We start from the raw sequence: 109,707 nt of genomic DNA, 5'->3' as shown, positions 1-109,707 counted from the left end.
ATGTTATTATCTTCAATTCACAATTTCCTGGTATTTAAATAACTGTTGATCTAAAGAAGTTGGTAGGAGGGGAAGGCAGACGACTTCTTTGTTTGTCGTTGGCATTTTAACCAAGAGCTTGCTTTGCACTGTCAATAATGGAATTGTATTTACTGAGAGTGTAACAGCTGACTCTCTGGTAGGACACAAACACGCACTTCATGTTGACAAAGCCTTGTCACAACATACCAAAGCTGTGTCACTTTCAGGTTTCAAAGGCTCAGGAAGACTATTGTTACTCTAAAACTAAGCAAATGTTTCGTTCCCTTGGTTATCCCTTTTCAGAGCAACTCAGAAAATTAATGCCTCTTATACAACCAGTTCACACCATGGCAGTAAGAAGAGTTGCCACCTCTATGTAGGTAAGACCATTCTGAACCTCCACGCTCATTACAAATAGGCATGTGCCTTCTTTCAAATTGAGATTTAGGGCCTGTAATTCAGTCCTTTAGTCTATAAATAGTATATAGAGCTCAATACTGATCAAGAAGAAAAGTCAGCTGCATCCATAAACAGATTCTTAAGGAAAAAAATCAGAATACTCCTATGTCCTGTAAAAATGTGTCTGTAATTACATTAAAAAGCATAATTCAACAGAATTTGGCAAGTCATTTCCATGTTAAATCTTTCTTTCAGGCCAGAGCTGCAAACTCTGAAACTGTGTAAGGACTGATTAACAGCTAAGAAGTCTCCTGTCCACATTTTTTTTTTTTTTTTACTTTTTATTCATGATCAGCATTAAGTCAGCCACACCAGAATTTGAGAGTATCATTTTCTTTTGCTTCTGTAAATTTGCTTTTGCTAATATCCAGTAAAATAGATAGAGCGTAAAAATTGTAAACTAGCAAAATTGTGGCTTATAAATTTGAATCTACACAACGTGGAAGGAAAGACACTTTTAATGAAGGAATGCATAAAGACAGCTGAAAGTCCTCATTAAACTTAACTGTGAAAATGCAGTCACAGCTCCTATCAGCGAGCTAGCACTGTCAGTCACCTCTGTCTCCAGTTCAGCACTACATAAATAAGGTTTGCTACTTGAAGCGTTAAAGCTGCTGTATTAAATCCGGCTCCTGAACCCACTTTAGGACTCTCACTGATTTCAACTCATTTCTTACAGAACATGAGGACAAAGCATCAAACGGGGATATGAACTGGAAGCAACTCCGCATGTTGTGCGTTGGATTAACGATGATTACCTGGAACTGAAACTGTTCTTGAAAACATTTAATGTGCCTATTTCTGCCCTTGGCCTTAACACATTAAAAAAGGGAAAAAAAAGGCAAAGAAAACAACCTTCCATTTTCCCATCTTCTCACAGAACCAAGAAGCACCTGCAGATACTGCAGAGAAGAAATAATTGTAATTGCTGTTGTAATTGCACCTTAATCTACTGTCCTAGTCTCTATCACCTAGAAACCTCCTGTTTCTTCCTCTTTTCCCCATGTCTCAGAGCAAAAGCTGTTCAGAGCACCTGCCAATCTTTTAGCAGAAATAAGAATCTACCATTATCATAGTATATAATTTATGACGTCCTCTTCCTACACCAAGATCAAGATGCAAAGAGCACTTGATTGCACAGGAGGAAAAAACCACCATGCTGTGACCTCAGTGGTATGCTTCCTTCTATAGCTATTTGCAACTTTTCTCCAAATTGCATTACTTTACCCACAATACTCTTCCAAACAAGGAATAATAAACAACACATTAACACATAAGCAGGCATGAATAACAAGCTTTTTTATTGAATGAGCAATGCTGATGACATTCAACCTTAGCTGTTTTAGAGTTGAAATTTAAGAGGCCCTTTATGCATTCTTTCTGGAATGAGACATGTTATGCACACAATAATACACAAATGATCTATAGAGATCTTGATTATATTCTGAAAGAAAATTTTCAGTTGCAGGAAGGTAAACAAATTTTCCTATTCCTTCTTTGTCAGGGCTGCAGCAGTATGGCTAATCTACACTTTTGTATTATTTATGCAAACAGCACCATAGCTACTAATGTACTTGTTAAAAATAAAGACAATGGCTGATTAGAAAAAAGATTATGTCCTCTTCCATGCTGGTGAAGTAGCTGTCACGATCAGCCCAAGGACATTGCAAGCCACAGCTAGCCTGATGTTTGCTTTAAAATGTAAGCTGCAGTAAAAAGTTACCTTGATAGTAACACTAGCAAGTAGATGCTACGCTCCAGTAACTTTAAAAACGGGCAAGAAGAGGGAATATCCTCATTTCTTCACATTAGTTGCTTACATATTAGAAAGCTCGTCTCCTTAAAGAAGCTCAATCATACAGCCAAACGTAGAGGGAATCTAGAGCACTATTAGGGGCCGTGTTAGGGCACCTAAAGTAAGGCCTTGTTAACAACCCTCACGCTTGACCTGCACACCTGCTTTATCTCTGGGAGAAACAGCAGACACCGGCGGCTGCACAGCACCTCTCAGCACCACCCCCGCTCCGCATAGCCCCAGCCAGCAACCTCGGTAAGGGACAAGCCCCGTCCCGTCCCCAAGCAGCCGAGGCGCACCTGCCAGGCGGCGCGGAAACCCGGCCGTTAACGGCAGGCGCTTGCCCTCGAGCCCTTCGCTCCACGGGACCGGCCAGCGGGACGCGCAGAAGCGGGTAACGGTGACGAAAGCCGCGCCGGACCGCAGCACCCTGTACCGTGCCACCGCCGCTCCCCGGGGCCAGGGCCCCGCCCACTGCGGGCCGCATGCGCACGCCGCCTCCTCCCAGCGGCCAGCACTGCCCCCTGGGAACGCGCTCGCGGGCGTCGCGGTCGCCACGGAGTGACGTCACGCGACAATGGCGGCGGCCGCGAGCGCACGCGGTGGGAGGTCGTGTTAGCGGCAGCTGCCGATAGTTGCCGGTGGCGGGCGGAGCCCTGCAATCACACTCTGCTCTTCTCCGCCCTAGGGCTGCAGAGCGCGGTAAGCGCTGCGGGGGAGGCGGGGGGAGCCCCTCGCCCCGGGGCTGCAGGCCGGTGGGGCCCCTCGGGCCTCCTGCGGGTCCCGGCGGGTGCCCGGAGCTCCCGCGTGCGGCGGCCGGGCTGGGCCGGGCCGGGCCATGCCGCCCCTCCGGCGGGCGGCACCCGGGGTAGGCAGGGACGAGAGCGCTTCGCGGCCTGCGGGGATTTATCTGGCGATTCTAGTTTTGTCCCTGGCAGCGTTCCAGGAGCGAGGCTGCAGGCCTGGCCCGCTGCAGCTGTGCGTAAGGCCATTTGTATCAATAATGTTTCCAAAAATGAGTAAAAGGATTATGCCTTGCGTTCCTGTTTGTTTGAATATCATCACTGTATGTAATCCTCATTCTTTTCATGTGATGTTCTGCTTTTTTTCCCTCCATTTTCTTTTTTAGGTAAAATGAAGGCCAAAAAAGGAGGAAGATTTAAATCTTCCTTTAAATTGAAACAAAAAGGCATTCAAGTAGTAGGAAAATGGAAAACTGTGCAAATCGACCCCAATCTATTTGCTGATGAGGAATTTAGAGATATAGTATGCTTGGAGGAACTTACAGAGTACAAGCTAGTAAGCTCTTCTAAAGTGGGGAAAGTAAAAGAGAAGAGAAAGGCTGAGAGTGTTTCAGAAGGTGGCAATGAGGAGGAGGAAGAACTTATCGTCCCTCCCAAAAAGAAAAAGAAAAGGAAAACAAAAGATTTGAGAATCGAAACAGATAAAAGCGATGATCCTAATGCAGCAGAAATTGATGTACCAGTTGATAAAGAGGCAAAGTGTAATGAAATAATTGAAGCAGCAAATTCTGAGGACCGTGGACATGTGACTGAGAGCACTTCAAGCACAAAAGATGCTCCAAAGAAAAAGAAGGTAGCTAAAAATAAGACTTCTCAAGCTCAGGAAGCTCTTCCATCAGTACCTACTTCTAAAAAAGTTAAAAACTGGACAACAGAAGTTGTCTCAACTGATCACAGAGCTGATGTGTCTGCATGGAAAGACCTGTTTGTACCTGAACCAGTGTTGCGTGCCTTGAGCTACTTGGGGTTTAGTGCTCCAACTCCTATTCAAGCTTTAGCCTTGCCTTCTGCTATCCGGGATAATATGGATGTTCTTGGTGCTGCAGAAACAGGTACAAATCTGTTAAACTGGTTGTATATGCTGAGAACTTCCCATCTCACCTCTTTAAATGTAGGTCGTGGTTACGAGTTTTTATATGTAGCAGAAGAAGCATTTATATGTAGGAGGAGAGTTTGAATCTTCTGCATATCCAGCAGATTAGTAATGATTCATTGTAAAGTATTAAAACTTTGTAACTTACAAACACAGGACATTCCATCTATACAAAGCTTTGAAGTCTCAGTGAGTTTTTATGCTTCTGACAGAAGTCTCTTTTTTGGTTGTTTCTCAAATTGTTTCCTATTTTGGGAACTGTAAGGCAATACACTGCAAAGGGGAGAATTAACGAAACAAACAGGGTCATCTTTCCAACAGCCTAACTTCTATGGATGTCCCTGTGCCAAGGCAAAGCAGAGAACTAGGTTCCGCTGAAGATGATTTAATACTAGCTTGGAGTGGTAAATAAATGCTAGGCACAGTTAGGCATGAATATGGCCCAGGCCTTTATTGTAGCAAAACAGGCCAACCCTGTGCCGTCTCTGGGACTGTACATTGTCACCAACCCTTCTCACTGCTTGTGCTTGTAAGTATTACTTGAGAGGTACTGTCTCTTGTCCAGCTTGTGATCCAGCTTATGCCTTTGAGCATTGCTAGCCTTCGTGAAATTTGTTATAGCTCCTTTTTTACTTAATACTGTGAAATCTCAGAGTCTTATTCCCTCTGACTTTTTTTGCTGCTAATACCTTTGACGTTTTCTCTTCTTTAGCAGTGCAGTGGTTTTTTTCCCCCAAAAAACTAAAAATAGGAAGCACAGTTGGAAGCTGCCTTGGTTTAAAGGCTTCCTTCGCATTCTTTTCATCTGTTCCAGTTGCTTTATCTCACTGCTTGTCTTGTAAAACCATTTACTGCTCTCGAGCATGAAGGTATACTAATATGCAGTCATTTGCATTTTTATTTTAATTAGAAGCTAGGCTGGTGCTATTAGCTTTAATAAGATTGGAAAGTCCCTCAGGCAGTGTTCTTGAAAATGGAACTGAAGATTTAAATGGTGTTTTTGTCCTGCAAAAAAGTGCCATTTTGGCAGTGCTGAAAAGCAAATCCCTCACTAGCTGCAGAATGGAAAGCGCTGTTGATGACAGGTTGTTTTGCTGCTCTAATTTTGCATAACCCTGAGGTATTAGGGCTGTTGTGCTCATTTATTTTCTTTCATGAGAGAAAACCAGGGTCTCTCCAGAGAGCCCAGTGGGTCATCAGTGTTCCTGTAGGAACTTGAGGGAAGGTGCGGACAGTTGTCTTAGGAAGTGCTGCAGCTGGGAGAGGCTGAAACTCTGCAGTTCTTTTTTCCACATCCTACTGCTTCCCTTAGCATTGGGCTTGAGGGAGGAAGGTGGCAGGTGAAAGAACTATCAGTCTTCCCTTTTTGGTAGCAACATGGGGGAGAACGGCAAGATTTTGATATAGCAGTAGATTCACATGGAGATCAGATGCAGGAATGTCAAGGCTTGTTTTATGCAGTGGATCTAACTAGTTCTGTTCATTACCATATAGAACTAGTGAAGTTTTTGGTTAAGGAACCAAATTTTATCTCTGTAAAATCTTACAATCTAACACCATTTAAAAGACATTAAAAACTTGAGCTGTAGTATCTGGGGGTACCAAGATAAACTTTTCTCCTGGTTTGGCAGGCCTGGCTATGGTATGTGATCTGTGTGTTGTGCAGATAACGTGCCCTGTGAGGTGATTATTCAATTTGTGGGTGAATCTAGTGCCTGCAGAATAGTCCTGATCATCACAGCCATAATCTATCTGGGTGCAGTACTGACATTTGCACCAGCCAAATTGCATTACATTTAATTCAAGATCAGCAGTGTTCTTCACCTTAAAAACAGATGTTCTGGTAATACAGAATCTTATTGTATCTGCAAACTGAATTTGCATATTGAATCTGCAGATCCAGATTATAAACATTTTTTGCTTCAAGTGTGGAAGTCACGAGAAACCTCCCAGACATGCAAAAAGGTGGGGAAGGGGATACGAGGAACCTTTGCAGCAGTATTGATCAGGATAACAATACTGGTCTTAGCTGTTTATTAACTAATCTTAAGGTTCTCCCCTAAATAGGCAAAATCCTGTGTTGCTGAATTTGGCAAACCATTATGGGTTTGTGATATGGACAAACAGTGCTCAGGGAATTGAGATGAGATTTCCAGAGGACTGCTTCCCAGCAGTGGCCTATTGCAGCAATGGTGTCATAGTGTCTTGTGCTCTGAATGCTGCTTTTGTGATCAATGAGCTGATATTTATGAGAACCTTAACTGGTGTGGATGTGCTACCAGGCTTCTCTTAACATCCTTTTTAGTGACAGATAGGTTAGAAGGGAATATCTGGCAGGGATGTGACTTGCAGTTTGGTACAGTAAACCCCTGAAATAAAAATCAGAGGAGCATTTTTGTGTTTGACAACCCCCTTCTCTCCAAAGTGGATTATCTGTTTTAAATCAGACTTATGTGTTTTGATTATAGACAGTCGAGTATTTCAAAATACTGTGTTTATAACTTTCTAAGGAAATGTACTGTAAATTGTAGATAGAAGCGAATCCTTCAAGTATATTTCATTTTGTCCTTGGCCTCATTTGCTATTCCTTTATTTGGAGAACATTGATCAGAACTGTCAATTAGGGCATGGTACTCTCCTTACGGGTATACAGTTCTTTAAAAATATCTCGTCTGCAACTGCAGCTTTTAAAAAACACTTTGAGAACAAATGAATCTGCCTGACCTGCTAGAGATTGGAAAAATACCTATTCCCCAGGAAGTATGCTATTGGTGACCTCAAGGAGATGTATAAAGGGAACAGGAGAAAAGATGCTATTGCTGCAAGTTTCTGGTCTTCCAAAGATGAAGAGTTTGTGTGTGTTACAAATGTATGTTTTAAGAACAGTGTGTGATTGGCTGTTGCTTTTCTCATCCTTTCAAATAAATGACTTGTCAGTCTGTATTATTCTTCTTGCTTGTTTTTTTAGGAAGCGGCAAAACGCTTGCATTTGCAATTCCAATGATTCACTCTGTGCTGCAGTGGCAAAAATCAAATAGCTCAACAACCAGAAATGACAGCGTTTCTAAAGAGTCCCATCAGCATTATGATGAAACAAGATGGGAAAACGAGGATGAAGCAGAAAAACTAACCCATCAGCAGGTTGAAGATAGCGGAGATGAAGATGATGCCTCTTTCACAACTGGCTGTGTGAAGGTGCTGGAAAATTTTGAATTTGATTCTGGTGACAAGACACATACTGTTGGCTCCTGTAAAAAGAGACCTCTTTTAGGACTGGTCCTTACTCCCACAAGAGAATTAGCTGTACAAGTAAAACACCACATTGATGCAGTTGCAAAGTTTACAGGTATGTACACCCCACAGGCTGTGTCCCAGATTATGCTGCGTTTGGATCTTGGCATTGGTGTTGAACCAGAATGTGTGCCACAGTTTCTTCCGCATCATAAAATTGGGGTGGCTTTTGGAGGGTTAGGTTTTGTAGTTGCTAATATTTGAGAAATGCATTCACATTCTTCAGTGAGATGCATGTGGAAGTAAACGGTTAATATGGGATATTTTGCTTTAAAATGTTTCTTCCTTCAAATAGCTATTGGCTTGTGCTTTAGCAACACAGAATCAGTACTATATACCCAGCCACAGGTGACTTTGTCCTGGTTTTGGATAGTGTAGGTTATATATTAAAAATAAATTCATTATATGTATATAACTTATTAATATAATTTCCTTTTTTTACAAATATATCCATCTATGTAGATAATAGATTATAGATACAGACATATCTATAATTTAGGTCTATCTATGAAAAACAGAAACTGTGGCCATAAATTTTAAGGGTAGAAGGCATTGCTGGATTGTCTGACTTACCTCCTGCAGCAGTCAGGCCACAGCATATTGCTGGGTAACATGCCTGATGAAAGAAATTCCATCCTCTTCCTTTCTCTTCTAAACCAGAGGTCAGCACATCCCCGTCTGTTCATCCGGGAAACAACTCCCCAGCTGTCCAATAGTAGTAATTGTTTATTTATTGAAGAGGATATGTAGTGCAGTGAGCTTTTAAGCACAACTTCCTTTTGTTGTTGGTTTGTCCTGCTGTGCTCATCAGCCCACAGCTGATTACAAGGCTAATTTTAACTCCTAGCCTGAAAGAATTTATATCAGTACAGTTCTGACAGGAGCAATGCTGTTTGTGTGTAAAAAATCTGTTGCCCAAGTGATGTATAGTTGCTGCAGCAGAAGAGAAAATGTTTTGATGAAGGTTTTCTTTATTGTCTCCAACTCACTTTGAAAAAAATCTTCACCTGGAAGCATGGGATTCCACAAGTAGTAGGGAAGAGAGATTGGTGGCAGCTTGGATACTGCAGGAATCTTGCACAGTGGCATTGAGTTTGTCATGGGCCAATGTATTCTTTGAAGAAGTAGGGTGAAATAAGCTATGTGTGGAGTCTGTGTTTCCAAAACTAAACTCCTTTTAGTACCTAAGCAGATTGTCAAAATCTAACTTAGGGTCTGCACTACTGTGCAGTCCAGAGAATTATTAATTGGGTGGGAGTGTTCTTGTTAGGATTATTCCATAACAGTTACTACAAGACAAGCATTTCTCAGTCTTATTCTTGGGAGCCCTGCTTGTTATTTGTAACAGGAACATGCTTGCTCATGGAGATATAATTGACAAAACATGAGATTCTGAAGTACGGGTAAACAAAGCTAACAGCTATGGAGTACATACGTGATTCTTCCTGCTATTGGAAGACAGGTCACTAAAAGAAAGACTAGTTTTGGTGTCTAGCAATAATGAGGATCTTTCTGTAAAATTGAGGGCATTTCTGTGTGTTCAGTGTAACATAAAACCCCTGAAGTTCCCTGGCCAAAGTGCTTGCTTAAAGTTGCGGTATAGACTTTATAAAATGCTTCTTTGAGTGGATGTATGTAAAGAAATTCACTGATAAATTAGTGAGATAAAATCTATTATTTATATGTTCCAGGCATTAAGACTGCAATTCTAGTTGGAGGCATGGCTGCACAGAAGCAAGAACGTGTACTGAATCGAAAGCCAGAAATTGTAATTGCAACCCCAGGCCGTCTGTGGGAGTTAGTTAAAGAGAGACACCCACATCTTTCAAATCTTCGACAGCTCAGGTAAAAGTGCCTTTTAGACTATCTGCTGGATACTGAACTGGGTGTCACCGCATACTGATTATGTTTACTAACTGATTAAATAATTTAGACTACGTAACATCACTTATTTCTTTGCCACAGTGTTTTATTGAAATGCACAGTGGTTATACTGATGGAGAGAAATGTCAATTAAAGCCAGTAGCAAAAACCTCATTGATCCTTTTGAAACCTGATTTTTCAAAAAGAAATGTGGAAGGCTACTGTAGCTGCCCTGGCATACCTGGTGCTCCTTTGGGTTTTACATGCAGAACCTCCCTTATGTGTTTAGCAGGAAAATTTCTTTTTAAGTGTGTCAGATTTGTATTTATCTGCACAAGTGTATTTTTACTGTGTGTTTTCTATTTGACAGGTGCCTTGTGATTGATGAAGCAGACCGAATGGTTGAGAAAGGTCACTTCTTAGAGCTCTCTCAGTTGCTGGAAATCTTAAATGATTCACAGTATAACCCTCAACGACAGACTTTTGTTTTTTCTGCCACTTTGACTTTAGTCCACCAGACTCCCACAAGAGTTTTACAGAAAAAGAATGCTAAAAAGATGGACAAGAAGACCAAACTAGAATTGTTAATGGAAAAAGTAGGAATAAAAAGCAAACCCAAAGTAATAGACTTAACAAGGAAAGAGGCTACTGTTGAGACTCTGACAGAAACCAGAATCCACTGTAATACAAATGAGAAGGACTACTATCTCTATTACTTTCTTCTGCAGTATCCAGGAAGAACCATGGTCTTTGCAAACAGCATAGACTGTGTAAAACGCCTCAGTTCTCTCCTCACAATCTTAAATTGTGATCCTCTTCCTTTGCATGCCAACATGCACCAAAAACAAAGGCTGAAAAACCTGGAAAGGTTTGCTGAGCGAGAGAGGTGAATAGATTTTCTACTTCCTAGTAGAGAATAGAAATCGTGTAAAGGGTAGTGGGGAGAAGAAACAGCTCTGTTGGAGTAGGAGCAGGTTGGGGGAGGCAAGGTTATTAATGAATAAGGATGGGGTTTCACAGGATGGTTGAGGTGATGGGGTGGAGTGAGTTCCTCTTTGCAAGGGGAGAGGCTGAGGGCACTGGCTTTGTATCACCTGAGAAAAAAGACTGTGGGGACCTAATGGTGGTCCTCTGATATCTTAAAAGGTTATCAAGAAGATGGAGCCAGGCTCTTCACAGTAGTGCATGGTAGGAGGAAGAGGGATAAAGGGTGCAAGTTGAAATTAGATGTTCAGGCTGGATACAAGCGAGCTTTTTCTCTGTGTGGATGCTCAGGCATTGGAAGGGGCTGTTCGTTCTTGGAGGTTTTTGAGGCTCAATTACATAAAGCCCTGAGCAACCTGCTCCAACTTTATAGTTCACCCAGCTTTGAGGAGGAGGTTGGACTAGAGACCTCCTGAGGTCCCTTGGGGCCTGAATTATCCTGTGGTCCGGCAGCTCATTGCTGCTGAAGGAGCTGTCACTTGCCCTGTTTTCAGCCATATGCTTTTATAACCATCCTGCACACTTCTCTGCCCCTGTGCCCTGGCTCTGCAGCTCATTTGATCCTTCTGTAAGTTGGTTCATCTCACTAAACCATCAGAAAACTAGCCACTTTTTGCTGGGTTAGGATCTTGCAGATTTAGTTAGATGAATTAGCTAGAGCAATGCCAGAGAACGGGAAGCTGTGCCTTTCAGCAGCAGTGGGCAGTCAGGTTTACCCAGGCAGACCTGTCCTGCCATTTTAAGAATTACTGTTTCCTGCTGGCTTTGGGATAGCCTTTGGGAGGAGACTGGTGGTCTCAGTACTTCCATAATCCAGAAGCCTCACAGTTTAGTCCTGTTGTGAAGTACTGCATGCTGTGTCTGACTGCATGGGAATTTGTACCTTGGTAATAGACTCAGGCAGGGGAAACAGGTTGAATTACTGTGATAGATCTGCAGTATCCTTTAGCAAAATGTAGTATTGATAGCATTGGCCTAGGCCAGACAGGGCATTTTCAGGGACTGCAGATTTTCAAGACAAGAAAAAAAAAATCTATGCGACCATCTATCACAGCCTCCTGCAGATTGCAAGCTGTAGAATTTTCTGCTTTGAACTTTGTAGCAATAGAGTATACAGTCAGATGCCATAAAATCTTAACAGATTCCCATTACCAACAAGTAACTAGTTTCAGCTGCTGGGAGATTTTTTTTTTAAACAAATTGTTCTGTACCCTAGGGAGACTTTTGTCTCTGTAGTAGACTGTTTATATAAAAGAATGACTTTTTTGCATAGTTCTTCATTTCTATGGGTAAGAAGAAATACTAATTGTCAGAACAGACACCCCCCTCTTGTATTTTTAGCTTTTAATTTATTGAGAGAACTTATTTGAGTGCAACTTGGTAGAAGATAATTTCAGCCCCAAAAAGCTATTAAATCTGTACTGTTAATAATGTGGTTTTTCTCAACGGGTTGAACTTGTAATAACCTTTCTGTCCTGCTAAAAGTTCAACTGTGTTGTTAATGGTATAGTCATATCAAGCTAAAGATATTTCTAAACCGTAAACAATAAATATATTTTCAACTGGGCAGAGCACTGAAAAATCTAATGAAGGGGAGCGTACCCGCCTGCTAAATGGTTGGGTTAAGGTCATTATAAATAGTGATTTGTGCTAGCGTTCCTGTGAATTGGGAGAGAATAAAAGCATAGGAAAACAGGATCCAGCAAGGTAGTGAATTTGTTTATTAGAAACAGAATAGACCTGCTGAAGGTAACCTTGCATTTTTTTTAACTTTAATAATTGCTGTTTCAAAACTACCTCTGATGTAATATTTGGTATCATTTTCTGTAAGGGCAAACAAATAGCATATTTCCAGCAGATGATATAGTAAAAATCTGTTCCTTAAATTGCTGTGGTAGAATTCTAGGTCGCTCTATTTTATGTTCCTTGGCAGATGGTTTACTCTTCAATTTCATGTTCATTAAATGTTATCACTTTCTCAGCTGTGTCCTCCTGACAACAGATGTTGCAGCTCGTGGTCTTGATATTCCCAATGTGCAGCATGTCATCCACTACCAGGTTAAATATTTTTAATGTTTCTGTTTTTATGGTTTTGGTTTTGAAATAAGCTTTTGCTGATCCAAACCCTGAACGCTATTAAGCTGTAATTCTTGGTCCTGTATATAGTATAGTCCCAAGTAGAGATATGATCATTATTAATTTAACTATCCTGTAGTGCTTTGTGCTGAAGGATCTCATTGCCGCAGTGACTGACTGTGGTAGGTAGCACTTCATGAATGTGTGATTATAGTTGAGAAATGACATAACAAATATGATTCTTCTTGCTTTTTGCTTTGATACCCAAAAGTGTCAAATGACTCAGCCCTATTACTCTTCTCTGAGGACACATACAATTTTTTCCAGCTTTGTAAATGAAATGGCAGAGGGTCAGAAGTTGAGAGACTCACAAACAATTATGCAAGGGAGAATACTGGACCAGAGAACAAAAGTGTCTCCAGATATCATTTTTTACTTTACCTTCAGCTGTGTTACATGCAATGTACCATGTGTATATAAAAACCAATATTCTTTAGCAACCTCTTGACAGGCAGCTGCTGCCTTTCCATGGCCAGCTTCATGGTTTTTCTGAATATTTTCAGGTCCCTCGTACTTCTGAGTTGTACGTACACAGAAGCGGCAGAACAGCCCGAGCTGCCAATGAAGGCCTTAGCCTGTTGCTGATTGGCCCTGATGACTTGATTAATTTTAGGAAAATTTATAAAACATTGGAGAAGAGTGAAGAGCTGCCATTTTTCCCAGTTGAAACCAAGTGCATGAATTCTATCAAGGTAAAGAAACAACAATCTCTTTGCAGTCTGAGTAGTTGCTTGCTTACTTATATTACTGCATTGCCCATCACATTATTTCCCAGTTTCAGATGAAATTACTCTTCAGAAGCTGGATTTGAAAATGAAGTTAATCCTACTTTTATCTTTTTTTTAAGTAATGTTTGTGATTTCTCCTCAATAACTGGCCCAAGAAATGTGTTCAAATATAAACATCCCTTACATTTTTCTTGCACGTTGTTACGTAGAGCTTCTCATGACTACATTCCCAAAAACAGTACAGGGAAGTGAGTATGTTTTGCTGCTGGGGAGTTGGAACGGCTCTGTTAAGTACGTTGTTTAAAACCTCTTGTGTTAGGAACAGTAGCAGGTCAGGGATCTTCAGTGGTCTTCATCTGTCTCAGCTGAAGTAGTGAGTTGTCTACTTTTCTAAAAGTGTGAGGCCACAGCTGCCACTGAACCCTGTCAAACCAGGTATGTTTCCTTTTTCTAGGTTATTGTCCTTTTTAAGGAGAATTCAGTCAATCAGTAACTCACTAGATGGGCAATGATTAGGATTTACAAAACAACATATTTTAGAAAGCATCTAGTCACTGCAGATTTTCTACTTCTCGAATAAGAGGCCATTTCGTGTCTGAGCATTCTCTTAACAGTTTGGGTGACATCAGCCTTGTACAAATGGGACATATTTAAATACTGCATTTGAAAGGAATCCAGCTGGGGTTAGAGTGTCTGAATATTGCACAGACACTGAGAACAGAAGAAAAATGCAAGCAGTCAGATAATGCAACAAGTATCTTCCTTACAGTATTCTGGTTCATGCTTATCCAGTTGGCTTGGACTGAGCCCAGGGTCCACCCCAGTGGCAGCAGCGGTATCCTCGCCTTGGGAATAATGTCAGCAAGTTTCAAAGCCCAGGCTTGCTGAAAATGGGATATTTAATATGAATCTTTCAGGAGATGCAGCTTTCTAAAAGAGGGAGAAAATCCAAGAAATGCTTCCACAGACTCGTTTTTCTCCTCTTGGTAGTAACAAAGAGAATTTCTTCTTCTTCTTTTTTTTTTTTTTTTTTTTTTTTTAAAAAATCTCCCCCCTTGCCCCCCTCCACCTGCCAAATGTTTCTGGTTCAACAAAGAAATCTGTTGGTTTTTAGAGTGTTTCTTCAGAGGTCCCTTCTGTGTTTCTTGATGAGTAGTTCTTGGCTCTTATTATGCTTTGTGAATTAATGGGCAAATAAATATTGTTTCCACACTTAAATTTTCCTGTCACTATCTCACAGTCTTCTATCCATAATAGTAATCCTCTCCCCAGAAAAGATGTCTTCGTAATTGTAATTACAGGACTGCAGCCTCCTAGGCCCTTCACATGGTCAGGTCTCATTTACACTTTGCCCTGGGCTTAATCACACAGCCACTGTAGTTGGTAATGCTGGTTCTTTATCTCTGTCCCTTTGGCACACTCCTTCCCTGGTTCTGCATGCCTTCATTCAAGTTCAGGAAAAGTCTGAAGGGATTTCACACTTGAGAGGAATAGAATTGGTGAACCTGGGTAGAGGAGAGACCAAAAGAGGAGTCAAGTTTTACAAAGATGGAAAACCAATAAATTTCTTGTAATGATCTAAGGAGGAGTGACTGACTTGTTTTATTAGTCAACTGCATGTTTAATTTCCTCTCTCTCTCTCCCTCCCTCCCTCCCTCTGCGTCTTAATTAGCCAGCAGTTCTGTCTGGTGCTGTTACGGTGCAGTTGGGGTGGTCAGGGTGTCCTGCACAAGGTTTGTTTTGTGCAACCGCAAGCACATTCCAAAGAGCAGAACTTGCTGCTGGGTTGATTATTATTTCCTGTCAGTGCAGATTTTCTTTCCATAATGAATTAGTTATTTAAGACAGCTTGGCCCAGCTGGAAGGCTGCAGGTCAGGTTAGATTTGCTAGACATCTTTGTTCCACCTGTGTGCAGCTGGGAGGAAGGGCAGGACATTTTGTCCTGTGCCTAAACAAGGTCAGGTGCATTTCTGAAAACATGAGTAGCTCCTTCCATATGGCCTGCTGGAGCTTACTTCTTCAGAGTGGGATGAAGCTAGCGGCTGCCCATTATTGCTGAGACTGGTATCTTTAAGATCCAGCTGTACTATAAATATGTAACTTGGAAATTACTGGTATCTGAATCATGATTTGTCCTTGATGTCTCTGAAGTGTTTGTAATGACTCGTTTAAAGAACGAAGAGTTAACATTCAGGCATGTTTAGTGGTTGAGATGTTTTCGAAGTCAGATTCTATCATGGATCTGAAGAAGGAAAACACTAGCAAATGATGACGTGTCTTTATTACATGGGGCACCTGCTGGGACAGCAGTAGGGATCAAAAGTGTCTCTGAACCTCAGTTGCATTGTAATGCATGCTCTCAAACACTGATTCTGCTAAAGTGCCCCACATTTAAACTTGATAATAATGTCTAAAATGTTCTTTTCTTGTAGGAGCGGATGAATTTGGCACGGCAGATTGAGAAGGCAGAGTATTTCAACAGTCGGGTAAAGCAGCACAACTCCTGGCTCCAGCAAGCTGCAGAGGCTCTTGAGATTGATCTTGATGATGACATGTTTATGGGTAAGTAGAAATGCTTGTTTAAGGGTGTGCTCAGTTGGTCCCATAGCACTGGTGTCCAGAAGAAGTCCCACCATGGCAGAGGAACTCTTAAAACCTGCAGGGCAGAAGGTAAGGAAAGGAGTGTCATTACTTAGTATGTGGTGTTGCTGGTGTTTTCGGGATGATTGTGCAGATTTCTGGTGCTGTGTGAGGTGTGACAATTCTGACAAGTCACAGACAAGTCCACATGTTGTAGGACAAAAATTGTCAGCTTCTGGCAAACATTTTAGGGTAATCTAAAGCACAGTATGTCCTGCTTGAGTCTTGTCCCCTCTGTGTCAAAGAAAAAGCTGTTTCTCCACTTCTGCTTATCTCTCCCACTCCCCTGTAGTCAGGCAGCAGGACAGGAGCCTGACAGCTCTGTGTGGGAACACCCAGGAAGCGATAGCAAACACCAAAAATTGTGAGCCTTATGTAGGTTGAGTTGTGTGGGCTGAATGGCCAATACTTACATTCAAGTTGCTGAGGTTTTTGGTGGTGTGTTAGAACTAAATAATTTTTTATATTTTTAAAATTAAATGTTCTGCAGTCTGTGCTTGACAGAATGTGTAGGGCTGTGCAACTACTGGTGCCTATTAGTTCAAAACCATGAAGCTTTGCACTCCTTATATGCGCTGTAAAATGCCACATTGTGTTCAGATTTTAGGAGCTGAAGGTATGATTTCCTAACAGTTCTTTGAAGGCATTCTGAGTAGGGGTGTTGCCTGGGTCACTTTAGCTTAAGCTGTCTCTTAACCTTTTAGCTGCTAAATATGCAGATGCCTTAATTTTGAAGCATGTTCACATTAATTTTTTTCTTTTCTTTATTCATGGCTGGCCTAGCTTGTTCTCAACCACTTTGCAAGCAAGTGCTAATCATCTCTGTCCAAACTGTTCAGGAGCGCTCTCAGATAATTAGCACTCTGCTGTCTTGTTTTGACATAATCTGAATATGCTGTGCTTTGAAACGAGTTTCAAAACAGCACATCTAGTCCAAGTAAGTTGTGGCTCTTGAGTGAAGCACTTTGTAATTGCTACCCAGAATCTTGCCAGATTCATGCTTTTAAAATGTATTCAGTCTCTGATTCTTCCATAGCTTGTTGGAGACCAATTAAAATTTCAGTCATTCCTCCCATAAATGAAATGCCTCTTACACTGTTACAAAGATTTAGTAATGTCCTTCCAATTTACGTTACAGCAACCTTGATTTCATTAATTCTGTCCAGTTCAGGCCTCTGACTGTATTAACTATCTCTAGTCTTTTCTATGCCCTTATTTCTCCTGTGTTACTAAATCTGAGCACCTCATTGGTTTTTATGTATAACGAGGAAGGGGCTTCTTGTTTTGTAGGTGCCGAAATGAGGCATGCATAAAGTAACAAAATACACAGAAGCATCTGCCTGAGCTAGAAGCCCTGGGTTAATAATACCTTATCTTCTGGGCCCCCTTTCCTTTTGTTCCCAAGTCTCGTCTGGCTTTTGAGAGCAACTGAATGATTTAGCAGAATGATACCTGGGCTATAGTTACTCAGTAGTCAGAATTCTTCTTGATCTTGGTATCTTGTGGACAGCCTGGGTGATCTGAAAGTGTCACAGATGACTGCAAGACTCTATGGGAATTGAGTGACCTTGTTAGAGAGATGAGATTAGCATCTGACCCTAGCACTACAGAAGCCTGGTGAAAGATGCCAGTGCAAATTCTTCTCTTGTAAAATTCTGTATCTTTGATTTCTGCCCCAAGGAAGAAAAGCTACTGAGCAAGAAGAAAACCAAAAGCAAAAGATGCTGAAGGGGATGAAAAAACAACTAAAGCACATGTTGTCCCAGCCACTGTTTAAAGTCCTTATGAAAACCAAGTACCCAACACAGTCTGGAAAACTACTTCTGCCTCAGACATCAGCGGGCATTTCAGAATCTGCTCTGGGTACCGTGTCCAAACAACAAGCCAAGAAGAAGAAATCAATAAAATTAAATTAGATAACTGAGCAAGATCACTCGGTGTGACGGAAGCAAGGACAATCCTTATCAAGGCTGTCAGTGCTTATGGAGGAACTCAGCTAGAAGACACGTATCAGAGGGTGTTGCCTGTCTTGGTTGTGCAGGCACAAAGCAAGATGCTGATTTAAAGGGCTTTGTTAATGTGTGTTTAGTTACTGTCAAATCTTGTCTTGGATCTTGTTTTCTTATGTTCTTATTCTCTGTATTAACAGAAGTTAATTAGTTTTGAAATAGTTCTGTTTATTACTCTTTTTTGTGAGATGGGTAAAAGTTACTGGGTAAAATTCACTGTGGGCATACTCTAATGATAAAACTTGATTTGAATTTTAGTGTCCTTAAAGGAAAGGGGGGAAGATAAGCTGTATGCAGTCTGAGTACAATCTGAGCTGGTAGTAATGGGAGGTTTGGCTTTTACTGCAGCCAGTTCAGTGAGAAAGGCAGCAGGTTACCAGCAGTGTTACCAGCAAGTCTACAATTCTGGTTATGGAAATCTCTCCCAATTTTCTTTCTCCTCTGATAATATTTTTCTGTTCTGTTCTCCACTGGGTCTAATTCCCTTAGTCCTGTGTTAATATGTTTTAGAATGTGTGAAAAAGTCAAGATAGCAGTGGGCCAGGACTGACCTTGGGAGATATGTAGAGTTTTGAGAAATAAGTGTTGCTACTCAGTGTTGTATTTAATATTTGGAGTTAAGTCTGTATTTGAAAACATGTTAGAACCATGACCTTTACTTTAATGGAAAAGATGATGATGTTGTGAAATGTCACTTTTGAAGAGTGCTTCCTAATAATTATGCTTTTAAAGAATTTTAACCTGACCTGGGCAAGTAATTTTTAAAACTATTTTTAAAAACGTGTCAGAAAAATATAATTTGAACTTTTTTTAAATTATATCTGCTATAAAACCCAAAGCCTGTGTCTGTTTTCAGTCACTTGAGATTTCTAAATTCCTTGTAGCTGATGCCCATTGTACTTAGCAGGCAAGGAGAGGGGAAAAGCACCCAAGAGGTAAGACGTAACAGTGGGATCTGTATTGGTGGGAGCACAGGGAACCTTCACCTGCCAACTCTAGATCAGGCTGAGGTTTTTGTGTCTCATACAGTATAGAACTATTGTCACTGCTGTGATAGGAGGCATCAGTTTACTGAGCTAGTCAAAGAGAAATTTGTCTGTGGGGTTCAGTGCCCCATCTAACCACTTGCCGGTTATGTGAGAATAGCAAACTCTTTACTCTTTCATCTGTGTAAATAACTGAAGCCCCCCCCCCCTACTCCCCCATCTCTGGAGGGCTCTTCTCTTGTTTCCTTGCATTACTGAAGAAGAGCTGTGACAATTTAATCATAAGCATGCATAGCTTATCAATTATGTATTAAGCTTTCCTTGCAATGCACTGTTTGTCTCATGCCCTTTGGAGTAGAGGGGAGAAGTTTTTGGGGGGAAGAGGTGGTAAGGTTTTGCTTCCTCACCCATGTGAGAAGATGAAACATCTTTGGAGTTAATGTAACATCAGAAAAATAATAAGAATTTAAAGAAAGTTCCTTGTAAGGGAAGCTGAAGAAAGGCAAAGTGTGCCCTCATTCCTTTTCTGTGCCATTTTAATCATGTTCCATTATGGAAAGGAAACGTGCATTTTGCATCCCTGAAGGGACTAAAGACCAGGTGGGCCTTTTTTGCATTGTGTGATATATTTTTATTTATGATTCATCAGCAAAATCAAGGCTGGATCCTGACAAAAGAGTTCTGCATCTCCTCCCTTGTCTGGAAATCTGCATGAGGTAGGACAGTTTTGGCAATTTCTAGTTCCATGTGATCAGGAGAATGAATTGGGGGACTGAGAGTATTATTTCCTCTCCATCATTGCTGTGAACTTTTTCAGCTGCTTCTGGTTTACTGTTTAACAACCTAGTTTTCACACTCCCACCCCTTTGTCTGGCCCTCAGCCCACTGTCTTGCTAAGTCTCCCCAAGATGGATCATGACACTTCTGCCCTCCTCCTCGTCGTCTTCATGCTTGCCTGTGGCACGCTCTGCTGCTGGTTTTCTCCTGCAGCTTCTGATGTGCTCAGCATGAGCTCTCAATGCTTAATCTACTGATGCTGCACCCCCACAGGAGCTCAAGATGAGCCTGGACCCTAAAAATATCTCAGTGTCTTAAAAAGAATACTTGTCTAGCACTCTGAAAGCTCTCTTGTGGGTGCCTGCTTTGTCTTGTCTTTATCTTATCAGGATACCCTGAGTTTTCTACCTAGAGGAAAAACCTTATACTTGCTTTAGCTAATTTAAACAAATTATTAAACAGTAACTGGAAAAACTTACCACTTAGCTGCCCTCCTCCAATGTGAACTAGGTTACTGCAGGAAGAGAGGAAAGCAAAGGAGAATGTTTTCTCCGGCTCTGATCGTTTGCATGTGTATCACTGGTGCAAATTAGACATGAAGAGTTTTACATCAAGTACATATGGGCAATTTAATTTTAGCATTTAATAAAATAGGTAGTATCGAATGGTTTCTGTAATGTTCTGCTGGCACAGCAGTTACGCTAAGGCCTCAAACAAGTAATCTTGTGTTTTGTGGCTTATGTAGCTTATGTCTACTAAAATACCCATTAATTAAAGGACTAATTAAGTCTAGGCCATCACAGCAACTTCCAAGTAGATTAATAAAAGCATGAGTTCAGCAGAGTGTTGGTAGCGACAAAGCTGGTGCAGAGCAACCAGTACTACATTACAGAAATTTGAAACCCTAATAACTTCTGAGCCTTTGTTTTTATTTTGTGAATGTGTGGGACCAGTTGATCTCATCCTTGCCACAGAGTTCCTGGTCTGTCATATGCCTGTTAAGAGAAGGAAGAGTCCCTGTAGTTTAAGACATCTGCTGAGGAGATAGTTTGGATAGTTGGGATCTCACATGTTGAACAGCAAAGTTTCCAGACATTCCCCTACCCTTTTCTTTCCTCCCTGATAGGTTAATAAAACAGCAAGTTAGCAAAGCAGAAGCTGGAGTGCTGCCTCACCATATGCCAGCAGCCCAGGCACATGGCTGGCCATGTGGCATAGGGGAGGTAATTTGCACCTTGATGAGAAAGGGCCAGGTACATATGCTTACTGCAGTCAGTCTGTGTATCTAGGTCCCTAAGGGGGAAAGAGTAGGAAAAGGACACTTTCTGATGATCTTGCCTCATACTGCCTGACACCAGGAGGAGAATCTGGTAAAGAACACTGGGCTTTCTTGAGTGTTGAAACACCCACTGCTAGCACAGAGTGCATTTTGGGTGTCTGAGCAATTCCAGACTGTTTGATGAATGGCTTGATAAAGGGAGGAGCTCAGACGACCATCAGTTGAGTGACTAGTAACAGACTGATAATGTAGCAAGCAACAATATGTAAGTGATACCCAATAGTCCTTGCAGAAAAGTAGGATGTTGTCAGAGGTCATAGGATTGGGGAGAAGATGGGAGGCAGGAGACAGAAGGGCTCTCTTTTAGGAAAAGGTCCTGATTATGTAACCCTCTACAGATCCCTTCCATGCCCCCTTTTAATACTCAGGCAGATGTCTGATATTTTTCTGGCCTATGTGAGATTTCCTGTTCCAGCTTCCTTTTGTGAAAGGTACTTCAAGGCTTCAGTGTTTTCTCAAGCAAAGGCTCCTCCTGAGGTTGGCCTCACAAGTGGGTAAGGAAGAGGAAAATAATCTGTGACTGCTGAGGCAAGTTCATCGGCCTGGGGAAGCAAGTGAACAGAGGTGTTATGCTTGTTTGTCTTGGAGTTCAGCAGCTCTTGCTGTGAAGCTTGAAGAAATTATAGCCTGTTTCCAGAGCAACCAACTTTAGATGGTACAAATTGCCAAATTTCTGTAGGTAAGGGTGGCAGTTACAGAACACAGACCCAAATCCTGGGTTGGAAAAGGAGAAAGAGCACTGCAAAGTACACATGGGCTTTGGTACCACTGGGCTTATTAGCAGTCTGATGTTCTTTTATTATTGATGTAATTGTATCAGCCTAATCAGTAGTGTGGATGCTTTTATAGGAGTAGAGTTTGTTTTCCTTTCCTCATGGGAATACCTACACCAGTATAAGCAATTTTAGTATTGACAGGTGTTACGGATTTACGCCCGCCAGCCACCATAACAGGGTCTGACCCTAGGATCCCACTGATTAGTGTGAAGTCTGAGTGAAGGTTTCCAATTCCTCCTTTATTAGTTCTCAGGTTACAACTCAAGCTGGGTGCCTCTGGAGAGGGAACCCTACCCAGATCACACCCCTCAATTATAGCCATATCACCCAGCACTTGATTAAGTCCAATCACTTAATTCTAGTTGGTGGTCTCTTGATTTCTTTCTGGTTTTCACTGTCACTGGGCTGGCTGGCTGAAGTTGCCTCATTCTCCTGGAATTGTTTCCTTGTTTCTTGGCTTCTAGAAAAGAAAAAGAACCAAAACATCTATACAAAGAAGGGTTAATACCAGAACTGGGGTAACCACTTTACTCCAATCTTAAGAAGGTATAGAAGATAATGTAATAATAAAACATTGAGTCTTGTGGCTAACTCTTCTTCACTGGGCAGTTGGTGTATGTATCCCCAGGTCCAACCTTGCTGATGGTTTTCCCAATGACCTTTATAACAGTTATTAATACACCACCTGGGCCACAATTATTCCAGGATAACCAAAGCCAACCATACTGATGCAATCTCAAACCTTTCCCTCTTGGAACTGCGCCTGGAGTGATTGCCACTCTGTAAGGATGGTGGACACACCACACAGGACACTGTCCTTGATTTACAGTCTCTGATGGTGCACTTGGTCAAGAAACAGGTGACTCCCTGGTCCAGGTTGCTGTAGAAAGAAAACAAAAATGACATGGTTCTGGGATTTCCTTCAGCCTTTGTAAACTCGCACAGTCCTGGTTTCAATCCCCAAGGTAGGATTGATGGAATTCCGTGGGGTCGACAGTGGTCCATCTAACTGATATTCTTTGGGCAGCTGTTTAACATGAGAGTGGTGACTCTGGTTATCCTTTTCTGCAACCTTTGCAGCAAAGTAAGAAGTTAATAACACAGTATATGGAGCCCTCTAACTAAGGGTCCAACTTTGTTTTGCAAGAGTGGACTTTTATTATTACTGCATCTCCAGACTGGATATCATGTACTTGTATTCCACCTGATACTGGTTGAAACCATCTGGCTTGTGCCCTTTTTTCTTGTAGATGTTTTTGTATCTCCAAAACAAATTTGGTAACTCATTTATCTCCATCTAAGAGGCTGGTCCTAGTGGGGACAAAGGTCCCAGGTACAGATAAGTGCCTGCCAAACTATTTCTGCTGGTGACAACCCTAGAGGTTGGCAAGGGCTATTTCTAATATCTCATAGCATTATTCCTAAAACTTCAGGCCATTTCAAACCTACCTGACTATAAGTTTGAGCAATTTTACTTTTGAGAGTCCTATTCATTCTTTTCACCTGTCCTGAGGCCTGCAGATGATAGGGAACATGTAGTTGTCACTGTATTCATAAACTTTTATAGAAGTGTATGTTTAGTATTCCCTACGAAAAATGAGAACCCCTGTCAGATCCTATGGTTTCAGGTATTCTGTATCTGGGCATGATTTCCCGCAAGAATGCTTTGACTACTCCTGGAGTATCAGCTTTCCTGGTGGGAAAAGCATCTACCCATCCTGAGAGTTGATCCACGATTACCAGCAGGTCCCTAAATCTGCTCACAGGAGGCATGTCAACATAATTGGTCTGCAGTCTTTGGAATGGGAAATATGCTCATGGTCATCATTCAACCTCCTGTTTGGGTTTTGCATCGGAAAACTTCCAACATGTGTGACAAGAACTCACAATCCTTTTTACTGCCAGATATATATTCCGGGAGCTGCCCACATTTTTTCAGTCTGGTTAAAAATTACTGTAATCCCTTCTTGTGTTTTAACAAGAAACCACCTAGCCAAAGTCATTAAGTATTTTCTTGGTAAAATGGGTTTTCCTCCAGTAGTCAAATTACAGTTTCATCTTTCACAGCCTCCCAATTTACCCATCGAGCCTGTTCTTCCTGAGTAACCTCTGCATATACTTGGGCTGGATTATTGATCTCTGCCCAGTCATCAGCAGAGGGAGTTGTTGTGGCAGTACACTCATATAGGTTGGTGGGCAGCAGCTTTAGCCGCTTTATCTGCTAATCCATTATTTCTTTCAATTTTGCTGGATCCTTTGGTATTAGCTGGACAGTGTACTACAGCGATTTCCCTTGGAAGTGTAATAGCTTCCAATAGTATTTGTATTTCATTTCCATTAGAAATATTCTTTCCCACCAAGGTGAGGAACCATCCTTCTTGCCGTAGTGTACCCATTGCATGACACACTCCAAAAGCATATTTAGAATCAGTTTAAATAGTTACCCACTGATTACATGCCCACCAGGCTGCTCTTGCTAATGCAGTTAATTTAGCCCTTTGGGCACTCACCAGGGTTGTAGGGGTTCTGCTTCAAGTTCCTTTAAGTTTCTCACCGCTGCATAGTCTGTGTGTCATTTCCCATTCACATACTATGAAGATCCATCGGTGAAAAGGGTTAGATCCGAGTTCTCTAGAGGTTCATCTTGCAGATCTTCCCATAGTTGGCTGGAGTGAAACACCTCAGCACAATCATGATATGGCTCACCATCAGAGGGAACAGGCAGTAAAGTTGCTGGATTCAAAGCATCACATCCTTTTAAGGTAATATTATCCACATTTAAAATAATTCATACGAATGCGCTCCTTGTGGGAGAATGGGGAGAATGCTCCTGTAGCATGTTGCTTAAAAATCAGTTCTACTTCATGCGGGATGTGCATGGTTGTCGGGTGACCCAGGACTAACTGCTTTTTCCTATGGTACTCCCTGCTGCTGCAGGATCCAGCTGAGTTGAGTAATAAGCCACAGGGTGGTGGTGTGGACCTAGCTTTTGAGTAAGGACTAGGCTGACTACTCCTTTGTTCTCATGCACAAATAGTTCAAAGGGCTTGGAGTAATCTGGCAATCCCAGTGCCAGAGCAGAAGCTAAAGCATAGTTTAGAAAGCCTTTTCTGTCTCTGGACCCCAATGTATAGGCTCCACTTCCTCTGCCTTGGTAGCTTCTGTCAACAGCTTACTTAACTCCCCAAGGCCTGGTATCCAGGGCCTGCACTATCCTACTGCACCTAAAGATCCTCACAATTTTTTGTTACTGTTGAGGTATTTCTGCAGTAGCCTGGACCCATTCTGGGTCTACTAATCTTTGTCCTTCTTTTAATATAAATCCTAAATATTTTGCTTCCTGCTGACACAGTGGAAGCTTAGAAAGAGATGCACAGTGACCTTTTTGTGCTAAAGGAGCATCTTTCAAGCAATCTTTATATGTCTTACTGGCAATGAAAAAATCATCTACACAATGTACAAGTATAGAACCTCTAGGTAATATAGTATCTTTCAAGTCATCTTTAAGCAAACAGGAGAATATTGTAGAAAATGCAATGAATCCTTGGGGCAAGCAGGTCCACGTTAGTCGTTGGCTTTTCCACATAAATGCAAACAGATGCTGGCTGTCTTCTGCTATAGGAATACTAAAAAAATGCATCTGTTAAATCAAAACCAGTAAATTATTTTGCCCAAGATGGAATTTGCAATAATATTGTTGATGGGTCTGGAACCACCGTATGAGGTAGAATCACACGTTGATTTATCAGTCTGAGGTCCTGCACAAACTGGTATTCTGGATCTCCTTCTTTGCCTAACCTATTTTTGCTTACAGGTAATATAGGGGTATTATACAGGGAACTGCATTATAATAAAGCCCCTTTTTTCAGATATTGGTTAACTTATGAATACTTTTTTCTGCTTCCCTGAGAATTTGGTACTGCTTGATTGCTACAGACTTTCCTTCCTTTGTTTTTATGGAGACCAGTCATGCTCACATCCATTCCAGAGGACCTCCACAATTTTGTAGGTACTTTAATAAGTTCAGATGGAACCCCAGGAATTTTTAGTGAGTTTTTAGCAGTGAGGCAGACCCCTGCTATTAAAAGTTCTAGCACTTCTGGGGACAGACAGATCTGGGCATTTAGGGATTGTAATAGATCTTATCCCAGCAAACACATAGGTGATTCTGCTGCAATCACAAATCTTCCCCACGCCCCCTGGCTGCCTATCCATAGCAACATCAGCTGTCTAAGGGATTGTTCCTTTTTTGCCCATGACTCCTTGAACCAGTACTCTATCAGTTGAGAGTTGTCCCTTGGGCTTGAAATTCAAAAGTGAAATAGTGGCTCCCGTGTCCACTAGGAATGGTATTTCCTTATCTTCCTTATTTTTTCCCACAATTTGACCCCTAAGATTCAGTTTACTACTCCAAAACCGATATGTAGCCTGAGAGTTGTCTGAGTCTCTCTCCTCCCATCATTGCTGTTCAGTGATACTTACCTGATTTCTCCCAAATCCAGGTCCCTGAGGCCCTCTTGGCCCCACAGGACATCCCTGTTTCCAATGCCCCCATTACCCACAACAAGTGCAAGTCATTATCTCCCAGATGGAAATCACATTCACTTTGATTCCATCTACCTCCTCTGACTCTTCCCTGGCCTCTCCCTCTACTTTCTTCCTTTTCTCAGCACAGCCGCAAACACACTTACTTTCTCTCTCATCTGATGTCTCTTTTCTTTAACCCTTTCCTCATGTTGACTATTGTATACAAACGTAGCCAAACGCATTACCTCATCCATTGACTTCCCTGGCCAGTCGGGAACATGTTTAGAAAAATATTTTTAATATCCAGAGCTGTTTGATCCACAAAAGTAGAGACCATTAGAGGTCTATTAGCTTCTGCTTCTGGGTCTTTTCCTCCTCCAAACATTCTGACTTGTTTAAATAATCTAGAGAGAAAAGCTGAGGGGTGTTCCTCAGGTTTCTGTTGACACTCCCTTATTTCAGACCAATTTTCAGATTTTGTCATGCCAAACGTATAGCCTCTTCAAAGCCTTGTCTGGCTAATTGTTATCGTCTGTAGTTTGCATCTACATTATGATTGCATCCATGATCCACAGTCGGCCAGGCTGTCCGGGCAGCTGCATCTCCCCCTTGTTCTGCCCAGTGACAGTTCACATCAAGAATTGCATGGTTTTCATCTGGGATGAATAGGACTTCAAGGAGCATCTGCACATCTCCCCAGGTAGGATCATATGCCTGTAGTATTCCCTTCACAACTTGTACCACTTTCTCTGGGTCCTCTCAAAGTCTGGGAGTCTGTTGACTCCAAGCAATAAAATCCTGGGGATGCCAAGGTTGGTAGACCCTTGTATTGGCTACTTGGGGTGCCCCACCTGGACCAGGCACAGCTGTCCCTGGCACTGGTACCACTGGTAAGGCGGTCTGAAAAATAGGAGTAGGTCAGAGAGGGGGGGATAAAGAAGCCAAGGTAGAGAGCGGAACATAGGGTGGAGCAGACTCTGCAAACATTTTAGCAGAGTATATACAGTATTTCTAAAGGAACTTTTCCCACTTTTTCTAGGTTTTTCTTTTCATCTAGTAAATGCCCAATTATCCCATACATAGCAATAATCCATTTGTCCAGGGAACGTGTCCTTCAGATGTTCACACAGGAAGGTTAATTCCTGTTGGTCAAAGGTTCCCTGTGGTGGCCACTTTTCTGCTGGATTGCCCTCTTGTGTAAGAAGTGGCCAATCCTCTTGTCATAATGTTACTAATCTCTTTTTCCCTATTCCTTTGGTACTGTCGATTTTACCTTAGTTTTTCCGTACTTTGGTTAAGGGCATCTCCTTTTCTATGTCAAAAGTATTTCCCATTCTAAAATTCTGCATCTTATGCTGATCAGCCCACACAATTCTCATTTAGTGCACTATTTTAGCAGAATTTAAGATTTTGAAGCAGGAATTTAAGACTCACCAGGTTCGGTGCCTCTTGCTGCCAAAGATTCCAATTGAACTCACCCGTTGGAGCCAATCAGACATTTGGAGATGAGAGGTTCTGATAGTGGTTACTAGTGTCCCACCTGGGTTGCCAAACTGTTACAGATTTACGTGTGTCAGCCACCATAACAGGGTCCAACCCTAGGATCCCACTGATTAATGTAAAGTCCAAGTGAAGGTTTCCAATTCCTCTTTTATTAGTTCTCAGGTTACAACTCAAGCTGGGTGCCTGCCGAGATGGACCTAGATCACACCCCTCAACTATACGTACCCAGGAAAAGAATGGAATCAAGACCTGATATTTTGAGTGTAAAAATGAGGACAGCTTTATCAAGTTGAAATGCATGTTGTTTTCTCCTATTTAAAATGTGATCAATGACAGCACAAAAATAAACTGTTTTATTAGAAAAGGGTACCATCATTTATCACAGCACTTTTCTGTACACAAAAGTCTGGGTGTTACCAATAGCCAGGGGCAGCTTTCTGTTTGCAATGAAGAAAATGTTTGTATTTTCCATTATACTTCACTATACTGCAATGCCTTATTATTTTAAAACACCCAAACAACAACCCAAAAACCTCGACTGGGAAAACTGCCTCTTCTAAGACATTGATCTGACTGAGAAACGTTTATTTACTGTATGTCAATGGAATCTGTCTTTGTTATTCCTGCATTTTAATTAAACTGTTCCTCATATACAGAGGGTGAAACCAGAGTTCAGTTCACAATGAATTACAGTCTCCCAGAGCTGGGTTATGGTGCGGGAACAAACAGCTGTCAGACACTGGTTCCACTGCTGGGCAAACAATGCCATAAATTTTCTGTGACCTTGCAATTGCTAGAACTACATGTTCTCCCTCTCTGCTTTGTTTTTAAGTGATCAGCATAACTTTTCAGATGAGTTAATGTGAAATGTAAACACTCATTTAGAAAAATTGATTAAATACCTTGGAGTGTTGGGGGGGGGAACAGATTCAAGTGACAGCTTTACAAGTGGTGCTTGCCAATTCCTGACAGCTCTCATTAGTTACTGATCCAATACTATTAATACAGCCAGAACTGCCAGGTGCAGGCCAGGCTCTTGTCTGCTAGTTGCTTGACAAACATTGAGCAAAAGATTGTCCAAGTCCCATAAGCCTGAGCCCGTTTTGGTGTCAAATAATTTGTCATTTTAAAACCCTGGGAGTTCAGCAGTCTGCATGGTGTCTGGGGGGATAGACAGGTATCTTTCTCAATTAAAACATTAAAAGATTCTGGCTTTATCTGGTGAACGGTGAATATCAAGCATTGTGTTTGTGTGCCCCTTGCACAAAAATGCCATGATTGTTCAAAAACCTTTCTGAGGTTCTAGAAAGAAACCTTCAAATTCAAAAGGCTGCTGCTGTTGTGAGAAGTAAACAGGTCTCTCTGCTTTAGCCATTGGCTTTATCCATCCTGGCAAATCTGATAGTACATTTTTCCCTAGCAGCACTGAATTTTAAGTAAACAATTCACTCTGCTGTTGGATTATAAAGTGCACAGCACGTTGCAGCAGTGGATACATTGAGGGATAAGCTGGTACAGTGATTAACTCCTGTATTAGTTTCATGAAGAGGTGTCTTATGAAGATACTGTTTTGTCCCATGTACAAAACTTAACCAGAGTGATGCTGCTGCACAAGCAGTGGTTATTCTCCTTGTGGAATCCTACCTGCTCCTTGCAAGAGGGAAATGAAATATGGTAAGATGAAAGGAAGAGCCTTGCTCTCTCAGATCTACTTCAGCATCTTGCACCTCAAAGTCGCTTACCACTGGCTGTAGTTACCACCCCACCTTTCTGCCCCTCTTTTCTAGGCATTACTACAATAATAGAGCGTGAGTTGTTACTCTGTCTCTTGTTGGTTCTTACCATGGTTGAATATAAATCTCTATCAATCAACCCCTCTATTCTTTTTACATTTGCCACTTTTCCCATAATTCAGCTATTGCACCAAAACCAACTCTTGCCAGGTGTAGTTGCATTGCAGTGGCTGAGAAGATAAGGAGAGCTCCTAAAAGATGATAAATACTCATAATAACTACATGCCTGATAATTCCCATTGTGAATAATGGAGCAAACATTTGCTGTTTCCAGAAGTTTTACTTAACAAATGACTCCTGCATACGTTAGGCAGAGCTCAAGGACAGCTTGTCAGGCCAGATCAAAGGCCCGCCTAGGCCAGTATCCTGTTTCCTGAAGGAGACAGCAGGCCCTCTATTTGAGAGTGTACTGATCTTCTGCAAACATTGAGGAAGGACTTCTCTCTTAAAGATTGTAATCCTTAAGCCTTTTTGTGTCTTCTGAAGCTGTATGGGTGTGATGTCAGATGAAATACTCTTTTATTTCCATTGGCTTGGAAATAAATTTCAAGAATCTGGTGTCTGTCTTAAACTGTAAAATTCAGGCTAACTGGAATTGGTGGGTTTGGGAGTTTTTTGTTGTTTTTTGTTGTTTGTTTGTTTGGGGTTTTTTCCTTCCTTTGTGTTGTGGAGTACAGTGACTTTCTAGATGACCCTCGCAAAATTCTCTGCTACAGCAGGAACCACCAACACCAAAGATTCCTTTTCCCCTTCACTGTCTTCTAGTCACATGTAGTTTTGGCATCTTGTACTGAAGATTTTAAGTTTGCTGCAAATACGAGAGTAAAATTTTGTGGTCTCTGATAAGCAGAGACCATCTTGCTCCTGCAGACCTGTCTGAATAGAGGCTTACAAAATCTGTGATTAAGTAGGGCTTATTAATTAGAGAGAAGGCAAACATAATATTAAGGCACTTCATGCTTGATTTACCTCTGGAATAACAACTCTGTTTTAATGTATCTTTGTGATTTCTCTTGAGAAGGAAACATCCAAGTGCTTTGAAGCACTTAAAAAGACACTGAGGGAGTTTTCAATGCCTTCTGAGTTGAATTTCATTGCATAGTTCCCAGAGGGCAAAACTGCAGCACTTTCTGTTTCACAGGTTACAAGAAAAGAGATGGGCAGAAAGAATAATTTGCCTGTGTTTATCTTTCCCTCGTGTTTAATGACTTGATAATTGTGTGCCTATGGATGCAATAGAATCATAGAATCATAGAATGGTTTGGGTTGGAAGGGACTTTAAAGACCATCTAGTACCACCCCCCTGCCATGGGCAGGGACACCTTCCACTAGACCAGGATGCTCAAAGCCCCGTCCAGCCTGGCCTGGAACACTGCCAGGGAGGGGACAGCCACAACTTCTCTGGACAACCTGTTCCAGTGCGTCACCATCCTCACAGTCAAGAATTTCTTCTTTATAGCTAATATAAATCTACCCTCTTTCAGTTTAAAACTGTTACCCCTCGTCCTATCACTACACTCCCTGATAAAGAGTCCCTCCCCATCCTTCCTGTAGGCCCCTTTTAAGTACTGGAAGGCCACTATAAGGTCTCACTGGAGCCTTCTCTCCTCTGGGATGAACAACCCCAACTCTCTCAGCCTGTCCCCATAAAGGAGGTGCTCCAGCCCCCTGATCATCTTCGTGGCCTCCTCTGGACCTGCTCCAACAGGTCCATGTCCTTCTTATGTTGGGGGCCTGTGGCAGGTGCACCCCCACCCCCCCCCATGAAAATAGGGCTTCTCAGCTGCTGAAGTGTAGCAGCTATTGATTTCCTTTTTCTATGCCCTTGTTCTCAGGGCTTGACGGTAGTTGGGGCCTTTGGCCAGTGGAAGCCGCTATTGACCACAGAGCAGATTCGTCCTGGGTATAAATGGAGACCCTTGGGGGAGCCATTTTGTGCTAGTCCCCCCTGGAGCAGCACGCTGTGGTTGAGGACTCTCCCCTTGGGTCAGGACGCTGCCCAAGGAAACTCCTTGAGGTTACTTGGGTCAGGACGCTGCCCAAGGAAACTCCTTGAGGTTACTTGGGTCAGGATGCTGCCCTGAGAAATTCCTTGAGATTGAGAGTCCTCACTTATTAGGTGAGTGATAGAGCATTTTGGGTTGTTGTTAAACCCTAGGAAAGTGGTGTTTTGTTCTCCTCCCACGGGCGTTTGAACCTGCCATTCAATGGTTGCAAAGGGCTAGTTAATTGTGTTGATAATAAATTTTTAATTTTTGGTTGCTGTTTGTTTATTTGAGAGCCTCCGTAACAGGACCCCAGAGCGCAGTACTGCAGGTAGGGTCTCACAAGAGTGAAGTAGAGGGGAAGAATCGCCTCCCTCCACCTGCTGGTCACACTTCTCTTGATACAGCCCAAGATACCGTTGGCTTTCTGGGCTGCAAGAGCACATTGCTGGTTCATACTCAGTTTTTCTTCCAGCAGTACCTCCCAAGTCCTTCTCCACAGGGCTGCTCTCAGTCCAAACTCAGTCGAGTTTGTGCGACTCCCATCTCAGGTATATCTTTACCCAGCTAAAGTTACTAGCGTTTAGCCAACTAATTACTTTCCAGAATGTCTTTATCACAACAGTGGGCTGCTCCGAGACATTTCGGTAATGAGGCAGAACAGACACTAGATGGCACAGACGCACTTGCAAAGCAGGAGGAAGGCTGGGCTGGGCTAGGCTGGGCTGAGCTGGGCTGGGCTGGGCTGAGCCCCGGGCATCCCCCATCTCCGGGAGCCAAACCTGGACCTCTGCAGCGAAGGCGCCCGGGTGGGAGACATAAGGGACTGTGACCAGAGTAATTATGAACCGCAAGTGTAATACACTGCTTTGTCAGCCTCGGCAAGAGGTGTCACAGGCCAAGTTTATATATCTGTGAATATTCCTTTGTGGCTCATGGGTGAAAATGTGAGTATTGGATATTTGCATTGCCCCTTTTACTTGCCCAAATTTACTTTTTGATAAGTCATTTACCTTAGCAACAAAGAACATGAAGCAGACTAGACTTCAGCCTCACTTAAATCCTCAGCATTTTGCATCTGTTTTGTTCTTGTGCACTCACATTGACCTGTGTATATTCAGTCCTGGAGATGAAGATGATCACAGTTGTTCTTTAAACTTCCCTAGCAAGGCAGGAGAAAGGAAGCTGGAAAACCTCTAGACAAAACGGTAGTGTGAAGCAAGTGGACAGATGTGGGTCTTGACAGTGAGGACTGGCGTTTTGTCATCGGATGAACAAACCCCTGTTACTGTTCCAAAGCTGACCGGACATGGCGGTTCTGGATTGTTCTCCTCATGTGCCTCCTGCCTGAAACAAGGATATTTTAAGTCTCCACAGTTTTGTTGGTAAATGACCTCAGTAGACACCTCTTGTGGGTTTCTGTTTTGGGGAAATCTCACTCAGATGCTTCACTCATTGGTACTTACATTCTCTAGACTTCTATTTGCAATAGTCACACAGGCTGCAACCAGGTCTCCGTTTATGCTGGTTAACTGTGTGCAGATCTTGCATGGGGCAGCAGCAGGGCCGTGGGAGTTTGGATGTATGCAATGGGGCTGTTTGCCAAGCATATCTTGGGGGTGGATATCCATAGGCATGACCCAGAGGTGACATTGCTACCCGTTATTGCGCTTCCCACAAGAAGCTAGAGCAGCTGGATCCCAGTTTGCTCAAGTTCTGTGGGTGCCTGCAACTTTTTTTTTTTTTTGCCAGGGAAAAGCCAAGTCCCCATGTCCCTCTGGGACACTGGGCACAGCTGTGAAAGACAGCAGGGGGGTGCTGCCCACAGCACCTGCCCTCTCCTGGCTTTAGTTTCTTGCTCTTGCTCTAAACACTGATGGTAAAAGAAACCCAATCCAGAAGCCAGGCTATAAATAGCGTGAAACAAATAGAGCAAGTACAACAACTGCTTGCACCTGATAAATCCTCCCATTTTTTCAGCAAACAATGATTTAAGGATTCCCACTTCTTCACTTAGTCTCACGCTGCAATCCTGGAAAGTCTGTTCAAGAGTTGCAAGAACCCTTTTGTGGGATGACTGAGCCACAGCAAAGTTACAGAAATATGGGAATCTACTAGGTTCAAGCCATAATGATTACAAATATGGGGGATATTAAATTTAAGAGGAATCTATCAGATACTTGGTCTTAATTTTTACTCTTGAGCTTCATAAGCTTTTATAGAGTCAGTGCTCATACTCAGTTTTATGTACTTCTGTTGCCTGAGAGTAAGTACATCAGTACTTTCTTGCTGTCAGTATTCAGTGTTTTCAGTAATCTTCCCAGTTCATAGGGCAGAAGCCCTACTTAGACTTTACAATTCCTCCTCAGGTTCCTATGAAGGAGTGAGAGTATGAATCAAAAGTAGGCTGGATTTAATTCAATCCATAACATCAAACACTATACAGATTTAATTCTCTCTAACAATGAGAGCAAGACATTCACTGAGTGACAGTCAAGTAACACAAAGATGCTTCTTCAACGAGGAAACTGAACTATGGTTGCGCATGTTTAATCCCATAATGTCGATGTGACAAGTATCTTGTTTTAATGAGATACGCATGTACCAATTCTGTAGCTGCTGAGGGCACGCAGCTATTTGGCAATAGGCCGATGTGTGAAATGTAGGAATTGCCATTGTGGATTGCAGCAGTAGACCAGCTTCTATCTCTGACAGCAGTCAGAAGCAGCTGTTGAGAAGGACTATCACAAAAAAACCCAACAACTGGTAACAGGCAGATGTGGGTTAATCAGTCCTCCATAGAGGTCTCATACTGATCTCAGAAATTAGAGATTAGAGTAATCTTTGAAACACAAGTCTTAGTATCCGGTGTACTTCATGAAAGTGATTTTGATCCTATTCTCTTTCCATTCCTTTCCTTCTCTTTCCCTTGTCCCTGGAAAATATGTTTTGGGTAGAAGGGATATGGCTGTTCTACACAGAACACAGTATGTGATGGGAAAAATCTCTCTTGAGCATGATGATCTTGTTTCATGCATACAACCTTTTTTTTTTAAAAAGCAGATAGTTTTGGAAATAGATACAACTTCATCAGATTGCTATCTCAACAGTTGATGCTTTTTTATTAGTGTAAAAATAAAACACAGTCCTCTTGCTGCCTTTTCCATTAAGTAATTAAATTGATAGACACTATTCAAAATCTTGTTTAGGATTTTAATATTCGTGATGGCTTTTTATATTCATTTAACAGAATCAGTCTTGCTTAAAAACCATAAGACATCAAGTGTTTGACCCTATTGCTCTAATACTGAGTGAGCTTCAGATTAAGTTTCAACAGCAATAAACAAGATTTGAATTGCTTGGTTTGAGGCAAGTCTGTATTTGTCTCTGTCTTGGATCTTGGGCTTGGTATTCTGTATACTACTGTATGCCTTTGACCTCTCTCCAGGGCAGGGTCCCGGCCTGAAGGACTACGCATGCAGGTAGTAAACAGAGCCAACCAAAAAGTGAGAGGTCGTGGGAAATTTTTTGATTTTTTTTTTTTAATGGATTTGATCCAAATTGGGTGGAAACCAACATTTTTCTGAATTTCCAGCAAACCGAAACCTCCACAGTCCATGATGTGGCTGTCTGGAACTGATACGCTTGTAGTCCCACTGCTGGCAGCATCTGTCGGTGCCCCAAGCAGCTGCAGGAGGATCCTGAAATCCCCAGCTGTGGCAGACTCGCTGGCACTTCAGAGACCATCAGCCCCAGGGCGGGTGTCAGAAGCACCTCTGTTGTGGCTGTGACTGTCAAACTGCCTCAGCTTCAGTGAAAATTTATCCATTAGAACATTGTCTCTGTTGCCAGTAGATGCATTATTTTGCTCTACCTTAGTTTGGCTGATCTGAGGTTAACTGATGTGCCTATCCAGGCTTTCTACTCCTTTAGGAATACAGTTCTTAGAACCATGGTATTTGCTGTTCTCATCGTCCTACTGCTAGTTTCCTGGATATCCAAAAGGCACATCTCCACCTAGCTATTCCAGGCACTTGGAAGCTGGCAATATCACCACCTGTATGGGGGAGTCCTCTTCCTGTGACCAGTTTTAATAAAGAAGTGAGGCTTACGAGGCAGTGGTGTGAACTTACCATTACTAGCAGTCTGGTTACTGAAAGTGTCTTAAGTGTAAAGCTTCTTCAATTTTTCAGAAGGGTAGATTAATATTCTTGTACACTTTTTTCTTTTGTGCTGTTGCTTAATTGCTGCTGAAGACTGTGACCACTTAATACTTTTGAACTTAAGAATTTTTTTAACATGTAGTTGTTATTCAGTTTGTGCAATAAAGTTAAAATATGACCAGAGTCAATTAGCTCTCTAAATCAGCAGCTTTAAGTCGGCATGATTACTTCCACTATATAAGCCAATAAGCACATTCTGTTGAAATATGGATACCTATGTGATTGAAGAAACACTTTATAAGTAACATGCCTGCTTTGTTTCTGCATTATGCATTTTTATCCCAGTGTATTCCAAGTCACCACTATATCCTAAACTGAACCATGCAAGCTGTTATTCTTAGGGAAGACCACACTTTTGGTCACGACAGTCCTCTTGACTTTGGGGGAAAGAGACAGTTCAAAGCACCCACCCAGATGTAACCCAGCTGGAATGGTATTCATGCCCAATTAAATCCCCATTTCACTGAACTGGTAAAGCCAGCATTCCAACAGTGGTTTCTCAATAGCATTGCTAAATGTTTCTCCAATTCAGAAGTGTATTGATTCCTGTGTATCAGCTTGGAATGTAGTTACTGCTCTTTGTAAAATATGGTTAATTCTGGAAATAGGCTCCATAGCAGTAGAAGGGAACCTACACAACATTAACACAACCTTTCTACAAATAACCTTGCCATCTTCCTGAGGCCCACACTGGAAACAAACAGCTTTTCCAGACCCCAGAAAAGTCTGATCCTTCTTTTAACTTGTGTCTTTTTCACATCATAAAGCAGTCTGGAATTTTCAGGCCTACCAGCTTCTGCCAATAATCTGTTAAAGGAGGAACAGCCCCTTTGTGTAGAAAGCAGAAAATGAGCGGTTGCTTGAACAATGGTGTTTTGAGGAAAGAAGATCAAAACCTGGCATAATCAGTCAGATGAACTGAGCTACCCAAGCTTTCCTTACTGCTTTCTTCCATTGCCTGAGATGTGAAATATTGATGCTGAGCAAGGTCTTTTCCGAGTTCTCAGCAAAGCTGTTTGTTCCCTGTAGAGAGGCCAGTCATAAGTTCAGGATCTGGATGATCCTGCTCTCCCCATCCCTCTCTCCCCTTTCCTCCCTTCCTCTTGCCACATAAACAACCAAAAGCCTCAGTAGGGTCACATTTACTCTCTCTCTACAGATTCTGTCTGGCTGCTGGAGAAAAACTATGGCTCTAAACTTGACTGTGACCAATGATGAATCAGGTAGTGGGTCTTCTCTTCAAAGAAGATTCAAATTCAAATCTCCTTTGAATTGCTGCAGTGGCAAATGCACCTGCTGTATGTCCTTCCCATGGTTGGTATAGCTTCAGAACCCCTCTGCTGCTGGGAGATGCCCCATGGGGAAGGGGAGCAGAGGGCTGGGAGTCTGGTCATCCCTCTTCAGTACAGACGAGCTGGGCTAGGACCAATGGCATGTCCATGCAGTGGGCAATGATGAGCAGCTGAAGTCAGAAACTTCCATGGGAGCTGGAAGGTGGTGGGGAACTGCAGGTGAGGAATAATGTACTTGGTTGCCACTGCCCTGCACACAGAGCTGCTTGGGGCCAGTACAATTCAGTCACATTTTACACTCTGCACAGGCTAAACAAAGGTGCAAAGAAGAGAAATGAGCCATTTCTGAATTTTGTCTATGTAATTGTGAGCGCTTTTGATTTATGCCAGAGGAACCAAGTTCAGCGTGGGCACCATTTGCCCTTGTAGCCCTGTCATGGAAATGAAGATCACAGCAATTCCAAATATTTGGTTTTCTTATAGAAAGAGACTTAGGGTGGCCTAAAGAAAAGAATAAGGAAACAAAAGTAATATGCAGCAGTTTACAGTTTTAGTTGAAATCCTTTTAAGCATTTTGGTAGGAGAGGGGAAGCAAGGGAAATTGTTGCTGAAGTGGAAATGTTTCGTTCAGTGGAAAATTCTGACTTAATTTTCAAAAACATGAAAGACTGAAGTCAAAACAGGAGCTGTAATGCCTCTTAAAAGTTGCATTTTGCATTTGCAGCTGTCATTCTCATCGTAAGGCTGGGATCCTGAGATGACCTCTCAGCCTCCTTGCCCTGGGAAGCCCTGGCCTCACTCCCTAGCAGGAGAGGGAGACATCCTGGCCTCTAGGAAAGCTGAAGGATACAGGGACCAAAGTGCAACTCTAGTCTAAAGATCCTGTGACTTTAATTTTTCAGGTATTTACAGATCGGTTGTAGTATCTCAAAGGGCAGTTACATTTTCCATCAATAAACATGTTTTTGGAAAGTCTTGTTTTCATTCAGAAGCAGTTTCCAGCATTAGCAGTGCCTATTACCAGCGGTTCTATTAACAAGATCCACTCCAGGACTGGTACCTGACAGTCTTCTCCATCAGATCTGCATGAAGCTGGGTTTATCCAGTGATAAACTTGTGAGGTGAGACCCATGCAGCAGTATTGGGCAAGGACGCCTGGAGCAAAGAGAGTTCCAGGCAATGGGCAGAGGCAGCCAGAATGAGTAGGATGTACCCAGTCACCTCTGAATCCTGCTTTTTAAGTCCCAGGGAAGCTGATCACATAAGATACCCATGATACTACCCATGGTAAAATGAAACGTTGAAGAGCTCTGCAGTGCTGGCTGTCCCTTCCATCAGCAGAGCACACTGCCCCTCAGCTGACTGACCTGGACAGAGTTACTGGGATCATGTTTTCACATGCATAAACTGCTCTTCAATCATTTCTCTTATATCAACAAAAGCACTTGCCTTCCTCAGGCCTTTAAACGTGTTCTTATTTTCTTCTTTATCTTACTGTACAATTTAGTTTGCTGTCAGTTATTGCTCTGACTTTGTCCTGTAATGGTTGTACAGTAGATTCTTATAAAGGGGATGTCTTTTAAAGGTTTCTAAGCTGTGAACTGAGCTTGGATAATTCCTATTTGTCAAACAATATCAGCTTCCAAATACTATTGAATTGAGCCTTCAACACCAAAGGAAAATCCATGTCCTTCTCCAAATGACTGCAGGTTTTGTTTGGGGTTTTTTTTTAATATCTGTACAGCTCACAGGGGTACTGGTTCATTCTGGGTCTTTAGCTATACAGCAGCACTATAAATAATAACTTATAAATCTGAAATGTGGAACTCAGCAGAATCTGGGTGATGTGAGTCAGTGAACTGCTACATCACACTTCTCTGAAAGAAGCAGCTATTTGTTTTCCAGTGCACTGACTGGACATGGGTCTGTGGTACCAGCTGGAGAAAAGGTATTTTTCTCATCCTCTCTGTGATCAGAAGGCAATTTTCATATGAAACGTCATTCAGGGCAGTCCAGTGGGCAGCCCAGTCCTATCCAGCCCACTGTCACATGCTTTGGATGAAGAGCTATCACTACCGCACCCTCACTGGAGAGCGTGGGGGGGACCAGAGACAAGCCTCTCACCAGCAAGTGCCTACCCAGGTGCTTGGCACCATGGGTCCCCATCTCCATGTGACTTTTAGGGGCAGCCACATTGATATGAAGGTGAGATTATGCTGTTTTGAGCAATAGTATTACATTGCTCCCTGCTAGAGGCTTTTCAGATTGAGAGGGTTTGCAAATGCTTGTGACAATACAGTGCCTGCTGTGAGAGGAATGCACTGCTGGGAACTGAGAAATGAAGGTTCAAGTCCCCAGTGTCCCAGGTCAGCTATTTAGCACGATTTAGCCAAAAAAAAAAAAAAAAATGCCTGTGAAGTGGGACCCAATCCAAGATCTGGATGCTTATTTTCCTTTGCTCAAAAACCCCACACTCACTGTAAGGCATTACCTAAAGATTGCTGCTAGGGACATTATGGAAAAAGTTCGTGTGATCTCCCTTACCTACCCGTAGTTTGGACAGCTGATTTGGGGTTGAAGGGAGGTGTTGTTTCCACCGAGGAGCCAGGGCCACCAGCACCCAGCCCTACATGCAGTCTGCCCCAGAACAGAGCAGCAGTCACCAATTTTTTTAAAGCACTGCAGCACAGGGGCACAGTGTTCATCACTCATCAATGGCATGGTGATTAGAAATGAATTTAAGGCTCTTTCCCTGTCCTCAGGTTGACAGGTCCAAATTACATCTCATGGCAGTGCCTCAGCAAGAGCGAGGTGGAGGCAGTACCAAGCCCTGCTTTGGCAGCTGCCCAGGGTGGAACTTGGGATTCACAAGGTGAGAAGGGAGCAGGATCTGCAGCACAGTGGTGGGACATTTTGGAGAGCAAGTGTGAATCTGCGCTCCTGGGCTCTGGGCCCAGCTCCACACCTGCCAGCCGAGGCACCAAGTCTAGTTCTTACTTCTGCTTGCCTACCTGTCCTAAAGGTACCTGTACCTAAAGGTACCATCCTTGGCATCAGTACCACTCCTTGTTGAGTTTGGCAATAAGCACAAGGCATGAACAGTACTCAGCTGCTGTCCCACAGGGCTTTTACTAGCTGGATAATTCTTGGTGACTCAAGGAGGGCTGGTCTTGAGGAGTGGTTTGATGTCAAACTGATGCTACCTTTGAACTGAGACAAAAGATGAGGAGTTAGTTTGAGGCTAGATTTGAGAGAACTTGATGCTGTCTGCAGTGAGTGCCTCTAGCTTCATCAGCTGGTGACTCACTTAGGAGTGTCTGATTCAGTGACTCTTAAGAAACAAAACTTTAGCAACCAGCTCTCCTGTTTAGACTAGTGTGAGGGGAGAAGTCAAGGGATTGGTTCACTGCAGCCTGGTGCAAAGCAGTGTCAGATGCCTCCTTTCCAATTTGGTAGTGTTTTCCAGCAAGCTTGCTCTAGTATAGGGATTTGGCAGCCCGCAGGAGAGCTGTGAATGGAACATGCTGTTACAACGTTGGAAATCTTGAGCAAGATGTTCAACAGGCATAAGTCAGGAGAGCCCCTGTATTTTATAGGTAATGAATCAGCTCTCAAACAGAGTGACGGACCCTGTGATAACACAGTGCAGCATGTGTGTTGCTGACCAGTACCAAAGTACTGCCAGGGTATCATGGGATCTGTGATGCTGGGTTCACATCCTGCCCTGTCTTGCTCCTCCATTCCTGCTTACATCATCTGGCCCTGGAGAGCCTCTGCTCCTGATGGTCTCCTCTATGTCTTCCAGCCCAGAGCTGAGGAACCCCCCAGGGCTGGATTACTATCAGGGAGGGATTGTAGGAAGGAAGACGAGTGAAAGAGAATTGCACCCCACTCTACTCTTTTGGCTGCTGGTGCTCTTGGAGCTGCTGGGTGGTCTCAGCCCTTGAATAATGGACTGGGGAGGGGGCTGTGTGCACTGAGTGGAGGTGGGTGAGGGCCAAACTCAGCACAGCCTTGTTCGACTCCAGGTTCAGGGGGAATTTTGAGAGACTAGTGTAAACCCCATGGACAGAGTGAGCTAGATAGAGCGAGGAGCTAGCGTGAGGAGAGCAAGAGGCTAAACGCCTCTGAACCCCACTGGCCTCATACTGAAAAGGCTCTGAAATATCATGATATGGTTTTGGCACTGTGAGTGATTCCAGTAGCATCTCTCATCACTGTTCCCACAGTGATCCAGTATGTAATACTCTGTCCATTTTGTAACCCCTTCTTTCCCAGAGAAAAAGCAACTAAAATGAGTGATTCTGCTCTAATTTCAAATCTGCATCAGAGTCCACCAAAATATACATTGATCCCACTCATTCCCAGCATGACCAATGTAATGTCAATGTTTTTTTTATATCAATGTGTTTCCATTATGCAGAAATTGTTACACCTGTTTTTACCAAGTTTGGACATGCAGGGAAAACAAATGAAAAAGAGCATTAGAAGAATTAGTTAAGGAAAACCAGCTAGCCTGATGCTGCGATTTGCAATTTTAATCTGTTGAAGCAGCAGTACGTTAATCTAAAATAGTGCCATGTGAATGCTTTCCACTTTTTCTCACCACATTGTATTATTCCACCACTGACCACTGGTAGCTTGTTTTGCGCCTTCTTTGTAGCACTTTGCACTGAGTCTGGTCTCCAAAACCAGACTGCAACTTTCCAGATTCATCAGGCTCTGTCATTAAGTGCTAGTGATACTAATTTTTTCAGAAGTGAATCCTGGTGATGAAAAGAAAAAGTTTCCTCTGCAGGAAACCACTAATTGCCCCAAGTCCCCTCCTAACCTACAAGATTTGAGTCTACAGCTCTGCTTTCCTCAGCCTGTGCCTTCACCATAGTCCCGTTGTGGGGCTGTGCTGCCCCTTGCAGGCACACACTGGAGCCAAGAATACAGGCACAGTGGATCAGAACAAGTGAAGAAAGGAGTCTGTTTCTGTACCCCGTTAACTACTGGAATTATTTACTGTTATTAACATAGCCTACCTTCAGGATTTCCTGCCCTTGCTATAAAACACGTATAAATGCAGACTAGGTCCACAATCTGGGTTTTGAGACCATAAGCTGAACTGATTTCCTCCTTCCTCTTTACTTTTGCAAGGTAAAATAATTTGTCTTGTCTTAGTAGGGCCAGGATTTTGACTGAAGATTGAGAGAGCTGAGGCATGGTTCAGAGTTAGACCCAAAGCTGTAACAGCTTGGGAACTGTTTTTGGATGCTATTTTTGGCCCTTTCCCTGGCTCCTCCTCTGACCAAGCACTTCTCTGTGCCTCTGTTATCTCTCTGTTAAGACAGGATTATTCTGCTAAACCAGTTTAATACAGGGCTTTGGGAGAGGCTGGAGAAAGCCCTTGAAATATTGATGGAAAAACCATTGCGGTTCCCACTTTCTAGAAATGTCCATATATAGCTAAATTTAGGCAGTCTCCAAGTGGATTTATTTATCCTAGCAGACTGCGTGCTCTGTGGCTTTCTCCAACGATACTATGCTCCTCAGGTTTACATTCCCAGGGGCTGAATCCTGAAAAGATCAGCTTTGAAGAACATGTTGTGACATATCTTGGCCAAAAAGTACAAGTCTCCATGTCCTGGCTTTATATCCTGTCTGTTGTCACATCACCTAAAAGGAGCCTAATCCACCACTGTTAGTGTTACAGACTGGCAGCAAGATGAGACTAGCAATGCTTTGTGCAATGTGCATGCCACGCATGCATAGGTGCATGTGCTGCTGATGATATATAGCCCTTTTTAGCACCTTTCCCCCTGGTATTTCAGTTGTTTAATGTTGCTATTAACTTTCAGACAAAATATGAGAGGAAACTGAAGCATGGGATTACATGACTTTTTCCCAGTCTCTTTGTAACTCACTGGCACAGCTGAGGGACGGTTTGGATCTCCTTGTTCCTGGCTGTTTATGCAAGACACTGCCCACTGCTGCAATATTCCTGATCTCATCAGTAATGCTGCTAGTCTGGGTGGTACTGTGTTTGCCAGAGTGCTTTGGTGAGCAGGGAGAGTCTCTGGGAGTTTAGCTGACCACAGGGGTGTTCGTGCTCCTCGCAGAGGAGTGCCACACATGTGCCATGCTCAAAGCGTGTTTGTTACTTACCTGCCTCAAGTCCAGGCTTGATAGGAATCCCACCTCCTGCCAGGGCCACATACAACGGGGTGGCTGACAGCAGCCTGCCTTGTTCCTGGCTCTGTCCCGGTACAGAAGTCCTGCATGAATTTCTGCCCCCCCATAGCAAGTCTAGGATTGCCAGGTTCCCAGAAAAGGCCATTCCTCCTGTGGTGACAAAGCAGGGCTCCAGCCCAGTACAAATCCCTTTGGGAGATCCTCTTTTTCTTTTGGAAGCTTCCCAGTGATGCTGCTGCTTTTGTCCCTGTCCCCATTTCCTCCCTGTGACTCTGACTGGTGTCTGTGCCACCTGCTCACCTGCTGTCTGAAGTGACCTTTCTCCCGGGTGATGTGTAGCACCAGCTCTTTGTTTTTTTCCATGAGCTGTTGCCTATTATCTAAAGCAGAGAAAGCTCACTCCTCAGCATCTGGATGAAGAACGCAGAGAGCTTGCTCGCTGTTGTGCCTCTTATTTGCAGAGAGGTGGCCATTTGTGATGGCTTCCAGTTATGAAATAGCTTTCCAAGTGACTGTGTCTTTTCAAATTTACCAAGCCCTGCTTCTGGGGCTGAGCCAGGACAAGTGTAGACTGGGCTGGTCCACAAGCACCAAGGCTCTGCAAGGGGCTGTGCAGCTCTGCCTTTGCTGGCAGGGCCACCTTCTTCTCTTACCACCAATGCTGAGGTAAACCTCAAGCAGCTCCAGTGTCAGCACTCAGCCATTGCCAAGCAGAAAGGTGGCTGCTGGGAGGAGTGCCACCCAGGCGCAGCCCAAACCCAGTGGGCACCACTTGAGCCTCCTTGGGACCTGACCTGGAGTATCAGATCCAGGGCAATGATCTGAGGAAACAGGCTTTCGCAGGATTGCTTTCTCTTCCGAGTAAGGACATGTTTTCTCAATTTATCCCAATTAAAATAACGAATAAGGATGATTGATTTAACCAAAAATATTGGGAGTAATCTTTTAACTAGAGAAATCAGCTTCAATAGCAAGATTTTGTAAACATGGCTCAAAATTAGGCTTCAGTCACCATGTCTGTGTATCGCCGTGTCCTGGATTGCACTTGGGCCCCCTCCAGGAACCCACTTGATATCCATGAGAGACTTCCAACAGGGAGGGGTTCCAGGCTGTGCAATGACACTACTCATTTGACAACAGGGATGTTTTTCTAGCCTGTTCAAATGAGGGAGATATATTTTATATTTACGGTCAGCAGTAACTGGAGAAACATTCCCCTCTTCAGCTGTTCTATGTGAGTCTGGGCCCTAAGGATTTCTTGCAAGAAGATGGCCTTCAGCACCACAAAGAGTTTGATTTTTAGGTAGTGTGACTCTGTTGCCCTAAATACCATGCTATAAACCATAAATAACATGCTTAACATTACGATTTTTGTGCTATCATGTTCCCATAGCAAGTCTTCAAGGTCATGCTGGCTTTTTTTGTAGTCATATGAGAGGATGACTAAATTCTTTATCAAGTTCTGATTTGTAGCTAAGAGAGTCTCATGCTTCCTAATGATAGCTCTCACCACAGGATCCCCACCATGCTCCAAATAATCAGTAGAAGGGCACAAGGGAAATGGATCACAAAGTGGCTATAGGTGCCACCTACCATCTATCACATATACCCTATTGTCCTTTCTTTGCATGGTAGGGACCAAATCCTGCTGATGTACAGATTTCTTCCTGCAGGATATGTTATTCTAACTGCTCATGGACCTCTGAGGAAGTACCTGCACCTTACAGAATCCATGAAGGACCAGGACTTCTGCATATCAGCCTAATCTCACTGCTGGGGAGTGTGTCTAGCAGTGGGAATCAATTCAAGATGACTAGTTAGGAACATTCATATCTCAGCACTCAGCTTGCTCCCCTCTACTGCATCTGGAGGTCATCTCAATAATCATGAATTCCAAAAATAGAAATTGGAAGTTCTTTGTGCTTGCCAGTTTTTAAATGTGGGAGTTTCACATTTTCAGGTTCTTTCCTTGCAACTTTGAAGAGGCTTGAAAAGACTTCTTAGGAAAAAAACACATGTTGCCTCCTTCCTCAAACCCTGCCTGAACAGTGGAGACCGGTGCTTAATCTGCTGAGTCCAAAGCATCGGCTAGTCTGAGGTGTGAGAAAATTGTGTAAAGTGTCTCTGCTGGTGGATGTCTGACAAAACGAAGCAACACTGTTTTACTTGGAGAATGCAGAAAGGTAAGAAAACAAGGTGGCTGAAGTAATTTCACTTCAAGGTTTTGTCAGGGAAATGTATTGGACTTCATACCTCTACTACTGAGGGCTTTAAGCTTCTAATCCTAGGGATTCTAATTACTGAAAAACATAGTGATAAGGATGGAAAGGAGGAAGACTCTTCACCAAGTAAGGTGTTGCTTGATGAATAGAGAATGAATACAGCCAGAGCCTGCAGTGACCCAACAAGGAAATTAATCCAGTGTGAGAGGTCACACCAATGAGTGGAAAGGGTTTTTAAGAGAACATGTTTGTTTGGGGGTTTGTTTTGGGTTTTGTGGGGTTGGGGGGGGGGGGGGGCTTTTTGTTTGTTGGGGTTTTTTTTAAAGTCTGCATGGGGACTTCTGCGTCCTTTAAACAGGCTATTTCTTCAAACAGACTTGACCTCATAGTGAAAGCAAGCCAGTGACTTTTCATGGCTCAGGGTCTAAATGCTGCCAAGAGATAAACTATTTATAGGCTTAACACCTGACTAGGTGTTAAATAGCTCTTGCTGATAAACCTTTTGGTGCAGAATTATCACTTCAGACTGAGACTGGACTGAAAACCCAAAGACCTGGAATGCTTGACAGGATTCAGTTGGGATATAAGATACATTTAAGAAAGCACATTTAATGCATCTTCTGTAAGGTATGTGTAACTCAGAAGGATTAGAGACTTTTACACATGTCCTTTACCTGTATGTAAACAACACATCAGTGAATTTACTTAAAAGAAAATCACCTAAGTGTTTAAATACAACATTAAAACACAAATGGGCTTATCTACACCAATGAGACTTCTGCAAGCTGGATCTATGTTTAACAGCTTCCACTGGGTGGTGGCCCCCCTCATTCTAACACAAATATTCCCTTGACCCCAGTATATTTGTTATAAAAGCAAGAGAAAAAAGTATCAAAGCTTGTTGGACTGACTTGCTTGTTTGGAGAAGCTGACAGAGCATAGTTGACCTTAGACATGGCGGGGGGAGCAGTCAGGGAGCAGTACTGTATTCATTTTATAGTGTAATAAATGTTTCAACATATCACAACCTTCTTGGATGCCTTGCATGGGGCTACAGGGGTCACAACCAATTTGCTGAAAAACACTGAGCTATAAAACAGTCTGGAGCCTCTTCTACTGCAACTCTAATCCTCTAATAAATAAGTGGAGAAAAATAGAATGTGTCACTCACAAAAGGGTGGAAACAGAAATTCAGAGGTGTCTCCTATCCACACTGCTCCCATGCAAGCATGTGCCCTGCAGCCATTTTAGGGCAAGTTCCACCATCGCCTGGAGGGAGAGAATCCAGCCATGGTAAAAACCTAAGTCCTGGGGGCTGAGGAAGTGCCTGTGTGGTCTGAGAAAAGTGCTAAGCAAGGTCAATAGGCTGCAATTTGTCCAGGCAGGTTTCTTCAGGTTGGAGTGGCTGGAGAGCTGCCAGTCAGAGAGGGACCTGGGGGTGTTGATTGACAGCCGGCTGAACATGAGCCAGCAGTGTGCCCAGGTGGCCAAGAAGGCCAATGGCATCCTGGCTTGTATCATAAATAGCTTGGCCAGCAGGGACAGGGAAGGGATCTTACCCCTGTACTCGGCACTGGTGAGGCCGCCCCTCGATGACTGTGTTCAGTTTTGGGCCCCTCACTACAAAAAGGACACTGAATGACTCGAGCGTGTCCAGAGAAGGGCAACGAAGCTGGTGCAGGGTCTGGAGCACATGTCGTACGAGGAGCGGCTGAGGGAACTGGGGTTGTTTAGTCTGGAGAAGAGGAGGCTGAGGGGAGACCTCATCGCCCTCTACAACTACCTGAAAGGAGGTTGCAGAGAGCTGGGGATGAGTCTCTTTAACCAAGTAATAAGTGATAGAACAAGAGGTAATGGCCTCAAGCTGCACCAGGGAAGGTTTAGACTGGATATTAGGAAGTATTTCTTTACAGAACGGGTAGTCAGGTGTTGAAATGGGCTGCCCAGGGCAGTGGTGGAGTCCCCATCCCTGGAGGTGTTTAAGAGTCGGGTTGACATAGCGCTGAGGGATATGGTGTAGTTGGGAACTGTCAGTGCTAGGTTAATGGTTGGACTAGATGATCTTCAAGGTCCCTTCCAACCTAGATGATTCTGTGATTCTGTGAAATGTTGTATGGTTGTGTGGAGCCAGGAGCACAACAGAGCTAACAGCCTATGATGGAAATGAGAAGCAAGGAGGTCAGAAGGCTCAGGGTGCTTATAGCCACTTTCAGTCCAGTCTATGCTTGCAGTGATAGTGTGGTGAAGCTGTCCAAGCATCACCGCCATCTTCCTCAGGCCGGCCCTGCTGACTGCAGTACATGGTTGGAGTCTGCAGGTCTAAGAGCTACCTGTGAAAGAGGAATGCTTTAGACCCTGCCTTCAATAGTAGACAAGCTCATCAAGGCAGAAATGAAACACATACTTTGTGAATCCTTTCAGCAACTTCATGTTGTCTTGGCCTAACACAGTTCCCAAGCGGACAACATCATCAATTAATTGCTGTGGTGCTGCAAAGCTGCACTGTACAGTCCTGACTTGCTTTCTTCCCAAGCACAGTTTTAAGAAGATTTCTGTCCCTTGTGCTGGTATCAGCTGGAGAACGTGCTCCTAGTTCCCAGCCATAAGCCTACACAGATCCCATGATCAAATTGGGCTGCAACTCTTATAGAAGGGATCTGGCTCCCTTGTCCTCTACCTACAGCCTGTCAGTGCTGAGCAGGCACCCAGGCTCAGCCGCAGAAAAGTGGGTCTGACTGGCTCCCTGTTGTTCCTGCCATCAGCTGCCAGCTACACTGCCAGCACACCTCTGCGCAGCTGATTGCTGGTGACTGCATTTACCAAACTACAGCTCAGGAGCAAAGAGAGGCAACGACAGTTGCTGTTATTACAGTAAAAGAGCCAGAGGGTGCCTTAGGGTAACACTTACAGTAAGGCAATTTGTCACCAATTTTCAGTAGGAAATCTTCATATACTTCATATTTAGCAACTTCCCTCTCTAGCTTTTGCTGCCTGCAAAGAAAATGAAGAAATACACAAGACTATTTTAGAAGAGTTAGTTCAAACAGTAAGAATGAAGTATGTTGTTAAAGGGATACTTTGGTGTCAAAGGAGCTTTTAGTTGTGCTATGCCACACAAAGAGGATTTCCATGATGTTGGAGGAGTATAGAAAAACAACTATCCTTTGAGGGGGAAATCTGGCAGTTCTGACAGTTCAGCCTCCCAATGACTTCCTGAAATAATAGGAATGCTAATAATCATAATGCTTAATAATAGCAAGTATTAACGTCCTGCGGTACTAGACATGAATGACATCTACTTCTACTGTGTGCAGTGTTCACAAAAGGCAGAGTCAGACCAGACAGGTGCAGGCAGGGAGAGCTGAACAAAGCAGGGGAACCAAGAACCTGTCTGGGACAAGGGGCACTTGTGTGGCTGAATGCTAGAGAGGCTTTCTATAAATAAAGCAAGGGCATAACACCAGGGAGAACAAAGACAGTTAAGCTAAAGCACAGAGTTGACAGCAAAAGAAATAAAGGGCCATGAGTCAATTAGAAGAAAGTTTGTAATCAGAGGAGAGAGGTCTTGAACAATATATTACTGGGTGTAACGAGAGCTGGGGCTAGAGCCATGTCGGACACCGTCACCGTTCCTTCACATACTGTCATTGCAAGCTACAGCCTCTGGAAAGTCCTCTAATGCTGGAGGTGCCTAAATTGCTTAGCACTTTCACAGAGGCATTGAGAGTCTCTTGGGAGCTGCTGTGTCCCCACGCACCCAACCCTGTTCAGGCTGAGCAGTTTCATGCTTTTGCTCCTGAGCCATGTCAAAAGTGGCTCATCAACAGCTGACGTCCTGGGGGTTAAACCTGGAGGGCTCCAAGAGCCACTGTATTTTGAACATGGCTAGAGGAGGAGGAGGCAGTGCTCCACTACCCACATTTTTATACAGCTTCTTTATTGACAGCCAGGCTAGATAACAGGGGTTAATCCCCACTGACTGCAGAAGGAATCTGAGTTCCCAAATCTCGAGTCCCCTTTGGCTATAAATCAGGATTTGCACTGCCCAGCTCAGCAGTTCTTGCAGCCCCTTACTGTGTCTAGTCCAGATTTCCTTGCTCACTTTTGATGGGTCTCATTATATTCTGAATAAGGATTGTACATAATGTTTACTAAAAACAGCAGAGGACAAGACTTAAAAGATGCAATGGGTCCCTTTTAGTACCTTGCTCCTATTACCAGTACTGTATTATCATGCTAATTTGTTTTATTAAGTGAATAATTGGAACAACAGAGATACATGAAGTTGGATGAGACCGTGTGCAGACAGAGGCAGCCCTGTGTTACACAGTCTGATATTGTGGCAGGGGGGAGTTTAGCCCTTATCTGATTCTCAATTTTTCAAGCTCTGCTACCAGTTTATTTTTCTCTCCCTCTGTCATTTCATTCAGCTTGATAGTTCAGATTTCTCATTTCCTCTTCACACTGTTAGCCTTAAAAAAACCTTAACAACTTAAGAACTTGATTCCTTTTCTGTCACAAAAGACATTAACTGGTGCATTTAACAGGTGGGTGAGGCAACCCATTCAGGGATTTGGTAAACTGCTGGATTATCCAGTGTCCTGGATAGATTTATTAGCTTCCAGCAGATCAAGTCCCAAATGATTGAAGTGTCCACACTGAGAATGGAGCATGGGGGAGATGTTCATTTAATAACTGACCCAAGTGTCATTGCTGAACCTAACACAAAGGATTTTACAGCACAAGCAAAGACCTAGGCTTCAGCCCACGCAGGCTGCAGCAACGACTCATGGTAAAACATGAAAGTCACTCCTGCCACTGCATGTGGGATGTGCAGTTGTGAGAAAGGGAGAGAGACAGCGAGCATACTACTCACCCATGGAGAAAGACTATTGTTTGCAGCTCTTACCTTGCTCCAGTGGACTATGACTGCTGCTTAAATTTCCTACTGATTGCAACATCTGTGAATGTGCAAACACTCCCCATGAACACCCAGAGAGGGTTACCAAGGGATGAAGCAGAGCTAAACCCTGGCACCAGGGCTCTCCCTCCTAGCACAGAGTGAGAAAGGCACTTACATCTTGTGGCACTTGGTGGCCAGCTCTGCTCTCTGCTAGGACAGGGCTTCCATCCTCACTTTAATTTCTTGCCTCTTGGCAATGAGCTCTGCTGTGACATGATTGACTTCAACCTCTCTCTTTAGAAGTGAAGTCTTCTGGAGTGTGTTTGCACTGCTTTCCAGCATCTTTCTGGGGCATAACAACAGAACTGCCTTTGCAAGTCAGTAAAGGCACACAGCAAATCCCTTTGCACTTGCATAAAGCCAGCTCAGAACACAACAACTCTTTGTCCTAAAGCTAGCTAAAATCTCAAGTTCCACCCCTTCACCCTTGCAGTATGGGCATATACTTTACATGTTCACCTCAAACCAGAACAGGAGTGTGACAGTTTTAAGAAGTTCTCATTCTGTCAAAATAAACCATGAGACTTCCTCAGGCCATGCTAGGAGTCTCCATGACCCAAGGGGTTATCCTGCCACAGCCCCCAAGAAGCATGAAGTGGGAAGAGACCCTTCAGTCAGGGGTGCAGCTAAGCAGCAGCAAAGGGGACAGTGATGGGCTGGGCTGTACTTGTACCATATGGCTGGTGAGACTGGTGGGACACTACCATGTGGGTCTGAGCAGCCCTTGGAGTCTCTGACATCTGTGGAGCTGGCTGTGTCAAGCTGGGAAATGCCCAGACTGTAGCCAAGCCTCACTCAGTGCTGTCTTTATGCTGGTTTCAGTGCATGTTGACTTAAATGAATAGTAAGTTGATGTGGGACAGACTTGCTAGATATGGGTCTAACCTCCAGAAAGATGTAACCTTGGGGGGTGTGTGTGTGTGTGTGTTAATTGAGTAGAGGGCATACTGGTTATCTCTAGGCATTTCAAAGAGGTGCCAAAGTTAGAAGGCTAACCAACTGTAGAACTGATGAACAAAAATAAACATCCTGAGAGGTCAGTGCAGCCCACCCAAGCTCTCCAGTGCCCAAAGAGGTACCACCTCTCTCTCCCTCTCTCATGATTCAGGGGGGTGTAAGGTGCATTACTCAGTTACGTGGGACAAATATGGGCAAAGGAGTTGGGCAGGTGCCAAGGCACAGGCTGCTTTCTGCACAGAGGGAGTACCTGAAGTAGGACTTGAAACATGTCATAAACCAAACAGGAGCTGTCCGTAATTACAGATGCTATTGTTGAAGACTTGGAACTAAGATTTATTTTCTTAACACAGTATGTTTTTCTTCTTTGGTTGCATTCCTAATTTGTTACCTTTTTCTCATAATGAATAACTGCTTTTGGGTTGCTGTATGTAAAAAAAAAATGCTTAATTTTTTCATGTATGATGTTTTTTGAGGGAAGTCCGCATATAAAAATGTGGCCCAGCTCAAATTTAAACACACACTTTGAATCTACTCTATGCTTGGCTTCCTCCACTCATGACACTGCCTCACCTCAGCTGTTGATACAGCATACTAAGGTAATTTTCCTGCAGAACAGTGTGCCACATGTTCACTTCTCCAGGAGCCCAAAATTGGATCCAAATGACAACAGACAAATAGCTGGAAACATCTAGGGTGAGTGTGGCTGACACATGCACTGTGCACTGAGAGGGCAGCTGTTTAAGAGTTAAGAGTTTGCTTTGATTTAAGGAGAAAATGCCATTCCCTGAGATTTTCTGACATACACATGAATAGGCAAAGAGATTTGTCTGACCTCACGGATGATGGGGACATAAGTGACGCCTTTGTCCGTCTCTTCCCTGGGAAAATACACAACAGTCAATCAAATCAATCAAAGCATCACCCAAATCATGAATTTCTTATTTGATGTTCACTTGTCTGTACATGGTAAAATGGTCTTTGGCTTCAGCAGGCATTTTGCCCCTAGCAAAGAGTTCATAGATGGCCTTCTCTGTGTAAATCTGTTAAAGAGGAAACCCAAAGAGCTGTTAAAGATTACACTCGAGGATATGCAGAAGAATCTGAATGTCATGCACGGCTGCCAATCTTTCTGGCCACATACCCACACTGTGAGAGTAAGGAGAGGAAGACCCATCCGTCATCTCTCAGAGAGGGTTGGAGGTGACCATTTCTCCTCACCTGTGGACCAAAAGAAGGGACCAACCATATGTTAATATTGATGATGCCGTCTATCAGTTTGGCCATGCAGGGCACAACTCATTCCAGACTCGGGCTCTCTGCTGGTGGGTAACACCACCAATGTGGGACAAGGTATTTGTATCAGCCAGGAAATTACTCAGTTGACATGTTTTTAAAAAATTAGCATTACTTATTTGCCAGTAAAGACTGGTCAGGCAACAACTTTCATCAGGTTTCTTTTTACAATATTTCTAGTTACTGATTTTCTATTGAGACATAATTATTTAATTATTTGCACAAGTCATAAGCTCAATGATGCTGATGTAAATTGAAAACGAATTGTTTGTATTCATCGGTGTTATAATCAGGTAAATTAGAAGAGCTGAGGACAGGATGCATCTCCTTGTCTCTAGTAGATTTGTCATCAGCATATTGAATGCAGTGATGGTTTAAAAAGTTCTTTAAAATTTATGAATTGATAACAGGGGAAGTTTAATATTCTGCTTTTTATAAAGTTTGATTGGTTTCAAAAGCAATTACATTACTTGGAAAATTTTATTTTATGAAGCAAAGTCATTTTAGTCATTTTTCAACATTTCTTTTAGGTTCAATATTAAGTTAAATGGAAATGTAATAAGAAATCTGATGTATTTTATTAGATTTTGCTTTTTAAAGAAAGACTACACTGCATGTTTACAAAAGATCAAGAATTTGCTTCTGAAATCAGACTTTGTGTGAGAAATATCAGCTTGCAGTGATGAGTTATTCTTTCTAATACATTTCTTAGCCCTGATAATAGTGATGATATGTGGTGCACTGTCGTGGCATACAATCACACAGCTCTGCTCAGCAGTGCATGATAGCAAAGATGAGAAAGGGTTGTGTTGAGACAAAGAAAAGAGTCTCTTTTATTGTTCTGGCACCAGCGCTTTCAATGCCAAAGGCGTTTTGGTCTGAGTGTTTACAGAGATGACTGTACATTGAAATGTTCTGCATACAAAATGAATGGGTGTTTTTATAAATATATATATCTATATGGGCAGGGCTCCTTATGAGGACAAAGTGGACTAAACACAGACAGAGAGAATATAAAACAGACCTGTCCAGCTTCCTGACAAGTTAGTGCAAAGATTATACTTTAGTGCTGCACTCAGCGGCCAGGCAGCAAACATATTGCATCATACTGCACAATGGAGAGAGGTATTCAGGAAGCAGGCGGGTTTTCCAACAGGAAGATTCAACCCCAAAATTACCAACATTACAACCTTTATATCATACTTCTCTTTTAAGTTTAACATCAATGTTTAACTCCAAAGATTTGAAATTTTATAAATCTGCAAGCCCAGATCCTGATAGACAACACTGACATACATTTATCAGTATAATCCAGAGTGCAATAGTGTCTTGAAGGGATCCTTCTGTATGGATGGATGCTAAACAGCTCCTGAGAATTTTCTTCAGATGAAACATTTGTCCTCCCACCTCTGTAGAGGTTAATTCAGTGGACACGACCGCTGGAGTCTTGGAGAATGTACCTGGTCTCAGAGGTTTTAGAAATGGGAAAATGAGATCTGGTCCCAGCTACTAATTTTCCACTGGACATAGAATAAGCCTGGCAGATATGGGATGAAAAATGAGGCTTCTGTTCCAGGATTAGTCCCATTCAAAATGTCTTAACTGACCTTATGCATTTGATTCGTTTATGGTTTTAAATTATGGAAGTCTAGAGTCTTTTATGACTGGGAGTGGAGGTCTTTGAGGGCAAGCTGCAAGAGAATGGTCTTGAAAAGTGTAAAGCTAATGGGTATGTCTGGTACGTTGCTGATTCTTTTGAAAAGATACTCTATTGGAAAGAAATGCTGTCAACACACATGGGAAGGACTGTGCCTGCCCCCTTTTGCACCATTTTGAGAAGGCCAATGGGCAAGTCAGCTAGATGTAGGCAGCTAGGCAAGTAGGTTTGGGCAGCAATTTAGATAAAGGTCGTTGCATGAATGTGTCAAAGCTCTGTGGTATGTATAGATACCACAGTGGTGGGCACGTTTCACTTGAGGGATAAATTAGATGGACTCATACGTGAGCAGCAGCTACACATACTCAGTTTCCCAGATCCGTCCTAGGCTTTTCTGGGGATGAGTCAGCCAGCTGTGCACATGTGTCATATTATGCATGGTGTTGTTCTCTCTTTTTATTTTTATTGACTCCATATTATCTGCTATAAATTCTGATTTTGCAATGATGAATCATCTCACTGCCTTCTACAATCTCCCTTCCCTATGTTGCAAGGCAGATTTAAATTCAGTCAGTGCTTAGTGACATCATCCCAGTTGGTTTTTATTTTCTGGGATGCCACCTTAAATGCACAGCACTAAGTTTACAGATAGAGCTGTTTTACATGTATAGGAAAGTTACTACTCAGTCATTCTTCCTTTTTGTCCTAAATTGTTTAGAAACACTGATGTTTCTGAAAATCTCCAACCCACATGGTCCTCATAAAGGTTTCTTCTTTTAAATTCAAGAGTATGGTGGGGTTTGAAATTAAGTCACCGATCTGTATTCACCCAACTGGGTCAGCAAAACAATTCTTTTGCTGTTCTGCAGCTGCAGCAAATACCTCATGTGAGACTGCTGGGGACCCCCAGTTGCTCATGATGAGTTGGGAGCACAGTAGGTGCCTTTCCCAACACGCAGTTCTCTATGCAGTAAGCCACATGTCTTTTGATGCCTTCTCCTGCAAAGGGAAGGATCAGAGTTGGGGGAGAAAAGTTTTTAACAGCCTCTGCCTGCATCAACACAATCCAACCTCCTTTGTTTTAATTATACCAAAATATGATTTGAAGCAATATAAATTTCAAGATGGATGCAAATCTCCTGCCGATCTCCACTGAGCAGGGGGGGAGCTGTGGGGAGCTGCGTTCCCAGCCACGACCACAGCCCCTGCTCCTCTAGCAGCCTTGGCGGCGTCCAGGCAGAGACCGTGGGGCAGGCGATCACCAGCTTCAAGGCCTGTTCTCACAAATACTTCTTTTGCATGCCACTATGCAGAGGTCTTCCAAGTCATGTTAACACCCTTATCTGGGCAAATGTCCCTTCCTTGCCACACGTAACTCCTCAGGGGAAATTTCAGCCTGAAAGCTACAAAATCAATTGCAAAAAATTCAATACAGTCAGTTCCCTGGTTACCTCCAAAATACAAATGCTGCAAACAGAATTGGAGGGTTAGGGTTAGATTTCTTTGATTTTTTAGAAGCTGCTTGACTTGCTTGATGCTGTCCTTTTTTACACAGTTCCCAGTCCTCTCTTTGCATCTGTTTGTGAGTGTACTTACTGCAGCATATGCAGAGATACACAAATTTTATCTTTTATCTCCCTCCAAACTGCAGTTCTCTCAGCAATATTTTGTTTAATTTGCACAGTGAAGTGTGGTTTTCCTCTACAAAATAAGCAAAAGAGGTGCAGAGTCCCTTGCTTATATCTGGATTATGCCGTTTTAGTTATATGTAATTGTAGCTTTATTTTTATGTAATGTCTTTCGGTTCTCTGCTAATATGCTTACTGTGCTCCCAATCATTATGGTGATTTTTTTCTGAGGATGTTTAGCCAGTACAGAACTATGACCTGTCCACTCATGATGGTAAAGACATATACTTCCTAAGACAAACTTTTTTCTGCTTGCTTCAATTGAGCCTAACCATCTGCAAAATGCACACCTATTTTTCATATTTCATTGATGCTGTGCTCAGACAGAGTGGGGGACTCTGTGCCCAAGTACGTCATCAGGTCCTTTCCAGGTCTATTTGCAATTGTGGCTGTCAGCAAATTACCCTGAATGATACAGGATCATCAGAGAGCTTGTCACTCATCTCCAAAGATCATGAAGTCTTCCTGTTTGTTTTTTACCAGACATAGGTTATCACTCTGGAGCTCAAAAAGGAAAAGTGTTAATGTGTCATGAGAACTTCATATGGCAAGTCAGTGTTTGCCATTTGCATGTCACATTATTTCACAGATCTGAGACACAATTTTAAAAATCTCTTGATGGAACGCACATGCCTCTCCCTGAAGTGCTTCTTGTGCTCCTCAGCCTGAGCTGCACCTTCTTTGGAAACAAGTAAGTTAAGTTCCACTAAAATAAACAGGGATATACTGATTTCTAGTAGCTAAAGATCTGCTCGTTCTTTACATAAATAAACCCAAAAGACTGCATTCCCTGGCCTCGTCTGTCAATTTTGCAGCATACAGTGAAGAACTTAAGGATGGATGGAAGTAGAGTTTTAGCTATATGAAGGAATTCTTTATAGGAAGAAAGCTGGAGAAAGCCTGTACCTTCTGCAATATTTTCCCCAGCTACTCTCTAGCTGCACTAATTTGTACCTGGAATGAACGTCTCAGGTAAAGGACTTCACCTTCCTCACCCAAATACAGCAGATTTCCAGTAAGATATCTGTACATGTGCACATATACATGCAAAGAGAGAGAGTGCTTATTTGTGTGTGTATTTTGCATGACAGAAGAGATGATAATTGTTTTGTTCAGAAGAGATTATAATAGTTTGTCATAAATAATAAAGTGTAATTACACTAGGGAAACAAAATGTTGGTAATTCCTGGTTGATCTATTATTTCTTTGCATATCTATGTGTGTTATTTCCAGTGTGTTACGAGACCTTAGTGAGTTTTGACTGATTGCTTTGTCCTCACTTACTCCGGTGTGACTCCACCAGCTTCTCTGGTGCTGAACCAATATACCTGAGCATACAACTAAACAAATGCTTGCTCCCATGCTTTATTATACAGATGTGATGCAGAGCAGAAATGAACTGATCCTGAGGTATAGATTGTGGTTACAAAGATCAGTGACGAGGACAGTTCCCTCCAATTACTCCAATGGTCTGGTAAATCTTTCCTTTTTTCCCCCTTTAAAAAAAAAAAATCATTTATTAATGAAATGATTATGAAACACTTCATTCCTATTCACATCCTGAGCAGTGAACCAATAGCCAGAGACATTTCATAACAGTGGTGAAAATTTACACTATGAATCACTTTTTTGTGATAGGAGTGTTTTGGCTCTTGCCAGACACGAATGTGTCTAAAGCTCCACTGGTGCCATGTGCTACACAGGCTACCCCGGTGAGCGTGCTGGCACATTCACTAAGAGCTGCTGCCTGCAAAAGTGAAGTCTTGATGCATATATGAGGTTTGTGATTTTTTTCTCTTTCTTTGGCTGTGTTTTAAAGCTAGCCACAGTTTCCTCTGCAACCTGAACTCAGTGTTTGCAGCATGCCCCAATGTCATTTCCATGTGACTCAATGTGTCAAAAGCTAGGTTGGCGCGTGCAGCCTTGCTTTCCCCTAGTGCCTGGCTCACAGTGCCAGCATCCATGGGGGATGGAGGTCCCTGCTCCTGGTGTTCAAGGCCACATGTGGGTCTCTGCTGTTACACAGAAAGAGGTTGTCAGGAGTCTGACATCACAGAAATGTGCTATTTGCGGCTCTGGGACTCGTTGCTTCAAAATGTCATGGAGATAAAGAATTTAGCAAGATTCAAATCTGGGTTCAGCATTAAATGAAAATGGGACTGTTGAGAAGTAAATAATCAGAAAAATATTTGGAAAGGTTGCAAAGTGCCAAGTTTTGAACGTTTAAACTGGTCTTTATGAGATGGCAGAATGTCTCTGAGGGAACAATTTATCCTGCCAAAAGTTTCTTGCAAATGTTCCTAAACCACCCCTGTCAGCCTATGGAGTCTAAGCTGATCACTGGCCTGATTAATTTTTAGGTACCAAACAACAGAAAATAAGATTATATCAAACATTAATCCATGATACATACTGTGACCACAACTAATGTGACAGACATGATGTACAATCACAGCCGAGAAAGCAAAACCATTTTCATGAAAAATAGAACGTGTCAACCAAGAAATTACTCAGTCTTTGCAGCATTTCAGTAAAAATATCTTGGACACTGCGTGCACCCGCTTACACTCATATAAAGTGTGAGTAGCTTAAGGTGTCTAAACTTGTCTCACAATCTCAGGTCAAAAGGAAATCACTCATTAAAGGAAAAATTTTTAAACATGATTTAAGCACCTTTGAAAGGCATTCTGCTAGCATGCCCTCATAGCAAAGTTCTTCAGTATCTGGAGAGCAAGCACAAAGTGGATGGATAGATTTCCCTGCACTGACTCAGTAACGTGCCTCACTGTGTTCCCAAAGGACTGTCCCACCTGAGGGTGAGAGTTTTTTGGCTGAGGAGACCAGGCAGTACCCGCTGTAGTCCATGACATGATCAATCATCCTGCCCCCACACCCAGAGCAAGCCTGCACGTGCTCCCATCAGCTACTGGGTAACTGTCAGCTATCAGCCCCTTCCATTTAGGCTGGACCAGCTTTAGCCTAGTGACCCAGGGAGCTGTTTGTATCCCATTTCTGATGCCTTGAAACAAAACCCTCTCCTTGCTCAGCTACCACAGGGAATGTCAGTTCCCCGCACTCCCCCAGTGCTTGCTCAGCAGCACTGCACACTGCCTTGGTGCTCTACCTGCACCCTGATAACGAGTTGATTTGCACATTACAGCTGTTGGCCCCTCCATTTGATGGCCAGCAGCATTCAGCATTTTCTGTCTCATCCTGATGACTTTTCCTCTGCCAGGCTGTAGCTCCAGGGACACGGGTGGACAGGGACCAGCTGGTGACTGACAAGGATGTTTCCACAGCAAGGAGCCACAGAGGCTGCCAGCTCCTCACGCTGGAGGAGAGCTTGGCATTGATGACCATCACACACCTGTGGCCAGAGCACCGACAGCCCCACCATCCAAGACCTGGTGAAAACACCCTAACCTTTCCTTATCAGCAAAGTGGGCCTAGATAAATGCAAAGGACAGAAGCATGGCAGCAGCTCAAATGGAGAAAATACATGCTGTTTATCATTACAGCTCTCAGTAACATCAAGGTATCTTGGCTGAAGTTCAGCTCTTTACTCCAGCCTTCATCTGTGCTGTCATGCTTGTTCTCATCCATAAAGGTGTTAAACAGATTTTCCATCTCACTTTGTGGTTTTGACACTTGTACAACAGTTTTTTTTTTCCTCTGCTCAGGTTTTCCATGGAGCTATGATCTCCAAACACAGCTCAGGAAGCTGATGATGCTTAGTTTGGAGATCTGGGTCTTCCTGCCTCAGCCACACAGACTGGTGTCATCTAGCCCTGTTGTAGCTGACAAAACCATGTATGTAGCAAGCTACTTTTTAACTGTGAAAGAATCTGTCCTCTTCTAGGCTTAGGGTGGTTTTAACAGCCATTTAACTCTCCTCTTGAGGAACCAGAGATCTCTGACTTCGGTGGGTAAAAAACTACAATTCTTTTCACAATTCCACTCTAATTTACCTATTCACATTCATTTTTAAGATAATCTAAACTGTCATACATAAATTACGATGGGAAAGTAATTACTACTTGATGCAAAAAGAAGAGAGAACAAACACAGGAAAAGAAAGTTGCTTTTAGTGATGTCTCTTCCCTCAGTATACTTGTGACTCTTACTGCACTGCCTGCTTACCAACTCAGTAGATAGAGTCCAGAAGCCTGCTGAATTAGGTAAGTGTACGGTTATTTTTAACTGAGTTTAACATTACATGTTCATATGGCATGTTGTGCAACAGATATACACTGGTGTCATATGACATTCTGTCCAGACACTTGTTCTAAATTTAGCTCTAAATTTAACCTGAGAGATGTAGGGCAAATAATTAAATGTCAGCCCTGCAAAACAAAACTATTGCATTGTGTTTTGAACTTAAAGGAGGAATAAAGCTCTGGTCCTCTGTCATGCATGCTCAAAGCAGTCAGTGCAAGACAACGAAGCTTTCCCAGTGGCAGTATAAAGGACAGTTCATTTAATCAGGTCTTCAGATATTGTGTTTATTACATACGAATTTGACCACACAGCAAAAACAGCACTGGGTAAATAGAGATGATGGTGCAGTGTCCTTTAGCACAGTCTATTCTGGTTCTTTCATTGCTCTTGTCTGCACAGCAACTGATGATGTCCCAGGCCTGGCCATCTCATCAGGGGAGCATGGCAGGAGTCAATGCGGATGACAGCTTGTCCCCCTGCTTTGAGTTTCTGAGTCCCATGGCAGTGAACCTACTTCCATCTGGGGTGGCCAGAAGCCACCTTCACCATTCATCCCAAGCCAGACTGGAGCCCATCTCTCAGGAACCAAAACCACCCACTTCTCCCTGGTGCACAGGAGGGTTCTGCTCTGCCTTGCCACTCTGGTAGTACCTGCTAGCCTTAGCTTAACTCCAAGCATATAGAAAGCCATAACTCCTTGAACTTCATTGTGCTCAAAGTTACAGACATTTCTGCAAGCTGCCGAATTTAGGTAGGGGCATCTTTTGTTTTTCAAGGGCTGTTTATCTCTGGCAATAGAAAAGCAAAGACAGATCCATATCTAGAAAGCCTATTGTTCTCATGTTGAGGGAAGGGAAGGAGAGCAATGCAGCAGGTCTTACTGCATACAGCGGGCACAATTGTTAGAAGCAAATCAGTCTTAAAGGAATTAGAGGGTACCAGAGAAATGCATCAAAAGAGACTTTGTTCATAAAGTAGCCTAAGGGATTGAATGGAGAGGTAAACATCCATTGTATATTTCCAAAGACTGCTTTAAAAAAACTGGGGAAAGGTTGTTTCCCATCAAAAACAATTTAACTTTTCTATCATTGCTGTTTTGGGGTTGCTGTTTTTCCCAGGACCTTTGCTATTCACAGCAGCTTGTGTCTCTTGTTGCCATTCTCTTCCTCCTGCTCCCCTGCAAGAGCTTCAGAGCAATGGGGTTGCAGCAACATCTCTGAATTTTGTGGATTTTGTAAAGGTCAAGAAAAAGACAAGTCTTTCATTAGAATTCTTACTAAAACACATTATAACATAAGATAAATGGTATTTGCACAGTAAAGAGTCACTAAAAGATAATGTTTATGCTTTCCCTCTTCCTCCAAGGAACATGTATTTGTTTATATAGTCTTTGGGTTGTGTTCACTTCGTATTAGCATTTCATGTTCCCTCTGACTGATTCCTCTTTCAGTTTGAGTCAGCGGATGTGACCTTATGATGACATTTGCAGAGAGTGGCAATGGCTGCAGTAGCTGTACACTTTTCCAAAGCTCACTGGCAGGGCAGGTCCAGGCTGAGTCATCCGATACCTGAAGTGGAGCTTAGGACCCTGGATACTGGGTGTTCCCCTTTGTGCTCATGTCCTATTTCCAGAGGAGTGAGGACTCCATTTTGATTGTATCTGAAAGGTAAAATTTTTCTATGAGGAGCCACTGTGCATAGGTAGAAGTCATACACTGAGTTGAGGTCCACCCTGACTTGGGGGTGTGGGTCAGCAGCCGTTAGAGTGGGATAAATTCCTCCTGAAAGGGGAATTATGTTCTTAGTAGAGTGATCTTGAAACACCTACATCTTTCCAGCACTGAAGTGTTTAGGTAGTAGAACAAGCAAGAAATAATATATATTGTATTCCTTACCCCTGGGCATATGTGACATCCTACACCTTTTCCCATACAAGTGCCTCTGACTCCTTGACTCTCTCAGGGTACTGTGGCCAAAGCAATCATTGCTTCTTTCAAAGAAAATTGAAACCATCTTCCCCTGCAGGAGTTTCTTTCTTCTTGTTATTTGAATGTCGGCTGTGTAGCAGGAGGCACTGGAGAGTTGCTTTTGGTTCTGGTGCTTGCATTTAATCTTTGGGAGTGTCTGACGGAAGCACAGCACAGCAACACTGAATACACAGCTCTGCTCACTGGGATATGATGGCAAAAGGTAGAGATGTGTGCCCTAGGTCTATGCTCTCAGTGAAATACGCCACCCAAAACATCTTGCTGTCTTTCTACAATAAAAAAGTCCAGACAAGATAGAAGTAACAAAGGAACAGCTCCAGGTAATTGGTGCACAAAGCAGTATGCTGTTCTGTGGCAAAGTATTATGAGGATTTTCTGTCCAGGGACTGTTACTGTCACAACTAATCAGTATTTTCTTCCTTTCAGAACAGCCACCGATGAGCTAAGTGTTTCAATGCAGTAGAGTTAGCCATTGTTGGTAGTTATAGGCTATGGACAAGAATAGTTTATTCTCATTTGCATTTCAACATGTGATGGCACATCTATGGCAGCTCTGCACACAGAATGAGTCTGTAACATGCTCATCGGTCTCCTGGGATGCACAAATGAACTTTGTTTTTTTCACCAACCTTAGTTGCCTGATTCAGTTGTGTAGCTTAGTAGAGCTGAAGGGCTACTTAATTCAACTAATGGAAGTAGAGACTCTGAACAAATCCAAAATTGAAGAAAATGTTAAATGTGCTTTCCTAACCTGACTTCTGTTGGCTATTTTGAGGAAACATGAAGAATAAAGCAAATCCTGCTGTTCATTTCACCATATTTTCATGTGGTCATCATTCTTTGCCTTCTCTCAAATTCAAATCTCTTATTGCACCATTTGTGAGACCCTAGCTGACTCTCCCATCAGCATGAGTTGGCTATTTCCATCATTTTCTATTTAAAGAGAAAGCAAACAGATCTAATATGGAGTGTCTGAGTTTGAAATCTGTCCTTGGAAAATAGCATAAATTTATGTTTATTTTTGCAGGTGACATTTTGTAATCTCTTGGAATGTCTTAGGGTTAAGCTGAAAATGCAGATTTGTAACTGTACATGCCCCAGAGGAAATATTAGAAAATCTGATGCAATGCTAATAAATCATAATGATTGTTATTATTATACTTTGGATGTGTTGTAATAAAGCCACAACATTGTTTTATTGGGAAAAAAATCAACCCCCAAATGTATGATTTCATTCCTGTATAGTAATATTTCTGTAATTAATATTTCAAACTTCTATGAGGTTTTCCTCTGAGAATACCAAAGTATTTCACAGATACTAATTAAATAAGGTCCTATTCAGCAATCTCTATCCATATAAGTAATCTTGTTGGCTTCCCATCTGCAAGGAATTTTGGACTCTTCTCTGAAGTTAATGCATTTGATTATTTCCACTTCACTAATGTAGAAAATGAGACACAGAGGAGTTAAATTATTTACTCAAGACAAAAGGAAGAGTTAGTGGTATCTGAAAATAGATCTTCTGAAGTAGAGTCCTGTGCTTTTATTGGAAAATGGTGCAGCAGCACTCAAGGAGCTCCAATTTACGTCAAAGGAGTGCACAGGGCTTTGCAAGGAAACCCAGGAATGTGGGAGGGAAGGGAATTGCAGTGTGGATGGTGTGAATGGCATGGGGAACCACCTGCAGTGTTCATAGCTGATGGGATCTTGAGCCCCAGTATCTTTTTTCTAATCAAACAGTCCATCCTGGAAGACATAGACACCCTTGCCTTTGCCAAGCGCAAATCTGCATCACAGTATCGGCATTTTTCCTTGAGTTCAGGGGGACATCAAGCAGACCATAAGAGTGCCAAGGGTGCGGATTCAATGAGAGACTGCCAAGAGGCAAGCAGAAGGGTTAAATGTGGGAGATAGTCACTCCTGGTTTTAAGCCAAGGCTGATTACAATCTTAAAGTAATATTATGGAAAAAAGTTCTGGGTGTTGTTTAAAAGTCACAGAGGGTTGGCTGATGTGTTGTCGAGGGCGTAAGGGTTTCACACCCTCTTGTTGACGACATCCAGGGCTCCTTTGCCTGCCACAGTAACTGCTGAATATCCTTAACTTTGGACAAAACAACAGCCCTAGCACTAGTTACGAGGGGCAGGTGGTTTTGCAGACAGCAGGGAATGGGGCCATGTCATGTACTGGCTATCCTGTCATGCCGGAGCAAGTCGGACGGAGGAGCAGTCATGGAGAGGGAATGATGCTGGTCCTGAAAGACCTGCGGGTGAAGCAGGTGAGTTGGAAGGGATCATGTATGAGTGGATGATATGGTCTTGCTAAATTTGTTCCCTTCAAGATTGGTCTTGCTAAGTCTTAGATGAGGGTGTTTATGCACTGACAGGGTGAATACAGCTAGCCTGAGGCTCGACAAGGTACTTGGAAAGGAAACCATTGCAGTCTAGACTTCATTCTCTTTAAATGCAATGTTTTGCCATGGGAATCAGTGAAGCAGGAGCTGAAGGAAAAAGCATAGGCATCATTTTGATACTGTACTATAGTTTCCCTTCATTCACGTTATTAGCCGGACAGATACATAGAAATCTTCCCAAACTGAGTATTATCCCCATGTGCCAGCTAATCCATGTGTCAGTTCTCCTGTATGTGCCTGGCTGTTTTCTTCTAGCTCATCCCTGGATCAGCGCTATCTCTTCTCTGGCCAGCTTGCTTTCTGCCAGATGTGGGGAAGATAGCTACCGTTTCACATTTATGGCCTCCAGGAGTCTGAGAGAGGGTCTGTCATTCACATTTACATGGTACAAGAGCAGTTCTTTTCCACTAGTAAGATCTACAAATACTACTTGGAACAGCTTCACAGCTGCTTTTGTCATCTTTTGGAATCCTGAAGTCTCAAACTTGCAGCCTTAAAAATTTACGAACCAGTCTAAAACATCAATAAATACCCATGTTTGGCTGTTTTGTTTAAGAAGCAGCAGCTAAAAGAAAAGTAAGTGGATCTCCCTTCTCCCCAAGCAAATAAAACTCTCCAGGACAAAATATTTTACTTCAAAATTATACAGGATTTTTTTTTTTCTTCTTTAGGTTCCAGAAACATGTCCATATATGGTCTACTTGTCAGGGACAATAAATAATGATGTAATAGAAAGGTCAACTTTGTGTCATTTAGCTACAGGATGCATGGTGAAGTGAAGTTCTTCAGATAACGCAACAAAGAAGAACTTTAGGATGGGTAAAAGTTTCTGCTGTGCATCTTCAACAGGAAATCTGAGATTCAGAACAACTTATATTTTGGCTTGTATTCGCTGATCATGGGGTGATCCAGAAATAAACTCCAGGCTTCAAAGCGAGAGTGTTTCAAAGCTGTCCTGCAGTTGATCGAAACATCCAGGCAAAGCAGGGAGACGAATACCAGCGAGAATTTTCTGAATTAAGACTTAATCAAGGAGATAACCCCTTTCAACAGTATTATTACCCTTTTATTTCAGAACAAAAAGGTAATACAAATATGCATGTTTTGAACTGATTTAGCATTTTCAATCTGTCAGTTTGCTATGTCTATGCAAATATTTATTCCTATAGCAGTTTGTAACATAATACCCTAACGCAGTCTTGGGAGTTTTTGTGGCTTCATTTTGTTGTGGTTTTTCTTTTTTTCAAATAAGCCATAAAACACTCACTGGTGTTAAGCAGAACTGTAGCTCTGTCATTTCCTTAGTTTTCTTTTACTTGCAGGTGATGCTTATATCTTTGTCCCTAGAATAGCTTGCTCAGAAATGATTGTTGTAGTTACAACATGCTAAGGTACAACGTAGTATGTAAGGCACAGTGTGAAGGAAAAAAATTACATTAGCAAATGATTTCTTTCATTTATAAATTTCCAGTTGGTATGACATGAAGCTAATATTGCACTGATTGCTGTGTGAATTAATGCTTTCTGAGAAGAAATAAAAGCTTGCAGGTGTATGTATTTCCAGTAAAGAATTTGCACAGAATCGTGGTTTGATGGCATCATAACATATGCCAGACTGATAGGTGACCTGTTTTGACAGCTGGGGCTGGACAAGGAGGTTTGTTTGCTTGAAGGATTCCTTCGGGAAGCCTGGCTTTGCTCCTTTAGCACTGGGCTAGAACTTGAGCAGTTTGCATAAGCTGTCATTACAAAGTATGTTTGCCTGTTGCTACAGCCAGACAGCATGAGGTGTCATTCTTCTGATGTCCCAGCTCTGGCAGATCTGATGGGCACCAAAATCTTTCTGTTTTTAAAAAAGCATTTGCTTCCCAATAGTAGTTATCCAATATAATATCCTTGGAGAACTGCAAAGATTTACCTAAAAACTGACCTAGAATAGAGCAAAAATGTGAGTGCTTGAAGTGCTGCAAATTGATCTAGTTTCCATTGCCAGCAGAAGATCTGGTGTGAAAGGTGCCGCAGTAAGAGCTGAAGTGGAGAATGGGTTTACTGTGAAGACTTCCAGCCATGTTTACCCTCCCCCTGTGAGTGCTCCTGCTGCTTTCAGAAGGAAAGGCAAACATGTATCTGTGGAAGCTGGGGCTCAGTCGTTCCTTGCAAAAGGCAAAATGAGCAAGCCCTCATCTTCTCTCTCTTTTGCAGCCTCCAGAGACTTGGTTTTGGTTTTAGAAATTTGGTTTATTGCACCCTGAGCCATAAATATTGAGGTTCTGTATTGAGTTACAAGCTGACTGGGGTAAACTCAGTGCAAAGGCAGGCAAAGTCCCTGGCTCTGCTCCCTTAATGACCTTGTCACTCACCTGCCACCCTCCTCTGACAGCAGTAAGTAATTCTGTTAATTCTGCTGCCTGGGATCTATTGAAGGAGGACAGGCAGCCTTGCTAAGCTTTTCTCTAAGGAAGTACTATCAATGGGGACCAGTTGTTTCAGATGCTAATTGTATTGAATAGTGCAGTTCTGCATGTTCAAAGCCAGCTGTAATCCTTGTTGTTTATTTATGTTGCATCAGGGATCAGAGGCCCATTCCCCCAAACACTATATGTTGACAGAGCTTGTAGTCCAAACATAATAGCAACCTAATTGTGTTTGGCTTTTGCCATAATATGAGTGGTTACTAGTAGTCACCCTGTGAGTAGTACCTTTGGTTTTAGAGATCTGTCAGGTACAGCTGCTCATTAACACGGGACAGAACGTCACAGACTGGCCCTTGCACAAGCATTTAATTTCTAATCTTCTGGTCGCTGGATGCTGGTAAATTACCTCTGTATGGCACAGACCTGATTTCTACATCTAAATAAACAAACTCTCACTGAAATGAGGATGGCAAAATTAAGAATCAGGATCAGGCCCTAAGTGGAAATGATGATAAATTTAGATCCAGAAGATCCTGTCAGACTGAGCTATTAAATGGCAGCACAGGCAGCAGTGTCCTAAAATGTGTTCTGCCAAGAGGGATCACTAGTGAAGCCATTCAGACCTGAAGGTCTCTAAGGAATAATGACACTAGACCCACAGCTTTAAAAATCAGGTTCTGCTCTTACAGTAGATACAATGCTATGTACTACCTGCATGTGAGGATGGGCTCTTGGACTGCCAGAGAAATACAGGGGACAGCCAAACATTAAAACCTCCCCCAAAAAACCTGGTTAGGGTGAACAGTAAACCCAGCATTTAACTCATAAATCTGATACCAATACTTTAAACCTACAGAAGGCAGGCTTAGAGTAAGCAAATAGATTCAAGCTGCATTTAGAAAGACCGCTTTGCCCAGATCATAGAATCATAGAATACCATGTTGTAAGGGACCTCAAGGATCAGCTCTTACTTATCCAAACTTGTTCAACCATTCCTAGCATAAAGATTGATTTTTTTTTCACACCTTCATTATAGATGGTGAAAAATATTTAGCCTATAGTGCATTAGTCTAGTGGCCATAGTTGGTAGTTTGCCACTGGCTTCAGATGGGGTAACCTTAGCTCTGCTGTGTCAGCTGAGCCAGAGTAGGTCTGGGTGGCTGCAGCAGCTCCAGACAGTGCCACCAAGCTTGGCTCTGGTGAAAAAAAGGTTAAACTGAATCAGGCTGCATTGTATTAGCCTCCAGCTGAGGGCATGTGCTTGGCCTGTTACCGCAGCTCACCTGGCTCACCGTGGCTTGTTACAGAAATAACTCAAACCAGTGCCTGAGCCCTGTGGCTCTGCACCTTCAAACAAAAGCATCTCCAGGTGGAAAGGGAGGGTGGTGGTGGCTCTGCTCTGCTTGGGGCTGTCGCACAGGGACTTGTAGCAAGGAGGCACGTGTTGTCAGTCACACCACACAGGTCAGTCTGAACAAGGGGACACAAGCAATGGGATGCAAGAACAGCTTCAAGCCCAACTAGAACAGTCTCTTGAAGGGTTCAGGACAGCCAAGGCTGTCCCTGGCTGTCAGGACAAGCTCAAAAGTTCCTGCAGCCTCAGGATGTGACCCTCACACCTTCTTCAGGGTTGTATCAGTTAGATGAGAAGAACTGAAAGCTTTCTCTATTTGGGGCCCTGAAAAATTTCTTCCTGCAGGATGAGTCAGTGGCAGGAGCTGCAGCCAACACTGTTGTTTCTGCACTCTGTGGGACTCCTGTCAAAATATTTAGATTAGTGAGGATCACCAATATGCAAAGAAGGTTCTCCCTTTTCTCTGTGAGTGGGTGGGACTCAGTTAACCCATACAAAGAATAAGAGGGTGAAATAGGAGTGATCCCCAAACTCAAAATCTTCCTTTTCCCTCCCTGTGCCTTAATGAGGTGTGAAAAGAGGAGGGAAGGAAGATGTCTAGAAATGGCCTTTATACCTAGATCCATTGGGGATTTAGTGAGGCACCTAAACCAGTTAGCTCCTCTGTGCCAGAGTGTGGAGTCACATCGACAGTGGTCTCCTGTACACTCCTCAAAGCCTTGGCTGCCCACAAAGGGACTCCGCCACCCAGCTCAGAAGCATGGTGAGGCTGCACTCACTGCCTGATCCGCCTGCTGTGCCATCAGGATGTTGGCAGTGAGGCTGGGAAGGTTAAAGAGGAGGGATCTGTGTCCTGGGCTCCACTGGTGCAGGTTGTCCTCAGACAGGAGCAGTTTCACCTCCATTCTTGCCTCCTCCAAAGAGTCACTGTGCATCACCTCCATTAGGAGCTTACAATCAGATCCCATCCTTGGCACTGACTGCTTAGGTTAGGTCTCTGAGTCACCATTGGGGCCAGGTCCCTACATTTAGACATTACAGTGCTAGATGCTGCAGACAAGCACTCTGACTCCAGCCCATGGATTTCACACATTCGCAGCACACCAGTTACTACGTGAGTACCTAGGCTGACAGACTATGAAAGTGCTGCCCAGCATGCCAGGAGTTGAACTAGCCAGCTAGCAGAAGCTGCTGGGAAAACAAAGCCGTGTCATGGTTCTTGGCCAGTAGCTGGATGGAGCGCAGCCAAGGATGAGTACCAGAGCGGCTGGGGCACAGGGAGGGCAGTGCCTCCGTATGGGAGCTATCAGCAGTTTCATGCTGGGGGTTGGTTCCTTGGGACAGCAAGGGTCATAGCAGAGCTGAGGCACACCAACTCTCACTGGAGAAGGTAGCCAACAGCAGCCATAAGAGATGTGGCTGAAAATTAAAAAAAAGAAAAACCAACAAAATTGGGTTGCCTTATTTACAGCAACAGAACGTTTTATTTTGGCAGTTTTCATGGCTGTAAAATACACCTTTTGTTGTTAAAGGTCATAATGTCAATCTGAAATTTGCTCGGCTTCCCTTTCCCCTGAATTCTTCCCACTTCTTCTAGGGTATGCTTGGAGCCTGAGGTGGCTGTTGATGTGGGAGATATCACCATTTCTGAAGTGAAAAGCTTAAATCCAAGATTTTAAGTTACTTATGGCTTTATTCAAGTTCTTGTAATTTCTTCAAAGTGTATTAGTTTCTTTTTAAAAAAAAAAAATGGTTAAAGAAACAAACATGAGTGTCTTGACATGCATAGATATGGCTCTGTTGCCATTTCCTCCACGTCAGGACTGGCTCTTGGCCGTGCATGCAGCAGTGAGGACTGCTAGAGCAGGGCAATTTCCTGGTCTGAGGCTTGTGGTGTGCTGGATCCTGCTGCCATCGACGTGGGTGTGAGTCCCCGGGAAGCCGGGCTGCCCAGGGCTCTCAGTGACCCAGGGGCAGAGCCGCAGCCTGCTGCACAGGGAGGGGAGCTGAAGGCTTTGCTGTGTCAGCAGTGCTGGTGTGGTGGGAGGCAGGTCCTGAGCCGTGGGAGCCTGGGTGGCTCTGCCATCCTCATGCACATGGCTCTGCCGGGTGGCCTGACTCAGTAGGACCCATGGCTGGGCAGGGCAGGGCTGTGCGGAGCTGGAGACCAGCCCTGCTGTGGCATTGATGGGACAGGGTGAGGGCAGGCAGCTTTGTCAGCAACCTCACTGGTGCACTCCACCAGCCTCTCACCTCTCTGCACATGGGGAACATCCCCAGTCCCCTTCTGCTGGCTCCCGGTCCTCCTCTGACCTGTCCATGTTATTCTGGGCAGCTTGTACCTGTTGCTCCTCATCCCAGTGTTCTCTATTATTTTACACAGTTCTTGCTCAGTGCTTATAAAAATCAAGCCTATTCCCCTTTGGCTGTCATCTTCTTAACAGAGGCAAGTTTTTCCATCTCCTCCCATGAAATAAGCCCTTGACTCTTGACCACCTTGGCTGGTGGTCAGAGTTCTCTCTGGCATCCCAATGAGATCCTGCTAGAGCATCGTACCATTCATGGCATTAGTATGTCCATACCATTGCTGGAAATACTGCAGTATTTTGGATTTTCTTTGCCTTTTTTGAGTCCCTGCTGTGGTGATGGTTCACATTCATTCTGTGATCGCTCAGTGTGCCCTGATGTTTCCCCCTTCTCTCATTTCCAGCTCTCAACCACCAGTTTTTAGAAGTGACTCTGAGCTCATGACCTTGAACTTTATCTGTGAAAAGCAAAAAATCAGAAGTGAAACTGAGCAGTGTCATGTTGCTCTCCTAGCTGACTGAAACAGAGTCACTTCAAAGAATAGTTTTGCATGTTGCTCAAGAGATCTCCAGATAAGGTGGAAAAAATTACTCCACGAAGTCTCCTTACACCTTGTGATGGAGAACTTGCCCTTACAGAAAACCAGCAAACAGACAAACTCTTCCCTTAATTTTCTGCAATTAGAGCAAGAAATAAACAAACAAAAAACCAAAAATATATGTCCATTGGCATTTTCCTTATTAAATTGATTTCAAAGCTGTATCTCTTTAATCTTACAGGGTTTTCCTTTACCTATTTTTCTCTTGAGCCGTGGTAACCAGAATAAGTAGATAAAAAACTGCCTTGCTTGCAGCAGCTTCTTTTCCTTTTTTAAACACCAGCTAAATCAGTTACTTCTGTCTGATAGAAAGGAGTTAGTTCATTAAGTTTAATGCAGATTTTAGCTGGTAATGTTCTCTTCCTGGTGAAGGATTTCTGAAGGGTTTTCTGGTCAGTCTAATCAAGAGGCAGAGCTGAAAAAAAGCACAAGATAATTGAGTTTCTTTCTTTCTTTCATTTTCCAGATTTTGATGATCACAATTTCCTTTTACGGGAAAGCAAAAAAAAAATAAAAGAATGGCTACAACGGCAGCAAATACTCAAAGACAAACAATAGGCTGCGAGGAATACAGTCTGTACAGTAGCTTGAGTGAAGAGGAGCTTATAAAAATGGCCATCCAGCAGAGCTTGGAAGAGGACCCTGCAGGTCAGCCAGCTGCCCAGAGCCACCAGAAGTCGATGGTGGCAAGTCCCAGTGAGGTGGCCACCCCCAGCCGTGCCAACAGCCATAACCCGCCCTACCACATCTACCCTTGGCAAAGGTGAGTAAGCGCCTGCCTGAGCTGTGCTGTCCCAACAAACACCCTGCCCAGGAAGAGAAAAACAGCTTCCCCTGTCAAAACACATGCTTTCTAATTAGCTTTACTGAGCGGCTGCTCTGTGAGTCTGTCATTAGTTTGAAAGCCAGAGCCTGCTATAAATCCAATGAGGTCAACGTTCTCACAGCAAAATGAGAATTTGCTTGATGTTGTCTGTTTTAAGCAACAAATAAAATAAGAAAAGGGGCACTGCTACAAGCTTTCCTGAATGTCAGAAGCCCTGCTGAAGCCGGTGGCTCCTTTCCCTCAGGGAGCACACTGTACACCGAGTTTAGGTTTCGCCAGAGAGGGAGCACAGCATTTGTTATGGGAAAACGTAGGAGAGAGGCCAAAAATAGGTGTATATAAAACTGTGAGCTGTCTGCCTTTTAGATACTTCAGTCTTTAAAGGATGTAGTTATTTCAGATCACAGTCTGACCTCAAGAACACTGCTCTCAGCCAAGAGCAGCTTCAGACACCAAAGTGTGGTGACATCCCCCTCCCCTGTGATGCTGGGCTGGGGGTTACAGAACCTGCTGACAGTTTCAAACCCAGACATTGATCTCCTTTCATTTTTTAAAAGGCAGACTTCTCAAGGGGGAAGGGAAGAGGTTACAAAGTCACCCCAAAACCAAGGAAAAAATATCCTTTTAAACTACTTTTTTTTTAATAAGCTGAGAGTAACTGAAGTTTCTTATAACTCCACCATCCTCTGACACCTCACTCATAACCACCAGTGATTGTTTGGTTTCCAAGGCTGGGAAACTGGGGACAATTTGATGAGCACTAAGTGTGTTTCATAGCTACAGAATCAGGATGCTGTACAGCAGACAGTCCTGCGCCCACCAAAGGTTATGGCTTCTTGGTGTCATTACTGTGCACCTGTACTGTCAGCTCTGTTGCAGGGACCCGATGCGGGGGAGAATAAGGGCTTCCCTGGCTGTTTGGTCCTGTCCTACTTGGGGGTCCTTTGACACCTGCTATTTTGGCAAAAGGCAGCATCTGCAGTTCTGTGCATTAACCTGTTCTGCCTTTACCTCAGCCCAGCAGCTTTTGACCTCCCACTGGAGGGAAAAATCTTTGCAGCTTGTAGCTCCAGATCTGTAGCGTTGCTGAAATCTTCTGCCACCTGGGACAGCCGAGCTGGAAACAGAGCTGGCACCCGGGAGCCCTGGGTCCTCTTCCACCCCCCGCCTCCGACCTGCTTGCGTGACACTTCAGAGGTGATGAATGTCACCCCACCTCGCCTCGTGCCTGCTTCCTGTGCGGTGGTGGTAGGGTTAACCTCACTGTTGTCTTATATGGTCATTTGAATCCCCTGACGCTTCCTCAGAGGGCCAAAAATAATCTCGAGCTGAGCGAGCAGCTGAATCCAGCACAGAGCAAGCCGTGGCCATCTGCTTTTATTCAAAGCCCTGACCGGCAGGCTTTCTTGCTCCATCTCTGTGGATGTACGTCCCTATTTCTGCCTCAGCATGACCTGTTTCTCCTATTCGGAGTATTTCTCTTTATTTCATTCATGTCATCGCCACTCCAGATTGGCGGCCCAGCCAAGAGGCCGTGCTCAGCCGTCCAACTCGGGGGCAGCCTGGGGGGTCAGGCGAAGGTACGACGGCAGCCTGTTCAGCACATCACAGCCCGTGTAAGTGCCTCCCTCTCCCTCTCCTGCTTTCCTCCATGGTCAGAACAAGCCTTGCTATGCACTCTCCCCCTAAACCAGCTCTTTTGGGTGACAGTGGTGTCTGGTGGGGGGAAATGGTGGTGTTCATCTGGAGGAGGTCTTGCTGATACCTGCACCTCATCCTCACTGCCTTCCTGCTCTTCCTTCTGACCTCCCAGCTGCCTGAGACCATGCCCAGACTCTTGCAGGTGACCCACCTCAAACCTCCGTTGTTCTCTTCTCCCCCTTCATCCCTCTCCATCCTTCCAGTGCGTGTGTCCTGGGGACTCTGGGTCATTTGGTAGCTCTGAGGTGACAAGGACAGCAGGAAAAGGATGCCTGTGCTGTGATTTATTTATATAGGCTGGCTCCTGTATCAACACAATAGATGAGGCAGGCAGGTGCTAATAGTAACTCCATTGATATTAAGTTCACAGTTCAATGGTGAGGAAGAGTGGGGAAGACAAACATTTTATTGCAGTATATAAACGGGGTGAGAAAGGCCAATTCTTCAAAGTAAATATTTTATAAACAGTCCCAAAATGCTGTGCCTGTTCCCAGCAATACCTGCACTGTCCTGCCACACCAAGGGGGGCTGCTGGGGAGCCAGACCACATCTTACCTGTCCAAGGAGGAAACCAGCTTGACTGATCCTCCTGGCCATGTTTTGCTGTTGGCAGAGACCGTAAATAAGCTTAGGTGAACAGAGTCATGCATGAGGAAAGCAGACTGGCAAGGGGGTGACCTGAGCTCTGCCGCAGTACCTGTGTGTAGTGGTAATGTCTGGACCATGATGGTTTTATTACAGCTCTCTGCGGGGCACAGTGGATGCATGCACCTGCCTTTAGCTATCATGAAGAGAGGAAAGTGTTGTAGGCAGCACTTCTCTGTGTCCTGCAGAAAACTCTTTTTTATCTACCTAGTTCAAATCCACTTTGTTTTAGCTGTCTTACAAGTCCCTCCCTGGATGCGTGGTTGCAGTGACTGCCCCTCCACCATTCTTCTTCCTTTCATCTCTCACCCAGCTCTACAATTTCCTTCACCTCACCCTGCACGCTGGCTGATCCAGGCTCTGTCCCTGGCTCTCCACAGACATTGGCCTCCCTGACCTTGTGAAAACCTCTTTCTGCTGAAACATGAAGCCTCCCTTATCCCTGTCACCTGCCAGCTCCCTTTGGCCACACTGAAATCAAATCCTCTCATTAAGTGCTCTGCACACCTTGCATGCCTCTCTGCTGCTCTGGGTTCCATGACTGGAGGGCAGGCTTTTCTTCTGCATCACTAGCTCAATAGAGTTCAGTCCACAAGAAGACTGGGATAAGGCTGATAAGCTAGCCCTCCTCTCCTGGCAGGTGAGAGCAAAACTGTGGCTGGGAAGCCACAGGAGAGCATGATGCCATGACTGTTTTATAGCCCTGGTCTTTGAGCCTGGAAGGGATGATAGCTGGCTTCACCTGGGGAGATGTTGTTCCTTCATGCTGCCTGCATCTCACCAGGCTGCCAGGAAAAGAGGGAGCTTCCTGAACATTTCCATGCTCCACTGAACCTCTTCTGCAGCACTCAGAATTGATCCCCCATATACATCTCATCTACAATGAGTATTTATTATCTTGGCTACTGGCCTTTGAAATGCAGTAATTCTTTTGAGTCACCTATAAGATTTCATCAGATCTTCAAGCTTCCTCCGTAGTTTTAATACTTGTTTTTGCTATATCTGATGAAATCCAAGCAGGAGAATGTGCTGGTTTTTTATAACAGCCAACTATGAGCCAGGCAGAAAACAAGGATTTTACATGGAGATTCATTAAACTTTCTGTACTGATCTGGAATTGGCTTGGCTAAAGCATCTACAGCCTGGTCCAGCAAACCCCCTCATCTTACTCAGGAATCATTTAAGGTCAAGAAGCCTGACAGAAGTTTGCTTCATTCAACATCTGAGGGCTTAAGCAGAATGGTAACTGATTCTTCACACATTTTTAACCCTACCACAGATCTGAGGTACCTTCTGCTTTCACTGAGGTCTCAGCTAACGTGATTCACCTTGCATTTGTTGTGTGCCAGCCCTATGCACAGACTCCTGCTGTGGCCCACCTAGCATGCAGTAGTTCCTTAAGTGCTGGTAACTCTATCGTGAGCCCAAATCCTGAGGTCGCAGTGAGCAGCCCTGCACGTGTAACATGAACCTTTGCACAGAACAACAGATGGTTTCAGCAGCCTTGTGCCAGAGGCTTTTAAAGATGAAGATTCCCCCACCTCCACCTCCTCTCCCAGCCAAACATGCCAATTGTTGCTGTTAACTGACTTCAACAAAATGCTCAATTTCAAATGCCTATATAAAAATCTATGAATTATACAAAACTATAAATTTTAGTTTTAGTACTCTAAATAGTATGTATTTACAGCAGTGTCCCTGGGACCTCAGCCTGGCAGTTATCAGAAGGTCAGTTGATTCCTCCTGCATGGGCCGTGTCCAGGAAGGCAGCTGCCTGCTCTAGCTGTTATCTCCTCAGGCAAAATGCCTGACTTTTTGTCCCATATCTCCCCCCATTCCAGTGTTGCTATTTTTGTGACTCTGCTGTCTTGAGACTACCACTTCCAGCTATAGAGAAGGAGCACGTGGCACCAAGTACTTTTTCACCTGGGAAACTGTGTCTTTCCCCATTCCTTGGCACGTGTTGTGTTCACCTGTTCTGCTCCAGGCCCTGAGCTTATCCTTAGAGAAGCAGCTTGGTGACTTTTCTTTCAGTGCTAATATCAGTGTTTACGGCACAGATTTGGTACCTCTGGGCAAGCTGAAATTAATGATGCCTGTGTGAGTTTCAGGCTGTCAGTCTATCCAGCCCCTGCAATGAAATCCAGTTCTGCTCCTGTAACTTGCTCTAAATGCAGAAGTTGCACTAATGATCCCCTTTTTGAGGACTCCTGTGCTGAGCTGCTCATATTTTTCTGTCTCTGATCTCACTCTGTTGTGGCATTTTAGACCTTCTATCATAACCAGAGTTTCTGGTTGTTCCCATTGTCACTGCCCTGCATGACCTTCATCACATGCTGTATTCCTACCCTGGCAATGCTAATAGTCTCTCTGAGGCACACACCTCCCTCCCCAGTCTCTGCCTTCAAGGCTGCAAGATTTTCTCTTTAGAGTTCGTTCAAACCACAAACTCTCGTATGTTTTTAACATCCTCTTGTTCTCTGTCTCTGAAAATATAGCCCATGTTCATTTTTTGCAAGTCCCCATTAGAACTGGAAAAATGCTTCTTCTTTTGTGGTGTTTGCTGTCCTGGAGCTTAGCTGTTTGGTGCCTCAGAATAAGGAAGCAGGGGCTGTCTTCTCCCAGCAGAGCTCAGCAGGAGCACGAGCAGATGCTAGTGCTGCAAGGCACAGCACATCACCATGCCCAGAGCTGCTGTCACGGGCCAGGATCCTGCCTGCATTGGCTGCAGGGTACCAGCTCCCTGCCCCTGCTGCGCTGTCAGCAGTCTCAGCTGGGGTGGAAGGAGGGAGGCAGGCCCTGCTCCAGGCCCTGCTGATCAGTGGCAGGTGACTGTCAGGCAGCATTGTGACTCCCACTGTGTGGGGAGTCCCACAGCAGCTCTTGCTGTCGCTCTGCAGAAGGACTGGTGTGCCCAGGTCAGTCCTGCTCTGCAATTGCTCTTACAGAGCTCAGAGAAATGCATTGCTGCCTGGGCTGTGCAGAATGCATGCTTGGCAGAGGGAAGGCTTAGAGCAAAGCAAGCTTGTAGGCTGCTCGCTGTGTCTCGCTTCTGGGTGGCATGAAGCATACTTCATGGTTTTTGTAGATTTTCACAACCACCCTCTTCTTGAAACCTTCAGAATTAGGTAACACCAAAAAAAGATTACTTTCATGTTATTTTTGTTTTCTCTGGTAAACACTGAAATACTACTTTAACACTTTTCAGTGATTCTACATATTTCAATGACTTTCTACTCTGAAGATGCTTTAAAATATTCTCTCCCTCCCTAATATTTTTTCATTCCTTTTACTCTTTGTGCCTAGAAGTTAACTTGGCCCGGTGGAGCCTGACAGGAGTTTGCTGGGTTCAAAATGACCAGAACATGAACTACTTCACAGCTTGGCACCAGGTCCCAGTTGTGGTTCCAGAGGCCCTTGACTGTTGTAGTTACTTGGGGAACTGCTAACTTGACTACCTTCGTTTGCAAGAGTGGACTTGTCAACAGAGCTAATGGATCTGCTCCCAAGCAGGCTGCTAAAGACCAGATTTTCAGAAGTGCCCAGCACCTAATGTGTCTTACTGGGACACCAAAGACACATTTTTGAATGTCTATATTGTCTGAAGTAGTTATGATTTCTGAAAATTTGAGTACTCAATGCTGAGATAACAGCTGGGGCACAGTCATGACGGGCAACTCAGAATTTCATTTGTGTGGGTGAAGGTTTTTTTAATCCTCCTTGGCTGAAGAAAGGAGAGCCCAGACCAGCACCTTAATATGTACATGGTCTAAGCAGAGCTCTCCCTTCTTCATAACTGGACCAGAAAACTTCTGAAAGCAGGCTTGTATAAGAGAAATAGGACATACCTTAAAATACAAGAACAAGATTTATTAAGAATTTCTGCTTTAGGGCTAAGCCACCTGCAAATCAAATTTAAAATTTTCTTCAGGGATGAACAGAGGTAATTCTCTTCAAAGCTGATCTTATTTAAGAGATCTCATATGGAAGTACCTTGCCACGTGGGACAGAAAATGGCAGGGTGATGTAATTATCACAACCATGGACACTCATGGCAGTGTACAGAGCAAGGGTAGAGCTAGTCGCCTCCAACTCTAGATACCTAAAATACAAGTGTTTATGTCAGGGATTACTCACACCTACACTTTCCTTACACTCCAAGGACAGAGATCAGCAACTTCCAGACAGTGACTCTTCTCATCTGTGGTGAATGGACAAATTAGAGCAGAAAAATTTTACCTCTACAGGCCCTGTAGCAAGACACCTTAGGGCCACAGACACTTATTCTATAGGCTGTAGGGGTTCACTGTTTTGGCCAAATGATACAGTGATGTTGCTTCTCAGTGATGAAGGAAGCAGTAATCAAGTTTTAATCTTGTTTTAAAGAGAACTTGACCCTGTAGTAGCAGCAATAAAGGATGGAGATGAAAAAGCAGTATGCAACATGATGAAATCAGGAAAAAACCTTTCTGAACCTAATAAGGATGGCTGGATACCCCTCCATGAAGCTGCATACTATGGCCAAGTGGGTTGCCTGAGCCTGTTGCAAAAAGGTCAGTGAAGTAAAAACTACTTAATTACAAAAGGGAGAAAAAGAATATGAATAAACTAAAAGCAGAATTAGCAGCAGTCCAGTCCTGGTCTGGAACTGTGTGTGAAGCTTTTTTCCAACCTTTCTGAGTGTATATCACTTTCACCTTCTCTTTGAGAATAGGTTTCCAGACTGAATCCTCTAAAAGTTAGGATCTTCAGTTGAAAGTTTTATCTGGATAGATCTTGACAAGCCCTGAATTTCTCACAGTAAAGCCTTGTAACTGAGCTTTCGACTGTTGTGGTCTGCTCGGCTGCCACAGCTGACAGCAGTTACCCCACTTCCCACTAATTGGAGATCCAGCCCAGAACCTCTTTGCTGGTGCTTGAAGATGGTTTCAAACTGCTACTGAAGAACAGTTACTCAGCAGCTTTCTGCATCACTAGTGGCCACAGCTGAACATTTTAATCTGAACTGATTTAGATACTTAATCTGAGTTATAGTAACTTTATAGTAACTTTATAGTATATTCTTAACTTTGCTCATGGAAACAGAAAAGAAAATAAATAACAAAAACTTACTGAAAACTCCAAGGATTTTGAAAGGTGATGATGCTGTGGATACTTGTGTACTACATGCCATAATGACTTTAGGCTCTCTGTTTCTTCACAGCGTACCCTGGCACAATTGACCAGCGCACCCTCAATGAGGAGACGGCTCTCTACCTGGCCACCAGCCGGGGCAACCTGGACTGCCTGCTCACCCTCCTGCAGGCTGGAGCTGAGCCTGACATCTCCAACAAGGCCAGAGAAACACCACTCTACAAAGGTGAGTGGCTGCTTTTCCAGGAATACTGAGATCTTCTGGCACCACCAAGGCAGAACTGCAGGATCGCTTGTGATGCGGGGCTGAAACTCAGTGATTAGCTCCCATTTTCTACCTCCCTCCAGTAGTCTGTCTCCTATGTCTGACCTGTCATGCTATGGCCTCTCTTCTCATCCACATCAGAGACAGGACCCTGCCCTGCAGGGTGTGGGCTGCAATGTGGTGCTGAAGGTGGGGTGTGTGATGCTTAGTGGGGCCCTACGCACAGGGTGTCTGCACAATGTCCCAGACTTATGGAAAGCTGGATAGTACAGGATTATGTATGCTTTTCTAAACAGTAGGACCTAAGTAGCTGTTAGATGTGAGAGTACAGTAACTGTAGATGTGCCAACAATTCATATACTGTGTGCTATGGAAGATGCATAAAGTTATAAACAATTCAGTGAGGTAGATAGTGTTTAACATGAACATACTACTTTGCTGCTGGTCAGAGAGAACATTTTCTTTAGCAGAACAGCATTACATCCATGATATCACAAAGATTCAGAGAAGGAGATGATCTCTCACACCTTCATGTCCTTTGACTGCTCCTGCCATGACTATTTTTAGCACTCTAAAACATTAAAAAGCACATATCACTAGTTAAAACAGTAATCTTACCTCCAGCTTTGGATGCCTGGCATTAGAGCTGCTCCGTTTAGAATGCTTCCATTTTAAAATTCTGGCTGATGGTCTGCTAAAGGAAAGCTGTTCAGCTGTGCATTAAACACACAGTAGTGGTGGTAGTAGTAGTAATGCTCATAGTAATAATAACAACAACAACAATAATATGAAAGCACCCTTTAGCCAGAGAAAAACTGTTATTAATGTGCTAGTCTTGTCTTTTGCCAAGACAGGTTGGACCTGGTGATCCTTGAGGTCCCTTCCAAACTGGTGTTCTATGATTCTATGCTTCTATGATTCTGTGAATATGCTGGCCTCTCTTTTGGTACATTGTACAACAAATGCTAACTGGGGTTTGTAAATGTAGCTGCTTATTCAAGATACCTTTGATTTGGGGTCCCACCATAAAGGTGTGTAGAAAGCCTAATGATTTGGGATTCAAAAAGCAATGGGACAAATTAGAATAAAAATCAACAAAATACTATTAATTACCAAGAAAATATCTTTAACTCAGGATGGTCCTGAACTATAAATTTTTGCAGGCTGAGAAAGTGCTACTGACTCACACCATTATTTTTTTCTAATGATCCTTTTCTGGGTACTGTCAGTTTGAGCTTTTTTAATTTTCTTGTCTATATAGAGCTTCATCTGCAGTCCAGGGCAATAAGATAGAGTCAGTTTGCACAGAATTTGGAAAGACAGTGTTCAGGTCATGTGATTTTTGTAACATGTTTGTTCTTCATAACTTCTTCTGCACCTTGTCATCTCCCTGTCACTGTGATGTCCAGTTGGTACCAATGTGCTGGGTTGGATTCCCCTCAGTACCAGGCTTGGCACAAGTCTTGCACAGGACACTTAGACTCCTCCAGGTCCCAGCTGAAGATTGGCTTCACTGCCACATCCTTTATGAGTCCCAGACAATGTCATTTGGCTAGAGCCTTGGGACTCAGCTTGACCTAGATGGATCTTTGGTCTTACTCACTATGGCCTAGTTGTATTATATTGCCTTATGCTGCATGAAATGGATACCACAACACCCACAATCTTTTCAAAAGCCTGTCCTAAACACTCCTCTTTTTTTCCCAAACAGCCTGTGAGCGCAAGAATGCAGAGGCCGCAAGACTCCTGGTACAATACAATGCTGATACCAACCATCGTTGCAATCGAGGATGGACTGCTCTCCATGAGGCTGTCTCCCGGAATGACCTGGAGATTATTGATATCCTTGTGAAAGGGGGTGCCAAGATTGAGTCTGCAAACGTCTATGGGATCACTTCTTTATTTGTGGCAGCTGAGAGCGGGCAGCTGGAAGCTTTGAGATACCTCGCAAAATGTGGTGAGCACAGTTATGCTATTACATGCCTTTACTCATTTAATTCTTAATATTTCAAAGTTCCCATTAATTGTCCCTGGCTCAGTTTTTCTGTCTCTGGAGACAAGGACTAGCCTGCACAAGTGCTGAAACCCTGTTGTTCCGGATGGCTGATTGTGTAGGGTCTTTCAGAGAATGTGGTCTAGACACATGCACTCCTCAGCATTCATTCATGGTCACCCACTTTGGGAAGTAATATGGTGCTCTCTAATTGCATTGCCTGACAGCTTTTAAAACCCATATTGCTGCACACATGTAGCCTAAAATGTAGTCATAAAAGACAACTGTATATGTAATAGATGGCAGAAATTGAACATTAGCCAACCCCATCTGCTCAGGAACATGTGCAGTGATGGGCAAGGTTAGCTATCCTCTACTGATGAATCCTTCTGAAAATAAAGTACTATTTTATATTTAATGGATTTACACCAAGGTGAAGCAAACTCACCCTCCCCGTGTGTATATGTTCAAACATATAAACAGAGTGAATTTGATTCTAGTTTACACTAAACCTACCTTTTACTGCTCCACTCATGTAAAACAACTTTACAATAAGCACAACTATTCTGAGGCATATTTTATTTTCACTGGGGGCTAATATCTTCAATGTAGGTAAGAGTTGGGTCCTGCACTTGTGAAACAAGAGCTAAATAGTGATGAAGATAAGAAAAACTTATGAAGCAGTTAGTGTGGCTAAGAAACATATGAGAGTTGGGGAACAAAAAATGTGTTCTGCTGTCCAGCTAGGATTGTCAAGTCAGTTTTATATGACCAGTTAGTCCATCATACTGCCTATGATTTTAGAAACTAAGCCAGAGTATGATTTGTGTTTCAACTTAGATATTAGGATTTCCTTAAAGTTCAATTTTGAGAAAAATACACAGCAGAAAATCCAATAAAACTCCAATTGTTCCAAGCCCTGAAAAACTCCTCTGAGAATCCCAGGAATGATATCACTGCATTGTTTATGGTGAGCAATGCTCATCATAAAAAGGGGTTCTTTTACATTTCTTTTTCATTAGGAATGTAGTCCTGTATTATGTTTTGTCACTGCAATTCTCCTGATGTTTCCAGCTACAACATTTTCAAAGGGTCAGACACAACACAGATGTTTCAGTTTGGGGTGAGAGCACAGGGAAATGTTCTCTTTGGCAGGGAGTTTTCATGATCAAGTGGGAGACTGATTGGCTTCTTTATTGGAGTTTAGAAGCAAAACTCCAGTGAACTGTCATTCCCATTTAGGATACACACAGAGCAGCCTTCCTGAGGACATCATGGTACAGTATATTACAGTCGAAATCCAGGCTTTCAGGCCTTAAATATCTAGCACAGAAAAAACTAGATTCCAAATTGTTTGTGCTCAAAAAGTCTTGGTTTATTCTTGCATGTTATTAAGCCAAGCACACACTAGAGCTCAAGAAAAAATGCCCCAAATAATCTAGTAGCTCATTAATAATATTTGTCTTTTTTTGGTATAATTTACCATTTGGAGTCTAACTTGAACCCTCATGAAGTGAAGAGATATGGCCTTAGGTGCTGACTTATGAAATGAAATATACATTGACTAAGGCATGCCAAAATAAAAGCTTATTAGAACTGTTGCCCGGTACCATGCAGATGTCGTGTTATAGGGTCCTATTTTTAGCCTGGATATGTACTAAAATTAAAATATAGTATAAATAGTATAAATGTACTTATAGTGTGAATATATAGAGTATAAATAATATGTATAAATACAATTAAATATATATCATAAATACATAACCATAGAATTTTGGAGAGCACCTACTGAGATCATCTAGTTGAAACTCTGGCTCAGGAATAGTGTATATACATAGTGTGAACACACAAATACTAATGGAATTATTGTGCCTAAAGAAAAGACCATGCTATATAAAGAACAGCACATCTTAAAGTTTTTTGCCTTTAAGCTACAGCTGAATGGAGCCTAGATTCATGACTGGGAGCTAATGGTTGCCACCCACGTTAAAGTCTCCCTCGTAAAATTCGCATCATATTAAAAGCCAGTGGAAATCTATGATATAACTGTATATAACTGATATGACTGTACCAACTCTGATATGACCTCATTCGCATCCCTGTCCAGCACATTTTGTAGCTCTATGGTCATGGAGATGTACGTGTTCGTTCAAAGTACGTTCCTTCTATCTAATTTTAACCTTTTGGTGCTACAAACATTTTCTTCCTTCCTAGGGGCTGATATAAATACTCAAGCCAGTGATAATGCCTCTGCTCTTTATGAAGCCTGCAAAAATGGACACGTACCTATTGTGGAGTTTCTTTTGTCCCAAGGAGCAGATGCTAACAAAGCCAATAAGGATGGCCTGTTACCTCTTCACATAGCAGCCAAAAAAGGGATTTGCGAGTAAGTTTTAGTCCATTTCATGGTTTCATCTTTTACACAAGAATCCAAAGTCCTTATGAAAAGGAGAATGTAATGTCCAAGATCTAATTCTGAGCATTGCAAGTAGGGGAGCTGCCAGTTGAGAACTGGACTTTCTGCTTGCAGAGCTTGGGTTGGAAATTATAAACTGAAGAGTGTGTTTATGGATTGGGATGACATGGGGTGAGCAGGAATGTGGGATGCAAGATTCCTTTAGCTTTGCCAAGATATCACTTACTATAGCTAAATAACCTCATGTATCTTGGAAGTCGATTAAACTGAGCTCCACAAAATATACTGGAGATGAAATAAGAAAACATCTCTGTGTGTGTATGTGTGTGTGTGTGTGTGTGTGTGTGTGTGTGTAGGGGGGATGTTAGTCCTCAATAGCTGTTGCAGCGTAGTTTGCAATCATTGTCCTGCATGAGCACACTGTGATTCTTCTGCACAAGCAGAACATGCTGCATTCATCTCTGGTGTGTTCGGATTTTATTAATGATGATTCAGATGCTGACAGTGGGAAGTGGTTAAGTGAATCTTTAGGGCATTAGTGAGATTGTTGCTAGAATATGGTGTCCAGTTCTAGTGTCCTCCCTTTCATAAACCTTTCAGGAAATTGGAAAGGCTTCAGAAAAGAAGTACAAGAATTACTCACGGTCTGGAAAACACACTTTATTAGTGAGTGATTAAATGACTCATATATAACAGACAAATGCATAAAAAGATCCAGTGGTTTGTTTCTGAAATGAAATGTGTTTGGAATAGAGCTGAGCACATTCTTTAAACAGTGAGAAAAGTAACTAATGGAAATACCAGGAATTGGGTAGACTTACCTGTCCTCTGAAGTAGAGGTGTTTATAGGAGGGGGAAAAACTCTACAGCCTCTGATAAAGGATATCCATTTAAAAGATGCTGTCTAGGGATGGGATCATTGCACTGTCATGTAAATAGTGTTTACCGGGCTCTTTCAAGACCTGGGACGTTGCAGCATACTTCTGAGCCTGAACTCCTTTGCATTCACTTTTGATTCTAGGACAAGTTTTAGCCCCTGCCTTTAGCCCCTCACTGATGGAAGGGTGGGTGGCCCACAGTGACTGTAGTGAACTCTTCTGACTATAACAGTTTCTATCAAAATCCTTTCAGCAATAGTCAAAGGAGAGAGTATATCCAACTGCAAAGACCATTTCTGGATAGTAAAGCTATCTTTGCAGACAACTGCTAGAGCAGAATCTTATATATTTCACAATGTCTGAGGAATTAAAACTTTTGACAGCACTCCATTTTCCCATAGAATTTTTATCCTAGCATTAGGCCTGCTTGGGAACCTCAATTAAGCTTCTCAAATCACATTGATAGACCCGTTGGAGTAGGCCTGCTTCTTTGTGCAAGCTGTGTATTCTAGAGGGCAGCCCACTGTGAATTTATGTAACAGGTTTATACACTTACAGCATGTATGTGAATACCCTGCATAGACTAAAGCAGGCATGATTAAAAATTTTCTCCAGGGTTTGAGTTACAAAGACATTTTCTTGAAAACAAACACATTTTAGATGAGAAATGTGCCAGAGACAGAACCCAGGTCCAGTTGCTCACTTTCAGAAAAGTTCATCCGAAAGTACAGTAAGTTGGTCTGGATCCAATTTGTGTATAGACTCTGGACCAGCTTTCTGAATCTTTTCCTCCCCTCAATAGTTCCACACCCTAACCTGAAAAGAAATTTACATGGAAACTCTGCAACCTGTGTCCACCTCCATGTTATGAAAAAAGGACCTCATTCAGATCTCACATCTATTATTCCCAATACCCAGCAGCATAAATAAGACCAGAATTCAGCCCAAACTCTTCAGTTCCTTCACTTGTAAAAGACTGAGCACTATTTTTTGTGCACAACCGCTGCAAACTAAGTGCAAAAGAAAGAAAAAGGAAAAAGATCTTCTCTTATAAATATTTATCTAAATGACAAAGCTTTAGCCCAATTGGCTGATCATTCTTAATTCCTTTTGGTATTCAGTAAAATAACATGCTTCACGGTGACCTCTCTTTGTATTCCTGCAGATTTAGTACGTAATTCTGCAGGAATTCCATCCTTCAACTTTTTGCCAGAGCACGAAGGCTCCCTACCATCAAAAAGCCAAGAATGTGGTCCCAAGGCTCAACTGTCAACTCTTGTTGCTTGGTGTTTGTTTATTTTAAATGACACCTTGTCAATACTGACCTGAAATTCATAAGGGTCATCTCATCAGCTGTAGGACAATTGCAAGCAGTCATTTAACTCCTTCCCCCTTGGAACTGAGATGCTGAGAAGGGAAGACTTTGTGAAGTGTGGGCAGATTTATTAAGTAAATACAAGTCACTAAACTCTTGGCACACTCATACTAAGGATGCTTTGCCTCCTCCTCCATATAATTTCTAACAAATAGAAATCACAGAAGCAGGTGTCAGGGATATAGGGAAACTCAGCACTATTTTGAAACTGTACATGAAGCTCAGCACTGTGACAGACATGGGATGTGGTCTGGCTTGCCTGGTCTTGGCTGCCTTCACTTGACCTGCCTTCTCCCTCTAGATAGACAGGAAAGACTGCAGAGATGGAGGCACCATATTACTGAACCAACCCACTTTGGAGCATGAGGAAGAGAGACAGGTTCAAGCTACAAATTAAACTCTGATATAAATTTGATGCTTCCTGCTTTTCCTCCCAAAATAAATCTGGGGTACAGGGGCTGTACTAAGGTCTGGGACACTTCAGCATTTGGATGTGGAGCCTCAGTGTGACACCCCTGCAGTGAAGTTCAGGTCCCCCTTGCAGACAGAAATGACACAGTACCTCTTTAACTCAGTTGTGAAGAGCTGGCTGAAGCACATATGCTGGAGGGAAAGAACAAAACAGACCCTTAAATCTTCAAAACAGTTGATCATGGGATGACTAATGCTGGCATTTGGCATGCTCTCCTTGCAGTGCTCTGTGCCCTTTTTGTTATTATGGCTCTTACAGAACATTTGCTAATGGTGGGAAGTTGCCAGCTCACCAGCACCCAAACCTCCTGCTCCCTGGTGAGCATCACAGCACTGGAAGATTAGTGAGGCTGCTTGGAGAAAAAAACCCACGTGCTTAATTTCCCAAGATATTAACATAATTTAAAAAGCTTTTTTATATAAAAATGAGATGTAGAAGTAACATGGAGACATCAACAGTCCCTCATCTAAATAGGAACATAATCCTGCAAAGTGTTATGCATCTTCAACTCTTATTTCAGCTCCTGGGAGCGTTGGAGGCTCAGTCTTTCACAGGATCATTCAGTGTATCACAGACAAAGGTTTTCCTGAAACTAGTGCTTATATTTGGTTTAGTTCATTATGTAAATATATGTTTGAGGGCCCAGTGTCAGGAGCAGCCATTGCTGAAGATATGCATCATTTTAAAGAAGACATGCTGCTTGGTAGGAAACTGAGCTTTGCATGTTTGTTTGTTAGAAGAGCTGTTGAGGATAGAGGAGTCTGCATGGGAGGAAGAGGAGGAGAAGGTATGCTTGGCTTGCTGACTCCCAGAAGTTCCTTTTTAGATATCCCTCTCTCCACAGGCATTATATAGGGAGCATAAGGCATATCCTGAGACAGCAGGCAAACTCAGGTTGGATGGCCCCTAGTCTCTTTCTGGAAGTAATTTAAGGTGACTTGTCTGTTTTTACATAATCAACCTAGTGCCTTGGCTAAACCACCCAACTTTATGAGCAGGAAATGAGGGTTTAACCCATGGGACTGGTCATGCAGTTCCAATCACACTTATGGAGACATAAGAATGATCACGGATTTGTGACTGCAGGGCTCCTGTACATCATATATTTGAACTTCACATTACATAACAAGAACAGGTTGATTTATGTTTCAGTGTTTAAGGCCACATTACACTTTCCAATAGAAATCCCTGATTACTGGGGTTTAGGACTTGGCTGTACATTTTTTCTCCCTGGGCTCAAGCATGGAAACCTGCCTAGAAAATATTTTTATTCATTTTCTCCCCTTTCCTAACTGTCTTTTTGGCTTCCCATAATCTGGGATGGATGTTGATGGCCCCATGGGTTTGCCACAGCCAAAAGCCACACAGTGAGGGCCTTCAGGATGGGGATCAATCCAGGGTAATAATTGAATTGTAAAATCAGGCAGGGAGGCCTGGGAACCAAATATGTAGTTTATCCTAGCTGAGTCCTGCAGTGGAAGGTTTGCTTTCAACCCCTTTGTGGTCTCAAGCCTCTTGCTGTGACTGTGACCCATGAGGCCTACCAACGCCTTGTGCTGGCGCCCTTCTCTTGAGCCATAAAGCAATCCTCATGGAGGTGGGGAGATATAGCCTCTACTGGCACCTCAGGCTGGAGGCCATGTGCCTGATCCTCCAGTCCTACCCACAGAGCGATGATGAAGGTGCAGAATGTCTGGGGGATTCTGGCTGGGTGTGTGTCATTTGAGCTGTGACAACTGAGAGAGTTACAACAGGGTAGATAAGGTGTCAGCACATTGTCTCTTCCATCGTAACTGCCTGTGTAGCTGTCATTACCTCATAGAAACTGAGTGATATTTTTAAAAAACTTTGTTCCTCCATGAAAGAGGGGATCACACAACTCAAATTTTTGGCAAGGTAGGAGCACAGAGAGTTGTTGACGGGTTTCAAGTTCACATCTTGGTTTCTCAGAGAGAGATGTTCCTGTGCTCAAGTTAGCAGGCCCTCTCTTATGGTTACAACCATACAGCTACTATTTGCTGTATGGTTGTAGATCCCCTAGAGCTCACTGCTGTTCACTGACTCTTCACCCGGCAGGATTGTCTCCATGCTGATCCCTGTGACCAGCCGCACCCGTGTCAAGCGTAGTGGCATCAGTCCCTTGCACCTAGCGGCTGAACGCAACAATGATGACATCTTGGAAGAGCTGATTGATGCTGGCTACGATGTCAACACTGCCCTCTCCAACGAACGGTCCTGCCTTTATGAGGACAGACGCACCACGCCTCTCTATTTTGCTGTTTTTAACAACAACATCTATGCCACCGAGCTCCTGCTGCAAGCTGGAGCCAACCCCAATGTTGACCTCATCAACCCATTACTCATCTCCATCCGCCATGGCTGCCTGAAGACCATGAAACTGCTCCTTGACCACGGAGCAAACATTGATGCCTATATATCAAGCCATCCCACTGCATTTCCAGCTACCATCATGTTTTCGATGAAGTACCTTTCCGTGCTGAAGTATCTTCTGGATCTGGGCTGTGACGCAGGTTCCTGTTTTGAGTGTCAGTATGGAAATGGCCCACACCCTGCATTAGATTACAGACGGGACAGACTTAATGATCCTCAGCTGTCCAAGGAGCCAACAGTAGTACAGGTAAGCATGGCCTAATCTACCTACAGTACTTCTGAGGATGTCTCCCACCTATGCATCTTGACAACTTTAATGTATTTTTTCTCCCAACTTTCCTGTAAGAGAAGATACCTTTATTCCTACTTTATTTACAGGAAAAAAAAGGCTCAATAAGTCTGTGAATGTGCTAAATCCATGTTCAGTGACAGCAAGTTGGTAGGCAACAGCTGCTGTGGCCCTAGCTTGAATTTGCAGTGAATTATAGTCACCTTGACAGCCTTGCTGTCAGATCTACAATGTTCTTTTCCTCTGGATCTGAGGTGCCAGGAGTGAAGTATGTTTTCTTGACAGGCAGTGTCATATGGGCAGTAGAAACCTGCTTGTTTTATTTGCCCTGTAAGATTTGTTTTGACTGATGGAATTTAAGCTCCTGGTTAAATTAAAATTGTCTACTGCTTCACTTCATGAGGGTAAACTAGTGAATGTAAATAATTGCAATTTCAGAGTCTACTGGATAAGCAGCCCTGGAGAGAGGTGTAAATTGTTACATTATCTATATGACTGTGCATTATATTTGAAGTTGTCAAAAGAGATTAGGAGATTTAGATCCATGATTCCATCTTTTCAGAGCCATTTACAGATTTTAGATATCCATGTCTTACATGTATATCTTTGGAGTCCTTTCCAAAGTGCAGCTGGACTCAGCTTCCACTGGTCTGGAATTGCACTCTCAATTCCTTAAAGGACTTTGCAACAGCTCAGATTACAGATTTTTTTTTATGATCTCTGTATGTTGACTCCTTTCAATATATCTCAAACACAATCTGACCCTCCAATCAAAATTTGCTACCCTTCAACTTCTGACACAACAAAATCTCAGCATGGAAGTCCTTCTATTTTGCAAAGAATCAGGGAAGAAATAAATCAGTTTCTATCTAGTTTAAGTGTAGCTTTGAGGGATTGAGAAGAAAGTGTCTTTTAGCCCAAAGAGATGGTCACCAATAAATGCTTCTTGGTAGTGGAAAGAATAAAGGAAAACATTAAAAGATCCTAGGAAATTTTGACCTTTTTATCAGTCCTGTCTTCCAAAAGACTTTACTCTCCAGTAACATGTCTGGGGAAAAAAACAAACAAAAAGAAATTTTAGAAAGAGGATTGTAAAAGTCCATCAAAATAATATTTTATCCCAAACAGAGCTAACTTATCCTTGAGAGTGTTTGTCACAGCAAAATTGCTCCAGGATACCACATTTTTGTCAAAGAAAAATTAATAAAATATATAATCTCTAGTTCTTGAACCGTGATATGATAGCATGCAGAGTGAACAGAGGGCTGGAATTTCAAGGCAAGGAGAGAAGGTTTGTCTGTAGCCCTCTATGGTATCCTAGCCACTCAAAAACAGTTCTGTTTTTACTTATTTATTCACATTATTTCCCTCTGTATCTCACCTAAAACTACTTTTAGTGCCTAACAAAATATTAGGTCACACTAATATTATATTATAATATTATAACACTAATATTATAATAATAAAATACTAGGTCACTCACAGTCATCATTTCAAAGGTCAGACCATGTGAGGCAGAGGTAGCAAAAGCTGTATAAAATTCTATCTGTGCTTAGAGAGAGACCAGTGAGGGACAAATACATACAGGGAAAAAGTAGTCCTTTCCTTCCAATACTATTTTAAATTTGCTTCTTACTGCTAGGAATTTGGCTAATAAGGTAAGGTTTGTGCAGTGTAGCTTCATGATATAGTTGTGATATGGTTTGTATTCTGAAATATAGAAGATCTTATGAAACTGTAGTCTTCTCCACACAAAAGATGTTCATTTTTTATTTTCTTGTATAAGATTACGTAAGGATAATAAATCCAAATGATTAGTCTTTATACAGTAAAGGTTATGAGTTACTGGAATTAGATTTGAAAAATGCATAACTATAAATCATTAGTGTTGCTATCAAATTAACGTGTCCTGGAGAAAGTGAATGAAGAAAAATTGTTGCTGTCTCACTCCACATTTCCAGAATTGCAGTGTCAAAACTGTGAATGTGGGGAGTGAACTACCCTACTGCCACGAGAGGGCATTCAGGGGCCTACTGAGACTGCAGGCAATCCCATTGCCTCTAGTTGCAGGTTTGCATTATTTTGCTTCGTTTTGCTGTGCTTCTTTTCTTGCAACATGTTTTGGAACATTTTTATTCCAGAAAACGTTTTTTGTAGGCTGAACGTGTGAATAGGGAAGAGAGAAAAAGGCAGGCAAGGTCTCTGGCAAAGACAAGAATAGGAGAGGAGTAAGATCCAGTGTTTTATTGCCCTGCACATGTGTCCTCATTTAAACTGTGGCAAAGTGGAGTTACGGCTTGGAGGTGGTAGTGCAGATCCCCAGTTTGCACGTCCTATAGGTAACTGCATGCCAATGGCATATGACAGCCAGATATACTAAACCGAACTTCCTATAAAGCGGTCCAGGTAGGAAACTGTGGGTTGTCTGCTGGGATCCTCCCAGCATTACTGTATCTAATTTTCCTGGAAAACACTACTCAGTGAAAAAAAGAAGCCAGAAGAGTAGTAAACACCTCTGTGAATGCTCTCACCTTCAATAAAATGACCTTATATTTTTCTGCAGCTTTATTCTTTCCTAAGAGAGCTAATACGATTTTATTTCTGCATAAGAGCATCCACACAAGACTTTAATACATTTTGAGTTAGGGTTCATGCACGTATAATCAAATTTGATCTAGTTACAGGAGCTCAGACTGAAAGAGGTTTAAGCTGGTGTGTTTTCTTTCCTGTTTGGGATGGGCTTGGAGAGTGCTTGCAGACAGTCTCAGTGACTAAGCTGATGGATGGTGCTTAAGCCACCATCATTCAATTGGGATCGGCCACATGCCTAAGTTCTTATCCATACAGCATGATTTAATTCATGTTAAACTTTCTGACTGCTCACATACAGATAACTCCACAGATACCTTCATCATACACAGCACCCTAACAGAGATAGATGAAGCTGTCTGGTATAATGTACATATTTTGATTAAAGTGGGAAGAGAAGTCACTACTTTTTTGAAATGAGACTGCTTAAAGTCAGGTCCTTAAGTCTGTTCTTCAGTATCTCCATAAGCAGTCCTCCGGGCAATGGCTCTGAGTACTCTGCAGCTCGCACTGGGGCAACAGAAAATTTGCCTGATCCAGGACTGAGTAAGGAAGATGCTTCTGTATTAGGCCCAGGATAGTTCTCTTATAAGCAAGTAAAACTGCTGGGGATTCATCTGTGCAGAGATTTCCCCAGACTTGTTAGTAGTAATGTGTTTGGTCCCCAAAAGCTGCAAATACTATTGGGTCCACAAGAAGCAGGTGCTGTGCTCTGCCAAATCTCCCCTTTCCCTAAGCCTCCTTTGTGCACAGTTGCCCCACAGAGCCCCTCCCAAGAGGGGAAGGGGACCCAGCACGCTGAGTCACAGTGCCCTGGGCTGCATGGACCTTTCAGTAGCTCCCTCACTGGCTTGGGGCAAAGCTCCTCTGCCCTCCCATTTCTGTGGAAGTAGGACATTTGGACCCTGTAAAAAATTCATTATCCGTTCCATGCTTTAGGGCTAGGACCTCACCAGGGGTTTGGGTCCTCCTGTGATTGTAAAGAGAGTATTCTACCTTCAGTTGAAAAAAAAGAGGCTTTAGTTGAAGCTTTCTGCATGGAAACTAGTAATTGCCCTCACAGCTGGTAGAAGGGTGGGACCACCAAACCCGCTGGGGCTGTTGCTATCATTGCAGTTTCCACAGGTGCATTCATGTCCCACTGACTGTACTCAATCTGTTTTTCCTTGAAGTTTTGTGAAATGGTGTCTACTCCAGAGATAAGTCGCTGGGCCGGGCCAATCATTGATGTTCTCCTGGATTATGTGGGTAACGTGCAGCTCTGTTCCCGGCTCAAGGAGCATATTGACAGCTATGAGGACTGGGCTGTCATTAAAGAAAAAGCAGGTATGGTCACTCAGGAGAGAATCCGGCACAAATAGTCCAGCTGTTGGATTCAAAACCTCAGTCACCATCTCCTCTTTGTATTCATCCCTTAAACTTGATAGGATTTCCCTACTGAGACCGAATTACATTTTGGACCAGATATGAGGCATTAGAAATTGCTGGGGTGTCACTGACCGTGTGATGCTAAACGTACACCAGCTGTGGATCTGACCCACTGAGAATGAGCATTGCCAGTGCAGGAAGGCCAATTTGACTGCACCTGGGGTAAAGTCAGATCAGGGCAGGTGGGCAGTGAGACCATCTCCACAGTAGCCCAGCAGGCACAGTGGCCTTTAAAGCCTTTACTAATATTCTGCTTTCCTAAATATCCTTTCCCTCAGGACCCAAAGTCTTTCATAGACATTATCAGAATTAGTTTTCTGGCACCAAGCTAAATCTGGTACATATTACATTTATTTTTAGTGGGAAGGCAGAGTACTGTGATGGAGCTTGTTTAAATCCTCCTAGAAAGCCCATTGCTAAGGCTGAGATGGGATACAGCACCCCATTCTCCAGCCCCGCTTCCTTTCCTATGTCATGCCTCAGAATAGATGATCTGCCACCAATGCCAGATGCATTGTCCTTTCATTACAGAAAAGCCCCTTTTTTTTTCATTCCTCCTTCTCCCATTTTCTCTTGCCACTGACCCTGGCCAAGCTGAGCTGTCCCTCCCAAGTTTAAACCTGTTCTGCTCATGTTTCTGACCTGCCTGTCTTTCAGAGCCCCCACGACCTCTTTCCCATCTTTGCCGCATCAAGGTACGAAGCCTTGTTGGAAGAAACCGCATTAAACTTCTTGACACCTTGCCTCTCCCAGACAGACTGATTCGATACTTACAGCATGATTACACACAGTGACCCCAGGCATACCAGACATGCAGCAGCTTCCCAGCATGGCACCCAGCGTTATCAGCATGGCGAGGGCACACATTGTGCATGGTGGGGAAGAGTTGCTGCTGGCTTGGTCAAGAGCCCTCCCATGACTAATCTAAGAGAAATATGCTCTGAAGCATGAGTGAGAAGAAAATGGAGGAGACGGTGAACTAAACATGGGACTGTTGTTAGGTTTTCCAAGAGAAAACATGTATGATTCACCTCAGAGCTTGGTCTGCAAATAACAAGAAATGAAAGCCAACACTGAAAAATGAGTACTGCTGAAGCAAGTATCAGTGAGGAATTCAAAGGTATCCTGGGGTGGTGGTGGAGCTTAGCATCCTTGCTGTGATCACAATTCAGAAATTGCCAAGACTCAACATATTTAGGAAAACAAACATTTCTCTCATTGACTGAGATTTTTATTTTAGCTTCTATTCTACCATTTGGATTTCTGCTAAGTGTGCTGGTTGCTAATTCTCTGATGCTTTGACACCATCTTGCTAACACTTTTACCTTCATTTTTTGGATCTTTCTTATTGAGTACTTGATTTCTGAACATTCAAATCTCAGAACTTTTTAACAGACTAAAACCCAGAAATGCTGATTTCTTTAAAAGTCAAGGAAAGGTTTATTTAAGAAGGCTGTAAGAATTGTATTTGCACGTAGTGAATACAGTTCATTTCATATTACATTTGTAATGAGAAGTAGGGGAAATTCTGCTTGAGAGAATTTCCTAGACTGGGGATTTGAAAGCAACTTGGAGCTTTTTCTTTTTTTTTTTTTGTTATAAATTAGAAGTAGCTGCACTGTAAACAGTAGCTTTACTCTGTCATGAAGCTGGTGTCAGAGCAGAACAAAGCCGTAGAGGAGCAGGAACAAAGTGATGTGAAGGAGAGAGGCAAGGTACTCAGGGAGAGGCAACGCTGCTAAGCCAACTTTATCTGTTCCTCCCCTAGAAGATCTTGTCCCTACAAAACCCAGCCTCTCTTAACTCCTTGGACCTCTGGGGCTATAACAATACCATCACTGGAAGAAATAGATATTATTTTAAAATTATGAAATTCAGACTCTGAGATTTATGAAAACCAATACCCAGAATCAGGCTTCCAAATCCTCATTCAGGTGCCTAAACAATGCCAAGTTGCTTGCGCCAGGTGTAGTTCCACTTAAGCCAATGGGACCACATTTGGTGTCAGATATTACTGAGGCAGAATAAAAATCTTAAGATTTAGCCCTGAATTTCCCGACTTTGGGAGCTTGAAGTATCTATTAGCTCCCTTTGACACTGATGAAAGTTAATATCTCAGCTTCTTTGAAAATTAGGTCACCTATTTACAGCTCAGATCCACAACTGATTTATGGCAGCTTAACAAGTTACCATCTATCAGCTGAACCGCTATAATTGTCCGTGAAATTCTTTTATTGAAGTTTTTAACAAGTCACATTCCCTCACAGCTGGGGAGGCCAAGGAGCCCATGAACAGTTATTGGCAGTGACTACAGCTCAGTTGACAGGTGTGACTTACTGAACTGATTTGATGAGTGCCTCATTCCTGACTAGGCACCTCAGTAAGGATGGAAGAGTCTAAATTTCCAACTATGTCTTTGTAGATCTTATGCTAGAAGCACACTCATTCTTACCTTAGGTGACAAAGGAGCTGTGCACCATGGTTTGTTTGGGTTCCCCACCAGAGACGTGACAGATCTGGTTTTGTTTGTGGGCCTGCATACCATCCATGGAATCAGATAGAAATGTAAGAAGCAGGGAATATGCATTGCAATGAGTTTTATTTGTGCGGAGTTTTATACCTTAACACAGGACTAAAAGCATGTTGTACACATACAAGTCTGTCTGGGCACACAAGTTCAGGTTCTGTGATGGTTTTGTGTGAAATGTGTTCAGCACTTGCGGGACAGGATGTAAGCAGAGGAATTGGTTACAACTACGGACACTCTGTCCATAGCTGTCCCCTTCCCAAATGCAAAAGAAGTTGAAAAACCAGCACTTTCAATTCACACCAAACAGTGATCTTCTTGCAAAGCTTTGGAAAGTCAGATGAAATTCCTTCACTGCTGAAATTTCCTCCGGTGACTTTCATTACTACCAGTTTAGGATCTACCCCCCCTCCTTGTCTCCTGTGGTGTGAACAAGAAATTTCTTCAGGTTGGAAAAATACTGTATGGAGAGAAAGGAATGGGGAACAGGAAATCTTTAGACCAGTTTTGCCAAGGAAGTCCCTGTATTGGTAAGCAACATCTTGAGAGATAGAAAATCACCTGTGGAGTTCATGCATCTCTCATTTTATGGGGCTGAGCAGTGAAGTTCTGGGCCCTTCTCATATTGATATAAATCAGAAAAAGAAAATCCTTGAAATTAAATGACTGTAACAGAGCAGTTGTAGAGGGTGATGGATACAGACACAGCTTGGTAGAGATCATATGCTTAAGTGCTTGTTTGGTGTGCAATGACAGCCCTGGAGACCGGTGGCTGATAGAAGGATTCACAATCACCAACTGTATGTATAACCTCAGGGGTGGGATTTGATAAACGATCCCAAACTAGGAATTTCCCCTGAGAACATAAAAGTCTCACGAATTGCAATTTCTTTTTATGTCACTGGAGAAGTTGAAACTGGGTTTGAGTGGAGCAAATATGGAAAGTCCATTTCTTCTTTCAACCAAGAGACCTTCAACTCTGTGAAGACATCCATGTCCTGGTTGCTCTCAACCATCTGTCCTGAGCAGGAGAGTCACTGAGCTAGAGAGTACTGCTCTGATGGGAACGTATCACAACTGTGGGATGGTAAGGGCACACTGTGCACAGAAACTGATGAGAGAAGAGCCCATTAGAGGGGAAATCTGATAATTACAATGTTATTAAGTCCTTTCTGCTTGATTCTTACAGCAAATCTCACCCACTCAGTTTACATTTACTTGCACTGAAATGGAGCCCACTACCTCTCCACTCCAGTCATTGACACAGTATTTTGTGCACAATACTTAATCTGCGCAAATTCAGTGTGCTTTTAATGCATCTATCTAGAAGTTACTGTGAAGAGACAAATACCCCAGAACCCAAACAAACCAGGCTTTGTAAGCAGATCAGTAGTTCTAGTGCAAGGTGAAGTGGCTTGTTTTTACTGAGTGTGATACATAGAATCCTTCAGAGATGATGACTTTATGTGAAATGTTCAAGGAATATTTCATGACCAGGTTACTGTACTTTTTTTTTACTGCAACATGTGCAATTCACTTGATGTTCTTGTGCACTTTTTTGATTTTTTATTTCATTTTGTATGAAAGCTTTTTCACTTACCTCTCCCTTCCCATTATTTATAAAAGCTATTTTGGTTTTAACAGTTTAAATTTGCATTGTTGTAGTAAATAGCAGCTCTCGAATGTTATGTTTCCATCTTTCAATCAAGGTATGAATAAACAAGTAGATTCTGAAGGGCTATCAGCTGTCCTGAATAGCAACATTGAACAACCAAACCCCAAAATACCCAGGAAAAGTCTGAATCCAAGCTTGAACAATTAATAATTTCGATGTTAAACTCAGGGGTGAGAGAAGAGTAAGTATTGCTAGAGATGAGACAAAGTTCCTATTCTTTGCAAACCTTTTGGAAAGTCTCACACATTCCCATTCAGTGATTTTGAATATACTTCACAATTGTCTTCTGTTCATTTATGTTTTACCTTACTGCTGCTCTAGTTCAGAGCCCCAGCAAGGGCCGCTGCCTGCCCTGGGCTGCAGAGGGAAGTATGTCACAAAGGATTTTAAGGATTTTAAAAAGTAACATCAGTTTAAATCTGAGGGTAAGTGCATAAATATCTGTGTGTCAGAGGTCATTTGGAACAGTCTGGTTCAATCCTTCATCGTAACTTTAAAACATGCTATTCTACTACATGGAAAATGTGCAGCAACATACATTCAAATAAGAAAGAGTTTAAAAGTAGAAAACAAAGAATTTAATATCCAGAAGGTAGGAACTTGATTTTAACTCTCTTCTTTCTCTGGATTTCTTCAGAAATAAAATTTCTACAGAGGCTATCCACTTTGCCAAGTATTTTAATTATGATAGAAATGCATATTCTGGTGCGATATCTAGCCCTTTCAAATTTCCCTTCCGAACTCTAGCAGGAACACTTGTCCACAGCAGTCACTGCAATACCTGTGGGTCATTCCACGACCTGCTCGGGTCACCCACATGGAACTCCAGACCAATGCCAAGGAGGCTGCTCGGCATTGACAGCACTGAGACAGAGTTCAGCATCTGGCTTCATCTGGATTACAAAAGTGACACACACCTATAGGTGTGAGAAAGGGCCCCTATTTCCATGTAAAAAGTTCCTTGCCTACAGCTCTGCTAATTAAGAGACATAGTTCTCCTCCCATTAACTTGAATGGGGGTACTGCCTCTGGTTTTGGTTGGAGTCTCCTCGTGGGGAGGGACAGAGTCTCCTCATGGATTTTTTTGACAAAAAGGGAAAGACATCTAAGTATATCCATATCTTCACTTCTGGATCAAGAGCTAACCTGATGTCTTTAATCCTTAGATCAACTCTTTACCACCTTGCACCGTGCCTACAGTTACAGATATGTGCTACCAAAGCCATTTCCTGCTCTCTCTCCTATAGGAGTAGTCTATGGAGGCTTGATACATATATTAAGTGCTGGGAGCAGGGAGAAAGTAATGAAAGCCATCTCCATTTTTACTTTTGGCCTGTTAGACTAACACCTTACAGCCATTGTTCCTGTAAAAGTAAACATTGGTGGGATATACTGTGAGGTTTGGGGAAAGAATGATCTACTTTTAGCCTGAGAGTAGATCATATCCTAATGAAAGTTGCAACCTGGTTATATAACATCAAGCCCCATCAGAAGATCCAAAATGACACTCTACAAGAGCTTAAAATGATAATTTTTTCATGACTGCAATGCACTTGAAAGAAGTGTTGCCTGTTTTTCCCCTTATGGAGATATCAAGAGTCATAGGGAGTTATATTAGCCAGAGACCAAGCTGATTGAGCACACTTTTTATTGAACCTTGGGAGAAATTCCCATTAGCTTCAGCGAGAGCAGGTTAAGCGAGATCACAGGCATCCATTCTCTGGCCCTTCCCCCCCCATAATGCACTTCTCTTGACCTCAGTGATTTACTCCAGTATAACTGAATAGATACATAGGCCTGCAATATTAAACCTTTCAGATCTCATGTGCTATGCCTTAGCACCACTTTCTCCATGGGTTTAAGAGAAATCTAACTTAAAAAAATCCCCTGTTAACTTTTCTAATGGCAATTTGTTAAAATAATTGGGAAAATACCGGGCAGCCGGGCCTTGTGATAGCATTTTAAAATCAGACAAAGTAAAAGTTGTCTGTGAGCCATAAATCAAGGCAGGCTATTCTATACACTTTTTTCTTTTATAATATTTTATGGTTTTGTATTCAACTAATACAATTTCTCCTTTGTTCTGTTGATGCAGAACAATTCCTTATGTGGAAATTCATCTGCTTCCATTTGCACCAGCTTAACACTAGTTAATTTTCCAGCCTCAGAAGAATTACTTTTGATTTACATCAGTCTGAATAGGCAAAGATTTCAGACCTCATATCTACCCATCAGTTGCAAATCAAACCTGTGTCTACCCAGTGGGGCAAAAATAAACAGACCGCATTTACAGAATCATCAAAATAAAATTACCTCCTTTCTTCCCTTAATTTTTTCTTTTAATTCTCTCAGTATTTACATACAAGAAGAGCTTAAATCAATTCACAAGCGTGGTTTCTACATTAAATACTGTCCTTGCAGTCTCTTGCACGCAAAAGGAAGTGACCTGAATATCTTGACTTCTCTTGAATTACTTTAAAGTACAAAAACTCTTTGAATGGGTTTAATTCATTTCATTTCACTGCTGCTGCCGCAGGGCAACCCCGGAAAGATGTTCCCACACGGAGGAGGTCTTCTAGGTGTTACAAGTGCGGCTATGAATGGCCCGCAGCCCCACTCGCCGCAGTTCAGACAATGCCCATCAATGAAAGAGCCCTGGTTTGCCTCATGCTCCATGCCACCGGCTTCGTAAGGCTTATTCCCTACTTACACCCATGTACTGAGAGTGGAGCCCAAGTAGCTTCCCAACAGTTACTAATTCACTCCAGCCCGCCCACGAGGAAGAGGGTGCAATAGTTGGTCTCCTTCCCCTCGCTGCTCCATGCTGCCAGCAGCTCACGCCTGGTGCCCGACCCGGCATTTCGATTCACTCTCAGGAGCTCTCATGTTCAGCGTGACTCTGACACCCCCCCAGCTAAAGATAGCCAAAAACATTGAAGATTGGTGGGGGGACAGCAGGCTTGGTGGGGATGGGTTTCAAAACCACGGGCCTGTAGAATTTCTGCCCTGTGCCATCAGCCTCCTTGCAGAAGTTTGGCATCTCTGCCGGCAATGTGGCCGCACTCTTCCTCCACAGCCCCAGCCCTGGGAAGGGTGACGGGGGCAGTGTGCCTGGGGGCTGGTACACACCTGGCCCAGGGCAGGGGAAGGGGCAGCAGGTCCAGGCACCCACCCTGCCCGAGAGGACCCCAGCAGGGTCCTTCTCCCCGGCATGCGGGGCAGGCTCAGGGGGGCTCTCTGGGGTGGCAGCATCTGGGCTCCGTTTGCTTTTCTTCCCCTCGTAGGGAGCAGGGTCTCTGGGGGCTGGGAGCCCCTCAGGAAAGGCCCTGGCTGGCAGGCTCTGGGTTGGCCGTGGCTCTTCCCAGAAGGAGGCGGGGAGCTGTCTCTTCCTCATAGGCACCTGGTCCGGCCTGACGGCCTCCGGGTTTTGCTCCTGCAAAACCGTTTCCCCAGTGAGGCTCTCCTCTGCCTCCACTGTCTGCAGCACCTTCTCAGAAGCAGCCCCGCCATGGGGTCTGGGATCAGGTGCCTCGGGCTGGGGGCCACGGCCCCGGTCCTCTGCCCCCCTGCGCCAGCCGCACTCGGAGGGTTTGCTGGGGTGGCACCGTGGGATCCGTGAGTACTTCTGAGAAAACCGCTTGAGTTGCTTCTGCAAGTATTTTCTGTGGTCAACTGACCGGCGACAAGGAGCCGATTTATCCAGAGCCGCTTTGATGTCGCTGGAGGCCAGGTTGACAAAGTTCAGTAGAGTTTTTACCTCGCTGTCCGATGCCATCTCACTGGATGCACTGTGTAGAGTTTCCCATGAAAAGTTTATAATCCACCTTCGGACAAACCTTGACAAACCTGTGAAACATGATGGGCAGGCTTAAGGGCAGGAAGCCTCGGTTCAAATAGCACCAAGCAAATGGAGGGAGGGTGGGGGGACATGTCAAACTTCTCAGCCATGCAAACAAGTTGTCCATCATCTCACCTCCATGCCGGCAAACTCCCGGCAGAGCCACCGCGCACCCGCAGCCCACCGCCCCACACCGCTGCCCCAGCACACACCAGCATGGGGACTGGCTCACGAACGCCGGCCAGCCCAGCACCTAATCTTGTTAGATAGCGCTTAGTGGAAAGAAGCCGGGACGGCTGCTCCCACCTCCCTGTAAGCAAGCGTGGACACTCACCCGGCACACGGTGGCTTTTCTGCCGGTGCTGGTGGCTGCGGCGTTGCTGTGAAGAGCCCCTTCCCCGCTAATCTTGTTAGGCAGGTTACACACCGCCAACCTCGGCGGAGGCAGCCAGGGCCCGCCAGTGTTTGGACGCAGTTTAGCAAGCACTTGAGCAAGCTGAATGAATATCGACTCCGGCGAGTTCGGGGCTCTCCCAGGCCAATCAGAAGCCACTTTGCCAAATACAAAGCATCCCAATCAGGCATCAGCCTCCCCTCCTTGCATTCTTTGCCATCACAAATTGTCACCATGGGGACAGCCACAGAAAGACAGCTAATAAATACAATCATTTCCCGGTTATTTCTACCATTCTCCCTATCCTCTTCACCCCTACTGAGGCCTTTCTTTTTAAAAATGACACAATCTGAAGTGAAAATGCTGAGGATGAGTTAGGAAAGTTTAGACACCCTTTTCTCTGCACTCCCCGAAGCTGTCTGGGGGCTGATACTAACCATGCTTCATTGGCACAGGACAATGTAATACGGGGGACCAGGCTAGCCTACTTTTAACCGTTCCCCATCAGAGCCCCCTTTTTTTTTTTTTTTTAAGGGGAGGATGATGTCAGAAAAAGGTAGGAAAGGAACAAATCTCTAAAGAGATGTGCAGATATCCATGGAAAGGGAGCTTGAGCGCTCAAGAATCTTGTCTTTATGTTTGCCCCCTCAATTGAGTTACACAAAAGCTGAATTACCCATTCAAACTACCCGGACAAAAGGATGGAGTTGGATAGTACTCTTGCATCTGTAGTCAAACAGTTAGAGACTTAAATCGAGTCGTCATGATGGAGAAAGAGTTAGACAAAGCCCATAGAATTGCCATCAGCAAACATTTTCCTGTGTCATATTAGTGGGTCTCCATGACTCCCCCTGGCCTGGGGACAATAGCACAAGTTTGCACACTCGACTACTGTCACCCTGCCAACGCTGGCAAGGAGCAGAAACAGGACAATCCTTTAAGGGGAAAGCATGCCCGCTGCAGGGAAGGTAAGAAGAGAGGGAAGAAAAGGCGTGTGAAATGCTAATTGAGCTGCTTCCTTTACTGATCCAGAGTTATGTGAGCCCTCCGCCTTCTCGCAGGCTTGTCCCTAAGGGGTGGCAATAACTTAATAGCACCGTAAAATGGAGAGCTGGAGGAAGAGGAGAGCAGAAGGGCTGCCCTCAGTGTGCACTGGACACACCAAGGACACAAAGCTGGCAGCAGCTTGTGTGCCAGCCCGGGACCTGCTGTCTCCCATGGCAGGAGCAGCGCTGCTCCTGCTCTCCAGCCCACAGCACCCTGGGAATGGGACATGTGGAGAGGGGCACAGGATGTTTGCACCCACCACGGGGAGATGCTGCCAGCTCCAGACTAAACGCATGCCCTAGAGAAAGCAGGGACCGAAATCCAAGCTGTTTTGCAAGTAAAATCTACCTTACAGATGCAAGGCATCAAAGGCCTGAGCACTGAGGATTGAAAACAGCTACATTTTAAGGTTATTTACTGTATTTGTATTATTCCAATTTTCCTCTGAGGAAGACAAGATCCAGACTGTGTCCTTATACCAAACTCTGGGCAGAGGCCTCAGGGATGACTCTTCAGTGTCCCTGTACTGGTGCACCCAGTGCTGCCATCCCTATTCACATAATTTCTTCCAGTCTGGTCTGAGCCACATCTGCTGGTTCCCAGGCTCAGGTGTTTCAGGTCTAGGGAAACCCCGGGGCCAGGACATCCTGCAGCAGAATGTGCTGCAGTGCCTTTGTCACCATGGTGGACTGTAATGCGATGCCTGATATGTCACCACAGACATGCCTCTCTCCCAATTTCTAGTTCAGAAGCAGTTCATTCCCTAGGAGACCCGGGCAGCTAGCCCTGCCTGCACCCTCTATCATCTGCCTCATGCCAGCATACAAATGTCTGTGCAATCTTCTTTTGGATCGTTTGAAGGGGGACAATTTCCAGTTACCTGCTTGAGCATCTATTTTGGGATGTGCTGGCCAGGGTCTGGCCTCTCTGTGACCCGACACAGATCCTTCCGTGCAGCTGAGGCTACAGGGAGAGGTTTTGTCCAGCTCACTGGAAGAGATGCACACCAAGGGATCACATATCTGTTTGCAGGAACAAATTGCCTCCTGTGCTTGAGCTTTTGAACCCAACCTGGACACCATGTTGCACAGTGCAATCTCCCAATAGAGCTACCTGGTTTCCCAAGGGGGTGAGAGGGAGAGGCAGAGAAACATGGGGCAGGTGCCTGGGAGCAAAGGATTGTCTGAGGATGTTAATGAACTGTGTCTTCAGAGGCCTGGAAAACTCATGCTGTGTATTCTGAGACCCTATATCCAATCATAGGACTCAAGACCCCTGTGCTGTGCTGAGACTGAATGCTAGTGGGTCAGTTATATTAAGGAGGGTGGGTATGGCTTACCTGCTTACCAGAGGATAAGGGAAACCTGGCATCCCTCCAACACACCCATTGCAGAATCCCTCTCCAAGCCCCCAGACCCCTCCTGGAAGGACGCTTGCTCAGGACATGGCTCCTTGGGCACCACGTGGCAGTGGCAGAGGGGGTCCCCATGCCTAGCTGTGCTCGCTGCTCCGGCATGCTGTTCCCCTGCAGCTGGGTAACGGTGGGGAGCTGGAGGGGAATGAACCGGCAAGCAGGATTTAAAAACCAGAGCAACCCACCCTTTCAAGGTCAGACTCAGGTTGAGCTGCACAGGGTTTTCTCTAAGAGGCCACCGGAGCCCTTTTGTTCCTCGCTGCTCTTGCCATGTTCATCCCAATGTACATGTGAAAGGAACAATTAACAATAGGGCACTCCTCTCTGAGGATCCAATGCACTTTGAAGTGTCCACCAACCAAAGGCTCAAGAATGATACATCATTTTCTACTGTGAACGTGTCAAACTAGTACAGCAATTGAAAAAATGTCTCCACATGCCTTCCCAGCATGCAGACAGGGACCAGCTGGAGAGGCACTTCATATCCGACATGTTATCCTCTGACAGCTGTCTTCCTGGGAATTCTTGGTATGTGAAGTTTTCTAACTCCTTTCTTAAGTAAAGCACAAGAATAAATCCATTCACTTCAAAGTTGCAGCCAGGCCTCTCCTAAACATGCAGTATTCCCTACAAAACTGAATAAAGGAGAGAGAAAATATTTTCTTATGCAAAAATACCTGGGAAGTGTTTTTAAAGTGTCACTCATTGTAAGTGATGTCAATCTTTAGCCACTTCTACACCAAAACCTCCCACAGCTTATTTCCAGGCTGAGGGTCCCATTCAGCAAAGGTATTCCAGCATCAGGCTGGCCTGGACCGTGCGAGCAGACCCACTAACTCCAGTACACACCATTAACTGGGGTAAAGATTCCTCCACCGCAAGTGCCCTGAGCAGTTCAAATGGCATGAACACCCAAATCACTGCTGTTATTTTAATGGCCTGTAAAGCAAAGAGCAGCCCAGTGAACAGCTGAGTGGTACAGAGATGATACAGAAGTCAGTTTTGACACTAGTTTACTCAAAATTCTTTTTCCTCCCCTATAACGGAGCTTTTTCTCCATCCTAGCCTGAACAACAGGTGTTGTCACAGAGTTCACACCATTGTCAGGATAACAACTCTGCGTCTCACATGGTACACTTTCTGGCCAGGCCTGGACGGAAATCAGCTCTCAGTGGCTTCTTGCCCTCCCTGATTTGGGGTATCTCTTTGTCCAAGGTACACGTCTGTATGGTAAGCACTGTTATCCTCATCTTTTCCCCATGGTTGTTAAAACTAGGCAATCTCCATTAATTTAAAAAAGCAAGCAAACAAACAAACAAAAAAACCAAACACAAAACCTTTCAGATTTTTATTTGAAAATAAGGCTTCTTAACAATGGTCAAAAGATTTTCTTTAGAAATTTCTTAGAGGTTTTTCTTGGAGGAGAGGAGAGGAGAGGAGAGGAGAGGAGAGGAGAGGAGAGGAGAGGAGAGGAGAGGAGAGGAGAGGAGAGGAGAGGAGAGGAGAGGAGAGGAGAGGAGAGGAGAGGAGAGGAGAGGAGAGGAGAGGAGAGGAGAGGAGAGGAGAGGAGAGGAGAGGAGAGGAGAGGAGAGGAGAGGAGAGGAGAGGAGAGGAGAGGAGAGGAGAGGAGAGGAGAGGAGAGGAGAGGAGAGGAGAGGAGAGGAGAGGAGAGGAGAGGAAAAAACCAAATTTCCATTGGTTTGTGGAAAATTTCAACTATTTTTCCCCATTTGGGTCACAATCCTGTGAGTCCTTGTTGAGCCTAATGAATATGCACTTTGAAGCAAAGGGAAAATGGGGCTCCAACTGTTTTGAAACATAATAAGAAAATAAGCTGGAAAACTCCCAGATGGGCCACCTGTGAATCGTCCCTTTTCTTTGTCCATTAAGGGCAGATAAAAGCAAAGATATTTCAGATACATGATATCTTTTCACTCACCTGCTGTTTCCTAAGACTCTGCTCTGCCTTTGCACTGAGAAAGAGAGAGCAACGGTTTTGAGAAGAGCAGGAGCCTGAGGGGAGGTGACAATGGCTCATGGTGAAACCAGAAGTATTGGCCTGGAGAAGAGAAGTATTAGGTTGGAGGAAGACTACTAAAGCTCCTCAGAGGTCCTGATTTTAGATTTCTTGTTGACAGTGACTGAAGTGGAAGGATGTTAATGATGGCATAAAAATGGGAGATGGTATTTAACATACTGCAAAAACCAGGTGACCTTAGTAGTGAATGCAATGGTAGAGGAATGGATTGTAGTAACCCTGAGCCACACACCTCAGGCACTGATAGCAGGAATTTCTGCCGTGGGGAAAGATATCACTGTCTGGAAATGAGAAGGAAAAACAGGTCATAGGATGGAAATGAATCCTCCTCCACACAGTCTGACTTTCAAAGGCAGAGCACTGATGGTGTTCAGGCCTCCAAACAGGTTGTCCTCTGGACTCAGACCTTGACCCCAGCCTGGGGCGTGAGCATGATGCAGGTTCATCTGAAAGGGAAAAAAAAACAGTCCAAGGACCTGAAGGGCATCTGGGACAGGCAAATAGTGACCATGGTTGAAGGTCTGTGGTCCCTGACACCAGCCCCCAAGGGATGCCTGACAGTGTGTGCACAGGGGTGCAGACAAAGCCCTCATCATTCCTTCCTGCACCCCAGCACGCAGGTGCTGCAAACTGCAGCAGGGACATCTCACCCTGGCACTGACCCTCACAAAGCCTGGTGCTGCCTCAGAGCTGAGTCCTCTAAGCCCAGGGAGGGAAGAAGGAGCAAGTATATGGGATTTTTCCCCAGACCCATACTGTCTGGTCATCCCCTTTGCTCTCCCTCCTCATCTCCTTGTTGAAGCCAACACCTCTGCTCCCAGGAGGAGAGCAACCTGGCACTCCCACCAGATGAAGCTTTGACTCTTCCCCCCCTCCTTTTTTCTTTTTCCTCTTGACAATCTGCTTTGACCTGAGTGACATCCTCTCTTTGCTTTCAATCCCCGATTTTCTGCACTTGGGGACAGACTTTGAGCAGGCACTAAGTGTTGAGGCCGCACAGAGGCTGTAAGGGGGGGCCACTGCTACCCCGCAGCCTGCCATTCAGGCAGATGGTGGAGGGGGCCAATATGAATAGCTCCTGTCAGTCTCACAGAGCGAACTTTACAATTGTGCTACGTGTTGGACTGCACGTGACTAATGCCATTCTTCTGCAGGCTGCAGGCAGGACACAGCTGTTTATTTAAGGAATATTTTGGTTTTCTGGGCAGAAAAAAACACCCATAGCAATATTGTATCCATGTATCCAGTATTAGACTCCATAATTAGGCTTGATCAAAGCCCATCCTACCTTTCACTGCCTCTCTGGTAAATTAGATAATGTTTTAAAATGAGCCTGGTCTTGGTTTGGTCCTTCTGGAGGTTTAAATCCTGTCTCCCCACACAGCAGGTATGCACTGAGAAGCATCAGCAGGGCCAAATATAGGTTTCTTTACATAATTCTGGAGTAATTAAGTATTTCAAGATCAGTGGTGAATTCAGTACCAAATGCTACATAGAGCTTCTGTTGATGAGAAATAGTGCTGCAAAGAGGATTAAAAAAATAGAGACATGAATATGAGCATGTGAAAAGGTGAAGACCTTCTCTTAAAAGCTGCAAAAAAATAAATGCACAGTGAGCTCTGGACAGGGGATGGGTCCGGATCTCGAGCCTACAGTACAGAAGACCCATGCCAGACCAGAAGGGTAGTACTCCCCCTGCCCACGTTTTGGCCAGGCTCACAGTCCTGTTCCCTGCTCCACTCTCTTGGATGGGGCTTCTCCATGTGGGTGTTTCTGCAGTGAAATTGGTGCCAGGCTCTCCAACCCCGGTGCAGCCAGAAACACACCCCTGTCACTCCTGAACCTGCATTTCCTTACCAGGGGGACATGCCCCTGCCCCGCAGCCCAGCCATGGCTGCACCTGCAGCTGGACAGCCCTTAGAGGAGGGACAGGGGGCAGGCAGCCTCAGGCAGCACTGCATCAGCTGGCCCCCTGTGGCAGTCTGGCCATGAGGCTGCAGGCGGGCAGCCATCTAGCAAGGCTAGATGTCTATAACCCGCTGTGGGGTTATACCCCTAACATTTCCTTCCACCTGCCTCTCTTGTTGCATTTCCAGACACGGCATCTGCCCACCAGCGCTGCCGAAACACCCTGCGGAGCGCAGAGCAGGGCAAAAGCTTTGGTTCGACTGGTGGGTGAGCATGACCCGCAGACCTGTGGGTGCATAGGCTCAGCACAGGGGATGTTCAGAGAGGCTGAGCTTTGCTTAAAGCACCTTCTGAGGGTAAGGTGGTGTTTGAGCCAGAAGGGTGTCTTTGATCTCCTTCCCCTCCTTGCATTAATGGGCCACAGAGGCTGTAACATACTGTGTTTCTGTGGCAGTGCAGCCCCAGCTCAGGCTGTGTTTGTGCGGCACAAATTGCCCTCAGACCCACACTTGTTTGAGGTACTTTGTACATAACATTGATATAGAGAATAAAAACTAACCTTAGCCACTATTTTAGTTTCTCTATTGAAAAACAAAGTTAGAAATAATTATTATCAAAACAAACAAAAAAATCCCTTCTAAACTATAATGACAGCTAGACATAGCTGATGAACTACACCCCTCTTCCTGGACCAGATCTTCTGGTGGTCTGCAATATGGGAGCTAATGGGGAGCTCTTCCAACCCCAAATGTCCCTTCTTGATGGATGCTAGGATGAAGGCTCAGTGTCCAGCCTAGCTGGGCTGAATTATCCATGCAGAAGGCCTAGCAAAAAATCTAGAGACCTCTAAATCTTCTCCATGCTGTTTGTTGTCTTGACTCATAACTTTAGTACTAGTCATAGTTTGGGGAATTCAGCCATCTTTGCTGTAGTCAGCAGTTGCTTGAAGAAGTAGCACCAGACTGTACCAAGTTCAGTGTCATCCTTCCATCCCAGTTTTGGACATGTCTTTCTCTAAAGTTGTCTTTATGCTTCAAAGGAATGTGAAAGGTGATGAGGGCTGCAGCCACTGATGAGGGTCACCCCGGGAACCCCTAGAAGGGTCCCTGGGAGGTGAGTGCCAGGAAATGTGAACAGCATGCTGCATTTGCCAAGCAACCTGAAGACGAGAAGCCTTGCAGGGCCTG

General features: G+C 43.6%; 3 protein-coding genes and 1 long non-coding RNA gene across 8 annotated transcripts; 2 read left to right on the top strand and 2 right to left on the bottom strand.

Annotated features, from left to right (window-relative positions):
• Positions 1–2,835: 2,835 nt before the first annotated feature.
• DDX24 (DEAD-box helicase 24) lies at positions 2,836–18,661 on the top strand. Of its 2 annotated transcripts, XM_074825013.1 has the most exons (10): positions 2,836–2,977; positions 3,405–4,130; positions 7,140–7,517; positions 9,154–9,307; positions 9,696–10,211; positions 12,292–12,367; positions 12,949–13,137; positions 15,607–15,736; positions 16,598–16,751; positions 17,495–17,582. In XM_074825013.1, exons 2-9 carry the CDS (start codon positions 3,410–3,412, stop codon positions 16,702–16,704), a joined length of 2,271 nt encoding a protein of 756 aa, XP_074681114.1. In that variant the 5' UTR covers positions 2,836–2,977; positions 3,405–3,409; the 3' UTR covers positions 16,705–16,751; positions 17,495–17,582. The 2 variants fall into 2 exon arrangements, with proteins under 2 accessions (XP_074681114.1, XP_074681113.1); XM_074825012.1 differs by lacking the exon at positions 16,598–16,751 and having other exon boundaries at positions 17,495–18,661.
• A 3,258-nt stretch (positions 18,662–21,919) lies between these two features.
• LOC141923574 (uncharacterized) lies at positions 21,920–43,349 on the bottom strand. Its single transcript, XR_012623331.1, has 2 exons — positions 43,178–43,349; positions 21,920–22,161 (listed from the first exon to the last, which is right to left on the bottom strand). It is a non-coding gene; the product is annotated as an uncharacterized LOC141923574 (long non-coding RNA).
• Positions 43,350–44,968: 1,619 nt separating this feature from the next.
• Positions 44,969–98,541, top strand: ASB2 (ankyrin repeat and SOCS box containing 2). 4 transcript variants are annotated; one of them, XM_074825009.1, is made up of 10 exons: positions 44,969–45,387; positions 71,745–72,041; positions 73,616–73,720; positions 78,837–79,003; positions 79,654–79,809; positions 81,560–81,805; positions 84,056–84,227; positions 89,059–89,620; positions 93,424–93,577; positions 94,337–98,541. In XM_074825009.1, exons 2-10 carry the CDS (start codon positions 71,797–71,799, stop codon positions 94,471–94,473), a joined length of 1,944 nt encoding a protein of 647 aa, XP_074681110.1. In that variant the 5' UTR covers positions 44,969–45,387; positions 71,745–71,796; the 3' UTR covers positions 94,474–98,541. The 4 variants fall into 4 exon arrangements, with proteins under 4 accessions (XP_074681110.1, XP_074681109.1, XP_074681112.1 ...); XM_074825008.1 differs by lacking the exon at positions 44,969–45,387 and adding an exon at positions 65,414–65,689; XM_074825011.1 differs by lacking the exons at positions 44,969–45,387; positions 73,616–73,720 and adding an exon at positions 65,414–65,689.
• A 2,254-nt stretch (positions 98,542–100,795) lies between these two features.
• On the bottom strand, positions 100,796–101,656 carry FAM181A (family with sequence similarity 181 member A). The gene has a single exon (XM_074821573.1). It carries the CDS (start codon positions 101,654–101,656, stop codon positions 100,796–100,798), a length of 861 nt encoding a protein of 286 aa, XP_074677674.1.
• Positions 101,657–109,707: the final 8,051 nt, after the last annotated feature.

This window comes from Strix aluco, chromosome 4 (assembly GCF_031877795.1).
Source record: "Strix aluco isolate bStrAlu1 chromosome 4, bStrAlu1.hap1, whole genome shotgun sequence".
In the NCBI taxonomy this organism is placed as follows: Eukaryota; Metazoa; Chordata; class Aves; order Strigiformes; family Strigidae; genus Strix; species Strix aluco.
Note: the sequence above shows the minus strand (reverse complement) of the source record. Positions and strands in the feature narration are given on the sequence as shown.

Bases quoted from the DNA above. Each gene is read 5' to 3' on its own strand.
- DDX24 (XM_074825012.1), top strand. From the start codon at position 3,410: ATGAAGGCCAAAAAAGGAGGAAGATTTAAATCTTCCTTTAAATTGAAA. The intron at 7,518-9,153 runs GTATGTACACCC...TATATGTTCCAG, and splicing joins TGCAGTTGCAAAGTTTACAG to GCATTAAGACTGCAATTCTA. The intron at 12,368-12,948 runs GTTAAATATTTT...GAATATTTTCAG, and splicing joins AGCATGTCATCCACTACCAG to GTCCCTCGTACTTCTGAGTT.
- ASB2 (XM_074825009.1), top strand. From the start codon at position 71,797: ATGGCTACAACGGCAGCAAATACTCAAAGACAAACAATAGGCTGCGAG. The intron at 72,042-73,615 runs GTGAGTAAGCGC...TCGCCACTCCAG, and splicing joins CACATCTACCCTTGGCAAAG to ATTGGCGGCCCAGCCAAGAG. The intron at 93,578-94,336 runs GTATGGTCACTC...CCTGTCTTTCAG, and splicing joins TGTCATTAAAGAAAAAGCAG to AGCCCCCACGACCTCTTTCC.
- FAM181A (XM_074821573.1), bottom strand. From the start codon at position 101,656: ATGGCATCGGACAGCGAGGTAAAAACTCTACTGAACTTTGTCAACCTG.